Source organism: Sceloporus occidentalis, unplaced genomic scaffold, assembly GCF_023333645.1.
Source record: "Sceloporus occidentalis isolate IW3139 unplaced genomic scaffold, rSceOcc1.0.p SCAF_2, whole genome shotgun sequence".
In the NCBI taxonomy this organism is placed as follows: Eukaryota; Metazoa; Chordata; class Lepidosauria; order Squamata; family Phrynosomatidae; genus Sceloporus; species Sceloporus occidentalis.
The window spans coordinates 9,043,894-9,153,540 of NW_028316982.1; the positions used below are offsets into that span (position 1 = coordinate 9,043,894).

At 43.1% G+C, this 109,647-nt stretch overlaps 1 protein-coding gene across 1 annotated transcript; it reads right to left on the reverse strand.

The window, feature by feature from the left end:
* Positions 1-1,315: 1,315 nt before the first annotated feature.
* Positions 1,316-77,738, reverse strand: LOC149317949 (chordin-like). The gene is made up of 23 exons (XM_089507531.1): positions 77,664-77,738; positions 72,925-73,028; positions 60,619-60,745; positions 51,452-51,592; positions 46,724-46,841; positions 44,835-44,931; positions 41,868-42,009; positions 39,532-39,675; positions 38,570-38,652; positions 38,300-38,447; positions 35,859-35,965; positions 34,615-34,731; positions 32,783-32,939; positions 29,745-29,989; positions 27,226-27,339; positions 18,896-19,102; positions 15,176-15,272; positions 13,587-13,637; positions 13,048-13,151; positions 11,425-11,527; positions 6,021-6,175; positions 4,287-4,380; positions 1,316-2,040 (listed from the first exon to the last, which is right to left on the reverse strand). The coding sequence occupies exons 2-23, from the start codon at positions 72,952-72,954 to the stop codon at positions 1,970-1,972; spliced, it is 2,652 nt and encodes an 883-aa protein (XP_089363657.1). The 5' UTR covers positions 72,955-73,028; positions 77,664-77,738; the 3' UTR covers positions 1,316-1,969.
* Between the last annotated feature and the right edge of the window lie 31,909 nt (positions 77,739-109,647).

A 109,647-nucleotide genomic window follows, 5' to 3' on the forward strand; every position in this document is an offset into this window, starting at 1 on the left:
GCTAGGGAACATGGGGATTCTAGTTTGTTGCAGCACCAGAGGTTTCTGACAGAGAAGGCTGAATGTTTAACAAAACTATTATTATTAGTAGTAGTAGTAATAGTAGTAGTATCTTATATCCTGCCTTTCTTCCAACATAGGGACTCAAGGTGGCGAACAACATGTATAAAACAATACAATTAAAAACAGTGCAAGAATATTAAAATAGATAAACATAAAATTTAAAAAATAAACAATTTTAAGAGTTAACTCAGTTATAAATTAATTCTCAGGATTCCATAGCATTGTGCTAGAGCAGTTAAAATGGCCTCAAACTGGATTAGTTTTGTAGCTTATTTTGGACTTTAGTTAACTAAAGGGGTAGAGAGGAGGAGGCAGAATCTTGCCCTTCTTAGGCAAAAGCCGACTGCCCCAATGAAATGCTGGGCTCATTGCCTTTTTGTCTCCTCTTCACTCAGTTGGGGCATTTCTCGAAGGGATTGCTAGAACTTGGAAGAGTTACATTTTTGTGGGCACATTCTAGAATTCACCTGATAGCCATTCAGACTGCGGGATTTTGGGGATTGAAGCCTACAAAGTCACTTTCTCAAGCTCAGTTTGTGACTAGGCAAGACAATGGGTCAGGCTATTTGCTAGGAGGATGGGGATTTATAAGTTTTATAGGAAATAGTAAGTAGAAGGCTGCAGTTAGTAACTCCCTTCTGGAAACAGCTTCATTGGCTGCTGCTTTTTTTTTTATAGGGTACAATTCAAAGACTTCTTATGACCTATAAAACTCTATACAGTTTAGTCCAGACTGAACTGGTGTCCACACTTAGAGGAAAATCTGTCTTACTGTCGGGGCTTTCGGATGTACAGTGGTACCTCGGGATACGAATTACCCAGGTTACGAAATTTTCAGGATACGAAAAAAACCCATAGGAAATTATTGTTCCGGGTTAAGAAAGTTTTTTCGGGTTACGAAAAAACTTTTGGTGCTTTTCTGCGCGATTTCACACCAAATCGCGGCTTTTCCCCATTAGCGCCTATGGGGATTCGGCTTGCGAAAGCCTTTCGGGTTACGAAATTGACAGCGGAACGAATTAATTTCGTAACCCGAGGCACCACTGTATGGGAAAGTTGAGTTGACTGCACAACTGGCACCCACAACAGGCTGATATCAAGAGGCTACATGTCCCAGTGGCCTGGAGGGTTCTAGGGTTGGCAGCACAATAAGGTAACAGGTGGAGGAACTGAGACAAATGGTAAGAACCCCCCCCCCCCAAGACTTGCCAAAGCAACTGCAATTTGTCTTGATTGATTTTCCCCATTTTAATAAATATATAATCTCCAATATCAATCTTTCAGCTTTGAGATGAGCAAGGAAGAGGAACTTGCTCACGGGTATCATAAATTACACAACCGATCAGAACAAAATATTGGCCCTCCCTTGCAGTTTTTAAAAAAAATCTCCAAAGAGATGCAATTAAGAAATATAAATTTTACACTATATTACAGCCCCACATGCTGAGTTCACAGAACTATGCAAGCATTCCCTTCTCAATGGGATAGGCAGGGTTCAGGATTCAACCCCACCCTCCCAAAGAGCTTTACCTCTGTCTGGCACACCTACGTATGCAACCTGTGCCCCACCCCACAGGCAGTTACAGCTTTATACCAACCTGTGCTCCCCCCAGTGCCTGCATCTCTGTCTCCTTTGTCATAAGATAAAAATATATTGAAGGTTGCCTGGCTTGCTGCTGGTGGATAGAGGAGAAAATGGGCACCAAGCATTCAACAGAATGGATGCTTATTCTGGGGATGAGAAGAAAGGGTGCCCCAGTTGTCTTAAAAAGGCAACAAAATATGGATAGGTTACAGGAGGCCCTGTGGAGCATCCCCAGTTGTAAACTGTCCTGCCTTCAGCTTCATCAGTAGGTCAGCGGTGCCTTCCCAGCCTTTGAGCTTCCAAGCTCCAGCTGTCCAGCTGCTAGTGTACCCAGGAATTCTTGGGCTCCTCTCGAGGCATTCCTCGGGCATCTTCTGGAATGTCTTCTGGCGCTGCAGCATAAAGAAAGAGAGAAAGAGGTAAACAACTGAGCAGACCCCAATGAAAGAAAGGCTGCACTCAACGCTGCTCTTTTGCTCCACTTTTGGTGATTCATTCTGCACTTTGTCCAGGGCTTAGCTTGCTAAAATATGGTTTTCTATTTCAAACTCAGTATTTTTTAAAGGATTTTGCATTTTGAAAATTTGTTATATTAATGTGGTGTTTTAATTGTGTTTTAAAATTGCACTGTACTAAATTGTACTAAAACAGAGCCCTGGTGGCACAGTGCTTAGATGCTGGTACTGCAGCCACAAGGTTGTGAGTTCGATCCCAGAGGAATCCAGGTTGACTCAGCTTTTCATCCTTTCATAGGTTGGTAAAATGAGTACCCAGCTTGTTGAGGACAATTGGCTTAGAGATTGTAAGTAGTTTAGAGAGTGCTGAGTTCACCATGAAGGGGGATAAAAATGTTAACCGCTAAATGCTACTGTTTTATTGCTGCTGTTTTTAAGCTTTTGTGAATCACTTTGGATCCAAGTTGGGAGAAAGGCACACAAATAAAATTAACTGGTTATGGAGAATGGTCTTTATACAGTCTGTGTCGTATATTTTCCTCCATTGTAATGTTCTGAAATGACTCTATACTTTTTAAACTAATGGTACTTGAATGGGGTAACCTGTTTTCTTCCATTGTAAAATGAAATGGAAAAAAAATGAAATAGAAAGGCAAGCTGAGTCAGACTGCTTTGGAATGATAGCTCCCAGAATCCCTCAGGTGACACGGCTAGTGGCTATGCTGGCTAGGAGAATCTGGGAGTTGTAGCCCAAAACTTCATTGCTCTAAACTTTGAGCCAAACAGATTTTGAATGGGAGAAATGGGCACATCCTCCTGGTGGCATCCAGACTACTTAACTCTACAGCCAGATTGAGGTCTATGATGGCTTCTTCTTTCCTTCCTTCCTTCCTTCCTTCCTTCCTTCCTTCCTCGTCTTTTGTCAGCAGGTGAACACTTTTTCATTCCAGCATGTAAAGGGATTTCTGTTTTAGTGTGCTATACTAATTTTATGAATACAAGTATGTTGGACAAGGACTATCTGGAAGAGCAGGGTTTGGATCCTGGCTCGGCCAGAGAAACTCACTGGGTGACCTTGGGCAAGTTGCACTCTCCCATCCTCAGAAGAAGGCAAAATTAAACCATTCTTGAACAAATCTTGTCATGAGAGGTTTGCCCTTAGGATCACCATGAGTCAGAAATGTCTTAAAGGCACACAACAGTGCTTATAATGTTTTAAATAGCTTTAATTCTTTTCCGGAAGGCCTTCCCAGACTGACCTTTGTCCAAACTAGAACAAGTCTGATTAAATCTCACCACTGTCGCTATATGTTAATTGATTTTAATTGGTTATTGTGATCTGTATTTATATGTGGTTTTATTATGGTAATTTTATTCAGGGAGGGAGGGTGAGGGTTTGGGGGAGTTGGGGGTTTGCGTTGTTTGATTATTTTGTATTGTATTAACTTCTGTTGTTACCCAACTCGATCCCCCAAAAGGAAGAGGCAGGATATAAATTAATATTTATAATTATTATTATTAATTCTACAGTTTATTTTTTGAATCTTAACTTTGTGTATGTTTTAAGCTTCATGTGGTTTTATTCTTTTTTAAAAACCTATAAGCAGTCTTCAGTCCCAGTCTTGGGAAAATGAAGTGATTAAACACCAGGTAGATGTGCCAGTTATGCCTGGTGTCGGCTTGTGTGTGGTAGGAGGACAGAGTGCCTGCAAACCCTTGGGCAGGGTTGCCATGGTGCCTGAAGGGTCTGGAAACCACGTCCTACGAGGAACGACTTAGGGAGCTGGGGATGTTTAGCCCAGAGAAGAGAAGGTTAAGAGGTGATATGATAGCCCTGTTTAAATACTTGAAGGGATGTCATATTGAGGAGGGAGCAAGCTTGTTTTCTGCTGCTCCAGAGACTAGGACCCGGAACAATGGATGCAAGTTCCAGGATAAGAGATTCCACCTCAACATTAGGAGGAACTTCCTGACAGTAAGGGCTGTCTGACAGTGGAACAAACTCCCTCAGAGTGTAGTGGAGTCTCCTTCCTTAGAGGTCTTTAAACTGAGGCTGGATGGCCATCTGTCAGGGATGCTTTGGCAGGGGGTTGGATGGGATGGCCCTTGCGGTCTCTTCCAATTCTATGATTCTAATGCCAGGCCTGCACCCTTCCTTACATGAACTGGCACTACTCACTCACCATGGCAGTGGGAACAGCATCTGTCCTCCTTTTCCTCCTCTTTAGAGCAAGAAGAATGAGAGCATTCCTGACGCTGACAGTGCGTCTCACCGGACTGAAAGGTGGAGAAAAGAACAGACAATTACAAAAGAGCCAAGACATACAGGTGCTAGGTCTATAGGAAGGGTATAGCAACTCATCTCCCCAGACTTTGGAGAAGTATTTCTTTGGATGACAGCTACTAGAAGCCTTTAATCAGCATCCAGGTATCCTGGCCCAGCTTAGCTTCTAAATCCAGATGGACTGTGGTGTTTTTCAGGGTGGTGTCTTGCTGCTGGGCTTTAGCTTCTGCTTATTCAATCTACTATCAAACCACTAACCTGGCTAAGATATCATTTCCTGACCCAAACCCAGCTGGGAACGGAACTGGCCTATTTAGCCAAGTATTTTCAATACTGTGTAGAGCCGCATCTCCATTGCAGAATGAATGCAGTTTGTCCCCACTTTCTGCCATGCTCAATGCTATGGAATTCTGGCATTTTCAGTTTTGTGAGATATTTAGCCTTCTCTGTGAGCGAGCTCAGGTGCCACCTCAAACGTGAACTCCCAGGATTCCACAGGATGGAGCCATGACGGTTAAAGCAGTGTCAAACTGCATTAATTCTGCAATGTGGCAGCAGCCTAAGAACGTTCTTGAGGATTTCCAGCCAGTTTTTCCAGATGTGCCTAAAAATGTTAGGTATGGGAGCTGGGATTATCTATGTGCAAAGCATGTGTTTTACCACTGAGGTACAACTGATCCTTTGTGCAGCACTGTGTGTCAGATGGAGACTGTGCCACCGTCTCTCTGAGGAACCATTCACATTATAGAATTATAGCACTATTATTCAACTTTAACTGTTATGATTCTGTCCTATTGAAACCTGAGATCTCTGTAGTTTGGGGAGGGGTATTTAGATTTCTCAGCCAGAGCACTCCAATGTCTCATGTTGTTGTTGTGGGCCTTCAAGTCACTTCCAACGTATGCTAACCCAAAGATGAACATATCACAGAATTTTCTTAGAAAGATTTGTTCAGAAGGGGTTTGCCTTAGCCTTCTTTTGAGGCTGAGAGAATGTGACTTGTCCAAGGTCACACAGCAGATTTCCATGGCCAGGTGTACATTTGAACCCTGGTCTCCAGAGTCTCAGTCCAGTGTTCAAACCACTACACCCCCTGGCTCTCCAAACTACAAAGCCCAGGATTTGGTAGGATGCTGACAGGATGATTAAAATGGAACAGTAGCACTATATTTCTGTAGTGCGAACGGGTCTTGAGTCAGAGATTAACTTCAGACCTGACCACACATATTGTGTTCTGCTCAGTATAAGAGCAGACAGACACTCAAACTCCATCTTGATCTGGTCAAGGGCATCTTCTGCATACAACCCCCCTTTTCATAACTTGTGTCCAACTACAGCAACTGTGTGATAGCACAGCATTTGCAAGTCACCCATTCATACACAGTATGGCTCATGAGATAGGGAAGCTGTCCCACTCCAGAATTATAGCCAGGCATCTCAACTTGACCAAACTAGGGCCTAGAAAAGTTAATTTTAGGGGATTACAACTCCCATCAAGCCTAGTGGCCATGCTGGCAGGGGAACTCTGGAAGCTGTAATCCTCCAAACTTGTTTTCCTGGCCCTAGGTCTGAACCCTGGGACTTTCCCACTCCTGGAATTGCCTCTGCACCACAGGGACACTCTCTCACTCACCAGACATGAGCAGGTGATGCATTTCATCTCCCCAAAGGGAGGCACTGTGGGGTGCCAGCTCTCATTGTGCAGGTACCACTGCCGCCCAAACTTGCAGGCTCTGGGACTGTCCGCCTGCATCATGTCCGAAAGTGCCAAGGGACTCTTCTCTGAAGCTAGAGAGAAAGGAGGGGAACACAGGGGAAATGAGGATGGGTGGATAGGACGAAAACACTCTTCTGTAAATGGTCCTTGGTGTCTGCACCATGATGCTGTCAAATACAAGACACCCAATTGAAGAGGCATTTAGGTCTGCTTCCTAAAGGGACCCATGAGAGTGACATTTCTGAAATGAACAAAAAGGGATAAGGAAGACTATGGCTGCTTGTACACGTAACCCCTAGGAGTTAGTAGTCTAGCACTGTGGGAGAAGAAGCCCTAAGGAAAGGACTGCATTTTCTGGTTGAGTCCAGAAGGGCTGCTCTGCACTGCAGAAATACTTCAGCTAGACCCCACTTTAACTGCCATGGCTCAATGCTATGGAATTCTTAAAATTGTAGTTTGTCAGTTCCATAGCACTGAGTGATGGCAGTTAAAGTGGAGTCAAACTGGCTTGTTTCTGAAGTGTGGATGCAGCCAAGGAGAGAGAGAGAGATGGAGCTGGAAAGGAACAGCAGTTGCTGAGCAGCAGTCCTTTTTCACCTTGAATAAGATAACGATATTTTCAGTTAGGTAATTTGGAAGGAACAAAGGCTAAATTCTTTGTAGCTTATTTCTATATTGCATTTGTTTCTATGTTGTTTAATGCTTTAAGATTTGTCTCTCCCTTTGTCTCTCCCTGGATCCTCTCCTGAGGGGGAACCAGATGATGTCTCTTTGAGTCTGGGAGGCACAGACTCAGGGATGCAGGTAGAGTTGGCAAGGAGCCAGCTCCCTGCATCCAGGAACTCAAAAGGACTACAAATCCCATCTTCCGTGAGTAGTTAGGAATGTGTTAGCTAGTGCGTTTAGGCCTTTTGTTATTTTCAACAATGGCTTGTCTGGAATGAACTCTGTAACTATGTTCTTTGACCTGCAAGGCAAGGAGGCTTTGCAAGAGCGATACAAATTCTTTCTATCCTATTCTATCCCTTTTTAAAATAAACTTCTTTCTTAAAAAGCATCTGCTGTCTCTCTGCTCCTGTACACGCGCCTTGACTCGGCTACTGGTTGTTCTGGGATTGGCAAGAAAGGAAACTAGGTCTCTCTCTCTCTATTCCTCACAAGTCCCAGTGTTTGTGAGGAAGGGGTAGCTGTGGAACTACAATATAAAATATAAATCTGATTAATTCACTGGGTGGTGGCAGCGGAAAGTTCTTTTTTTTGTAAAGGGATCCCCTGAGAGTAATAGCCACGCACAGGGCTTTGCCCCCAGGGATCATCACATGGTCCTCCTCCTTCTGTATCATGTCTTTTTAGACTGTAAGCCCGAGGGCAGGGAATCGTCTAACTAAAAGATTGTATGTACAGCGCTGTGTAAATTTACAGCGCTTCATAAATAAAGGTTAATAATAATAATAATAATCCAAATGTTGCAATGCGACCCTTCAGCACAGGCAGAAGAGTCTTCCAGTCAAGTCCTGCACAGAGTGATCAGATGTCTCAACCACAAAGGAGCACAAGGCACCACAAAATGTAGGACATTCAAGAAAAATTTAGGCTTACAAAAGAAAAGCTAGAAACACTAATATAAAATCATGCTTCTTTAGTCATGCTAAAAATGGAGGACATTTTGGAATTCTTCCAGGACAGAAGGCTGAAATGTAGGGCATGTCTTGGAAGAGGAAGATGTCTGGCTATCCTGAATCCTGCACTGGCACATCCTTGGATGCTTAGAATTTTTGAGATGGTATATATGTGTCAAATCTAATATGTAATTTTGTTGTACTGTTGTTCAATATTCATTCATTCATTCATTCATTTATTTGATCCAAGGCAGCCTATATCACTTTTAAAAAGGTAGTTAAAACAATTTTCTTAAAAAAAGAAATAGTTAGCATATTAAAATATAAAATGGAGATCATAATAAAATAGAACTAAAAAAAACCAACCTCACCACAAACCCTTTTTGTCACATAGATTTTAAACAAAAAAGCCTGCCTAGATTGTAGAATCATAGAGTTGGAAGAGACCCCAAAGGCCATCCAGTCCAGCCCCTACAATGCAGGAATACACAATCAAAGCACTCCTGACAGATGGTCATCCATCCTCTCTTTAAAAACTTCCAAAGAAGGAGACTCCACTGAGGCAGTATATTTCTTTGTGGAACACCTCTTACTGTTAGCCTACTGGCGAAAGGAAAAGAGAGAAGGGGCCAACCAATCTCTCACAGGAGGGAATTACACAATTTGGTTCCCTCCTGTGCCCATTCCCAATGAATCTGTAATGATAATGGGACCAAGAGAAAGACACACACACACACACACACACACACACACACACACACACACACACTCCAATATCTCTCTCTGTCTGTCTGTATTTGCAATATTCAATTATAGTTGGTCGCACAGAACCCGGAAAGAGGTACATAAACACCTGTGCGCTGTTGTGATGATGATCCTACTCTAAAGGCCTACTCAAGATCCTTGCCTGGTGAGGACAAGATGAGCCCTTTTCAAAAATAGGAAATATTTCAGAACTTCACTGCTTGGGTGCTTCATATATATATATATATATTTAAGACTCTCTCCACACGGGTAAAACTGTTCTTTGAAGCATGCATCCTCTCCAGCTTAGTGGTGACATACTGCTAGAGAGCCTAGGGCCGCATCTACACTGCAGAATTAATGCAGTTTGACACTGTTTTAACAGCCATGGTTCAATGCTCTGGAATTCTGGGATCTGTAGTTTGGGAAATATGTTAACCTTCTCTGTCAGAACACTTTGTTGCCATGACAAACTACAAAAACCAGGATTCCACAGGATGGAGCCATGACAGTTAAAGCAGGGTCAAACTGCATTAATTCTGCAGTGTGACAACAGTTACCAGTTTTGGAAACTGGTGTCAGAATTATTACCCGACTTCAATTTTTTGAGACCCCAATATGAATCTAGAATGCAAATCAGTTGATCTCTGTTGGGCACTGCTCAGCTAGAAACAGTACAACACTGAAGAACTTTAAAGGTCTATCTTTTAGGTGATGGTTAGAGAGCTGGCTGGCTAAAGGATTGGCAAAACACAATGCCTTTGAAGAACTTTGGTATCCATTTATAATTGATTTGAATGAAAGCCGGTTCCCACATGACCCCCTCCTTAGAAAGCACTGAAATTGTGAAAATCCCTTTTTAAACTGTAATGCTGTCATGGTAAATTAAGAGACCCAATGCAGTACAGTGGTTTGAGTGTTGACTACAACTCTGGAGATCAGCATTAGAATCCCTGCTCAGCCATGGAAACCCACTGGGTGACATTGGGCAAGTCACACTTTCTCAGCCCCAGAGGAAGACAATGGCAAACCTCCTCTTTTCCTGTAGCTTGAATCCATCACTCCAGGTCCTATTCTCTGGAGCAGCAGAAAATAAGCTTGCTACAACCTCAATAGGACCTACATTGGCTGCCTATTCGCTTCCGGGCGCAATACAAGGTGTTGGTTATAACCTATAAAGCCCTAAATGGCTTGGGCCCAGAGTACTTGAAGGACCGCCTCTCTCCATACAATCCGCCCCGCACGCTCAGATCCAGCAGGCAGCAGCTACTAAAAGTTCCAGAGGCTAGATTGAACAACACCACCAGAAGGGCCTTTTCGACCTCGGCCCCCATCCTCTGGAACGTGCTGCCTACGGAGCTCCGTTCAGCAACCTCCCTGGCCCAATTCAAGAAGGAGCGAAAGACGCTTCTCTTTAGGCAGGCTTATCCCTAAGCCTCTGCCTTGTGAGCCCTTCCCCCCTCTGTTAAGTCCCTGTTAAGTCCCTTTGTTAGTTCCCCTGTTAGCCATTGGTGAGTCATCTGTGATTTGGCACAGACTATTTTTACTGTATTGATGGTTTTAATATGTTGTTTTAATAATTGTATGGATGTCTGCTGTGAACCGCCCTGATGTTTCGAAGGGCGGTATACAAATAAAGTTTATTTATTTATTTTAATAGGACACCCCTTCAAATATTTAAACAGGGCTATCATATCAACCTTCTCTCATCCAGGCTAAACATACCCAGCTTCCTAAGTCTCTACTCATAAGGCATGGTTTTCAGACCCTTCATCATTCTAATCGCCCTCCTCTGGACATGAGATCCCTGAGTTCATAAGACTTAATGAATTTTAAATGTAGATTGTTGTTTTAAACTGATGTATGTTTTAACTGATGTTGTGTTCTTAACTGGTCATTGATCCCTGTCTCGATTCATAGGGAGAGGCAGGTAATAATAATAATAATAATAATAATAATAATAATAATAATAATAATAATAGCTGCTGAAAATAGGGTGACTTGGAGCTCTCGCATTCACCAAATGTTAAATGGCAGCTAACAACAAAGAACAACAAAACAAAACTGGAAGTGATGGCACTGAAGTGTGTAAAGATCTCCAAGGCCCCTTGCAGATACAATGCAGTCCCCAAACGCCTGATGTTTGCTCACGCTCACCCCTGTTTTTCAAGATCAGAGATCTGTATATGTACAAGTAGGAGCAGAGCTTGTACTGCAGCCTCTTCACCAATATCTTTTCATAAACCCTAGAGATATAAATATTTGCCTATTTTGCTAACTCATGCATGAAGAAATTTCAAAAGTTTTCTCCTGGTTGGGTAAGAGAGCTTTGAGCGTTTTTTGGGTAATTTTTCACACTTTCAAAAAATTCACTTGCATCCCAAAACAATGTATTTTAAGTGGAATTCTTCATACAATGTGCAAAACACACTACTAGCTACACAAAATACACCGTTTTCTGGGCAGAACGTGTAGGTCTTTGGGTGGAAAAACATTCTTTGCACAAATGAATTTCACACACAAAAAAGTAAAAAATCTGAAAAACTCACAAGGCCACCCCCTTTTCTAAATGTGTTGGTATGGGCGTGTCTCCGTATTGTGCACCAGAGCAGCAGTATCAAGATGCAGAGGTACCCTTCTCAACAGGGACAAGAATATTGTCATGCATATTTTATATTCTTAAATATGCTTAGATAGCTGGCAAGCATGTATATTTTGGTAAGTGCTCTTTTAAATGGTGTAAAGCATTTTAAAGAAGCATTGACTCAGAAGGCAGGCAAATACTGTTTTGCCATAGCTCTTTAACAATCCCTGTGCCAGAAGATCACAGGAGGAGTCAACTGCCTACTCCACCCTACTCTACCCCCTCCAGGAACATACCTGTTTGGTAGTAACCAAGGGACTTGTTGCTAAATCCAGCCTGACATGGTAGTGTTGGCCTGGCATGCTTAACTCACCTGGGCATTGCTTGCAGCAGTCCGATGGGTTGGCACGGATGGGATTCCTGCAGGTCAGGACAGGACACTGCACCTTCTCACAGTGTACTTCCCCCGAGGCTCCCTATGGAAAGGTATGCAGGTACAAACCCGTGAGCATTAGCACAAATGGGGCCAGAGCACCATGCAAGCACATGCATGCATACATATTGTATCTCAAGCCAGTTTCCATACATTATAACAAGTCTGTAGCAGCTATGTACCCATGCTTTGCTTGCTCATTAATAGGAGCTCTAAAAAAGCAGCTAATTCCAACTTCTCACCTAGGCTGCTGATAGTCAAAAGACTTTCCCCGCAGGGTGGAAGCACACATAACAAACTGCATCACATTTGCCTTAACCAGCTACTCTATGGAAAATGAAGAGAGTGCAAGAAGCACTTAGTTGCATACTGATGAACAAAGGGAAACATTTCAAACTTTTTAGACTATAGATCCCAGAATCCCTTAGCCAATATGTCTAGTGACCAGGCTGGTTGGGGGAATCACAAAGAATGATTTTCCTCAGCTCTAGGCTCAACCACTTTCAGCTCCAAGTATAGACTCGCTTTATTAAGTGAGTTCTTCATATGAAAAAGTTCCCTACAGACAGAAATTCTGAGGCCCAATAAGGAGTCAGATATAGAATCATAGAATTTTAGAGTTGGAAGAGACCGCAAGGGCCATTCAGTCCAACCCCCTGCCATGCAGGAACTCTCAATCAAAGCAACCCCGACAGATAGCCATCCAGCCTCTGTTTAAAGACCTCCAAGGAGGGAGACTCCACTACACTCCAAGGGAGTTTGTTCCACTGTCAAACAGCCCTTACTGTCAGGAAGTTCCTCCTAATGTTGAGGTGGAATCTCTTTTCCTGCAGCTTGCATCCATTGCTCTGGGTCCTGTTCTCTGGAGCAGCAGAAAACAAACTTGCTCCCTCCTCAATATGATATCATTTAAAGTATTTAAACAGGGCTATCATATCACCTCTTAACCTTCTCTTCTCCAGGTTAAACATCCCCAGCTCCCTGAGTCGTTCCTCATAGGGCATGGTTTCCAGACCCTTCACCATTTTGATCGCCCTCCTTTGGACACGCTCCAGTTTCTCAATGTCCTTTTTGAATTGTGGTGCCTAGAACTGGACACAATATTCCAGGTGGGGCCTGACCAGAGCAGAATACAGTAGCACTATTACTTCCCTTGATCTAGACACTACTATTGATGCAGCTTAAAATCGCATTGGCCTTGTTAGCTGCTGCATCACACTGTTGACTCATTTTCAATTTGTGGTCTACTTGGACTCCCAAATCCCTTTCATATGTAGTCTTGTTCAGCCAGGTATCTCCCATCCTATATCTGTGCATTTAATTTTTCTGCCCTAAGTGCAGTACCTTACATTTATCCATGTTGAAATTCATTTTGTTAGCTTTGGCCCAGCTTTCTAATCTATTAAGGTCATTTTGAATTTTGATCCTGTCCTCTGGAGTATTAGCTACTCCTCCTAGTTTGGTGTCATCTGCAAATTTGGTAAGTATGTCTGCCATGAGCATTGGTTTCCTCACCCTCCAACATTTATGTCCAAAAAAAAAAAAAAAGATTGATGACCTGACCTTGCAGGTACAAATGGCGCATTTAATGAGACCGAAGGGTGGGACGACAGGGTGCCAATGAGTTCCAGCTTCTCGCCATGTCTTGTCACCTTCAAAGTAACAACCTAAACCAGAAGAAGGAAAGTCAGAGTGCCACTCCTAAATTTCGAAGGCTGGACAAACATCTTCAGGCTGCTTCAGACCCTCTGTCTAAAACAAGACTACCAGTACTTCCCCCCTGTCAATAAACGCATGGGTATAAGATTTTCAGAGGACTTTCTCTGACTGCCATCCATGGCAGAAATACAGCATACAGTTACAAAAGAAAGAGGTTTCTCTGTGGCACAGCACAATTTTGGAATGCCTTTTTGATGGACATGCAAATAGCATCAACTTTCCTTCCTTTTCCACACCAAAACAAACTGCAGATTATTGCTCAGGGGACATTATTTTTTGTTTTTAAAAATGATTTCTCTATTTTAAATGATTTATTTCTTCATTTTTGCTGAACAGTTTAATGCCTCATAACCCAGAACTCAGACAATTCCTCTTTCTCTTACCATCACTGTTGTATCGGGTTTTCTCAGCTCTCTGTCTTTCTTCCTTCTTCTCTGTTCAAAAAGAGATAGTGAGGAGACACCCGTACAAGCACATATTGGACATATAGAGGAAAATGAAGTATCTGCTGTGGCTGCTGAGTATTCTTATGCAAGTCTCTGTCTTTCCCCTCTACTGCTATGGTGCCCCCCTCCTCGATGTGTAGGATTACAATGCCAATATGAGCGGTGGGAATTGCAACTGAATGAACCCAAAGGGCAGAGGGTTGGAGAAGGCTGTGACCTCAGGGGATACAATTGGAACCGCTGTTGGTTCACCATCACATCTCACCTTCATGTCATGCCCAGAACCCACCTCTTGTCCAGAGCCTAGAAAAGTTACTTTTTTAATTACTGCTATTGACAATCTGGAACGCGTCCAGAGGAGGGTAACCAAAATGATAAAAGGTCTGGAAACCATGCCTTATGAAGGCTGGCTTAAGGATTTGTGTATGTTTAGCCTGGGAAACAGAAGGTTAAGAAGTGACACGATAGCCCTGTTTAAATATTTAAAGATTGTCATATTGAAGATAACAAGCTGCTGCTCCAGCGACTAAAACACAGAGCAGATTCTGCCTCAAAGTAGAAATAACTTCTTGACAATAATTGCTGTTTGACAGTGGAATATGCTGCCCAGAGGGTAGTGGAGTCTTCCTGCATGGCAGGGGTTGGACTGGATGGCCCTTGTGGGTCTCCTCCAACTCTATGATTCTACTCCCAGAACCCACTGCAGCCACCAGGACCATTAATTCTTGTTCTGCTCCTGTCCAACCCAATCCATTGTATGGCCAGAATCCTGTATGGCACAGCATAAGATAGCGGTTCTGCATACAGAACTATGTTATCACTGTCCATTTAACACCTTCTGGACTTACCACTGCCCCCCCCCCCCCCCCCGTCACCACTCCTTGCCTTTTGCAGTGCAGTGTTGGGGGGCTGAAAAAGCATAAAGATATGACTCTATAGTCAGGTGTGAAATGATTCCCTCATCCACTGAGGCCTTGGGTGTGTGCCCTATAGTAGTCTCAATGGGTGATGTAATCATTTCATATCTGGCTATGGAGACAGACGGAGAGAAGGAGGAGGTGGGATGGTGGAGGAAGAAGGGACGTTTCTTTGGTCCACCTCCATCAGGCATGCAATGGAACGCCTGGATGGTGACTGCAGCAGCTCTACAGTAAGTCAAAGGGGTCTGTCTTGGTCGATGCAGAGGGAGGAAGCACCAGCCTCCAAAACAATCAAAAAAAGACATAGTTAGAGGTTGGACTTATTCCTGCGATGCCACTAATAGGATGCCAGTCTGTTTGTTAGTCTGTTCAAAACTAATTAACGGGCAAATCATCCTGCTTTAATACTTCAGTCGTGTGTGCTTATTGTGATGGAGGGGTCCCTCGAGATTATAATTCTTTCTGTTCCCAAATGCAGAGGTCTGGCCTAAAGGCTGTCTTCCACCTTAATTTCCATCAGGTAGGGAAAATCCCTTCCTCTGCACCTTCTCCATTCCTACCCCTTGCAGGCCTGACTGTGCCTTGTTCTGCCTTGTCTTGTCTTACCTTCATCACACATAGGACAACACTGATCCTTTGGGTGCACCTGTTGGGTGCAGTTGAGGGGCTGGCACAAGACTGGATCACAAATTACTGTGCGCTTCTGTGGAGCAAGATGGGACAGGAAAAGAAGAAGAGACATTCTCAAAAGCCTGGCTTGCAAGATGAAGGATGGAGCAAACTGCCATTCACCCAACTCTTCTGCTCCTGTGTGGTTTCGTTGTTTACAAACCAAGTTTCAATCCAGCACAGTGGCTCTTGCAGCCTTGCTTTGAAGGCCCTGCCCAGCAACCCTGCAAAGTGGGCTGCTTGCCAAGCCTCTTCATTCTTAAGCAACTGCCACCAACTCACCTTCCTCCATATCATTTTCTCAGTATTTGGAAAAGCTGCATGTTTGCACTGTTGTGCCTTAAATACTTCATGGAAGCATGAAAGGCAATAAAGTCCCATGTGCTGTGCAATGTTCTTCCTTCAAGTACTCAGAAGGTCCACTGTTATAGAGAGTGCAGACTGCAACTCCACAAATTTCTGAGAATTGCCCCTAAAGAAGGCCAACTGATCAGAAAACCAAAACAAGTTGGGCTTTTTGAGAAATAAAAGTTTTGGACCACTGCATAGCATATGAGACTTTGGCGGGTTACAGACCGCCCGTTTGGGGTGGGGTGCACCCGCCCCTTCCCCCGCTGTATCGGGGCCTCAGTGTCTAGAGCGGCAGCTGCTGAGGCCCCGATCCGCCGCTTTTCAGGCTGCGGGGAAGCGGCAAAAGGCCCCTTCCCTCATCCCTCATCCTCAGCCTGGAAAGGGGTGTCCTTGGGGCTTCAAGCGCCAAGGACACCCCGTGGTGGTGGGGAGGAGGAGAAAGGGGCCGCTTGGCCCCTTTCTCCTTTGGTCCTCTGGGCGCAGCCATGTGAAGGCTGCGTCCAGCGGACCAAACCAGGAAGGAGCTCCAAAATGGAGCTCCTTCCTGCTCCGCGCTAAGGGCGCACTAAGCGCCCTGGCGCAGAGTGAGGACGTCACGTCCGCTCCGCCCCGTATAGAGGCGGCGCGGTCATGACGTCCTCATGGCAGCGGCCGTGTGGAATGGCCACTGTCATTTTGTGCACGCAGAGCGCGCACTAGGGTTAGGTGGGTGTGGAAGCACCACCCCTTTCTAACCATAGTTCGTGCTCTGTGCGTACTTTCCTGCCCATTTGTAACGGGCCATGGTCTCCTTTCAGTGTGAATGCATGCTTTCCAGTTTTTTTGTTCTGTTCCTCATATCCTCCAGCGAACATGAGCACCAAGAATTCTGTCTGGGATATTCTAGGAGTTGTATTGAAACAAGAGGACTTTCCCCCAGCTTTGCAATTCATTATGCACAGGATCTATTATGTTTGAACATTCCTGCAAACTATGCTAAGAATGCAGTTGCAGCATTCACCCCCATTGCAGGCAAGCTGGCATAACTGGAAACCAAAAATAGTAATATGTTCCTTTTGTGACATTTAGTTTCTCATGTCTGTCTCTGTGTGTAGTAAATTGCCATTCCAGGAGCCATAATGGAGATGCTGGTGAACAAGCCAGAAAAAATTAGGACCCTGTCTCAATGTTTCTGTTTTTTCCAAAGCTTTTTTTCCAAGACAAAAATGGGAAAGATTGAATTTTTTAAAACAACACAACAACAAGGATTTTAGAATATTTACTTTTAGATTGATGGATGACTTGTTTAAGACAAGCTGCTCATATATTTGCTCACCCCAAATTATTGCTAAAAACTATATAACAGGAAAACTTTTATGAAAGACAATATACAGTATCAGATCATTGCAATTCCCTGGCTTGGGATCCTTTTCTTGTGTCCTTTTATGGGAATGAATGAACCCTGTCCGCTAGACATTATGGAAGATTAGAGGAGACAAAACAATTTTCTGTTTTGTTAATGTGATTTTTTTTCTTTTGATTTTGTTATTTGTTGCTTGCTTCTAATAAAACGTAAAAACCAAAGGTTCTCTACAATTCAGGACATTGTAGCCAATAATAATAATAATAATAATAATAATAATAATAATAATAGTAATAGGAATTAAGTTTGTAACTATTGCCTGACTGGACTGTATTTTGGCATTTATGCCAAACAAAATGGTGTAATTGTATCATAATGTGTATATAACACATGTTATGTTCCTAAAATAACAGAGTGACTTTCAACCTGTAGAGGGTGCTAATGGCTCTGTTTTCTTCCATTTTTGCTATTTCTTCAGTTTTCTTCAATTTTGTCAGTATTTCTTCCTACAATGTCTGAGGTTTTTTTTGTTCTGGGAAAAGGGGGAAACATTCTTTGCTTATGGTTTCAACATTTCTGGAAATTTTACATCTCTCAACAGATCAGCTGGAGGTTTTATCACATAGAGGTGAAACCTTGCTGGAAAAAAATGTGTCAGGGAATGCAGGGAATTTTACAGAGTCTTGGGGAAACTGTGAACAATGAGAGGTCCACAGGTTCACCCACTCATGTTATAAAATTACAAAAGGCTGTTCTTATGCCTTCTTCTAGAGGCAAAAGTAATCACAACAGCTCCATGCAATAGTGAATCCTCCAGATGCAAAGGGAATTCTACAGGCCAGGTGCCGCGATTAGGATGTAACCCAAATCTGGTAAAGAAATAGTCACCGCATGGTTCGAGCAAGGCTGGTGGAAGCATCACTCTGCAATAGGAGAGCAATAGGTGTACAATAGGAGTTCTCTCCTCTTGGATTCAACAAGAATCCAATACATCTTAACATGATAGAAGAAATTCTGCTTACTTTTCAATGATTTGTCACAAGCTGGGACTTACAATTGTGTAAAAAAAGGTTGCACATTTTGTGCAAAAAGTATGTTTTTATAGAAAATGTCATTATTATTATTATTATTATTATTATTATTATTTTTGCACAAACAAAAGATTTGTTTAAAAGTCCTGGAAGGGGTGGGACCTCCCAAAAATGTACAATGGTCATATTATCACGTTTTTGATGTTTTTGTTTCATGTGTGAGAATGAAAAAAGTGAAGATTTACCATCTATACTCAACTATAGTTCAACCTCATGTTTAAGTCGAGGGGAGGTTTTGGGACCAAAATTGTGGATTTTGATATGACCTGTGGATACATTGAGGGTAAAACGTAGGGGCATATAACAAAGCATGAATGAAGCAAAGAAAATGATGTCAAATATTTAACAAAATTCCAGAAAACATAACTGTTTGTGCTCATCCTAAAGGCTGGATGGTAAAGGGGTTGGTGCTTCTTTTAGATGCTGCTACACTGGAGGTTTAATGAAGTTTGGCACTGCTTTAACTGTCATGGCTCAATGCTGGGATTTGTAGTTCTGTGAGCTATTTAGCTTTCTCTATCAGAGAGCTCTGGTGCCACAACAAACTACAAATCCCAGGATTCCACAGGATGGAATCATGACTGTTCAAACTGTGTCAGGCTGCATTCACACTACAGAAATAATCCAGTTTGACACCACTTTCACTGCCATGGCTCAATGCTATGGTATCCTGGGAATTATAGTTAGTTGTTGCACCAGAACTCTCTGATAGAGAAGGCTAAGTAGCTCACAAAACTACAGATCCCAGAATTCCATAGCACTGAACCATAGCAGTTAAAGTGGTGTCAAACTAGATTATTTCTGCAGTGCGGATGCACCCTAAAATCCAGTGTAGCAGCACCCAGCATATTGTCCTATCTTCTTTCCACTCACCTGGCAGCTACATATGGAACATTTCTTGTCATAGTTTGGAGCCCAGCGGGAGCCATGCAGTCTGTGTTGTCCCTCAAAAAAGCAAGAATTGGGGTCTTTCTTCAGCTCTTCAGGATCCTTTGTGTTCAGATCTTCCAGGATCTCTTCTTCTGGGCCTTCAGGGGACAGCCGCATACCTCCTACTTCACAGTGGTTAGGAATGTGCACCTAAAGGAAGAATGGCTATTAGAGAAATGGAATGGGATTCAGCCAAATGAATGGATACCAAAGCAAATCAGGACTGAACTCTCCCTAGAAGCCCACACCGAACAAACTGAGGTTGTCCTACTTTGAACATGAGCGAACATGACTCACAGGAAAATATAATAAAAGTGGAAAGCACAAGCAACAGAGGAAGGCTGCAATAAAGATGGGTCGATTCAATCAAGGAAGCCATGGCCCTGAGATTGCAAGACCATTGAAGAGGCTCTTGGAGGCTTCACCCATAGTCCACTGTAAACTGAAGCCAACTTGACAGCAAATGATAACAACAAATGGGATTCTGCAACTCCCAAAAGCATGAATGGAAACAGACCAAATGCAAGGGCAAGGACTTGCTCAAAACTTAAATCTGATAAGCGCAGCCAATGGTGTGGAATGCTTACTTTGCTTCTGTGGAGGTTTTTAATCCCTGCGTTCCACAACATTTGCTATGCTGTTCAGGACCAATGGGAGGTGCAATCAAACAACATCTGGGGGGGGGGCACAGTATCTATTACCCCAGGTGCTGAGATTTCAGGGACAAAACCTGAAACCAAGGGATAACCTTTTGTGATTTCATATCTGGCAGCCCTGATGATGTTACAAGGAGCTGCCTCTGGTGATGTCATTAAAAATGGTACATGCAAACAAAGTTGGACCATTCTCATAAATCACACAAAACTCTTAACAAATGAAGATGATACTATGTTAATATGCTTCTATGCAATGCAAACAAGATATCTCTTTCCTGCAACATTTGAGCTTTTCCCTGCCAAAACCAACCCCGCTTGCCTGTTGATTTAGGACCAGTCCACCTGTCTCCCACCTACAAGTGCCAAATGCTCTGTGAATTTTCTCAGGACAGATGGTATTCACTTCCTTTTCAATCCCAGAACAAGCACCAATGTGCAAATGGAGGGAAGGCACACGTGCCACAGCGACTACTTGATGCCAAGACAGCTGGCAGCCTCCCAGCCAAACATAGCATCTGGGAAGCCATCGGTAATGTTGGCTTGAGGCCCAGCTAAGCCACGAGGTGGACGAGAGCCTGTCTTTGCAAATTTCCCTGTTATGAATTTTCCCACTGCAGACATCAGGGGAATGAGTACTGAGAAATGCCTGGCAAGGGAACACAGCTCAGCTTGGCCAAGACCTAACAATGAGGAAGACGCCAGGGCAAACTTCTCTGGAAATATAGCTGACTATGTTGTCATGGACAATTAGCAGCTTGGGAAAGTTATCTTTTGGACTATAACTCTCAGAATCTTTCCAGCCAACATGGTCATTGGTTGGGGGATTCTGAGAGTTATAGTCTAAGAAAATAGTTTTCTCCCCAAACCCTGGGTCACAGAATCATAGAATCACAGAGGTGGAAGAAACCCCAAGGGCCATCCAGTCCACCTCCATTCTGCCATGCAGGAAAACACAATCAAAGCACTCCAGCCTCTGCTTGAAAACCTTGAAAGAAGGAGGGAGACTCCACCACACTCTGAGGCAGCATACTTCAATGTCAAACAGTTCTTACTATCAGGAAGTACTTCCTAATGTTTAGGTGGAATCTCTTTTCCTGTAGTTTGAATCCACTGCTCTATGTCCTAGTTTCTGGAGCAGCAGAAAACAAGCTTGTTCCATCCTCAATATGACATCCCTTCAAATATTTAAACATAGCTGTCATGTCACTTCTTAACCTTCTCTTCTCCAGGCTAAATATGCCCAGCTCCTTAACCTGCTCCTCATAGGGCATGGTTTCCAGACCTTTCCCATTCTGGTTGCCCTCTTCTGGACATGGTCCAGCTTGTCCACATCTTTCTTGAATTGTAGTGTCCAGAATTGGACACTGTTCCAGGTGAGGTCTGACCAAAGCAGAATAGAGTGGTACCATTACTTCCCTCAATCTAGACATTATACTTCTGTTGATGCAGCCTAGAATTGCATAAGTTTTTAACCTGTTGCATCACATACCACCATAAATATAAAACTGGTAGCCCTCGACCCTGTGGCAGTACAAGCCCCATGACCTCTAACCAGCACAGATAAAGATGAGGAATCATGGAGACTGCAGTCCAGCAACATCTGAAGGGGCAGGTTGCTCACCCCTGATATATAGTCTGAAGGGGTACAGACTCAAACCAGAGTTATCATTCGAGTGAATTCTGTTAAACGTGAAAAGAAGATGAGACAATTCATCAGGTTTTGGTAGAATACAGACATCAGTATGTATGACTATGGATGGTAGAATAGGAAAGCATGCGAGGTCTGGAAGCTTGTTTGCTCTAGCTAGGGGTGCCACGTGCTGAGATTTCAGGGACAAAACCTGAAACCAAGGGATAACCTTTTGTGATTTCATATCTGGCAGCCCTGATGATGTTACAAGGAGCTGCCTCTGGTGATGTCATTAAAAATGGTACATGCAAACAAAGTTGGACCATTCTCATAAATCACACAAAACGCTTAACAAATGAGGACGCATACACACCTTTCAAGTCACTGCTCTCAAAGTGAGGACCCTGAGGGCTGGAGAAGAGGGGCTAGACTGAGATTTGGGAACTTTACTTTTTGAGGCTGAGTGCTGATTCAGGAAGGCAGAAACATTTCTTCTGCTGCTGGTTAAAGTTGCCCCCTACCTGTTCCACAAGATGCATATGATCCTTCTTATCCTTTTAGAATAACTGAATCATAGAGCTGGAAGGGGATGCAAGGACCATTCCTGCCATGCAGGAAAACGCACTAAAGCACTTCTGAAAGATTACCATCCAACCTCTGTTTAACCCCCCCCCCCCAAAATAAATAAATAAATAAATAAAGAGTCCACCATCCTTTGAGGTAGTCTGTTCCACTCTCAAGCAAGTTTTACAAACCATCAAGTTTTTCTTAATGTTCAGGTGGAATAGTTTCTTTCTTGTAATTCTTATAAACATGAATCCATTTGTTCATGTTTTCATCTCTGAAACAATCAATAACAAATTGGCTCCATCTTCTACAGGACACCCCTTCAGATACTTAAAGATGTCTATCATATCATCTCTCAGGGTGCATCTACACTGTAAAAATAATGCAGTTTGACACCAGTTTAAGTGCTGTAGCTTCATCCTATGGAATCTTGGGATGTATATTTTTGCAAACTTGCTAACCTTCTCTGCCAAAGTGTGCTGGTGCCTCACAAACTACAAATCCCAGGGTTCTGTAGGAAGAAGCCATGACAGTTAAAGTGGTATTAAACTCAATTATTTCTACACTATAGATGCCCCCTCAGTCTTCTCCTCTCCAAATTAAACACAGACATATTCCTCAGTCATTCCTCATAGGGCTTGGTTTCCAGACCTTTGGTCCATCGTGGTCACCATTCCAGCTTGTCAATATCCTTCTTAAACTGTGGTGCCCAAAAGTGGACACAGTATTCCAATTAAGGTCTGCCCAAAACAGAACAGAGTGGCACTCTATTTTGCACAGCTCCACAGGGGTAATTATAGATCCCTTGTTGCTGCCATCAGATTCAGTACTGAAATTCAGAAAGACACAGCAGACCAGACAAAAAGCACCACTTTTCAAAGTGCTGCGTTGCTTTACTAACCAAGACATCAAGTGTTCCTATCTGCCTTGACTACAAGTAGATCTGCACTTCTGGAAGGATCCTGAGTTGGAAGCATGGATCTACAGGTGAGCCTTGTTTGATGGCTCATACTAGCATACTAAATCAACAGCAACAACAACATTTTCAAACAGGCTTAGGATATGAGTTAACAGAAAAACACATCTAAGGGGCAATTCCATTAGGGTAGTTATCTGGATGGTGTTGTACAGTCAGCCATCTATAGCCACAGATTTTTTAATCCATGGATTAAAGCATCCACAGTTTGAAAATATTTTAAAAATATATAAATTCCCCCAATCAAACCTTGATTTTGCCAATTTACTATGTCATTGTATTTAATGGGACTTGAGCATCCACAGATTTTGTTATTCATGGGGGATCCTGGAACCAAATCTCAGCAGATAGCAAGGGTCCATTGTATTAGGATAAACACAAAAGTTCATTGAGGGAGTCTTTCATGACCGGGCCAAATTTAAGCAGAAAGCATCTCTCCATAAGTCAGCAGTTCCTGCTGATGGTTGGAGCAAATGTGAAATTGTTGTTAGTTGTTGTGTGCTTTCAAATAATTTTTGACTTATGGAGACTCAAAGGCAAAGCTATCATGGGGTTTACCGGTAACATAAACAATAAGAGTTGATCAGTCCTCATAAAAGGAGAGTGATTTCTTTTGTCCATTACAAAAAGTGATGGTGTGAGAAAACTTTTCAAATAACCACGTATTCCAAATTCTAGTCCACCATCTTTCCAGAGTTAAATCTCTTATATTCCAATGGGTAGCTATTTCACTTCTTACAGCAACCAGAAGGAAGACGATAAAAAGTTTTTGTGTTTCAGAGAGCTGTTTTCATTTAATGTTTTAACTTTCAATGGGAAAAGTTTTTCATTGCTGAATTTTGGCAACAAAACCAGAGGCAGGCATAGCAACATAGTATAGATGTCTGGGAGTAGAAATGGCCCCTAAATCAGCAGACATTGCCTAGGCCTATACTAAACAAACAAACAAACAAACAAACAAGCACACCTGTGTTATCTACAGCCTGCATAACATACTATCTCAAGAAGTACAGTTTTGCCCCATCACTTCTCTTCCATACCCAGAAAAACTCCACCTGTTGAATGTTTTGCCTGTTAAGCGCCGCTAAAAGCTCTGAGCCTTCCTTAGGGAAGAACAAAGGCGTAAGAACCCTACTGGCTAGGAATGCAAAATCCGTATGTTAAGTGCAGAATTTACAATCTTGGCAAGCAGCCGTATCTGGCAGCTAGCTACGCTTCTAAATTTCCCCACTTGCTAAGGAACACAGAATAATTTTGGAAGCTCTCGTTCTCTGTGACCTCAGTCACTGTCGATTTACAATGGCTTTTTAACACTCCAAGCTTTCAAACCATGCCCAAAATATCCCTGGGAGGGAGATACTTAAGCATCTAATTTGGCAAGGCGACCCAGAAGTCTCAACTCTTGTTTCCCTCAGTGCAAGAAGATCTTATGATTTATTTACTGCATTCCACTTTTGATATTTAGATAAGAAAGGACCCGATGGCGCCATTTTTGACAGGACCTTTCAACCCCACTTACCTCAAACAATGGCGTCACTTGCTGTCACCCGGTGTGATCATGTTGGGATGGGAAAGTGGCAGCGATCTCACCACCAAATGCCTCTGGAAGGCTGGGTGCTGCTTCCCAAGGGTAGGCAGGTGGGCAGTCCAGTGGGAGCATGATGAAAGACCCTGGCTGGGGGAGAGACACTTGCAAGGGAGGGAGAGATGCAACCCCCGTGAAACAGAGGGGAACTCCAGAGTAAAAGCCATGGGGCAGCACAGTGGCTGCCTGGGTGCTCTAGTGCATGCTCTGCTTTGATTCTGGAGCTTGGGGGGGCAGCAGGAGGCAGCGACTGCCTCTGTCCACCTGCCCCAACCCATTCATTCTCTCCTTCCCTCCCTCTCCTCCAGTGATGGCTGTACCTTCTGTTGCTCTGGCCGTGGTGCACTAGCTGTCTCCTCCTTCTCCTTCAGCTCCTCAGTAGTGGCAGTATAGCCTGGCAGCTTGGCCAGGCAGTGCAGGACTGCAAGGGGGGAGGAACTCAGGCACAGATGGCAGGGAGGGAGTGCAAGGACCACCAATGGCACCCCCCTTTCTTAGCTGGCCAGCTGGCCAACCAGATCCAGAAAAGACTGGTGGGTGCATAGGCTGCCGGGTGTGCCACTGCCAGGTAGCTTGGCTGGGAAGGGGGGCAGTATGGCAGTCAGGAGGGGGAGGGTGGACATGGAGCGCTCTTCCCTGCCTACTGTTGAAGCCCTGCTGGCACAGTGGTTAAATGCCAGGACTACAGCCACAACATTGTGAGTTCAGTCACAGGGCTCCAAGGTAGACTCAGAGTTCCATTCTTCCGTAGGTCGGTATAATGAATACCCAGCTCATCGGAGGCAAGTGACTTACAGATTGTAAACCACTTAGAGAATGCTGCGTTCACTATTAAATGGTATAGTAATGTAAATGCTATTGCTATTGCTATTCTACTGCTACTTCTTGTTCTACTGTCCCCTCTCCTCCTGCTCTGCAATGGCTGGTGGCGTCCTCCTCCTTTCTTCCTTTTTCTATGTCCCTTCTTCCTCTGCTTTTGCAGAGGTCTCCTAGCAGATGGTGAGCAACTGCCCCATCAGGTGTTCAACCCCTCTGAGATGTCACCCAAGGAGTGTGCACCTTTTGCACTCCCTCTAGCAATGCCCTGCTCTCAAAACTGCAATGTCTGCTTCCTTTCCCTTCTGGAAAGATTACAGTGATCTAGGGTTTGAGTGTTAGTGATCACTGCTTGTCTCAGCAGCTAAAAAAACCCAGGTGACAAACTGTGAAAGAGTTGTGAAAAGTTTCTTCCTGGATCACAAGGCCCAGAAGTCAATGGCAATGTTGGCTGGGGGATTCTGGGACTTAATGGAACTTTCTGTCACTCTGGTAAAATAAACACAAGGCTCCTACCCACCCATCAGCATTCAGAAAAAGGCCTCTGAATTTGCCCCAGTGTAACAAAATATGTTGGCCAGTTTGGCAGTTCCCATTTGGACTAATTGTTTGAGGAATTTCAGCTTTCAGAGCCAAAGAACATCTTGATAAGACTCACAATATTTCTTCAGGGAGGTTTTTCATGGCCCTGTGAATTTTATCTCAGCCAAAAACATGAGACAAAAATGTGCCCACTGATCCTCAGAGGCATTTTTACAGAAAGCCAAAAGGCCAGTGGAATTTCTAGAGAGAGTGGAGAACGCTTCACCCTTCCCTGCTTGCTGATAGTTGAGCGCAAAATTAGATATGACAGGAGCAGCCCTGTTTATCATTCAGACATCTGCTTCATTCACCTCAAAAGAAGAGGTGCAGGGAACAACTCTTATTTGTGTAACAAATGGCGCACATGAGTGACAGAAGCCAAGAGGCTGCTCCCTGAGCTTAGTCAATTACATTTAGGTTACTTCATTGTATGTATGATGAGGTGGGATCAAGTCCAGGAAAGTTTATACCAAAATAAAATTGGTCTTTCTTTCAGTTGTTGCTAGACTTTCTGTTGCTGTTTTTAAAATTGATTTAAGTTCCAAACTCCCAAAAGAAGTTAATTTCCTTCGTAATTAAGCCACTTCATTTAATTATAAAAATGCCTGAATTCGGGATACTTTTTCACTGAATGGCAGGCTATTTATACTTTACTGTAAATAAATACTTTAAATAAACAAATATGTTACAGAAAAGGAGTGAAGTTATCCCATTAAGTTCCAATCATTATGCAATTATCCTCCCCCTCAAAAAAAGAAAAAAATTAATCCCAACTAATTCATTATCTCTACACAAATGTCTTCCAGACTGCACTCTTTCCTTCTGTGAGTGTTAGGCTAGGACTCTGGCAGACCAGGATTCAAATCATGACCATGGACACCCACTGGGTGACATGTATTGAATCCCATTGTGGGAGAAAGGAGGGATATCAATCCTTGAAATAAATAAAATGAAAGAAAAGCCACACTCTCTGGGTCTCAGAGGAAATAAAAGGCAAACCCCCTCTGAACAAATCTTGCCAAAGAAATCCTGTGATAGGTTTGGCTTTGTTGTTGTTGTGTGCCTTCAAGTCATATCTGACTTACAGTGATCCTAAGGTGAACCAATCATGGGGTTTTCTTGGCAAGTTTCTTCAGAGGGGGTTTGCCATGGCCATCCTCTGAGGCTGAGAGAGTGTGACTTGCCCAAGGTCATCCTGTGGGTTTCCATGGCTGAGTCAGGTTTTGAACCCTGGTCTCCAGAGTCACATTCCAATGCTCAAACCATTACACAATGTTGGTTTGCCTTAGGGTCCCTTAAGTTGGAAACAACATAAAGGCACATAACAACAATACAATGATTATGACAACCGATCATATAAAGATCCATATCAAGTCAGATCAGAAGTTTCCACTATTAATCCAAGAACAAGAGAAACCCCACAGAAATGTGGAGAGCGGAAGACAAGTGACCACCACGCACCTTTCCCCGCATCTCTCCTCGAGGGTTTGCTTTGGTGCTGACTTGCAGGAAGGCTGTGCCTTGGGCCAGGTGGCGGAGTAGTTCTCTATCTAGGTCTTTCACAACCCCTTGGGCCTATTGAGGAAGGAAAAGCACATCAATGGGGCTCTAGACAGCCATACCAATCCCAGTATTAATAGTTTACACATTCCTCCATTAAAAACATTTTAAACAGTTACAGTTTGTTCATTGAGGGCCTGTGTAAATTAATATTTTTGTTATGTACAACTTCTGTTAATAAGGTACAGTTGGCCCTCTGTATCCACGGATTCCTTATCCATGGATTCAACCCACTCATGACTTTAGAATATTTAAAATATTCAAAAAATATAAATGCCAAAAAGCAAACCTTGATTTTGCTATTTCATCTAAGGGACTACTCCCTTGTTTATAACTGTATACAATTGTATACAACTGTATTGTGTAGAATTCACTATTTTATATAAGGGACACCATTTTACTTCCCCATTGTATACCAGAGGCTTGAGTATCCATGGATTTTGGTATCCAGGCAGGATCCTGGAACCAAACCCCAGTGGATACAAGGGGCCCACTATACTGTTTTTTGTATTTATTTGCTTCTGATCTCCAGGAATATTATACATTATAAAGCCTAGATTCAGACAAGGTGTCTGTGGTGGCAGCAGTGAATAAAGAGGGATGGTGTCCAGTGGAGATAAAAGTTGCATAGGCCTGTTACAGACAGCCAAAATAAAGCTGCTTCAAGTCACAGTGGAGGTATGGTGTTTCAATGATGCATGCGTCCTATGAGTCCAGAAGCCACACAAAACCCACACTCCAGTCCTTAGGGCTGGAGCGTAGCTTTGGTGCGAGTTCTGAACTCTTAGGACGCATGCATCATTGAAACACCATACCTCCACTTTGACACGAAGCAGCTTTATTTTGGCTGTCTGTAACAGGCCATAGTATCTCACACAGATACCTTGAAGACATCTAGGAGGTCTCCACAATTGGTGGACAGGAGGAGGTCCTTACATTGGTGGCAGAGGTGGATATGAGGGAAATCCCTCACTCTTGGTGATAACAGTGAGGTTTGTGGAAATCATCTCATTTGATGGCAGTGAAGGTTTAGGTAGAGCCTCACATCTGGTGGAAAAGTGGTGGGTTAAGTGCCAAACCCCCATAACATCCTTCAGCTCAAATGTGATGCTAGGCAAGCAATAAGTACTTTTTCTTGGCCAGCTTTTCAAAATCTAGAAAATACAATTTTTAAGCTAATGAATCTCTTCTCTGGAAGCAGATGTGGATGGAAAGCAGAATGAATGAATGAATGAATGAATGAGCACATTCAGAGCAATCATATTACATTGTCAAATTGCTAATGTTGTGTATTAAAATACCACAGTAAGATCGTTCTTGAATCAGAATTGTGGTCCAATTTATTTTATTTTTTTGGGTGGGGGAGAATTCTCTGGTCCAGTATTGTTTCCTTAGGAGGCAGCCTGAAGGCCCTTGGAATAAAAATCTAATGGGGACACCTGGCTAGAGACGTCTAAACAATGCTGTCTGGTGAATTCTGGGAGTTTTAGTCCGAAAATGATATTCTCTGGAAACTCAAAAAAAGAGAGAGTGCAGTGGTAGCTTTCCTCCATTTTATTTTGTATTTAGAGGTACATTGTCTCTAAAAGTGGAGGACTTTTTTAATGACCATGGATAATAAAGTATTTGATAGACTAATTCTCTGTGGAGGTCTCAACTTGTTGTTTTTTTTTAATTATCCCTCTAGGTTAGTGGCCACCATCATAATCTCCTCCACCACCTCCTCATTTTATTATTTTATTAATTATTCATATTTATTTATTTATTTCAAGGATTTATATCCCACCTTTCTCTCACAATGGGATTCATATCTTGCATCACCTTCAATAATGGGACTCAAGGTGGCTAACAACACATTTAAAACAATACAGAATAAAACTATGCAAAACCTTTACTAACAGTATAAATATAAAGGTTATTTTAAAAATAATTAAACAATTTAGAAAGTTAGAAATACTGAACATTAAATGTCATTAGACGACAATGTATGAATCTTAAAAACAGCACTGCACACCATTAAAAGCCCACCTCGGTCTATTTCTAAAAGCTTGGCAGCATAAAAAACATTTAAACTTAATAACAAAGGACAGCAAGGCAGGGCCATCCTGGCCTCCCTAGGGAAGGACTTCCAGTGTCTGGGAACAACCACCAAGATTATGGCAGCAAATCCCTTAACTGGAACACTTTCAATAAGAAAAGGAAAAATTACTTTTTACAAAACTACAGCTCTCCAAATTCCCTACTAGCCATAATGTCTGGGAGATTGTGAGGTTGTAAGAAAGGCAATTTTTTTCCAAGCTCTGGAAATGGCCAGGCTGGCATTTTCAGTTAGATGTGTCCCAATGTGGAAAAGCTACAACTTTTCCAGGTTCTGTGGCCCTGTACCAGACATCCTGAATACCCTCTGCAAGGTGCCTTACCTCAGTGCCATAGAAACCCCTAAGCAGACGTCTGTGCTCCTGGAGGCTGCTCTCCCGGAGTTCGCCCAGTTCAGCAAAACCATGCAGGTGAGCGCTGACGGTGCCATCATCCGCTCTGCCAAGGCCAGCTACCACGATCTCATAATGCAGGTGGCAGTGATCATCCAAAGACACCCAGGCATGCCCAGCTGATCCAGCACGTACAGGAGGGGACACAAACTGGCCAGCTAAGGGGATGGGAAGTTCTGCAGACAAAAAGGTCACAAATCATAAACTCTTCCAGAAGGGGCAAATGTATTGAGAAGTTGCCAGAATACCCAAAGATCAGGTAAAAGTGGGAAGTAGAACCCTAAACAATCATTCAATAGATGCATTGTAGGAACAGAATGCCTGGGTAAAGGTGTTGCCATTGGATAAAGTATTCTCTGAGTGCATCCATACTAACTGAAAAGTCCCAGATTTTGTTTCTCCTCTTTCTGATTTCATACTGGGTTCAAGTAAACTGAACTGCAGAGCTGGTATAAAAAGTATAAAAACTCTGATCGTACCAGTGAAACAGGTGTGGGTCATGGGCATGAATGCACAAGACTTAAACAGTGCAACGGAGCACAGGGGGTCTCGGAAGTGTCTCATCCACAGAGTTGTCATGAGTCGAGATCGACTTAAAGACAGTTAGCAACAAGCAACAAACCTCTTTGACTCTGAGGGATTGAGCATGCTTGCCATTTGTTAGATAATTTGCATTCTGTCTGTGATCCCATTGTCACCTTCTGATCACCTGAATGCCTAGTTCATGATGGTGGTTAAACCAGGCACTCTGTACTTCATGAGTTAACTCCCAGGTTGCAAAGTTGGCAAACTCAGCAAGCCTGGGTTGTTACACTGGGAGCTGACAGAAAATATTCTGGGATAAACAAAACAAGTATGGATCTCCAAAATAAAATGGAGAACAGGAACGTAATCTGGGTTTTCTGGATTTTTTTTTTTTTAAATCAATCTTGATATTTCCACAGTCTTTCTCCAGTTGAGAGGAAGAATCCCTGGTCCTTGGTCCTCTAGAAGGAAAAATCACTGGAACCTGCTGTATTTGATACTAATACTATATTTTCGGGAGTCTTTAAAATATCCAAACACTTCTGTTGTTCCAGACTATTTTCAGGAGATTCCCAGCATCAACTGCAACATTTTATTCCCACCCTCAAAGTGAGTGTTTTGTTTTTTTAAATTGAGACATATTGGAACAAAACAGTCTCCTTCTCTTCGACATTTTTTCTTGTTTTTACATTTATAGTTATATTGCTGTGGTGCAGCTGCGTATCATTGCAACAGCACTGTAGTGAAATGGTATTTTTTACACTATATCACTATAACTTAATTTTAAAAAAAAGGAACACAAAATTTGCCCTCCAGTATAGGTCCATTCCAACAAATCACTTCCCCATTAGATGATGATGATGATGATGATGATGATGATGATGATGAAGAACAACCTTTGGAAGAGCCCTAGCGCATGAAGATCTGTAAAATGGTGAGAGGCACGGATTCACACTCAGCACTATGCTTTGATTCCTGCCATTTCACAGCTCCTCAGACTCTCTCCAGCCTCGTGCCTCATTCACTCACTATTTTTGTTGTTTATGAGATGTGAGGCTGGAGAGAGACTGAGGTTATGAGAAATAAATTTGCAGAAGTGCCTCAGCTTCCTCCTCAAAGGCAGACACGGGCGGCTGGTGGCAAAACGTTTCAGTGGAGTTTTTTTGGATTTTGGATTTCCAGGCTGGAGTGCTTAATCCGTATTATTTTCTACTAGATTTCTAAGCATCTGATGAGTTGCTCTGTGTTCCAGAATTGGAGAGAATATAAAAAGCAGTGTGTATGAAAAAACATCTAACTCAATGTTTTCAGCACACTCTACACTTTCTCTCTCCTCTGTTCTCTGCAGACCTGACTCTGCCTTGCTCCATCTTATCTTGTCTTCTTTTCTCTGGTGGGTTTCCTCCCACTCTTACTCTCAAGTATCAGATCCCTGAAGATATCCCCTGATATCATCTAGTTGCCCTGAAAATGGGGAGAACCCACCATCACATCTTCATTGTCTCTGTCTCTTATTGTCTCTTTCACTTTTAAAAAAGTGTTATTGTGCTGTAGGGTATTAGTGAAATGTCACTTTTGCAATGTAATACCATAATTCTAAGAATCATTTTCTTTAAAAAAAATCAGGAAATTTTGTCCTGGAAACCACAGGAACAGAATTTTATTTTATTTTAGTTTTTTAAAACCTTTGTCACAGATCCAAGAAATTGCTACAAAGAAGCTCCCTCCCCATGATTTGAATTAATGAATGCAGAGGCTGCAATAAACAGGAAATCCTGGCAAGCACCAATATTTGTGGGAACCCATGCTTCTTTAGAGCAAACTTGACAGAACCATCAGGGATCTATCTATCTATCTATCTATCTATCTATCTATCTATCTATCTATCTATCTGTCTATTTCTTACCTTCCACTCCCCATGGATCAATGTGAGGATCAACAAATAAACAATGCACTACATCAATTAAAACGCATTAATTAAAACATGTATATAACAAATAAGACATACACATCCTAAAATGATCCACATGTAAAATTTAACAAATAAAAATGTCAATGTTCAAGGAATATTTTTTTTTTGGGGGGGAGAAGAAACTGCTTGCTCAGAAGGATTCATGACTTTCAGTACAAAAAAGTAACTTTTCAAGGCTCCCAAAAAAAGAACGTTGGTACTTACCCGTGATACATTCATTTCCAGCAGACGAGGGTCCTAACATCCTGTATTCTGGGTTAGCTCCCAGTTTGGCAGAACTGTAGCATGATAACCTCTGCCCCTTTCTCAGCTTGTGTTTGCTTGTTTTTAATAACTGGGATTTTCTCAATAACATTCTCAGTTATAAATACACTAATAATTTAATTTTCAAGAAAACTACAGAAAAATATTGAATTTGGCAAGATCTTATCTTAGTGAACTTCTGATGTTGCTTGGCGACATGTACTGGTACCTTGGTTTCGTGCCAGGAGTCCACTGTACAGCAGAGAGGTGATCTGGCCACGCAGCTCTCCATCTTCAAACTCTTTGGTGGCCACATTTAGGAAGAGCTCGTTCTGCAGCAGCATGTGAGCATCACGCCCAGTCACTTGCCCCCAAGTTCCACTGGCCTGACCAAAAGAGGGAGAGTTTGCAATTAATCTTATTGATTAATAAGATATAATAATAATAATAATAATAATAATAATAATAATAATAATTTGTATCCCACCTCTTCCTGTATTGGATCAAGGTGGGTAACTACAAACAAGAAAACAATAAAAATGCTACACAACAACCCTCAAGTAAAAACATAGCAAAAGATCCTAAAACTCCCTCCCACCCTAAAATAGAGTTAAAAACAGCAATTCCCAATAAAATGCGGCCAATAAAATCAATTGCGATCACAGTCCGGTGGGAACAGCTATGCCTTTTGAGAGTGAACATTCCGAAGGAGGTCAGTTTGGGAAGGACCACCAGAAGAGATCCGTTTTTATTGCCTTCTTAAAGGCCTCCAAAGATGTTATGTGGCGGATCTCCTCTGGCAGGTCATTCCAGATTTTTGGAGCGGCTACAGAAAACGTCCTCTGGGAAGTTGATACCAGTCTGGTTTTCTAGGACTGCAAGAGATTCTTCCCAGAGGACCTGAGAGTGCGGGAAGGATTGTATGGGAGGAGGCGTTCCCTCAGGTAAGCTGGACCCAAGCCATGTAGGGCTTTATAGGTAATGACCAACACCTAATACTGTGTCCGGAAGCTAATAGGCAGCCAGTGTCACCATCACCATCATCATTATCATATTGAGGATGAAGCAAGCTTGTTCTCTTCTGCTCCAGAGCAATGGATTCAAACTACAGGAAAAGAGATTCCACCTAGACATTAGGAAGACCTTCCTGACAGTAAGTGCTATTTGACAGTGGAATATGCTGCCTTGGCATGTGGTGGAGTCTCTCCTTCTTTGGAGGTTTTTAAACAGAAGCTGGATAGCCATTTGTTGGGGGTGCTTTGATTGTGAGGTCCTGCATGGCAGGGGTTTGGAATGGATGGCTCTTGCCATCTCTTCCAGCTCTATGACTCTATTATTTATTATTATTATTATTATTATTATTATTATTATTATTATTATTAAAATGAAAGTCCCAGCCAGCTAGGTTTCATTGGTTACCAGTTGGTCCACAGCTAATATGGTATCTGTGCTTCTTCTAGGCTGCATGCAACTTAGGGGGAGGCTCGATTTGCCTCTTGGGCCCCCACTGCAACCTCCAAGACCTGACCTTTTAAAAAATATTTTGGCCAACACCCCCCCAAACAAAAAAAAAAAAACATTTTCAATATGCTCCCCTCCCTTTGTGAGGCTATTTCAGGATCCTGCTTACCCAAAAACAGCTACACATAACTAAGCAGCTGGATAAGTAACAGTGGCTGCATCCACACTGCAGAAATAATCCACTTCAGCACCACTTTAACTGCCATGGCTCAATGCTATGGAATTCTGGGACGTGTGGTTTCGTGAGACATTTAGCCTTCTCTGTTGATGCCACCTTAAATTATAGTTTCTATAATCCCACAGCATTGAGCCATGGCAGTTAAAATAGTGTCAAACTGGATTATTTTGGCAGTGTGGATACAGGCTTTATGTATCTATCATTACTTTCAGTCACCAAAAGGAACGCAATGACAGCAATGCTGTAGCCCTGCAGAGTTCGAATTGCCAAAAATCCGCAGTACAGCTCTGTAGGCTCTGCTATATGTTCACATACTCCTGCTCCAAGCCTCCTGCTGTCTCCTGTTTTCCACCACAACTCACCACTCCATCTCTATAGCTGTGCGTCATGTCATACAAGATATTACGCTTATTTCGTCTGCGAGGTTTGGTTTCCAATGTGACCCCGATCACTTCAGTTCCCGTTCCTGCCACCTGGACCTGTGGGGAAATAGAAAAGCACCAGAAGATGCGATTTTATGAGCCACAAGGAAAGGAAACTTTTATGGGGACTCTGGACAACATAGATGGCACTATGGAAACATGGCGGTTAAAGCATGGTGGTGATGGTATGCCTTCAAGTAATTTCCGACTTATGGTAAAGTGGGAGGAAAAAAGAAAAACTGGGATACTTTAAAAGCAAATGAAAAAGTGGGATTAATGGAGACTGTCCCTCAGCTATTCCACACTGCAGAAATAATGCCGTTTGACACTGCTTTAACTGCCATGGCTCAATGCCGTGGAAATTCTGGGACTGGTAGTTTTGTGAGATATTTAGCTTTCATGGTCAGAGAGCGCTGGTGCCAAAACAAAGGATAAATTCCAGGATTCTGTAGGATAGAGTCAGGGCAGTTAAAGTGGTGACAACCTGCTTTATTTCTGCAGTGTGGATTCACCACCTGTCAAATCAGGAAAGTTGAAGGGTATTTTTAAAAGTCACAGAAATGTGCAGCAAGGAAGTACAGCCAGCCTTCCATATCCACAAATTCTTCATCCATGGATTCAACCATCCACGGCTTGAAAATATTAAAAATATATATATAAATTCCAAAGAGCAAACCTTGACTTTGCCATTTTATATAAGGGATACCATTTTACCATGCCATTGTATTTAATGGGTCTTGAATATCTATGGATTTTGGTATTCACAGGGAGTCCTGGAACCAAACCCCAGTGGATACCACGGGCCCACTATATGAATATCATGGGGCTTGTAATGCTTGCTTCAGATATGAGACAAGCATAATGCCCTCCCAGATTCTTCTAAGGCAGTGATTTCCAAATTCCTGTACTCCAAATGTTTTGGATTTCAGCTCCCAGAAACCTCAGCCATCATGGCCAATGGTCTGGGATTCTGGGAGCCACAGTCTAAAGCACAAGCCTGAATTTGGGAATCACTGAGCTGGAGAGTAACTCTCCTTCTAAACCCTTTCCCCAAAGGTAGCCTATAACCTTCTTCTTCCCACAATCTGGTCTATCCCTGAAACCCTGTCCTCCCTTTTCTGGGGGATTATTTGAGTTGTAGTTGAAAGGTTCGGCCTTATACAAGATGGGAAGCTCTTTCCTACCTGATACTCCAAAGTCCCATTTGCATGCAGATTGAACTTGGCAGAACCCACAGCTCCTGTCCGGGTGGGAATCAGGGCATCTCCTCCACATAGCACACTCTGTATGGCTGGAAGCAAGAAAGAAGAGGGGATAAGATCATGCTGATAAATTTGCCAGAACCAATAATAAATCAAACTCAGACAGGGGAGTCATCAATTACTTAGAAAACTGCATATTCAATCTAAAACAGTGATGGGCAACTGTATTGGTGGGGCAATTTGCCCACTTGGGACCATCGTCTCATAGGCTGCATACTGGAAGTGATGGTGTGGCATTTCCAGTCAGGGGCTAGGTTTGAGCTTGAAACTAGTACTTTGGGAAAGCTGGTGGCTTTTTTTTTTTTTTGGGGGGGGGGATAAACAGGCAGATTTATTCATTTATTTTTCTGCTTTTCTCCCATATGAAATCATGAATAATAATAATAATAATAATTCTTACCCCAAAGATTGAGGTGGGGGACAACAACAATTAACAAACAACATCAGTTAAGATACACATCAGTTTAAAAGGACAAATAAGGAAATTATCACAGGGACAAATAACCCGACTGCTCCCTAATGGTAGGTATTATCACTTGTAATTCACTGCCGATTCCACAGGGTGATTGCATACTGTCTGTATCCTGTGTCTCAAGCGCACTTCGGGGGCTGCTTTTCAAAGTCAGAAAGCAGCCTCTGAAGCATGCCTGGGACCCAGGATACAGTCAGTATGCAATCGCCTGGTAGAACTGGTGGTGAATTATGCACGATAAAACCCACCTGCGTCCTGTTAGGTAGCGGTCAGGTTATTTGTTCATGCAATAATTTCCTAAAATGTACAGATATTACACAATCTGCATCTAAAATTCATCTTTGTGGATTGCTTGAGGTGAAACACAGAAAAACAGTGTGCGTTTTTCTAAGCTCTGGTTGTAATGATGAGGACAGAAGGGCACTACATGCCCATGTAACTGTGTGTTTGGAAAACTTTGCTGCTGTAACAGGAATATGTTTTGGATAAATTACATGCCTTTCTTTAAACGGGTTTTGTTGAAAAATAAGCAGGCATTTGCTATATAATTCATATCAGGGTGGTTTTTATGGAGCAGGTGGGTTTCAGTTATGCTTTAAACTTCTGTATTCTTGTAGGTAATTTTATATTGTGGGTAGATTATTTTAATTGTTCAAAATTTCATTGAGATTTTTTAAATGTTTTTATCTGTGAGCTGCCTTGGGTCCCTCCTGAACAAATGAAATAAATAAATACAAATGAAATAAATAAATAACAGGCGAGGAGTTTGATTTGGAAGACTGATAGGGTGCTTCAAGCGCCACAAGAAGATCTATAGGGTACACAGCTCAAGGGCCTACAGTTTCTCCACTCCACTCCAAACGGAGAGCCACAGTTCAGGCAGAAGTTCACTGGGAAAAGCGTTCATAATGATAAGACAAGCTTTATAGAACTGGGCCAAGATTCATCTAGTCAAAGCACCATACCTGTAGGAATGTTCCTCCTGCAGAGCCTCAGGATGCTTGCACACACAAACCACTCCCTTCTGTTGACAGTCAGTGCCTTCTAATCAGAGGTAGACTGCCTTTGAGCATTTTGGAACCATGTCAAATAGCCACTGACAGACCAATCCTCTATGAACTGGTCTAACCCCTTTTTGATACCATCAAAGGCAATAACCAACACACATCTTGTGACAGCGAATTGCCTAAGAAAATACTCTGTTGAATGGAGAAGAACTCTCTTTCATTGACACCATGGGTGGCCCAGGCTTCTAGCGCTATGAGAGACAAAGAGTCCATCCACACTGCAGGAATAATCCAGTTTGGCACTGCTTTAACTGCCATGGTTGCTATGTAATTTTGAGAAATATAGCTTTGTAAGACATTAGCCTTCTTTGTCAGGGAGCTCTGGTGTCACAACAAACTGCAAATCCTGGGATTCCATAGGATGGAGCCACGGCAGTTAAAGCAGTGTCAATGGGTTATTTCTGTAGTGTGGATACAGCCAGATACATCCCACTCTCTGCTGCTGCCTTATTGCTTCAAATCCACAGGGAAGAAAGACATACCTGTTGAATTTCTTCTTGCCACACAGCTGATAAAAGAGCCCATCCAGGAAAAAAAAAGTGGAAACATCCTTTTATGTCATTAGGGATGCATCTGCACTGCAGAAATAAACCACTTTGACACCACTTCAACTGCCATGGTTCAATTCTATGGAATTTTGGGATCTTTAGTTTTGTGAGATATTTAGCCTTCTCTGTCAGAGAACAGTGGCGCCACAATAAACTAACAATCCTAGGATTCCATAGGATGGAGCCATGGCAGTTAAAGCGCTGTCAAACTGGGTTATTGCAGATACAGTGTCAGTGTCAGTGTGCATGTCTTTCCCCAATCTTAACTCTACTCACTGTCACAGCTTCTCTTGGTAGTGATGAATCCTGCAATCTGGCGCCCAAATCTGCCTTCCACCTCTGCCTTTATTCTCAGTTGCCCTTGTACCAGCCACAGCATCTCTTGGCTTGAAAGTCCTGTCAGCACTTCTGCAAAGTCAGGGTCCTGGGGAGGCAAAGAGCACATTGAGGCACTTGAAGAGGAACAAGGAAATAGAGAGGCCTCAATTTAACAAGAAGAACTATACCTCTGAATTAACAACAAGAAAAAAAAAGATTGTGACTTGCCTGAGCAGTGACATTGGCCTTGATATCTCTTAGGACTGTGTCCTGGTGCAGAATCTGGACTCTCAGGGGAAGCAAAGGGGATTCTAGGAAAGAAGGGAGAAAATGAACATGGTTAAGCTTCCTTTATCCAAAATGCTTAGGACTAGAAGGGTTTTAGGTGTGTGTGTGTGTGTGTATGTGTGTATAATTTTGGAATACCTGTATTTGCATATACATATATGAGATATCTTGGAGTTAACGACCAAAGTCTAAGCATGGAATTTATTTATGTTTCATATATACCTTATGCACATAGCCTGAAGATTGTTGTTGTTCAAAGCATTTCTGACTTATGGCAACCCTAAGGCAATGGAGGAAACCATGAGGTTTTCTTGGCAAAAGTGGCATCAATGAGTCCTTTGCTGCTGTGGGAGCTGAACCTAGGTTTTTCTGAGACCAAGCAGTGATGGCTACTGACTGCCATGCCATTGAGGCCATGAATACACTCTGGTTTTCACGCTAAACTTAAGAGAGCCAGTTTGAGCGTTGGATTAGGACTCTTAAAAACAAGGTTTCGAATTCCTGCCTAGCCAGCCATGAAAACTCACTGGGTGACCTTGGGCAAGTCACAATCTTTCAGCCTCAGAGGATAGCACTGGCAAACCCTCTCTGATGAAGCTTGCCAAGAAAATCCTAAAATAGACTTGCCTTAGGATCACCATAAATCAGAAATGACTTGAAGGCATACAACACACACACAACATTTGGGGATAGGGCTCAGCACCCTGAATACTTCATTTATATTTTCTAAAATCTGGAGTTGATTTGTCATGCTACTCACATGGATGCTCCCACTGATAAAACACCTAGATTTTGTTTGGAAGACCTGGTTATCTCTTAATCCTAAATGATTGGGACACAGATGCTTTCAGCCTTATGGCTGTGTCCTACCCAACAAGTTTCCTCCTTTGCCCATTTCTTACTTTTGTCTGTTCCAGATTCCAGAAGCCCCCTGGTCACTAGGACAAAATGTAGATTGTTCTCTGTATCACTCAAAGTTAGCATAGTGATGCCTCCCATGCCAAGGAGGGTTGGATCCATAGATGTCAGGATAGCGCTGAATGTTTCTGAAACAAAGAAGAAAGCATATTGTGGTTCCCTTGGCAATACACAGGCTGATGCTGTCTGGCATCTCCAGCCTCCCCCACATGGAGCTGTCCATGGTGTTATCCACTCCTTGCTTCCTGGTATGTTCAGCATGGCATAGGCATTCGATGGTTGGAGTTCAATTCCCAGCTCAGCCATGAAACCCATGGGGTGATCTTGGGTGAGTCACACTCTCTCAATCTCATGAGAAGGCAATGGTAAACCCTTTCTGAACAAATCTTGCCAAGAAAACCCCAGGATAGGGTTGCCTTCGTATTGCCAAAAGTCAGAAATGACATGAAGGCACACAACAACAGACAAAATGTTCCCTATGCTTGAGTTACTTTTGGCATCTGCCCCATGCTGGCTAATTTGGAATCTCACTTTTGCTGCGCTAATGGATTTTGCCTACTGGCACTAGAACCTTGGTTGCTGACCAAATCTCTTGGCAATTCAACTCAAGCTTGACTTAGACCTGGCTCATCAGACCATGGAAGTGGTCTTATGGATTACCTTCTTGGGAACTCGGGTAGGCTAAAGCTCATACCCCAAAGCACCCATCAGATGAAATGATGCATCAAGTAGTTTTCACAGTGTGAGTCAAGTGGAGAGTCAAGCCCAGCTCTTCTTGGGAAGTCTATCATTCAAACAGTTGCGCCAGAGAGTCACTCAGCTATATTCTGGCTGAGTCAGTGATTTCTCACTCATGCAGATAACCTTATTATGATTTTTTTTAGCTATGGGACTGAGGTTGGCCTTCAGGCAAGCACTAGAACATGGCTGGGGAAAGTGCAGCCCATGGGCCATCAGGTGGCTCTCCAAAGTGGGCTTTCCACCAAATAAGGCTTGCCTAAACCCTCAAGAGCTTCCCCACAAACCCCACTTTTTCAGATTTTTTTTTTACCCTAAATGCCCCCAAATAGCTTCCAGAAGAGGTAGTCTACCTTTGAGTTCCCCCAAACCAAGCCACCCCCAAATAAAGAAAAGCCCAGTGGCCTCTATGCCCACCCTTGCAGTAAAACGGGCATGCACTCTTTATGTTAACCGAGCTAACAGCCCAGAATCTTCCAGTACAGTACAAGCCTTGTATGCATCGGACCAGTACCCATAGTTTCACTAACCCATATCCAAAAAAAATGTGGTCTCAGTTGACCACAGAGTTGTGCTGTAAGACCTAGAAATGCCTAGAGAGGTGTTCTGTCTAGGAATCTCTAAGTCCTCCAGTGCAAGTTGTCCTCTGGTCAACTTGTACCAGAAGTCATTCATTTTAATAGGGTTTGCTATCATTCCTTGTTTTGCATTTCCACGGTAAGCCCAGGAATGTATCCCCCACAGATAGAGGTATCATGCTGTACTCTATAAAGAAGCAATGGCGGTGGGGAGTAATTTGCATCATAAGCAATAGCTCTAGATCTCTGGATATATTTGCAGACTGACAATTTATATGATTAAAAAGTTATACATGCCTGTTACAGACGGCCAAAATAAAGCTGCTTCGGGTCTCTTTGGAGGTATGCTATTTAAATGATGCATAGGTCCTAAGAATCCGGAAGCTGCACCAAAAGCTGCACTCCGGTGCTTAGGAATAGAGCGTGGCTTTGGTGCGACCTCCGGACTCTTAGGACCCATGCATCATTTAAATAGCATACCTCCAAAGAGACCCAAAGCAGCTTTATTCTGGCAGTCTGTAACAGGCCACAGTGACTTCAAGATACGATCCATGTCTCTGGTTCTTCTCCCCACTTTATCTTCACAAGAGCCCAATGAGGTAGGATAGACTGAAAGAAAGTGACTAACCCACGGTTACCCAGTGAGTTTGACAACTCAATGGGTAACCTGGATCTTCAAACCTGGATCGTCAAGGTTCCAGTGCAGTACATTATACTAGTTCTCTTGCCTGCAGAGATAATTAATTAATGTTCCCACCTTTCTCCCAGCATTGGATCCAATTGGCTTATAGCAGAGAAGAACAAAGTATAGAAGGAAAAGACACCTGAACAATAAAAATTAAAACAACGGAACAAGTTGTTCCTATTAAAAACACTAATTAAAGAAGTTAACGTATGACACATCTCATTTGTTAAAAGAGCCTTGCACAACAGTCAGTTGACAGTAAGAACCTAGTGCTGAGACAGAACTGAACGAGTAGGGCCTTCTTCCAGCCATGGATTACCTGCAAAGAGGGCCCGGTGTCTGATAATTTTGCCTCGGATCTCACCCATAGGATGAGATTTGGTGACCAGAGATACATGTAGTTGGTCCACTTTCAACAGCCGGATGGAGGGCTTTTGCAGGTTCCGCCACATGCCACAGATCTATAAGGGTAGCCAGGAAGAGAGAGGCAGGAGAGAACAGTTTCTCAGATCATATGTTGGCCATTAGAAATCCATGGAATGGGATGCAAATCCAAACTCCAACAGACCTGTATGATCAGCCCATGCATTTCGAGCAGGGTTAGATGGAGTAATGGATTCATTCAGGGATACTGTTGATTTGGGATAGCTATGTTTTGCCTGACACTGCCAGAGCCTGGAGGAAGGGAAGTTATTGTTTTTTGAGATTATAAATCCCATAATTCCCCGACAGCAAGGGCAACCACTATGGAATTTATCACACCACCTCCTTTCTCACCCCAATCACATTAATGAAGAGAAGTGCATACATACTTTTGGAGATGTGTTCATGTGTACATTTGGAAGCACTTTCTATCCCACATTCCTCCATTAGTACGATAGGGCTGTTTTCTGCCCCTTCATGCTCTCTTCTGCCTGCGTGCTCAACCCAGTGAGCATTATGTATGTGTGTGGGTTTTTTAAAAATATATATATAATTGCAGAGTTATGCTAATGCAGTTTTTTAAAAAAGGGTGGGGGGAATGGAAGTAACTCCCCCAAAGGCTATTATGGAATAGCAAAAGGAAGATGAGGAGGAGACACTGACACCATCTGACTACACAATCGCAGAACTGCTTACCACCCCTGAAGACTAGCACTATACCAAAGCTATTCGGAACTTATTGACAGGTTTTTCCATCAATGGCTCATCATGCTTCAAGGACAAAGATGAAGATGCTGTTTAACATTTACATGAAAATGCTGGGAGAGATCATCCAGAGACATGGGGCACGGGGTTATCAGTACGCTAATGACACCCAAATATGCTTCTCTATGTCCCCGACTGTTATAGTGACTAAAGATGACATCTCCCCTCTGAATTCCTGCTTTGGGTCGGTAATGGACTGGATGAGGAAAAACAAACTCAGGCTGAATCCAGAGAAAATGGAGGTCCTTGCCATAGGATCCTTAGGCCTGGGGAAGGAAATTTGTCAACCACTCCTATACGGGGTCACACTTCCCCTGAAGGATGAAGTTTGCAGTTTGGGAGTACTTTTGGATCCATCTCTATGTTTGTCATCGCAAGTAGATGTGACGGCCAGAAGTGCTTGGTATCAACTTCAGTTGATACGCCAACTGCGACCCTACCTCGACCAAAAGGACTTTGAACCTATAGTACATGCTCTGGTAATCTCTCGTCTCGATTTCTGCAATGCACTCTACATGGGGCTACCCTTGTATCAAGTTCGGAAGCTCCAATTAGTGCAAAATGTGGCAGCCAGGTTGGTCACTGGAACCTCGAGAGTTGACCACATAACACCTATTCTGAAAGATCTACACTGGCTTCCAATTAGCTTCCGGGCACAACACAAGGTGTTGGTTATGACCTTTAAAGCCCTACATGGCTTGGGTTTGGGTTACTTACGGGAACGTATTTCCCTATACAATCCACCCCGCACTCTTCAAACAAATGGGAAGAAATTGTTAGAGATACCAGCATCTAAATATGTTTCTACTTCCCAAAAAGCATTTAGTATAGCTGTCCCCACACTATGAAATGGACTCCCTGAGGAGATCCGCCTTGCTACATCCCTGGAAACTTTCAGGAAGGCGGTTAAGACAGAGCTTTTTCGACGTGCATAACCACCTGACCTTCTATGAATTACAGATTGTTTCTGTATGGAACGAGAGCATCTGACCCCATGATTGTTGATTTTATGTTTTTAACTGTGGTTTTAACTTGTGTGATAATAATATTGTAATGTTTTAATTGTATTTTTAAAACTCTGTTGTGATCCTGCCTCGATCCAATTGGGAGAGGTGGGAAGATATAAATAAACTCTATTGTTGTTGTGTTGTTGTTGTTGTTGTTGTTGTTATTATTATTATTATTATTATTATTATTATTACAGCATTGTGCAACAGGCATGGCCAAAGGCACTATTATCTAAATGGTATGGCAGTTTAAAGGCAATGTGTGACAGAGTGCTATGTCAGCTGGGGGACTCTGGGAGTTTTAATTCAAAACTTGTACACCAAAGGACTGGCTCTTTTTCCTGAACACCATGAACTATATGGAGATGGTATGGTTAAGTCTCCCCCAGGAGTCTCTCCTATGCTCTTCCAGAAATTTAAAAACGCCCATCCACAAACAAAGGAAGATATGAAGGTGGCAACATCCTTGAGGTCTGTAGCGAGCTGGGCCTCTGCCACTAGGCAGATGGGTTTTGGAGTTGTTAGCATCATTGCCAAATGTTGACTGCTGGACAGTATAGAGAAAGAATCAGTTTATATATGTGACCTTGTTTGATCCTTTTTGCATTGGTTTGGCAATTTGAGGCTGGGAAAAGGCTGACAATGGATTGAGAGAGAGAATTTTCCACCGTTGCTAACCTGTTTGCAAAATTCTCATACTCATATGGGGAGGACATGAGTCATGGTTTTCTTTGCTTTTGTACTATATAACCTTTTGGAATTTGTCTTCCATTGGTCCCAGCTTGGAGGCAGGATGGGATGGATACCAATCCAGGGGGCCCCCATATAGCCAACTATGGGGATTGAGTTGGATCGCCAGCTGGGGATAGTCTGGGTAGAATTAGAATGGGGGCTCATTTTTATCACTGGATGTGAGGGGCTGCTGGACCACAACAAGAAAAGGACTTGAAAGCATTTCTGCTCTATACTAACTACTGCATTAGTTAGCACCAATAAAACTTATTTTATAGCAGTAGCACGTGTCAGTGGTCAGCACTTTTGGGGAAGCCTGGAACTACATCCAATTCCAGGTCAGAATAAGGTTCACTCACCATGCCATCCTGAGAAGAGATGCCTTTCTGCACAGGATGCTCAAAAAGAACAGTTCCATTGGGAGATGTGAAACGGACTCGGCTTGGCTGGCTCAGCCTATGAAAGGAGAAGAAAAAGGTGGCATGTGATTTGGGTCTGGAAGGCAGGAGCAGTTCCCTAGCTGACTCTTATTGATCTCTGGAACCACAATAAACCACAACTTTAGTTGGAATTTTTGTGGACCAGTGGATCTTCTGCAGCCAATACTGTGGAACAATAGCTAGCTTTGGGCTAGGCAGTCAGAGAGGATTCTGGCTTCAGGGAACAGATTCCTATGTGCCACAGGCTACCGGGTATGTCTAATTTTGGACAGAGATTTGAAAAAAGTTCCTTTTTGGACTACAGAAGTTGTAATAGCCCTGCCAGCATGGCCCTCAGAGAGACAGATGGCTTCAGGAAACATATTCCTATGTGCCAACGGCTATGAAGTATTTCCTACTGTGGACAGAGATCAGAAAAAAAGTTCCTTTTGGGACCACAAATCCTGGCATAGCCCTGCCAGCATAGTAATCCAAAAGAGGAACTTTTCCAAGCTCTAGTTATGAACACGTGGGCTCATTGATGAACCCCCAAGCCAGTGATGGCCTACAGCAGGACCAACAACAAACTCATAGTATCACACTAAGTTTTCCTCCCTTACCAGACTCAAGGAAGGAAAATATATCTTTGGCCTGGTGGAAAAGAATAACAGCTTTTGCGGCTGGTTTTTGGGATGTGCATACGTTTTGAACATTAGTCATTGCTTGGCTATGTAAAGGCTTGGAAAAAGAGCCTGCCTGTTAGAATGGGTGAGCGTGGTTCTGTCTTTCTCTCCCAGAGGCGGCCAATTGTTAAAGGCAGTTTTAACAATCAGAGATGATTGATTGATTGCAGCTCCCCGGAGCCAAGCTGGAGGCAGAAGGTCCCCCACGGAGACACCAGTCCAGAGCAAAGGCAGACTCTGGGGTGTGTTGGGGGGAGAGAGAAGTTGGGGCCTGGGAACATGAGGCTGCTGAAATTGTTTATTGGACTCTTTCCCATTTCCCTCCAAATTTGTTTTTAATAAAAAATAATAACAACCATGACAGGAAGAGCATTTCTGCCTGAGATGTCTACAGTGCAATTCAAAACTGGGACTCACCAGTTTGGTGGTTTCATAATGATATTTGTGATAGGCCAGTCAGTGCAATGGGCAGTGAAGCCCAAGAAACAGAAAAATCCAGGTTAGGAGAGTAGCAGCAGGCTGGGAGATACTTGAACCCAAACAAAGTTATCAAATGAAGCCCTTTCTGCTTTAAGCAGAAGTGGGCCATTCATATTTGTATAGAGCACAATGAACATTATATATGATGTGTAAGACAGAGAATCATCTGGAAGGGGACTCAGAAGTCATCTAGTCTGTCTCCCTGGCACACAAGATGCAGCTAGACCCTCCATGAGAGAAACAGATTAAGCTATGCCGAGGCCCTAAATTCTGTCAAATTCCATGCACTGTGCAGCCAACAGATCACATGCAGCTCATGGGGCCCCATTTTGTGGTCTGCCGGATCTACAATACTATAGCAGGAGCAGACAACTATGGAAAAGCAAGGGGCATATCCCCTCTCCTGTTGTAGTGTGCCTTCAAGTTGTTTCTGACTTATGGTAACCCTAAGGGTTTTCTTAGCAAGATTTGTTCAGAGGAGGTTAGCCATTGTTTTCCCCTAAGGCTGAAAGTATGTGACTTGCCCATGGTCAGCCAGTGGGTTTCCATGGCTTAGTGGGGAATTGAACCTTGCTTCCAGAGTCCTAGTTCAACACTCAAAGCACTATGCCACATTGGCTCACATGAAGGACTACCTGAATGCATTACGAAAGGGACTTCACCTACCTCTCATAGATGATGGAGAAGAGCAGGTGAGAGCGTAGGAGGCTGAACCTGGCTTTTGCTACTGCACTGGTTGCAGGCATCCATGACTCTGAGCCACTGGTGAGCAAGGCGACAAATTCTGGGAATCAAAATGATAGTTTCTGTGATCCTTTTAAAGGCATAAGCAATCCACAAAGCCTGTGTGAGCTAGATACAGTTTTATCTTTTTAAAGTTTAAGGTCTTAAAATGAGACAATGTGATAGTTTTAACATTATGAGTATGTACCCTTTTCACACTTTCTCTGCCCTGAATAATGTCACATGAATAGCATCTCATAGCACAATGGTCAGGATTTTGTTAGCATCTTACCCATATGTAAATTCCCTGTCAGAAGTGGTTGGATTTTTGCTTGGTGCAGAATTGCCATAGGTTTTAGGTTGTGGAAGCAGAACTGGGTATGCAGGATTTTTATGGATGGATGTGCATGTGATATATTTGTCTGTGAAATGTGCTATATGCGTTTGTGCACTTTACACAGTTGCACATTGATCATGAAGATGCACGTGCATCTTTAACTGCACAACAGCACAATTCACTAATGAGGTAGCATCACACAACTAACTGGGAAATTCTGTCAGCTTCATCGCCTTTGTGTAATTTCTCAACCATAATCTCAAAACAGACACTGTCAACAACCCATACAAGATCACACACAACATTTACCACACTTACATTAAATGCCCACATTACTTAATGAAGAAAATAACAAAAAATATGTAAAATGTTGCCGTGCTCACTGTCTTTCATTTTATGTGTTGTTGTATGCCTCCAAGTTGTTTCCAACCTATGGCGATCCTAAAGTGACTCTCTCATGGGGTTTTCTTGGCAAGAGTTTTCAGAGGGATTTTGCCTTTGCCTTTCCCTGAAGCTGAGAGAGTGTGACTTGCCCAAGGCCACCAATGGGTTTCCATGGCTGTGCCAGGATTTGATCTTATTATCCAGTCATAGACCAATGCTCAAACAACTATACCACCATATCGAGGGTTACAGACTATATTTCAGAAGATTGAATTGGCAAAATCACCTTTGAGTATTCCTTGCCTAATTAAACCCTATGAAATCATGGGGTCATCATAAATTTACAGGCGACTTGAATGCACATACATACAGGCTGTGTGTGTGTGTGTGTGTGTGTGTGTGTGTGTGTGTGTGTGTGGCTGTCTATGATTAAAAGCAAAGCAGTAGTAATTCCCTCATTTTTCTTAGATCCAAAAAGAATGCAGTTAATCATATTTTTTAAAAAGTTGAAATTCAAGTGCTTAATAAACAGAAGAAAAATATATAAAACATAAGCTTCTGCCTTCTTCCACTGCTAAAGATGAAACTGAGTTACTTGTGTTTTCAGCATTCTTCAATACATGATATTATTCTCTGGGCTTGAGGCCATGTGGTGTTGGGGCCTTAAGTCTCTGAATCTATATATATATATATATATATATATATATATCTCGGAGCAATGATAATTTCTTTTTATGTTAAAACAGATGTGTAGGTGAGAGGCAGTCACATAAACAGTTTGCAATGGCATAAGAACAAGACAGTGGAAGTGAGGTGGTGTTTGGGTGGACTCCAGCACTGCAGATTGCAAAATGCCATTTTTGAAGGCTCCTTTATGTGCAGTGAAGGGATAAACAAAACAAAACAAAACAAAAGTCCCCTAAATGGAAAGCTAGCATATCAAGAAGAAACGTTCCAACCTTGCTCTGCTAATTTTCTACTTGCATGAAGGTGGGTTTTCCTCCTTTATTCTTTTAATGCAGGGAAACATTTAACAGGCTATCTTCCACCTGCAGGACTTAGCTCTGGAGTTTACAAGATTATAGCCAAGATTCAGAGACCTGTAGTTCAAAAAGTGACTTTTCCAGTCGATGGTTGTACACAGTTCCACAACTACACTGGTAAAAGCTGGGACATGGACTTAGATTGGGCAAGGATTTTTCATTATATATTTACTAGTCAGGAGAGCTGAAAAAGTTTTTAATGTGCAAGATCTCTTATAAAGCATAATACTGTATATAAATAAATACTTGAACATATACAAGAAAAAGGTCTTCTATGCTTAAGCTGCAAACCTGAAGACATTATACACTGAACTGTACAGTTAAATGACATTTCAACCAGATAACTATATTCCAAACCCACACTTACAAACTGACCCAGTAAAATCATTTTTAAATGCCACTCTTTCTAGACCTAACAACTTTATAAAGGCACTATTCAAGTCACTTGTACACCATCTTTTTCTAAATACTGAACCACAGGTTCCCATCTTCCTAACATCAATGCATATTTTTGGTACTTCGTCATGTTGTTAGCGTAACCTTCCCAAACCAATCCCAGATTTTCTTAATCAATTCTCGCTCTGCTAGGTTTTTGATTACTCATCTATATTTGAATGAATAACATTCTTGCATTTGTAATTATGTATAGAACAAGCTTCTTTTTAAAATCTAGAGCAAGGGTGGACACAGTCCCCCTCCCCTTTTTCTTTTTGTATAGCATTTAAAGTGTCTCCAGACTGTCCCTATTCTGACCAAAAGTGTTTAGGAATTGGCTGTCCTGAAAGCCCCCAGGACTAGGCAATCCACCTTTTAAATAGGTTGCAGGCCTCCTTAAATGATTTAACATGTTTTTTTTTAAAAATCTCTATTTTTCAAAATCAGAAATGGACTTCCATTTCCAGGGATTTTTTGCAGGTTGGGCAGACTTTTGCCAGTCTATATGGTATGCCAGGGCAGTCTAGGGCAGGTAATGGCCTCTAGATTCATCATAGTTGCCTTCTCCTTTTCTAGAGTGCGGATGAAGAGCATGTGTCCAGATACGGGTGGGAAGAATATTCAAAATTATGTGTTCTTAGGTCAAACAAAAACGTGTTTCCTAGCTGTTAGGAAATCTGCTGGGAAGAAATATCAACCAGGGAGAATTCCGTACAATTGTGTCTTAGTATTTGAATGTCCCAAATTGTTATGGACCAATTATTCCATGGAGAAAGAAAAAAAACACAAACATTATGAGCAAAAGCCCCTCAACACACATATTTTCCCTCCACAGAATGATTCTTCCACAACACTTTGTCATGTATGAATATGGGGAGAATACTCCAGAGGAATATTCATTTTCTCCCACAGTCGGGGGGGAAATTACTGTAATTAATCTTCCTCGCATGTGAGGATGAAATAGTTCAGGATTTACATTCCAAGTCCAGATTTTGGATTCTAACTCCAATCATCCCTCATCACTGCCTTAAGGATGCTGGGTGTTGCAATCCAGAAACATGTGAAGGAGTATACATTCCCAAACTGATCAAGAGCAGTAACTAGATTTTCTGGGATTAGTTCTTGCATGTTTATAAAGACATCAGTTGAGATCCACTGTTTGAATGTAAAATGTCAGTCAGTCTTCTCTAAATAGGCCACTTTCCAGGTTTGTTGGAACAACAGCTCCTATTATCCACTGCAAACATGCCAAGGGGTGGCTGGTGTGATGGGAGTTGTGGCTGAACACATCTGAAGGGCATCAGGTAGGGGAACGTGCCATCATATCATTTCCATCAACTATCAACAGCAAAAGTGAACTAATTTGAAACAAGTTTAACTTCATGTAGGTTTTTTAAAACAAAAGAGAAAAAACATTTAAGTACTGTATATACTCAACTATAAGTCAATCTCATGTATGAGGGCAAGTTTGGGGGCCAAAATTATGGATTTTGATATGACCCATGGATAAGTCAAGGGTAAAACTTAGCAGCGTGTAACAAAGGATGTAAAGCATGAAGTAAAGGAAAACGATGCTAGAGATCTTTTAAAATTTTGACAGGCATAACTGTTTCTGCTCACCCTAAAGGCGGGATGGATGAGCTAGAGAGGGTTGATGCTTCTTTTAGGTACTCAGAGAAGGGATTATGCTCTCACCTTTCACTAGAGCATGATTCCTTTTTGATAAGAGTACAGTACTTACATTGACCCATGGATAAGTTTTTTGAGTCAATTTTTGACTAAAATTTCTAGACTTATACACAAGTATATACTGTAACTCCCTTATGCTGCCTCAGTCAAAAGTATCCTGTATGATTATTTTACCATGTCTTTGTGTTTCATGTAAACCAGATTTTAGGAAGGTTATTTCTTGGATTATAACTCCCAGAATCATTCATGGTGGGTAGGGGATTCTTGGCTATGTAATCCAAAACATTTTTCAAGCTCTGATATAAATCAGGTATTCATTGGCTAGAGCACAATGTCAAGGTTATATCCTTTGCTAAACACACACACACTTTCCATCCGGTGTGATCCAAATTCTGTGCCAGGATAAACTGGAATTCACTACCTCCATAAATATTGAAAACTGAGCAGCTTTTGACAATTACTATTTTGCAAAGTGTAATCTGTAATTTTTGTTATTTTGGATGGCTATAAGAATGGGTAGGGTAAGAGACAAAAGCAAAGCAACTGAAGCCAACTGCTAACCACTGGAAATCTGAGTTTCCATTCTTCCAAACTTTTCAACTGACATTGTTCACACATTTTCAGAACTATGGGTTTTCACAAGGGCTGGAAACTTCCTTCTTTAAATAACAGCAACAACATGTCAAATGGGATTCCCAAGAAGAATGTGTCCAGTATTACCACTTTCTGCAGTTTTCCCCAGACACGTGGAGAAAAAAGACCTCTGCAAAGTCCTATCCATACCTATGTGGCTGTCATCTCGGATGAAGTCCTCAGAGCTGCGATAGGTGCGGTCATTGTAGTTCCTATGTAAGCCATCTTCTCTTTCCCGGAAATATCCAGTGTTGTAAAGCATCAGCTGAGGCCTCTTCTCTAGGAAGCTGGCTGCATGGTGAAAGAGAGAAAGCAGATTTTTTAAAACATCACATAATCAAAGTATAATACAAGAGCAAATGCACTCCAGCTGTCCTGATTTGGCATCCTACTTTTTCAGTTGCTTTTAAAATGTCCCAGTTTCTCTCTCCTCCTCCCATTTTCTTCTTGGTCCTCAGCTTATGTCAGTTGCTGCAAACTTGGTTCAAATCTGGTGCATTGACTGCACTCTTTCTTGGAGAAGGCAGAACAAGCCACAATGGTTCATGCTTTAGTGGCTTCTCATTTAGACCACTGCAATGTGCTTTACATGGAGCTGCCCTTGAAAGGTGTTTGGAAGCTGCAGCCAGTGAAAAATGCAGCATTCATTCTGGTGTCAGGTGTGCATTTTAGAGACCATATAATACTGGTCCTGCAAGAACTGCGCTGGTTTTCAATTTGCTTCCTAGCTCAACTTTAAATTTGTTGCCTGCTTATTTTTATCTAATTCTATTTTGTATTATTATCTATTGTTTTACATGTATTTTGTAGAATGTACACCATTGGCAGGTTTCATTTATATTGATTTTATTGTTTATATGTACAGCACGGTGTAAAAATCTACAGCGCTATATAAATAAAGAATAATAATAATAATAATAATAATAATAATAATAACAACAACCCAAGGTGTTGACTTACAAAGTCCTAAACAACTTGGGGCTGTGATACCTGAAAGCTAGCCTCCTCCCATACAAACCTGCCAGAAATTTGAGATCTTCAGAGGAGGCCCTGTTTGGTGTCCCAACACCTTATGAAGTTATGTTGGTGGGTTCACTTAATAGGGCCTTCTCTGTAGCAGTGCCTTGACAGTGGAAGTCCCTACCCAAGAAAGGGCCAGTACAGACTGGCACTAAAAGCCACCTTGCGGGCAGTGTGGGGGTGGTGTATGCACAATGCACAACCTGACACCGCCCGGAAGCCACCCGCCTGCCCACACATATGTGCTGGCTTCATGGTGCTCTGTGGGTGCAGTGTTTAGACACCCCATGCTGCCCAAGTGCCACAAAGCAGCCATGGCCGCAGAAAGAGTGCCCTTTTGCTGACTCAGAAAGGAGCAGCATTTTGCCACCCCTTTTTGAGCCAGCAAATAGCTGGATCGAAGCTATGGTGTCCAGTTGCCACAGCCCTGATCCAGCATTCAAAGAGATGGCATGAAGCCACCTCTTCAGGCTGTCTCTTTTGGCCCAAAGTTAGGCTGGTCCTATCTCTGTTAAGCTCCCAGCCAAAACAGTACTGCTCTGAATGGCATTCAGTGTCTGAAACTGCTATTTAATTGTTTCAAAACTGGATTCTAGGATTGTCTTTAGATTGCTTTTAAGAGTTTTAAAAGAGTATTTTAATATGTTTTTTAAATGTTTTTATCTTTCACCAAACTGGTTGTTGTTGTTCATTGCCTTGGGAGCTGAGAGGTGATATAGAAATACTGCAAATAAATAAATAAAGTGCAAAGGTAGTTTGGACTCAGTCAACTCAGCAAGGGAAGAGAAGAGGGGACTACTCCTTCCCAGTAGACTTTGGCAAAGGCAAACTGCTGCACGTCTCCTAGCTTGTGTGTTTTTCCTTATTAAACCCTTTTGCCATGGTGACCATACTCTGTTGTTGTTTGGCCACCTGCATTCTGGTTTTTCTCTGTAAAATGTTAGAGGGTATGCAAGAGTAGGCCTTGATTCTTCTAATTTCAACCCTTTCCTTGCTTCTTTCTGGCTCTAGCTGTGCATGTGTCATTTGCCTTCAAGTCATTTCCCACGTATGGCGACACTAAGGCGAACCTATCATGTTCTTGGCAACCTAGCTACAAAGCACCAAGAACACCTTTGGGTTGATGTCAATTGGTGCAGTAACTCATGGTGTCATTCCCCCATTGACCTCCTCCTGCGCCACACCATACACAATCCTTAGTAATATTTTCTGTACTAATGTTATTCATAAATCATAAATCCCACATATCAATGAATGTAAGGGTAATAGTTGTGACATAACTAGCAAAATTAAAATTGTACAATATCATACCCATATTGTAAATGTGTTTACAAATATGTAGCTTTATGTGGTTAAAGTGAAAATTTGGTAAAATGTGCCATTTTTAAAGAAAAATTTAAAAGAATAAAAATTATTTTAAAAAATTAAAAATATTTTTAAAAGTTAAAATAAAAGCAAAAACCTGGGGCTTCTCCTCTCTACTCCCTGGGGCTTTTGTTCAGGCTGGATGAGGCTAATAAGTTACACTGGCTGTGCCCATCCCATGCAGCCAATGACAAAAAACAACAGCCAATAGATTTGATGGAACTTTTTTGTTTTTGTCCCAGCTGTTTGGTTCATCTGACAATGCTAAGTATTTACAACTGTAAGCCTAATTCTGAGTAGACTCTGTAAGAAATGCAAAATAAAAAAAGTGATTCTCAAGGACAAAGGATTCCTCCAGATTGGGCACATGTGTCAGTAAACTGCAATATTTGTTGCTTTCATTCCTGGGGTTTTATAAAGACTCTCATGATGTTTTTGTTGTCCCAGATCCTTTCCTCGCAATTTCTGGCACCATCTGCAACATTTGATTCCCACTACAAATGGGTTTCTTTTCATTCCAAGACATAATGGAACAATATGTTCTCCTTTCTCCTCCTCCTTCCTACAGATCATTAGTGAAAATGGATCTTTTGCACCATAACTCTATGACTCTAAAAGAAATTCTTAAAAACCAGGGGGGGAAATTGGCCTTTCTGGTCATAGGGGCATAGGGATATAGCTAGTACGAGAAGTAGCTCCCTGAATCCACAGCCCAGGATCCCATAGGACTGAGCCATGATGGTTAAAGTGGTATCAAAGTGCTATAATCATTCAGTGTTGGTCAGTCGCAAGGGAGAGGTGGAAACGGATAAAGGTAGTTACTTCATCATAACTAGCTTGTCTGGCGTAGGTACTAAGATTGAAGCTGACTTGCCAAATTGTCTCTGGCAAAAATATGTGGAAAGCTAATCTCCCCATTTTGCTGGTCTTTGTGGATTTTTTTGCTAAGTCTCAGAACAGTGGCGCTAGTTTGGGAGTAAGACGTGACGGAAATGGGAAAAGCTATGATCCACATATGATTATTAATGCTGTCCAAATGTGTTTTTTTTATTTATGATTTCCAAATGTATATTTGGACGGGGATTTCATAAACTGTTTGGCAAGTCCTGCCACAGGCCACCAAGAACTCCTTGTGCAATTAACCACCTTGGGACAAAGCCTTGCTTTTACTGGAAATCCCTTGCATGCAAACAAGCAACATGTTCACTGTGTGAAAATAGACATTTTTAAGGCCAATTTGTAGTTCGTTTGCCATGTATTAAAAAAGGAGCGTAGCATCAAACCACAAGGCCTGTTTTGCTGTCCGTTCCCACTCCTATTCCACATCATGGATTTTCTTTTTTCCTTCCCCCACCTAAATACACAAAGATATCTACTGAGAACTTGAGAAGTTACTTTTAAAAATGAGTTTGTTCTGTAGCTTATTAAAGCATTTAAAAAGCAGTTTACTGTTGTTATTCACTGCAGAATTTAAAAAAGGAGTTTGGTATTGTTTGGTCATTATTTTCCTCCTGCTTGCTGTTATTGTTAAAACAACAACTTAGCAATGAAAAGAGAATGGCATAAAACTTGGAGGAGTCTTAGAAAATGCACTTTTTATAAAGTAACTTTTAACTCAACTAGAAAAATGGTTGCTGGCTGTTGCCACACTGCAGAATGAATGCAGTTTGATGTTGCTTTAATTGTCGTGGCTACATCTGACAGAATCCTGGGATTTGGAGTTTTTTGTGGCACCAGAGCTCTCTGACAGAGAAGACTAAATATCTCACAAAATGACAAATCCCAGAATTCCATAACATTGAACCATAGTTGTTAAAGTGGAGTTAAACTGCAATCATTCTTCAGTGTAGATGTAGAACCCATTATACCAATAATATATCGTTCTTCGTCATTATGCAAACTGAACTTTCTTATGTCCTCATTGCACTAACTAGTAACTTTCTAATGATGTTACTTGCAACTTGTTACTTCTGAGCTCTGCTTCTTTTAGAAGCAGGGACTTCTTTGCAGAGATGCCTTCCTCATGGAATCATATCCTGAATGAAGCCTCTCAAATCAACCATATTCCACTGGAACTGTCATGAAAATTGATGGTGGTAATGGGGAATTCTGTGAGTTGTACTCCAAAAAGTAACTTCTCCAAACTGTGATAGAAATATGATAACCTGTATCCCACAGGAAAATTACATGTGTGTTAATAAATGCCAGCGGCTGCATCCACGCTCCAGATATAGTCTGGTTTGACACCACTTTAACTGCCATGGATCAGTGTGATGGGATCTGGGATTTGTAGTTTTATGAGATATTTAGCCTTTTCTATTAGAGAGCTCAGGTGCCACAACAAGCTACAGTTCCCACAATTCTATTACATGGAGTCATGGCAGGTAAAGTGTTGTCACACTGGATTATTTCTGCAGTGCAGATGCAGCCTGAGTCGTTCCTGTGATTTATCATAGATATGATGGCTGCTTCACATGTGCACTCACATGACAAAGCTACGTTGTTTGTGCATAATAAACAATAGGATACAAGATGGATGCAGAAATATTTCCTATATAGAAAATACCCTGTTGTGTGAGAATGCACAAATGGAGGCATGCATGCTTTCAGCCCTTGTCTCCCTGCTTCTTCCTGCTGATGTGAAATTTAATATTCTCTTTTCTCTTTAAGCTGCATTGTTTCAAGTACTGACTGACGGCCATGTGGTGGCTCACCCAGCAATGGCCCTTGACCCACTGGAGGATGGGTGGGGGGGGTCCCAGTTTCCCAAAGCACATATGGACCTCGCAAGATCAGATCCCCCCCTCCATTTCCTTCTTCCATTCCCAACCTGATTTACAAAACAGCTAATCTAAACATTCTTTGATACGAGCCAGAGTAGTCCCATTGAAATTAATGGACAGCCCTTGGCTGGGATCCAAGCGTTCCACCTTAGCGGGTGTGAGGATCAGCCAGCCCAGCTGGAAACAGTTTTTGGCAAGGAGCTTGTCTGCATGCTCTTTGGGAAAGATTCAGGACAGAAAGCAGTTATTATGTAATCCTTATTGGGACAAAGTTAATTGTGTTTGTGCAAATCACTTAGGAACGAAACAACAACAGGACAACTCCAACACAGTGGGAAGTCGGGCAAGAGTGTCTGGGTGACACAATTCTCTCCTGGCTCTCGGCTGCTTTCAGCACAGCCAGTTGGTCTCCCATTGCTTGCAAACCAAGTTATCCCAGATTCCTGTGCAACCTAGCAATGGATTCTGGATCTGGAATCCTTGTTGGCACAAAGCATCCTTGCTGCCCAGCTTCTTCTATGGTGGCTAAAAGAAATCCACTGAGCTGGCTCTGAAAACGAGCCAGGATTTCTGGCCCATGACCCACCATACTAACCAACACAAGAAACATTATTTTCCAAGCCATCTTTTGGATCTCCCATGCCAACCTGGATGGCACAGCCACTCCTTTGAGCAGAAAAGTTAAAAATTCAACTGGACATGCTTTGATTTATATCCTGCTGATTTGACTAAAAAATCCATCCTCCCAAACTGCTCTGAATTTAAAATCAAGAAGACTAGATCTACTTAGTCAGGTATTTGGGTTTCAACTGTGGCTCAGAGCTTGGGAACATTACTTTTTTGGACTACATAGTCGATAATGGGCTGGATGAGGGAAAACAGACTCAGCCTGAATCCAGAGAAAACGGAAGTGTTCGTGATAGGTTCTCCTGGCCCTGGGATGGCGGCATTTCCATCTGTCCTGAATGGGATCACGCTTCCCGTGAAGGACTCGGTACGCAGCCTGGGGGTGCTTCTTGATTCGTCGCTCCACCTTACCTCACAGGTGGATGCGACGGTCAGGAGTACCTGTTATCAGCTTCGGCTGATACGCCAGCTGCATCCCTACCTGAGCCGGGGGGACCTTGAAACAGTAGTACATGCTCTGGTAACCTCTCGTTTGGATTTCTGCAATGCGCTCTACAAGGGGCAACCCTTGTACCATACCCGGAAGCTGCAATTGGTGCAGAATATGGCGGCGAGACTGGTCACTAATAAATCCAGAACCAGTCACATAACACTGGTCTTAAAAGACCTTCACTGGCTGCCCATTCACTTCCGGGCGCAATACAAGGTGTTGGTTATTACCTATAAAGCCCTAAATGGCTTGGGCCCAGGGTACTTGGAGGACCGCCTCTCCCCATATAATCCGCCCCGCACACTCAGATCAGCCGGGAAGCAAATGCTAAGAGTTCCGGAGGCTAGATTGGCTATTACCACCAGGAGGGCCTTTTCTACTTCGGCCCCCAAGCTCTGGAACTCGCTCCCCGGCGAGCTCCGCTCGGCCACCTCCTTAGACCACTTTAAGAAGGGGCTGAAAACATGCTTATTTGAGCAGGCATACCCCTGACTCCTGAATGCTCTCCCTCCCCTCCTGACAGCATTGTTGAGCTGGCATGAGATATGTTTATTGCTAATGTGTATATGGGTTTTTTAAATATATTCATGTTTTTAATATTTATATTGTAAGTTGTATATGTTGCTAAACTGCTTTGATCAATGGAAAAGCTGTATATAAATAAAATTTTATTATTATATTATTATTACATCCCCCAGAATATCAGATAGCACCTACCAGTGGGAAGCCTGCTTCATATCCTTCAACTATCCTGGATTTTAAGGGACGGCTCTGATTAATCCTCTGTTTTCCCACTTTTTCAGTGGCCAGAGAGAAATGTCTCAGTTTCTCTCTTCTTCTCCCACTTTCCCACTTTCTTCTCAGTTTATTAACATTGCTGCAAACCAAATTCAAAGAGCAAAAGCTGAGCAAAACACTGAGCAAAAGATGTAGCATAAGGTTTTATAGACTTGGTCGGCTTCCTCACATGGAGTGAACTGGTGCCCAGTAGAGACTTTATACTCATAGTGTATGAATAGACATAGAAATGCCACAGGTAGGCTTGCAATTCTATGGCTATTCATACAGTCTGATTACAAAGGTCCTTCCTGGGCACCTGTTCACTCCATGCACCCGAGGAAGTAGACCAAGTCTACAAAAGCTTATTCTACAATATCTTTCACCCAATTAGTCTCAAAGATGCTACAAGATTCCTTTGCATACTCATATATCAATATCCATCTGCCGAAACCTGGGATTTCTAGGCCATCTCCCATGCAAGCACTATTTCTGCTTATAGAATCATTGAATCATAGAACCATAGAGTTGGAAGAGACCACAAGGGCCATCCAGTCCAACCCCTGCCATGCAGGAACTCACAATGAAAACACCCCCAACAGATGGTCATTCACCTCTGTTTAAAGACCTCCAAGGAAGGAGACTTCACCACATTCTGGGGGAGTGTGCTCTACTGTCAAACAGCTCATACAAACTGTCAGGATGTTCCTCCTAATGTTGAGGTGGAATGTCTTTTCCTGTAGTTTGCATCCTTTCTTCCAGCTCCTATTCTCTGGAACAGCAGAAAACAAACTTGCTCCATCCCCGGGCAGAACCCTCTGGCACCCTACTGGTCACTTCTCTCCAGAATAAAGAGGAGCTATTGCTGAGCACCCTTTGGGTTTGGCCAGGTCCATTTAATAGTTGCATTGTCAGACCCACATTTTACTAGCTTGTTTGCAAGAATGTCATGGGGGACCTTGTCAAAGGCCTTACTGAAATCAAGATATGCAATATCCACAGCATTCCCTTCATCTACCAAACTGGTAATTTTATCAAAAAAGAGATCAGATTAGTCTGGCATGACTTGTTTTTCAAAAACCCAAATTGACTTTTTGTGACTATGTTATTCCCTTCTAAATATTCACAAACTCTCTATTTAATAATGTGCTCTAGCTGTTCAAACAAGAGCAGGTGTGTTCCGGCTGGGTGGTGTGGTCACAGACAAACTCCCTTCATTGGGAGTGACCTAAACAAATGGGAAATAGACTATACAGGGGAAGCCGACACTGTTCAATGCACAAAATCAACATGCCAAATAAACAAGGGAGCAACACATGGCTGTATCCTCGGATATCCCACCTTTGTGCCTCCCATATGAGAGCCATGAGAGAAACACAGCATCTTCTGAACACAGCAGACCTCAAATGGAAATAGCTGCAACAGACTCTGAGGGTGGATCTGCAAGAGATTGCCAACAAGCGCTGGAAAGGATGCGGCTGTTGGGGCTATGCCAGGGAAGCGTTCCATGTACAAACCTTTCAAAATGGACTTTGGTATAGAAAGAGCTGGGAAAGGTGCAGTCTTTGGGCTTCAAGAAGCTCCTCAGCACAATTTCTCTGCTGAAGAGTGCTGGTGCCTCTCAAAACTACAAATCCCAGGATTCTGTAGGATGTAGCCATGGCAGTTAAAGTATTGTCAAAGTGCATTATTTCTACAGTACAGCTGCATCCTAGGACCCACTTATTTGCTCTATTTGTTGCAAAAGCACTCAGAACTACACTGTCTGATCAATTACATGTTTAATCCTGATCTTTCTCCAGTTTTCCAGTTTTATAGGGAGGATTAGGATGAGGCATAGTGACTGGTCCTTAGGTGAACTATCTGGTCATGGCAGAATTTGAATCTAGATCTCCCTAGTCTAGCATTCTGTCCTCTACCATGCTATGGCCAATTTTCTCAATGCAACACATATCAAAATGTGTGCAAGCAAGCATATGAGGGAGAAATGTAGGCTTAGAACCTTCTTCCTGACATATTAGCTTTCTATGGGCACGGATTTTCCTGTCTGTTTTTGCATTCAGTCCTGCAAGCCCTTGCTTGCAGACAGAGACTGAGCATCTCTGTGAGGAGAAGAGCCCAGAGTCTCCTATTATGGGTGGAAGTGTGCACTTTTCCCCATAGTGTCTGTCTGAGCATCTTTCCCAGAAGACCTGCATAGCATTTTTAGAACCACAACCCTAAACCCTTAGAACCAACTGCAGGATTTGCCTTACCCTTGGGGCAGGTTTTGCAACAGTGTCCTGGCAACAGAATGGCATCACTGCAAGGCAGGGTGGGACAGTCACGCTTGATATTCTTACAGCTAACTTTGCCCATTGTCTTCCCACGACGATGCTTCTGCTGAGGAAGGAAGGAAAGAAAAGAACAGAAAAGAAAGAAAGAACACATTGAAAGTGAAATTGGACATCATATTGTTGTATTGTGGGCTGTGAGAAAGTTTGTGATTCCACATCTGCACAAAATGCCAAACAATCCAGATCTACTAAAGCAAGGTGTGATATTATGGATTATTTGGAGGGGGGGAGGGTTGCAATGTTGCGTTTATGAGAGAAATTAAGGTAAAACATGGTTATGGTGTATGTGATGTACAGTAAGCATAATAAGGAAAGTAATCTGTTGGGGGAAAATGCTAAAGTCTTTCTTACACTTAGGCCGGGGGTGGGATCCCTATCCAGAAGCCCTTCCCCCAAAGCACCCAGGTCCTCAAAAAGAAGGAAATTAAAAATGATTTCAGACCAATTTGGCAGTGTGTTGTTTTTTTGTTTTTTTTTGCCCAAACCAACCAAAATTGTTCAGAACCACCCAGAAATGTTATAATCTTTTGAGCTGCCTTGGGTCCCTTCTTGGGAGAAAGGCAGCATACAAATAAAATAAAATAAATAGAAATGAAATGGGTTTTTTCCCACTAGCCCCTCAAACCTCCTCAAAACACACAAAAGTAAAAATTGTCTGAAAATCAGCTACAACGGAAGTTGGAAGCAACATCATGCCCTTTTGCACATGCCAGTGTAGGTTTGGATGAGCCCAGGAGGGGGAAAATTGCCCATGCCCACTATGTCCATCTGACTTAGATTCTTCTTCCAAGTGCCAAAAAACTCTATGCCCAGAAGGGATTTGGAATTGTGGGGGTCAATTCATATAATTTTTACACTCAGTCTGTGCAAAGAGTTTTGGAAAATGGAATTGGAAGTACGTGTAAGACAGCTTGTAGAGCACACATACCTGCAACAGATCACTTACCTTATTGCATTTACTGTATATCATACACATAACCCTACTTTACCTTAATTTCTTTAATAAACACAAATTTTCTCTGCCAGAAGTCCACAACATCATACAGTGCTACTTAAACTAGTGATCTGGGGACCAATGCCCATCCTCGAGCTATCTGCTCATGGTCCCTGTAGTTCTAGGAAAGAAAGAAACAGTTGTAGGCAATGGTCACAACGATAGTAACCATTGCTGACACTTTAGAAAACAAAAATTGCCAATCCTTCACAGAAAGTGTGAAAAGCACTGTTCTAAAGAAATAATTTTCTTCTTTTTTGCTGTTTGTTTTTTTGCTGCTTGGGGACAGTAGTCAGGTTGCACAGAAAAGTCTGGGATGTTACTCCTGTTGGCTGGCATTCTCTTGGTGACATACACAGACGTAAATGGCCTTGTGTCCACAGAACAATGTTTTGTGCTGTTGTTCACATTTCAGGTGCAGAAGCAGAGTTCCACCTGCCATGGTACAGCACATCGGTCTGCATTATGCATTGCATATGGTTGGTAGTAGCTGTGTTCCAAAAGCTGAAATCCCCCCTAAAACCCAATTTTGTTAAGCTTTGTAGATGTTATGAAGTCCAAAATGCTATTGCATGCCATCTATCAAGTATTGTTAATTACTGTTTAACAATATTTGATAGTTGACATGTAATAGTATTCAGTATCTGACTCTTGACAACCTCTGCATCTTTACATCGCTTCTCAGTCTTTTGGCTAAGATCAAGTGTAGTGTTGTGACAATCTCTGCATTCTGCCAGTTAGTACCCTTCAACACAAAGAACATTAAATATTAGATTCAGAGATCAAATGCTAATCAGTCCCAACTCTCTGATACTGCCAAATGTAAATCATCTACCAAACATTAAATACTATTGCCTGGTAGCTATCATCATATATCTATAATAGGATGCCAATAATTGGTAGTGAATACTCAATGAAACACAACATTTTAAAAGAAATTGTTACTATCCATTCTCCTATTCAAAAGGTTCATGGGTAGAAGCTTCCCCTCAAAATACAATCCTCCTGACATTCAGCTCATGTTGAAAGTGATTTTGTTTCTGATTTTAAAGGAGGTCAGTGCAAAGCTGCAAATACAATTACATGCATCAATATCCTAGGAATTTTTACTATCCTGCCCACCATCAGAATATACCTGAATTAAAAAGAAGAAAAATGCCTAGAATTCTTATCAAAGCTTAGAAACATTGGTTAAAATCCACAACTGATCCGAGATTCCAAAAGATGTATATCTGGGGATTGTTTCTGTTTTTGGTTTGCACTAACTTGCAGAAGGCATCAAAACAGAGGTGGGAATAATGTAGTTTACTCATAAAATTGTATGTGTCTCCAATGGATGTTCATTAAAAGTGCCACATAGTGAAATAACATTAAGTGGTGCAGTGGTCTGAGTGTTGGACTACGACTCTAGAGACTAGGGTTCAATTCCCACCTCAGCCATGAAACTCACTGGGTGACTCTGGACAATTCACATGTTCTTGGCTTCAGGGGAAGGCAATGGCAAGCCTCCTCTGAATAAATCTTGCCAAGAAAACCCCATGATAGGGTCACCTTAGGGTCAGGTAAGTCAGAAAGGATTTGAAGGCACTTAACAACATCAAACAACAAAAGGACAGGCAAACCTGTCAATTTTGGTTTCAGTTTCCTTTTCTAAAAGATTCTGCAGTTCTTTCCATCCTGCATGCAAAGACATTGCAAAGTTTTGTAAATTCCTGTCAAAAATCAACTGAAAACAAGGTTTTGCAGCCCTAGCTGCCGAGCAAAAGCATGGCAGTGCCTTCTCCCTGCAACTGAGACAAACAGCGATGGCAGATTTACTGCCGGAAATTGTGTTGGGACCATAGCATGCAGGGAATCATGTGCCAGAGCATTTTAAACTATTGCAGACGGGAAACATGTGAAAGAGTCCAAAGTACAGACATTTCCTGCAATGGCAAATGCAGAATTTATTAGCTTTGCCCTTGATGTCTCTGTTATTGATGTGTGTCCTAGTTTATCCACTGTTTTTAGAAAAACTGCAATAGCACAGAAAGCAGCTTATTCAAAGGATCAGTTTAAACAAACATGTATAAACAAACGTGGTCAGATGGCTTCGGATCCAGAAATTCTCAGAGTATGAATTCAATGGGACTGAAGCTAGTTGGGAATACTTTAACTTCTCCCATTTATTTCTATGGGCCTGCTCTAAATGTGTCCAAGTTTGCAGCCAACCAAAGATTGTGAAACAAACATAACCAATGCAAAACTCAACCATTGTGGCTAGTGCATCCCATGTCAGTGGAGTTCTGAATCCACTTGAGGGACTAACCCAGGGTTTGAAGGAATTATCCAAGGTACTGAACTCTAACTCCCAACTAAAGTGGGTTCTCCACATTCGCTGGAGTTAACATTGCCACCAATTGCCACAATTTTTGGGTGAGGGTTGGGGGAACACCCCAAACCATGAACTGAAGCAGGGTGACAAAAAGTGTGTGTGTGTGTGTATGTGTGTGTGTGTATGTTTCATCTATTCATGTTTGGCAAGTCATTAAGATGTGTTGTTTGTTGCTGGCAAGTCATGAATTAAGAAAGTTAGGTAAAGTTATTCTTTTGGACTGCAACTCCAGTAACCCTCAGCCAGCAGGCCACTAAGGGATTCTGGGAGCTGCCCTCCCCAAAGATAAACTTTCCAAACTCTGAGGCTAGCGGTGCCTCTACACCACAGAGAGTATGCAGTCTGCCATGACTCCATTCTACAGAATTCTGGTATTTCTAGTTTTGTGAGGCACCAGCACTCTTTGACAGAGAAGGCTAAATACTTTGTAAAACTACACGTCCCAATATTCCATAGGATGGAGCTATAGCACTTCAAGTGGTGTCAAACTGCATTATTTCCACAGTATAGATACACTGTTGGTCAAGAACTTGCTCAAGGTCATTCACTTCTTTGACAAGGATAAAATCTGAATCCAGAGCCAAGTTCTGAAGTTCCTCCTGATGAATAGACCTGGAATCTTGTGTTCAGTGCTGGACACCAGAGTTTGAGAAGGATATTGACAACTATATCCCAAGGAGGGTGACCAAGATGGTGAAGGGTTTGGAACCCTACAAGAGTTGGTTACAAGAATTGGGTATGCTTAGCTTAGAGAAGAGAAGTGTAAGAGCTGGAATGACAGCTGTCTTCAAATATCTGAAGGGATGTCAGGTGGAAGATGGAGTAAACCCATTTCTTGCAGCTTCTCAGACTAGAACATAAACCAATGGATTTGAGTTGTAAAGAATGAGATTCCACCTACATAGTAGGAAGAACTTTCTGACGGTAACAGATGGCACCAAAACAGAAGCAGACTCTCCTTCGTTGGAGGCTATTAAGCAGAAATTGGATGGCCAGCTGTCAGGGAAACTAGCTACTGATTCCTTCCCTGGCAGCAGGTTGAACTAGATAGTCCATGGGATACATTTCAAATCTATAATACTATGCTTCTAAGGGCGAACAAGAGGGACCTGAAATCATAGAATCATAGAGTTGGAAGAGACCCAAAGGGCTATCCAATTCAACCCTCTGCCATGCAGGAAGACACAATCAAAGCACCCCTGACATATGTCCATCCAGCCATGTTTAGATATTTGAAAGGATGCCATATTGAGGATGGAGCAAGCTTGTTTTTAGCTGTTTCAGAAACTAGAACATGGAGCAATGGATTCAAGCTACAGGAAAAGAGATTCTAGCTAAACATTAGGAACAACTTTCTGATGATAAGAGCTGTTTGACAGTGGAACATGGTGCTTCAGAGAGTGATGGAGTCTCATTTTCTGGAGATTTTTAAACAGAGGCTGAATGACCATCTGTCAGGAGTGCTTTGATTGTGTCTTTGTGCATGGCAGGGAGTTGGACTGGATGGTCTTTGGGAAGGCATTCCTTCCTAAAAGCAGGAGACTCCATCATCCTCCAAAGCAGTGTATTCTATGGTCAAACAGCTCTTATCATCAGGAAGCCTGCAATTAGAAACCATTGCTCCATGTCTTAGTCTCTGGAGCAGGCTGAGAGAATGTTTCTATATGGCATAAAGCAGGGGTAGGCAACCTTTTTGAGCCGGGGGCCGGGTGGCTGTCCTACACGCAACTGGGGGGCCGGAGGCAAAAAATAAATAATTAAATAATTTTTTAAAAAATTAAATAAATAAATAAACCGGGACAAATGCAGGGCAAAATTTTCAAATGGAGGACACTTTTTTTTAAACAAATGGAGGGTATGCAAAAAAATTTGTTGATTTTTTAAAAAATGTTAACATAAATGCATGTTTCTGAGGCTTCTATAGACAATTGCCCCCCTTGCACGAGAGGCCAAAGGCCCTGGCGGCAATCAGTGGCAGGACCGGGCTGGGGCCGGTCCCAAGGCCTCGCAGGGCCGGATTCGGCCCGTGGGCCGTAGGTTGCCTACCCCTGGTATAAAGGAAGAAAAAGTGTGTAAGTAAATATATAAAGGGAATGGGGGAGGCTGTGGAAGCAAGAGACAATGAAAAACCACATTTGCGTGCCTCACGCTACATGGACTTTTTAGCCTCACTGAGGGAGCAACAGTGCAAGACAGTGGGTGGTCTATGATCAGATCTCCAGCACTTTGTTAAATCTCTCATCACTGAAACAGACTTGCCTCTGCTCCGTAATGAATGAAACTGAGAGGGAAACGTCTCATCATCAGAAAAGACTTACTTCAGATAAAGGCAGGGAAGAGATACCCACTTGTTCTTCTGCAGGAGTTCTGAGGTGTCCATAAGCCAGTGCTTCTCAATTATTTTCTGTCATGCCCCCCCTAGGAAGAAGAAAACATTTCGCGCCCCCCGCGTGACTGTAAATAGTATCATTTGTCTATAAAATTGTTATAAGTACACCTCTGCATAACAGAGCCTCGCGTCCCCCTTTACGGAGCCTTGCGCCCCCCCTGGGGGGCCCGTCCCATTATTTGAGAAAGGCTGCCATAAGCAGAGCTTTGAAAAGTTACTTTTTAGAACATAACTCCCAGAATGCTCTAGCTGTGGTCTATGGAAGGAGGAAGGCAACCCTGTAGCAGTGACTCATGCAAAGATGCAACAGGCAGCCCCTTGTGACTATTTAATGGCCCAACTTTCCCTTGATAAAACAAAGGCTGGATTACCTTGTGTTGTACAGTGCACCCTTTTTTTACGCAGGGGATCTGTTCCGGACCACCACCACCACCACCACCCCCGCATAAAAAAAGTGTACGCTCAAGCCCCATTATTCTTAATGGGACACGCTGCCCCTTGCTTCCCGTGCGCTCCCATGGGCTCCCTAGCGGCTTTGAGCGAATGCTGAAAGCCGCATATGGTGCATCTGCGTATGACGCAGGCGCACTGTATGTTCTTTTGCCTTCAAGTAGTTTCTGATTTATGGCAGCCCTAAGGCAAATTTATCACAGGGGTTTCTTGGTAAGTTTTTTTCAGATAGGGTTTGCCATTGCCATCATCTGAGGCTGAAAGAGGGTGACTTGTCCAAGGTCACCCAGTGGGGTTTCATGGCTCAGTGGGGACTCAGATCCTGCTCTCCAGAGTAATAGTCCAATGCTCAGACCACTATGCCATGATGGTTTATGCTGGATTACTGAGGAGAGGATAATTGGAAGGAGGTTCTCAGCAACAAGTCATGTAGAGACTCAGGAGATTATCAGACAGGGGTTGGGATGGTGATGGAAGTGAAGCAGATCACTCTCCCATCCTTATCCTGTCCTTATCGCAATATCATACACATCACACTTATCTATAATAAATAATAATAAAACTTTTATTTGTATCCCGCTTTTCTGTAACTAGACAATCAAAGCAGCTCACAACATATTGAAACCCAGATTTACAACATTATGTCCTAAAATCCCCCCCCCCAAAAAAAACAGGATTAAACATGTTACAATTAAATATCTATTAAAACATAATAATAATAATAATAATAATAATAATAATAATAATAGAAAATATATACAGTATGACGAGGACAGAGCGTTGGGCTGATACATGATGTGGGGGCAGTCATTCTGTGGCCGGGCACTTTTTATTCAGGAAAGGCCTGCAGGAAGAGATCCGTCTTGACAGCTTTTTAAAAGCTGTCTAAGCTGGCAATTTGATGGATCTCATCTGGCAGACCATTCCATAGCTTGGGAGCAATTGCAGAGAAGGCCCTCTGGGAGGTAGCAGTTAGTCTGGTTTTTAAAGGCTGCAATAGATTCCTCCCAGAGGACCTAGTGATTATCCTGTCAGCGAAGTGGAATTGTCCTGTCACTAGTATTGATGGGTTATTCCATTAATGAAAAATGAAGGGAAATAATGGGACAATTCCACTTCACTGACAGGACATCATCAAAAAGTCTTTCATGCAATTGCAGTCAATTGCACTTCAATGTCAGGATAATAACTGGATAACTGCGATGTCATATGAAAGTCCTTCGCACAATCATGAGATAAGGACAGGACAAGGACGTCCTTTTCCCCGTGTGATCATCTCTTCAGTGGGTAACACTCTTGTAGGGAAATCCGTTAAGATTCATGAGACCACTGATTGACTGATTGTTGCCTGCCCTCAGAAAAGTTATTTTTTGACTAGCAATGCCAGAATCTTCCAACCAGCACAGCTGGGGCCATCTTGGTTGTAGAATTTTGGAAGTTGTGGTCCCCAAATCAGTGACGTAGCCGGGGGAGGGGGCTCCGTGGGGTCCAGCCCCCCCTTCCATTAATTAATGTTAAAAATAATATCAACCAAACCTAATCTAATCACAAAATATATGGTGGCAATTAATCTAGACCACCCCCCCCTTTCCCAAAATCCTGGCTAGATCCCTGTCCAAATGTAACCATGCTACACTCTGGTTGCAGAACTCTAGAAGACCTCTTGTAGCCAGCCAGTGTACTTTGGTGCTTGCAATCTGAGAATTGCTAGGACAGAAAATATGAAATCATTACTCCTTGTAACAGTGAACTGAATATGTGTTGAAAGCCAGCATGCGTAGTGGTTTGAGCATAGGAGTACAACTCTGGACCCCAGTGTTCAATTTCCCACTTGGCTAAGGAAACCCACTGGGTAACTTTGGGTCACATAGTCTCAGTCCTAGAAAATACCATGATACATTCACCTTAGGTAACTATAAGTTAGAAACAACTTGAAGGCACACAACAGCGGCAACATTAGCTGATGTTTGCAGAAATGTATGTTTTAAAAACTCCAAAAATCCACCCGCAAGCCTACAACAAAACAATTGAAAGAGAGATACAGAAGAACATGGTGGGAACATAGAATGCCTTTAGGAATGGTTTATATGATGCAACATTTTTATGTAGCTTCCACTCAGTATAAAGTTCATTTATGGATAAGACAATTAGTTAACACTATCAGTATTCATAAGAGCTAGTGTGGCATAATGGTTTCATTGCTAGGCTATGACTCCGGAGACCCGGGTTTGATTCCCTGCTCTGCCATGGAACCAATTGGGTGACCTTGGGCAAGTCACATTCTCTCAGCCTCAGGGGAAGGCAATGGCAAACCTCCTCTTAACAAACCTTGCCAAGAAAACCCCATGATAGGTTTGCCTTGGTGTCACCATAAGCTGGAAACAACTTGGGGGCACACGACATAATTGTGTATTCTTGCATGGCAGAAAATGTGTATTGCATTCATAGCATGGCATGAATGACCAAAATACGGCAGCTTCACTTTACTCACCCTGACCTCTAGTGAGGCCTGATTTAATCTAGGACCCATTCATTGGACCCTGTCTTTTTAGCAGTCCATAATGTCTGTAGAACTTTGTTACAGCACCTGATATCAAATGAGGTAAGTCTGTCAGCTTTTTGGACTGTTCAGTTTTAAGAGCCATACAAAGAAATCAGAAATATTATGGCATGGATGAGTCTGACTTTGATATTTAATTATATATCTTTACACTTGAAGATCTCATCTTGTTCCTTCATTGCTTCCAAGTCTTAGACTTCTTCTGACTTTCTGACTGGAGTCTCCAGTTTGATTAATGACTGAGCCAAATAGTAAATCTTGGATGATTCTGATGGTTTCACCACACGCTTTAAGGTTATGTAAATCTTTAAATCTGTGTTGCTGGGCTGCAGTTCCCATTATCTGTCAGCACTGGCTTTGCAGGCTAGGGCTAATGGGAGATGCAGCCCAACAACATCTTACCGGGTGACTTGTTCCTCACCCCTGTCTGGCACTTCTCTGCAGAAAACTATGACATTCTTGCCTTGCAACGTTCTGTACTCAGTCAAACTTTTCAGACTGTTCTTTTTGTTCCTTTTGAAATAAGATGTTTATCTGATGTGTTCCTACATAGCAGGGGTTGGACTGGATGCCCCTCTGGTCTCTTCCAATTCTATGATTCTATTATTTCCTCCCTGGTCTGTACTCTATTAATTTTAGTTTCACCTTCTCCTTCCCAGTCCTTCAAGTATTAGTCTAATTCCTTCAAGAGAAGATACCAGAGAAAACATCCGAACTGAGGATCTGCCAGGCTTGAGGGAGGAAAATGTCACTCATCCTGTAGCCCACCATTAGAAGTGGGGGCCGCATGTGTATTTCAATATATTGGATATCCTTATAAACTATTATTTGTGGGGAATGTGTATCTGGGCTCTGCTTAGAACTGTGTACAAGGGGAACAGGGCTGGAAGAAAAAAGAAGAAATCATTTCTTTGGTGAAAGCTGAATTCTTTAACCCATTGTGCAACTTGGCTGCTGAGCATATTTCTGTCATAGCTTGAGGAGGGAGCAGAGCTTGGATTTTTTGGACAGGAACTGCCAGAAGCCCCCAGGCAAAGAAATCCAAAAAAGTAACCTTTCCACACTGAGACAGAGGCATTCTTTGGATTGGGGGAGGCAGATGAAGAATGGGGATTTAAGGGGTACACATTTTTTAAAATAAATTTGCTACAAGTGGCAGGGTGAAAAGCTGGCCTAACTGTGAAGGAGGACAAGGCTCTGCAAAATGTACGACATTCGAGAGAAATGTAGGATGTTGCAAAATGAAAAACTAAAAAACATGAATATAAATATAAATCCATGCTTCCTAGCTATGCTTAAAATGGAGGGCATTTTGAAATTCCTCCTGGAGAAGTTCTGGAAAAGGAGGATGTCTGATCACCCAGACCAGTGGCACCTGGTTGCTCCCATGATGCTGGGCCTAAGTCCAAACTTCAAAGAGGCAATGTGAGGTGCTGAACCTATTTGGGGGTAAAGTTTAGCATTTTGTCCAGCTTCTGTAAACCCAAAACTAATTCACCAGCTTACGTACAAGGGAAACACCAGTAATCATAGTTGTCTATTAGGGTAATGGATTCACATTTCCCTTAACAACAGCAGCAGCAAAACCCCAGTTTAGAGACACAATTATTTCCACAGAAGCTGCTTTCTGTCAGGGCCAGCCTTACAGTTATTTATTCATTTAATTTATTTATCCTCTATGCCACCGTCCTCCCAGAAAGGGACCCAAGGAAGTTCACAAATAAAACCATTTTCTTTACAATTAAAAAGTTTAAAAGACAATTATCATCAACTAGCTAAAAACAGCATAAACTTACAAACATTAAAAACATAACTAAAGCACACACACCTGTATAAAAGCCTCCCTGACATGATTATATTATTAAAAGCCTGCTTAAATAAAAAATGTCTTTGCCTGCTGGCAAAAGGAAAGCAGGGAGGAGGCCAGGCTAGCCTCCCATGGAAGGGAATTACAAAGTGAAGCAGCTGCTTCAAGCAGAAAATTTGGGGTGTCATGAAAGGGTGCCGAACAGTTAATTCTTCATATTAATATTAATGTTGGTGATGATGGTGATATCTGTTTATATCCCACCTTCTTATTGTAAGCCTTATTATAAACTGAAAATGGTTTATAATAATTTAGAGAAATGGTTAAAAATGAACAAAATACAAAAGTTATAAACTATTAAACAACCAGAAAAAAATTAAAACCAGGTTAAAACATACAGTGGACCCTTGTTATATGCTGGGGTTTGGTTCCAAGATCTCCTGTGGATAACAAAATCCGTGGATGTTCAAGTCCCATTAAATATAATGACATAGCAAAATGGTGTCCCTTATAAAAAATGGAAAATCAAGGTTTGCTGTTTGGAATTTATACTTTTTTGAACATTTTTAAACCGTGGGTGCTTGAATCCGTGTATAAGAAGGGCTGACTGTATATTAAACAAACACACACACCCCTCAGGACAATCATTAGCAATATCCAGCACACTGCGTAAGATGGGCCTTATATCATCACTGCTCAAATGCCTGTTGGAACAGAAAAGTCTTTGCTTGTCTGCAAAAAGAAAGTAGGGAGGGTACCAGTCTAACATGTCTTGGGAAGGGAACAGCAGAGCCTAGAGGCAGCCACTGAGAAGACCCTGGTCTCTCTCAAGTTCCCATTTTTATTACTACAGTATTTTTATTGATGGGAAGAGGTGCCTCTAGATTTTAATGTCTTGTGTGCCACTCAACAAGCTCTATGCACCTTGACTTGAGTGAATGGGGAAGAAGGCTGCCTTTTTGCTACTTTACCGTACACAATGAAATATCTCCGGCCAACCCTTCTCCCTATCAAAACTCTCTATGGATATTCTCTGAGATGCACAAAGTGGATGAAACTTCATCTTTTACATGGTGTATGGCAGCTCCCTTCATATTGACTCACTCTTTGTTTCTGACTTTGAGAAGGCAAGGCAGCCATTTCAATCTTCTTTAATAAAAATAACAAAAGGAGCCATGCAGCACATTACAAAATTGGCATGTTTTCCTTATAAGTTTCCATGGACTGCAGGTGACTTTATCGGATGCACAGTGGTGGCTAGTGACTTCCAAGTCAATAGGATAGTGAATCCACTCTTGGTTTTAATGTGAACTGTAAAGAAGTTTCCTCAGGTGTGAAATCCTATCCAGAAATAGCTTCAGGACCTTGGATAGTTTTTTTAAAAAAAAACTTTAGAAGTAAAACCTGGGGTGGATTCACAGCCCCACTGCCATGGACCTCCCCATCTGCCACTGCAGATGCATGAGAACCCATCCAAACTTTGGTTCAGTGTATGTTATGTCCTGCTATTTGGGGGGGGGGGGGCATAGAGTCCACCTCAAAAATCCCCAAGAAATAATCCAGAGAATTAAAAATGCTTTACAGTTCTACAGCAAGCTCCCTCCAGCCCTCAGAAAAGGAGGAGGAGGGAAACACTTAATGTGATACTTACCGGTTCACAGGAGCACACCACACAATGCATGATGCCAAAAGGCTCCCCTAAATCAGGATGCCAAGTATCTTCCAAAGTGTAGAATCTGCCTCCAAAAGAGCAGCCTGCGAAGGCAAAATGGTCATGAATATTCCTGAAAACTCCATATCACATCCAGTCAGACCAGTGGTCCATCTTGCCCAGTATAGACCAGCAGAGGCCATCTGGCTGGCAGAGATCTTCCCCCAACCTGCTTCATGAGGTCCTTTTCAATAGAGATGCTATGTATTAAACCTGGGATCTTCTGCATTCGACAACCTTCTAGCATCATACTATGCCTTGCTGAGACACAGGGATACAAGAAGCTGCTTTATGTCAGGCCAAACTGCTTATATAATCTGCACTGACTGGGAGCTCCACTGAGGCCTTTTTCATGGCTGCTTAAATTTGGGGGGGGGGGGGGGGGACAAAAAATCTGGAGACACCAGGGACTGGACCAGGGAATCTTCTGCCTTGATCCACAGGGAGAGGCAGATAAGAGATGATGATGATGATGATGATGATGATGATGATGATGATGATGATGATGATGCATTGAAGCACATGGGTTCTGTGCCTGAGCTTTGGCCTCATTCCATCCCCAGTCCCCTTGCCACAGGGACGTAGCTAGGATTTTGGGAAGGGGGGGGTCCAGACTAAGTGCCACCATTATAATGGGGCTTGAGTGCTGCGACACAGCAGCACACACCATTCATTTTTCTAATGGAAGGGGGGGGGGTCCGGACCCCAAGAACCCCCCCCCCTTGGCTACGTCCCTGCTTGCCAATAGTAAGCTGTGGATAAGATGGACTCTTTTGTTTCTCCACTTCATCTGCCAGCACCCCCTTCCCCACATATAACACCCCCCTAAAGTCATGAAAGTGTTCGCTGACCACCACCCCCAGCTCTGTTCTGGAGGCTTTGACTGTTGTTGTTAACTGCCCTCAAGACAATTTTGACCCATGGTGACCAGGTGGATCTCCAAGACTCCTTGTCCTCCCCTGATCTGCTCAGTTCCTGCAAACACATTCCCATGATCTCCCCAATAGAGTCCATCCATCTAACATGCGGCCTTCCTCTCTTTCTACTTCCCTTCACTTTTCCTACCATTTTTTTTTCATTGAGTCATCCCTTTTCATGATGTGTCCAAAGTACAACAACCTCAGTTTTGTCATCTTGACTTCCAGGGAGATTTCTAGCTTGATCTGTTCTAAGACCCATTTGTTTGTCTTTTTGGTTGTCCATGGGATCCTCAGTACTCTTCTCCAGCCCCACATCTCAAATGAATTGCCTTTTTTCCTATCTTCTTTCCTAACTGTCCAGCTCTCACACACATCCATCCATGGTAATAGAGAATACAATGGCTTGTATGATTCTACCTTTTGTGCTCAGTTATCTTTGCATTTTAGGATCTTTTCTAGTTCTTTTATAGCTGCCTTCTCCATTCTTAATCTTCTGATTTCCTGGCTGGACTCCCTGTTCCTATCGATGTTTGATCCCAGGTATGAGAACTCTTTTACTATTTCTATCTCCTCATTGTCTAGGTTGAATTTGTCTAGATTCTCTGTGATCATTATTTTTGCTTTCTTTGTGTTCAACAGTAAACCTGCGTTTGCACTTTCTTCCTTGATCTTTCTTAGTAGTTGTTCCAGGTCTGACAGCAACATTTTAATCCTGACTTGGCCCTTCAAAGTGGTTTTCATGTGAAGCAGCAGTGATCACAAGAGTGCTTTTGGCCACACGCAAAGTGCACCCCCCCTTTAATGATGAAATGCTGTGCCCCACATCTGGAATTAGGAGTGGCTGTCATATAAGAAGCAGATCATACAAAGGAACTTCATGCGTGTTCATGCAGTAGTCAGTCCTATTCAAATTACAGGAAAAGAGATTCTACCTAAATATTAGGAAGAATGTCTTTAACTGTAAAAATTATTCAGCAATGGAACAGACTGACTGCCTGCCCTGGAGATTGGCTTACAAGAAAAGAACTTTCACTTAAACATCAGGAGGAACTTTTTTACTGCAAGAGGTCTTTGAGAAAGAATAGATTGCCTGAAGGGTAGTGGACTCTCTTTAAACACAATTAGATTGACATTTTAGGTGTGCTTTAAGTGTGTAAAAAATGAATCAGAGTGCTGTAGCAGTTTAAATGTTGGATTGGGATTCTGGAGAGGAAGGCTAAGGCAAAGCCTCTCTGAACAAATCTTGCCAAAACAGCCCTATAATAGGGTCACCTTAGAGTCACCACCTCAGAAGCTATCTGAGGCTACACAACAATTACAACATGACTGTGTTTTCATGTATGGCAGCCTTAGCGAATCCTTCCAGTCTAAAATTCTGTTATTCCATTTTGTTCACTAAAGTTTACTTCCAAGTAAGTCATCCAGGATTGCAGCCTTAGGCCTCAGCATTTCAGGTTTTCAAGTATTCTCCATAACACACTTCCAACAATTCAAACCCATGCTTCTTAGCTGCCCTCAACATACATACCCTGGCATGGTGTAGTGGTTTGAGTGTTGGAACAGGGTTTGGGAGACCAGGGTTTGAGAATCTGCGCTTGGCCATAACCCCGCCCCCCCCGGTGACCTTGGGCAGGTCACACTTTCTCAGCCTCAGATGGCAACCCCCTTCTGAAGAAAACTGCCAAGACAACCCTGTGATAGGATTGCCATAAATTAGAAACAACTTGAAGGCAAACCACATCACAAGAAGGTGTAGCAGCCTAAAACATGTTTCCAACTCGCACTGTACTTCCAACTCACACACACACACAAAATCAACTATTTAAATAGCAATACATCCTATTGATTCACTAGGTCTATTCTAGCTTGAAAGCTTGATAGGATTCAGGTCCCCATGGCATGTCAGCATGCATGACTATTCACAGTGCCATCAAAGTATAGATAGAGGGAGGATGAGCCCTGAAGAGCTTCCCTATCTAAAATTTCAAGAAAGGAAAGGCAGGAAGGTAAACTGAGCAAAGGTAAACTGAATGAAATTGACCGATGATGGAGATGAGAATCAAATAGGAAGCATGCCTTGCTCAGTTTTCACACCCATCCTAACCATTAATCTCTAAAATCATCATCATCATGATCATCATTATCAACAACAAAATATGGTTTAAAATCTCCCTCTGTATTTGCTGAGTCCTTTTTCCTAACTGTCAATCAATCCATCAGAGATCATTATTTGGTTGTAAAGAAAAGGAATTCATCACATTCTCAGAGAAGCATTCATCCTATTGCCTATTCCAACAGATGCTAGACTTAGCCCAAACTCTAAATATTTCAAAAGCAACCTCCAGTAATATGGGCTTGATGCACCGATGCAGTCTAGGAAAGCTCACACTGCAATAAAATTGTTGGCCTTTAAGGTGCCAGAGGTCTGTTTTGAGACAAAACAGTGGTGCCTCGCATTGTGAACCTCATTGGGAAAAGAACCCTTGAAAGATAGCTAGATGAAATAATTATAATAAGTGGAAGTGGATGAGGGAGAGAGAGTGAAGGAAAGGGCTATGCTTTAAATGCATCCCCAAAACACATTTTGCTTCTCCTTCCTGTCCCACAGCTGTCCAGAGTTTGGGAAAGTTGCTTTTTTTACTGCAACTCCCAGATGCCCCCAGTGGAGTTGTAGTCCAAAAAAGTAACTTTCGAAAGCCTTGTACAGCTCAAATGGTCTAGATCCACAAAATAATAACATTGAATGAGATACCAGTGAATTAGCCCTGGCAAACAGGGCTGTTGAGAAGAGACACTGTGTCATCAACACACTTTTCCTTGGCATGCGATATGTCTTTGGTACCATCTACCTGCATACATTTGACTTCACTCACAGGTGATGTGCATTGCCTAGTCCTCTACCTCTGCCCTGCTACATACGCTGGCATTGTAGAATCACTGAGTCATGGAACTGGAAGAGACCCCAAGGGGCATTCAGACCAACCCCAGGTAGAAAGACACAGTCCAAGCACTGCCAACAGATGGCCATCCAGCCTCTGTTTGAAAACCTCCAAAGAAAGAGACTACACCACACTCCAAGTCATTTCTGACTTATGATCATCCTAAGGCTAGAAAACCCACTGGGTTACCTTGGGCAAGTCACATGCTCTCAGCCTCAGGAGATGGCAATGCCAAACCCCCTCTGAAACCAATCTTGCCCATGGGGAAAGATAGGAGGATGAATACTTGCCCATAAAACATTGGAGACTACCTTCCCATGGGAAAACATTCGGGAAACACTGGACCAGGCTTGCCCATAAGTAAACATTGGGAACTAGTTGTCCATAGGGAAGCATAGGGGATTTCGTGCCCACAGAGGATTACTTGCCTATAAAGAAACATTGGCGACTACTTGCCCATAGAGAAACATAGGGGAATACTTGCCAACAGAGAGACATTGGCCACTATTTGCCCATTGGAAACATTGGAGACTAGTTGCCCAAAGGAAAGATGGGGCCTATTTGCCCATAGAGGATCATTGGAGGATACTTGCCCATAGGGATACATTGGAGGACCCTTGCCTATAGGCATGTATTCCCTCATCTTTCCCTATGGGCAAGTATCCTCCCATGCTTCTCTATAGGCAAGTGTCCCCCTTTGTTTCTCTATGGGCAAATAGGGCCCCTCTTTCCTAGGGGCAAGCATTCCCTCTGTGCCCCCACCCTTTCCCTTGGGGGCAACTGGTCCTGCCCCGTCTTCCCGGGGCTGCCCCTTGCCTACCTGGTGCCCCTTTGGGGCCGAGGAGGAGCAGGAGCGGGTCTGCGGAGTCGGGCTGGATGGGCAGCAGGGCTCTGGGGGCGCGGGGCACGGAGGAGGCCTGGCAGTGCCCTGCCCAGGGCAGCAGCAGCAGCAGCAGCAGCAGCAGGAGGCTCAGGAGGGCGCCCAGCCGGAGGGGCATCATCGCAGCAGCAGCAGCAGCAGCAGCAGGAGAAGCCGGAGCCTGGGCTGGGTCAGCAGCGCGGTGCCCTAGTCCTGGGCTCCTTCCCGGGCCCCAGGCGGGTTTTATGGGCAGCAGGGCCGGAGGGGGGCGGAGGAGGAGGAGGAGGAGGAGGAGGAGGAGGAGGGGGCATCGTGGAGGGGGCAGAGGAGGAGGAGGAGGGCCAGGAGGGAAGACCCCTGGAAGAAGGGACCGGGCTCCAGCGTCGCCTTCTTCGCCCGGGAAGAGGAGAGCAGAAGCAGCAGAAGCAGCAGCAGCAGCCCCGGGAGGAGGACCAGGCGCCGGGGAGGGAAGCTCCGCCCGAGGAGCCCATGAATGGGAGGGACCCCCAAAGGCCATCCAGCCTCCAAGAAGCCCCCCCCTCCGGCCTCTCTTTCCAAAGACCCTCCAAAGGAGGAGACTCAAGAGCCCCAGGGCAGAAGCAAAGCCGACAAAGAAAGACAAGAGGGCAGTAGTGGAGGAGCCTCCTTCCTTGGAGGCCTTTAAGCCGAGGCTGGGGGGGGGGGCTGTGTCTTTGGGGATGCTTTGAGTGAGAGTTCCTGCACGGCAGAAGGGGGCTGGGCTGGATCAGGGCCCTTCTTGGGGTCCCTTCCAACTCTACAAGGATTCTGTGATTCTGTGAGAAGAGGAATGGCTGATCAAGGAAGTTCTCCGACCCGATGGCAAGGGAGAGGAGCCGGGCATCACTTTGTCCACCTTCAGGGCTGCTTCTCTTGACTTGCCCTCAGTTTCGTCAGTGGTTCTGTTCCTCCCTAAATCCCACTTTTCCGCCTCCTTTTATTTACATAAAGAATGGTTCGCTTTATTTGAAGCCTTTATTGGTATCTTCCTCTGTGTTCTTCTTTCTTGACTCCTCACACTCTTTCCTACCCTCCTTCCTGTCCCTCTCTTAGTCAGCTGGTCCCTCACTGAAGGAGTAAGCCATCTTGAGGCCCCTTGAACTGCCCTGGCTCAGTGCTAGGGAATTCTGGGAACTGTCATTCTGTGAGCCATTGAGCCTTCTCTGCCAGAAAGAGCTCTGGTGCCACAATAAACTACAGTCCCCAGGATTCCCTAGCATTGAGCCAGGGCAGTTCAAGCGGTCTCCAACTGGATTATTCCTGCCCTGTGTTTTGGACCTTACTCCAAAACTTTAGGGGGGAAATGATAAAGGATGGAATACATGTATGGAAAGAACCATAGATAGGTTTAAAAGGAATAATATGAACCATATGAATGATGTGAAAAGAGACAGAGGATGCATCCACACTGGAGGGATAACCCAGTTTGGCACCACTTTCATTGCCTTGGCTCAAGGCTATGGCATTCTGGGAGTTGGAGTTTGTTGTGGGGTCCAGAGCGGAGCAGAGCTCTGTTGCTGCCTCAAGCTACATATGCCAGGATTCCATAGGATGGAGCTATGACAGTTAAATCGGTGTCACACTGCAGTGTGGCAGCAGCCTAAATCCTTGATCATTTGGAGTGTCAGGCTGATGCTTCCAGCCTGACATGGATTATGGAGGTGGACTACAGAGCCCCTGATCTTCACCCAGCACAGCCAGACTAAGCTGGTGTTAAGGGAAATGTAGTCCAGTACATCTAGTGGATGCCTTCCAGGCTCAGTTTATCTGTGCAAGTACCTAAAATCCCTTGGGTTCCTCTCACTGTGAGTCAACACTTATCACCACCCCAGGAGTGTTGAAAGAGAGAAATGTGTTAGTGAACTCCTTTATATCTCTTACTATTGATAGAGGGTTAATGACTTTTGGGAATATAGGATAGAAATTAATTAAATCCCAATTCCCAAGGTCTAAATTTAGTTAGGGGCCCCAACTGGAGAAAAGCCATCAAAGTGATGGGATTTACACTGCGATTGGCTGACTGACAGCTCTTCCGTGCTGGAGAAATAAAGCATTTTGACACCACCTAAATTGTCGTTGCTCCATCCTATGGAATCCTGGGATTAGTTTGTTGAAGTATTCAGCCTGGTCTGTCTGAGAGCTTTGGTGCCTCACCAAACTACAAATCTCAGGATTGTGTAGGATAGAATCATGGCAGTTAAAATGGTGTCAAAATGCTTTATTTCTTCAATGTGGACACACCTTGTGTCTGCTCTCATTGGAAGTAGCAATTCAATTTCAACCCAAAGACACATTAAATGTGTTTTGTCTTATGTCCTACATTTCACACACCTGTTCTGTCCCTCCATTTCTTCACAGATCTTCCCCAACGGGAAGCCTGCTTCTGACTTTATGTAACTTCGCAATGTGTCCCTTGAGGTGACAATCTCAGGGTAACACTTGCAGTGAGCTCCACCAGCAACTGTAAACACCATAAACTGGAAGAAGAGTTTGGGGTGGAGATTCTGTTCAAAAGGCTCTACTGTGTTGGGGAAAGGACAGAGATGCTGACAAGGAGGTGCTAATGATGTCTAGAAGGTTCAATAGCATCCAGAAAGTCCTAACAGGAGAAGAAGATGGCGATACTGTCCCGAACATCCCAACAGGAGAATAGGTTCAGATGGGAATGCTGCGTGGGAGGTCCTAATGGGACAAGGTGTTATGATGGAGATGTTGTCCAGAAGGTTCTAATGGTGGTGTCACCTCATCAGCAGAAATTTGGAGAGAGATTGGCCATCATCAGGCAGGAGGATGTGCAGAATTCCTGCTGACTCCAACACCTACAAGCAAGGATAGTGAGGGATGATTTCTTTTAAAATAACCTATCTTTGTGAGGGAGAATGGCTAAGGAAAGAAATGGTCCAGAGTTCAGCGGCAGAGGACCTGTTTTGCAAGCAAAAGTTTTGCATTTCCAGGTAGAGCTCTCTCTCCTATCTGAAACTCTACATCATGGTTGCTAATCCAGAGTTAGAGGCACTGGAATCTATTAGCAACATGGATAGGCTGATCTTCTGCCTTTCTTATCATGGGCTGACCATGACTCAGAGGCAGAAAACATTGTTTGAAGGTCCCAGCTTCAGTCTTGGATATCTCCATAAAAAGTCCTCATCTGAACCATGGAGATCAACAGTTGGCCATTGTAGATCAGTGATTGAGAAGGTGAGGCCTTCCAGTTATTGAGCTGCAGCTCCCTCTAGTTCTTGCCAGGAAAGCTAATAAGAAAGACTTACGGGAGCTGCAGTCCAACATCTGGAGGGCTACCCACACCCTTTCCCTGGTGTGGACAACATTGGATTAGGTGGTCCAATGGTCTGAAAAGAGCTTGGAGATTCTGGCAGATGTTATCCAAAACAAGTCACTTTTTCAAAGCTTTGGTTCTGTATTAGACAGTTCCATACAGTATGTGCCAGAAACAGGAGAGGGGAAGGAATGTAGCAAGAGATTATATGACCATTGTGGCAATGAGGAGCTGTTTCTCACTTTCTCACAGTACTAGAACTTTGGATCGCCCAATGGAGCCGATAACAGATTCTGCTCTGGCAGAAAACACAACTTCATGCAACACGTAATTCTCTGCCATAAGATGTTGCGATGAAACTATTTGTGATGGATTTTGGTTTTTGCTTATTTTAAGACTTGGCTAAATTCATGGAGGTGGAGAGAGGAGCATGTTAATAACTTCTAGCCATGACAGCTAAATGGAACTGTGAATTTGGATAAACAGAAAGGGAGAGCCAAGACCTCTGGGCTGTTGCTGGTAAACTTCCCAGAAGCCTTGCCTGGAACACCAGACTAGTTGGCCTTTGGCTTGATCCCAACTTAGTGGTTGGAAACAGTCCCTTGTGGACTCCAGCTCCCAGAATTCCCAGCCAATGGCTGAGGATTCTGGGAGTTGTCATCCAAAACGGACCGTTTCCAAGCACTGGCACCCACACTGGTATTATTGCAAGATATTTGCCTTTTCTAGGATAATATATTTTTTCATTGAAAGGTTTGGTGCCAAATGAACTGCTGGATCATAATAAGTGAAGTCATTAGGAGTTCACTCTAGAACAATAAAAGTCATAACAGGAAGCTGGAGCATAAGGACACTGAACTCTATGTCGGCATGTGGCCAGAGACTCCGGTTCAGGCTTGAGAAGCCTGGAATCTGCCAGATGCTGATGGAGTTCAACATCTATCATCCCTCACCCTCAGCTGGGGCAGATGATGGAAATGGGAATTGGAGTCCAACAGCTTCTGGGATGGCCATAAGTTCCACAGACTTGGCAGCTCCTTCTTGGGGCATACAAGCTTCCCATAGGTGACATATAGCTTATTGTGTCTCATGCAAGTTGAAGTTCTACCCGAGGCAAGATTCTTTTTAAGACTTGGAGAGATCCACAAGGAGAGTTCAAAAGACCCTGCTGAAGAAAACCAAGAAGCTCTGAAGCTTTGAAACCAGGGCATGTTTGAAGCAGCAGCCGAAGTGAGTCACCAGAGGAAAAACGGAGCCATCCTTCTCTCTGTCAAATCCCTGTGGCAAAGATTCAAGTCAGCCGCTACTCCTTTTTCTGGAAATAGCCAGGCTGCATGTTGGAGGCTTGAGCTAGCTGGGGCCTGCTCAAGAGAAAGACTTTCTGTAAAACTGAGAAAGCAGCAGACTTGGGATGGCAAGTGTGGGGCAAGGAGGGAACAGGGCAAATAATTCACATCAGGCATGGGAATTTGGGGTTTTGTGGCAACGTCTGCAGATCTGAAGCAGAGCCGCAAGGTAACAGAGGTGAGGTGGGAGAGGGGCAGGGGGAAAGAGTGGGCTTGGCCAGGATGATGGTGCAGGAGGGAACCAGCTGTGTTTTGTCTGTAACACATGGACTTTATTATTTTCCTCATATTCAGCATGAAGCTGCTCTGGCGTGATTGAGCTATGCCCTGGGATTGCCTGTAGAAACGTCCTGTGAAGTAACTTGGTGGGCCAGGGAGGGGGAAAGTCTCCAAGGGGGTGCAGCATTAGCCAGGTGTTCTGCAGCAAAGGGATCTGGGGGGAAATAAATGGTTGTTTATTTCATTTCTTTGGGGCTTTTTATTTCTTTTTACAAAACAAACCCTAACCCCCACTTCGAATTATATTTCTAAAAAACCCAACAATTATGGATTTTGTTTCCTTTCTAAACACACACACACACACACACACACACATTGTTTTCTAGTCAGGAATTATTGTTGCTGCGTGCCTTGTTTTGGACTTATGACTACGCTAAGTTGTACCTATCACAGGGCTTTCCTGTCAAGACTTGGAAGATTTTCATACCAGCACTTACTTCTAGTAATACGTTTGGGGAGCATGTGTTTCTGAAAGCCTGATGCACTTCCTAAACATCAGGGAATTGTCCCCTTGCCTCCAGCATCCCTGAAACATTCAGGGAGCAGCCATTTCCCATTAACAGAAACTTTGTGTTAATGAGAAATGGCTGCTCCATGAACGATTCAGGACACTGGAGGTGAGGGGATGATTCTCTGACATTTAGGAAGCATGTCAGGCTTTCAATCACACTTTCTAAATCAGGGGTAGGCAACCTTATTGAGCCAGGGGCCGGGTTGCTGTCCCTCAGACAACTGGGGGGCCGAAGCCAAAAAATAAATAATTAAACAATTTTTTTTAAAAATTAAATATATAAATAAACCAGGACAAATGTAGGACAAAATTTTCAAATGGAAGACACTTTTTTAAAAAAAATGGAGGACACGTGAAAAAATTTGCTGATTTTTAAAAAAATGTTAATATAAATGCATGTCTCTGAGGCTTCTATAGACAATTGCCCCCCAAAGGCCCCGGTGGCAATCGGCGGCAGGACCGGGCTGGAGCCGGTCCCAAGGCCTCGCCGGGCCGCAGGTTGCCTACCCCTGTTCTAAATGTTTTAGAAGTGTTTTAGCAGCATTTACCTGATGGTAAGCCCTGGTATGAAAATCTTTGATCAGAGGAACAGTGGCATCACTATGGGGTGCAGGGGATGTGGACTGCACTGGGTGACACCTAGAAGACCAGTTGGACCCTCCTTCCCCCTTTCCAGCTGCTCCAGCCTCATGCTTCCTTTGCAAGGAAAAGGTCTGGGAGGAGGAGGAGAGTGTGACCTTGCAGCTGTTCTGTCCTGGGCTTTTACCCTAGAGAGGAAGCCCAGGATGGAGGAGGAGGAACAGCACACAGTGCCCTTGCAGGCTGCTTTGGCCTGGGCTTCCTCTCAAGGGAAAAAAGCTTGGACGGAGAAGGAGCAAAAGGAAAGTGTGTCCACCCTTGCAGGCTGCTCCATCCCAGACTTTATCCCTGGAGAGAAAGCCCAGCACAAAGCAGCTTGCAAGGATGCACACATGCTCCTCCTCCTCTGGCCCTGGGCCTTTTCTCTGAAGAGGAAGCTCAAGATGGAAGAGGAGAAGTGTGAGCATATCCTTGCAGGCTGCTCAAGCCTCGGAGAAGGAGGATGAGCACAAGCTGTGCCAAAGCCTTAAGGGCCAGCGTGCCACCTCCGCCACTCTCCAGCATGCCACCTGCCCCACCCAGCAGCCCACCCCTGCACCAGGTGACATTGAGCATAGGGACATCACTGCAGAGGAGGGTTGCCATTGAATTTCCATTAGAATGAGAATGATCTCAGCAGCAAGGATGCTAACAGTGAAAAAATAGACAGAAAAAGAAACTCCAGCTATTGTTGACTGGCTGCTGAAACTAATGGACATGTAAGAATTTGACAAACTAACAAGTCGGCTGAACAGATGAATGATAAGGAAGACAGAAGATGACTGAATGCCAATAGTAGAATACTGTAAAAAGAAATGGTTATGACAGAGAAGGGGGGGGGGGGAGACCCAAATTAGATAGCTTTTTGGTCAAAAATAAGCAAGAATACCAGTAAGAGACTAGAGAAACTTTTGGAAAAATTATGTTTATTTAAATCTGAAGTCAGGGGCAAGAAGGAGGAGGAGGAGGAGGAGAGTTGTGCAAGAAGAGATATAAAACATTATTTTAAAAGAGATTAAAAAGAATTTGAAAATTCCAGGTGCAGCAATATGGTTTCAACTGTCCATCAGAAAAAAGTCATTGCGCTTGTCAGAAACTCAACAAGAGAGATAGAGCCAGACAGCCTAACTTCCTTTTCAAGGAGCAAAGGAAAGTACAGTGGAATCTTAGTATCCGCTGGGGTTTGGTTCCATGATCCCCCGGGAATAACAAAATCCATGGATGCTCAAGTCCTGTTAAATATAATGGCAGAGCAAAATGGTATCCCTTATATTAAATGGAAAATCAAGGTTTGCTATTTGGAATTAATACTTTTAAAAAATATTTTCAAACTGTGGATGCTTGAATCCATGCATAAAAAACCTGTGGAAAAGGAGAGCTGACTGGACTGCTACAGTGAAACCCTCGACTCATGTACTCATCATCCTACTTCCTTGGGATGGTGAGATACCCAGCAAATCCCGTGCTGAAGATCTCAAATTCCAGGCAGGTTTATATGAGAACAGCTAGTCTTTCGTATATCCTGGCCCTACGCTGTCTAGGTCAAGCATCGTAAACTCAGGTCCTCTGCTTGTACTACTACAAGGAGCAATTGTCATCAATAGCTGCTAGTGCATTCCATATCAGTGAGTGGTGAAGGTTGGTGTGCCATGTCTTGTGCTTTCAAGTCATTTTTGTCATGGGGGTTTCTTGGCAAATTCTTCATAGGATGTTTGCCCTTACTATCCTCGGAGGCTGACAGAGTGTGACTTGCCCACAGTGGGTTTCAATGGCTGAGCACCCTGGTCTCCAGTCATAATCCAACACCCAAACCATGACACCTGGCTGGCTCTTGGATGAAAATTGGACAGTTAGTTGTTGTTTTTTTAAGAACTTTGGAAAAACTATCTGAGGTGCTGAATCTATTGGAGGAAGCTAGGATTCAGAACCTTGGACAGCACTTTTACAATTTGGGCTAAAAGCCAGAAAGGATTCACCATCTCACCAACAGCAAGAGGTGACATGATAGCTATGTTTAAATATTTGAAGCGATGTCATATTGAGGAGGGAGCAAGTTTGTTTTTTGCTGCTGCAGAGAACAGGAAACAGAACAATGGATCAAATTACAGGAAAAGACATTCCACTGAAACATTAGGAAGAATTTCCTGACAGTAAGAGCTATTTGACAGTGGAACATGCTGCCTCGAAAAGTGGTGGTCTTCTCTTCTTTGGAGGTTTTCAAACACAGGCTGGATGGCCATCTGTTGGGGGTGCTTTGATTGTGAGTTTCTGCATGGCAGGGGGTTGGACTGGATGACCTTTGGGTCTCTTCCAACTGTATGCTTCTATGACATTGACTGGAGTCACCAGCCTTCACTGCTGCTGTGACTGCAACCCTTTCTCGAACAAGCATTGATACACATTCATATACAACAGAGACATTCATTTCCACACACCTCCGATTACACCCTAATGCAGTCAGGAGTGAACAAGCCTTCCATCTGCTCCATTGAAAGGTTGTTGTTTCTGCTTAACTGCTGCATGTTGAGCAGGGAGGGGGGACATTGGGGGGCATAGTCTGGCAGGGGCAGTCCCAATGACCCAATCTGGCCATTGGGTCACAGACAAATAAAAAACAATAGGTTAATGAAATTTGCACACATTAACAGTGAATAATGATCATAGAGGATTTACATGAATTAAACCTAGACAAAGTGGAAATGGAAATAGTTAAACACTTCCCATTGTTGTTGTTGATGTGTGGCCTCCAGTCTTTTCTGACTTATGGTGACCCCAAGCCAAGCTGTCATAGGGTTTTCTTGGCAAGATTTGTTGAGTGGGATATTTTTTTTGCCAATGTGTCCTTCTGAAGCTGAGAGAGTGTGACTTGGCCAAGGTCAACCAGTGGGTTTCCATGGCCAAATGGGAATTTGAACCCTGGTCTCCAGATTCCAATGCTCAAACCTAGCTCTGTAAAGACTTCCCATACTTTGGACCAGTCACTGATCAAAATGGAGATTGTGGTCAAGAAATCAGAAGATATAAAATGTCACAGCCATAGTATTTCCCATCATTATGGGAGCTAGACAGGAAAGAAAACTGGCAGAAAATCCATGCATTTGAGAGATGATGGTGGAGAAGATCCTTTCATTTATGCAGGACTTTGGCTTTTAACTGGCTGTTACTGAAGAATCCTTTAATTGGTGGGCCTTGTTTTTAGTATTACTATGTTTTCAGCATATTTTAAACTGTTTTAAATTAGATAGCTTTTTCATATAAAATTTTAATTAAATTTTCATGCTACACTTAATGTTTAAATTACACAAAACAACTGGCAAACATTAATCACATATTTTTAAAAAACCCAAATACAGTGAACAATACCATATCCCACCATTTGTTTCAAACTGACTTTCCGTTCTTCTCTGACTAGCATAAATTAACTTGACTATTGGCCCATTCTGCACTAAATCTGTTATATTTACTATCTTTCCTTATAATACAGAAAAGATTTTCTTTCTAGATATCAAAACCTATCGTTACAATGTCCTCTTTTTCTTTCTTTACATAGTCTGTAAAGGAGTGTCAATTTTTAAGGTAACTTTCTATAGACTTTTCTTTCAGTCAGTTTATAATTCAGCCAAATCCACTCATTTTCCCCCATCCATTCTACAGTATTTAAAGTATTACTATTTTTGAGTATTCTGCATACACCAGTGTGGCAGCTGTTGTCATATAGCATACTAGAATTCAATTTCTATCTTATTTTCCAAATCCATCATACTTAGAAGAAACAGATTAAGTCTAAATATTCTTTCTGTTTTCAGAGTCTTCTTTATCCTTGCACTGATTGCTAACTAGAATCTTCTCACTTTTTACAACTCCATCACAATTGGTAGAAGGACCAACATATTTATTACACTTCAAACACTTGTTTTTCACTCCTTTACATATTAAATTAGTGTTTTTAATGGGTTTGCTTTAAAAAAAACCTTTGCATTACAAGTTATTTTATCTGTACTTTATTTCAACCTTTGTCATAAGCTACCTGTGTCCCGAGAAGGAGCGTGGTTTGGGTATTGGACTATCACTCTGAAGACTAGGGTTTGAATTCTGGCTCAGCCATGGAAATTCACTGGTGACCTTGGGCACATCACACTCTCTCAGCTTCAGAGGATGGCAATGGCAACACCCCTCTGAAGAAACATGCCAACAAAACTCTGTGACATGTTTGCCTTAGGGTCGTCATAAGTTGGAAACAACTTGATGGAACACAACAACAACAACAACAAACGTTGTGTTCCATATTGATAATACAGAGACAGACAGATACCAAACAAAGAGAGAGAGATTGCTACAAAAAGAGGCCAACCCACTTGAATCACTGAAGTTTACTATAGTTTCCATAATAGAATTTACATTTTACATGCTTCAAATGCATAAATCCTATTGTGGAAAGTATTGCAATATGTTCATTATTTCTCTAAATCACATTACAAAATCTATTTGAGGTGGGCCAGTGTGAAAACCAGTGTGATGTGGTGGGTTGAGCATTGGATTATGACTCTGGGGTTCAGGGTTCAAATTCCCACTCAGCCATGGAAATCCACTGGGTGGTCTTGGCCAAGTCACACACTCTCAGCCCTAAAAATCCCTTTGGCAGGTTCACCATATGGTGGTCATAAGCTGGAAATGACTTGAAGGCACGCAACAAGTGAGAAGAAGCCAATATTACAAATGCAGTGACCAATGTTGAGGAAACAATAGCTTAGCTAAGGCCACACATAATTTGCTTTGTTGTTGTTGTTGTTGTTGCCTGCCCCTGAGCCAGCCCTGACTCAGGACAACCATATGGATGAGACATTTCCAAGCCCCCCTGTCCTCCATTGCTCTGTTTAAGTCCTGTAGTTTTATGTTCGTGACCTCCTAAATGAGTCCAGCCATCTAGTGTGTAGTCCTCCTCTCTTTCTACTATCCTCAGCCTTTCCCAGCATTATTGTCTTTTCAAGTGACTCCTGTTTTCTCATGATGTGGCCAAAGTATAACAGCCTCAGTTTCACCATCTTGGCTTCCAGTGAGATTTCAGGCTTGATCTGTTTTAGGACCCATTTGTTTGCCGTCGTGGCCATTCACAGTATCCTCAGCATTCTTCTCCAGCACCACATCTCAAATGAATTGATTTTTTTCCTTATCCACTTTTTTCACTGCCCAGCTCTCACATTCATACATACTGATGGGGAATACAATGCCTTGGACAATTCTGATTTTGGTGCTCAGTTGTACATCTGTGCACTTTAGGACCTTTTCTAATTCTTTCATTGCTGTCCTTCCCATTCCTACTCTTCTTATTTCTTTGCTGCAGTGACAACTCTGTTCGAGGTTTGATTCTAGGTATGGAAACTCTTTAACTATTTCAATTTCTTCATTGTCTAGGTTGAATTTATGTATTTCTTTATGTTCAGCATTAAGCCTGCCTTTGTACTTTCCTCTTTGACCGTCCTTAGTAATTGTTCCAGATCTGAGATGTTTTCTGCTAGTACTACGTATTTCATGCTTTGTACATGTGCTATGCCCAGTCTCAAATGTAGTGGTCCACTGGAGTTTCCAAGCACATGTTCATGCACTGGATCTATGTGTGCTGAATTATCAGGTACAATATTTTTCCTTGTGCAGGTGCATGCTCCTTGTGCACATCAGCATGCCCTTGCAATCTTTATTTCCATGATTTTCATAGAAACATGGATAACCTTTTAAGTGACTCTGCCAACAAAGTGTCATTAAAAACTCTGCATTCTCCATTCTGCTCCTATGCAGAGGTGATTGCATATTAAGTTCAGAGCCTGGAAGCATACCTTTGGTGGGTGGGTAGATGGGGGAGAACTACAATATCTGGGGATTCTGGGAGTTGGAGTCCAAAAAAGCAATGTTTCTGAGCTCTGTTTAAGTTAAGTAGACAGAATCAAAACTTCTGACTCAACAAATAAACGCTGAGGACTCCTGTTCTGCTGATGATGTACTGTATTCAGCACAAAGGGAAACAGAATGAAGTCAGCATAGCCAGCAGGAGAGATGGAAATTCCTTCCCCCTTGCATCACACTACTAAAAACAGCTGTTCTGTCCCACCCCAGTGCCAGCAGAATGCAGTTTCTGAATCTAGTGATGACTGCTGCAAAGCTAATCATGCACAAGCTGAGGAAAAGATATATGAACCTAAGGTGATGTTTTGGTGTTGGAGGCTGAGGACTTTACCACATGAGCCCTTTTCCTTCTGCAATCACAACAGTTTTTTTTTTTGTTTAAAAAGGAAACTTGCTGCATTTAGAGCAGCCAATCTCACACATTTTCGGAATTACACAACTGAGGTTGCTTCTGCCATCATGCTTTCTACCCATCCCCTTCAATGCCATCTCTCCACCTTATGCTCTTCCCAGCACACCTTTTGGTATTTTTATTTTATTTTAACTCACGCAGTTCTGGAGCTCTGCTACTGCGAATGAAGTTTAAAACCAACAACAACAAAAAAGACCCAGGGGAAAGATAATTAAAGGCAATTGGGTTGCATGGGAATAGCTAAAAAGGTCAATGTGATTTTAGGCTGCATCAATAGAGGTATAGTGTCTAGATCAAGGAAAGTAATAGTGCCACTATTCTGCTTTAGTCCCTACCTGGAATACTGTGCCCAGTTCTGGGCACCACAATTCAGAAAGGATGTTGACATGTTGGAGCATGTCCAGAGGAGAGTCTGGAAACCATGCCTTAAGAGCAAAGACTTAGGGATTCTAAGGGCTGCCCCACTGCCGCTGCCAAAGAAGCCCAACTGGGCTCATTTGGTATGAGAGGAACCCAATCAGAGAGTATTTACCCAGGAGGTCTAAAGCACGGATTTGTCCTTGTCCTCCTCATGCTAGAGAGTGATGATGACAGTATCCCTGCTTGTGTTCATCCATCTGATGCTATACTTGTGAGACACAAGATGTAAGCCTGGCTGGGGTGGCTGGTAGCCCTGATTTGTTTGTGCATGCATTGTGTGCCTTCAAGTTGTTTCCGACTTATGGTGACCCTAAGGCACACCTATCACAAGGTTTTCTTGGCAAATTTCTTCAGAAGGGGTTTGCCATTGCCAGCCTTTGAGGCTGAGGGAGTGTGTGACTTGCCTAGGGTCACCCAGTGGGTTTCCATGGCGAAGCAGGGATTCAAATCTTGATCTCCAGAGTTGTAGTCCACTGCTCAAACCACTGCACCATGCTGGCTTGATCTGATTCATAATGATGTTATTAGGGTTGCCAGTTCAGAATTGTCCCAGATCTCAAGGCTCCTGGGCCAAACCTGAGGCCTGGGGACAGCCCTGGTTATGTCATTAAGTACTAGCCATAGTTGCTCACACATTGCCTAACACAAGCACACCAACACCTACAGAGAAGACATTTTTCTGTTTGGATATTAGCTAAGGGGACTGTTCCTAGAGCAAGGTGAAATGAGGGGATTATTCCTTCTCACCTACATAGGGAGACAGGATTAGGAACATTTAATCTAGTTTATTTGCTTCTAGCTGGAAGCTGGATACCTAGCAGAACAGAGGGTGAGCCCTGGCACCACAATGACTAGGAAAGAACAGGCTTATTAAGTAAATATCTAGACCCCTTTGAGAGTCTTTCCACATTGTAGCAACCAGTCAATTAAGGCCTGAAATTGTATTGAGCATCTGCTCTACTAAGTGAGCTGAAGATTTGCAAAAAGCCTTTTCCTCTTGGCAGGAGCTGAGCCCAACAAAATTGGAAAATTGATTTTTGTGGGTTTTTCGGGCTATGTGGCCATGTTCTAGAAGAGTTTCTTCCTGACGTTTCACCAGCATCTGTGGCTGGCATCTTCAGAGATGCTGGTGAAATGGCAGGAAGAAACTCTTCCAGAACATGGCCACATAGCCCGAAAAACCCACAAAAATCTATGGATGCCGGCCATGAAAGCCTTCGACTTCAAAATTGGAAAATTTGCACCCTTGTCTTCCACCTGGTTTAAATACACTAAGGCCCCCAAATCACATCTGATCTCAGAAGTGAAGCAGTGTCAGACCTGGTTGATACTTGGGTGGCAGACCACCAATGAGTACTGGGTGCTTTAGGCTATATTTCAGAGGTCAGAACTGGCCAGTACTCCTTTTCTTAGAAAACCCTATGAAATACTGTACATGAGGTTGCCATAGGTCAACAGATGACTTGAAAGCACACATATATATACACACCTGGCAATGACCACTGAAAACTGGAGACTCAGATCATGCCCTGGTTGCTACTCAGTAGTTGAACTGGAGTGTGTCTGTGTATCTCTCTTTGTGAAAAAAACAAATGGCTTCTGCAGCCCTTGCTCACCAGATGGGGGAAAGCTAGACAGGGCAAGCAATATTATTCCACAGAGTGAAACTCTGCCTCATGCAGCTGATTGATGGCACATGAAAAGGTTGAAACTTAAATAACAGTCACAGAGAGTTAAGAAGCAAATGTAAAAGGTGATAGAAGTAGGGTCAGAACCCTGAATGCAATTGTTCAGCAACTTCTGCAAAGGAACAAAAAGCATTACTATAAATATCAATGGACAGAAATAGAAAAAGAATAAGAAATGTCTTTCACAAGATCAAGAAAGCAAAGGAAAATTTAAACCAAGAGTGGGGATGCTATATGACCAGCAAGGGAACACATTACATGACCTAGTAAAAACAGAAAAATAGATGGAGACAATATACCAGATAAAAAGAATGGCAGATTCTTTTTTTTCTGGTATATTTGAAGATAAACCTACAATTTTAGAAAGCGAAATGGAAGCTGTATTCAGAGCGTTTGGGTGAAACAACTCTACTGGCATGCCATCTGTTTCTGGTGATTTGTTTCAAGCTACAGAGACAGAATCTACTCTACTTCTAACTAATATCTATCAACAAATATGGAAACCAAAAGACTGGAACCCATAACAGATTTGAAATGCTCAATATATATTCCAGTTCCCAAGGAAAGGGACACCAGGGATTACAGTAATCATAGGACCATTGCATTAAGATGCTCAAAATCCTGCAACAAAGACTTTTACCATCTATGGAGCAAGAAATGCCAGATAATCAAAATGGTTTCAGAAAAGGAAGAGGTAGTAGGGAACAAACTACAAACATAATGGAGTGCACCAAAGAATTTCAGAAGAAAATCAGTCAGTGCTTTACAAATTACAGCAAAGCCTTGACTGTGCAGATGATGAAAAACTATATATCGCTCTTGAAGAAATGGGTGGATCACAACATTTGATTGATTTGATGTGTGATCTTTACCCAAGACAAGCAGCTACCGTAAGGAGAGGGAACACAGAGGAATGGAATGGTTTCAAATTGCAAAAGGGATCAGGTAAGTTGACATCTTATCACCCTATCTGTTTAACATATATGTTGAATATATCATATGTAAAGCAGGATTAGACTTAGAGGAAGGAAGTGTGAAAACTGGAGGAAAGAACACCAACAATTTAAGATATGCAGATGATGCCATACTACTAGCAGGAAATAGCAAAGACTTGGAATTACTACTGAAGAAAGCCAAGCTGGAAAGTGCAAAGGCAGATTTACAGCTGAACATTAAGAAAACAAAAATAATGACCACAGATGATTTACATCACTTTAAAGTAGACAATGAAGACAATGAAATAGTTCAAGATTTTCCATACCTTGGCTCAATCATTTATCAGAATGGAGACTGCAGTGAAGAAATCTGAAGAAGACTAGGACTTGGAAGGGCAGCTATGAAGGGAATAGACAAGATCCCAAAGTGTACAAATATATAACTGAATGCTAAAGTCAGGATTGTCCACACCATCATATTTCAATTTCTATGTGTGGCTGTGAAAGCCAGATAGTGAAGAAAATCAATGGACAGGGGGAAAATCAACTAATTTGAAACGTGGTACTGCAGAAAAGTTTTACAGATGTAATAGACTGCTAAAAAGACAAATAAACAGGACCTAGAACAAATCAAGCCTGAAGTCTCCCTAGAAGCCAAAATGACTAAATTGAGATTGCAAAGGGATCTAGTAACACCCTTGAGACTAACTGAGCAAAAGAAGTTGTAGCATAAGCTTTCTCAGACATCTGACAGAGAAGGTTAAATATCCTTACAAATCACAGGGTTCCATAGTACTGAACCATGGTAGTTAAAGCATTATTTCTGCAGTGCAGATGCAGCCTAAGATGGGGAGCTAATTGTGCCTTGGCTGAACTCAATGCTGTGTTACTTGTTGCACCATTTCATGTTGTATACTGCACTGCACTGGGATATATTTACACTATGCTAAAGTGTATAAGATCTTGGCCTGCATGTTTTGCTTTACAGTGAACAATACTATACTTTAGGGGTTCCCAACATGGGGGAACATGGGGGTGCGAGAGGGCATTTCAGCAGGTGAGACAAAGGCTGGCTTGTGTCCTTGAGTGACAAGTCATCACTCATTTTTTTTCTGAATAAATTAGAATCTAATTCCTCAGTTTAGATTTGCATTTTATGCACAGAGTTAAAAGCTTCTTGCTTTTTAAGTTCAGTTTGTTCACCTGCAGTACTGTGTCTGGTTCAACTGGTGGTTCAAAAATTAGAAGTTAGACTTCTTCGTCTTCAAGTGTGATATTATTTTTTGTAGGGGGTGCAATCATAAATCAAACATTTCCTAGGGTGTTTGGGGCATAGAAAAGGTTGGGAACCACAGCTATACTTGAAGGCATCGTGTTTTGGAATAGCTGCCCATTCCAAGTGCAATGTAAAGATGCAGAAAGAATCCTCAAAAGGTTCCTTTTCATTGTTAGCAGACTGAACAAGCATGCACCATCTTCTCTGCTGTGGTGTGATGGCATTTTCATTTAAACAAGAGTAATTATTTCTGAACAGAGCATCTAGATTCTGGACATACAAATCAGCATATGCAAATGTTATATAAATCTCCTTTGTCCCTTTTTGTTTGTTTGTTTTGCCATGCAGAAGCACCCCCCCACACACACAGTTTGCACCCAGGCCTGAGAGGCTGGTAATGGGTCCTGATGGGATTGTTCTGTGCCCAGCTGGAAGTAATTTGCAGTCCATTGGCAGGGGGTGCAGTGAATCTGCCAGGTGAAAAGTGGGTGAGACTGAAGTGGGAGAAAAGTGGGGAGGAAGAGGAAGGGAAGAGACCCATTTCCCTAGAAATTGGTCTATGCCAGGGCAAAAGAGACCACTGGAAACCACTGGGACAATTTGCTTTCTGTTTGAATAAGTTTGCTCCACCACAGCCAGTTAACACCATTCTTGGGCTGGTCCAGACAGGTGGCCTCTTGTTATTTGAGTGCTGCTCATTGTGTTGAAAGAGCCCTTTTCATGCCTTCTGAGACAAGATGGCATTTTCTGACGCTCTTTAAAAAAAAGCAAAATGAAATGGGTTCCATTTCCAGGCAGAGCTTAGGAAAGTGACCTATTTGAACTTCAACTCCTGGAAGGCTCCTGATGAGATTCTGAGAGCTGTGGTCAAAACTGTTAACAGTTTACAGCCAGCATGGCACAGTGGTTTGAGTGTTGGACTACGACTCTGGAGATCAGGGTTTGATTCCCAGCTGTGTGACCTTGGGCAAGCCACATGCTCTCAGCCACAGGGAAAGGCAGTGGAAAACCTCTGAACAAATCCTTCCAAAAAAGCCCCATGATAGGTTCTCCTTAGGGTATCCATAAGTCAGAAATGACTTGAAGGCACACAACAACGACAGTTTTGGTTCAGAGACTGGACAACTCCCTATTCCTGCCCCAAAAGCTCTGACCTGATGTAAATATTCAGACACAGTAGCACAGCAGGGACTGTACCACTTCAAACTGTACATGTATGTACACATGTACAAGTTTATTTTATTTTTAAAAGTCCTCTTCTTGGCACATGGACAAGTGTGGAAATCCAATGAGAAAGCTAATGTGTGGATATTCGATTTATCTTGTAAATCTATAAGAGGTTGTGAAGGCTTGCAAAATCTTTCTCAGATGTTGGACCTACACACAAGCCCAGACTCTGCATTGCCCAAGAACTCTGCCTTCTTCTGCCATGTCTTGCAATAAAGTGAGGTCATGGCATTAAAGCCACCCTGTTGGCACTGTCTGTCTGTGCTAACAGCATGGGAGGGGTGCGGGAGAGTGGATTTCGTTTGAAGCCTTTCCACATATATAAAGCCTGCAATTAAAAGTGGACAAAGTGGGTCAAACAAAAGGGAGCTTTCAAGAGGCTAATCTCATGGCCAAGCAAACAAGGCAGACTTGTAGAAAGGCCGTTATGTGGAGAAGAGACCATGAATAAAGTCTATCATCCAACTTGGCCAAAGGCAGTCATCCTCTGGTATCTCTAACAGGTGCCTGACTGTGTTGCATGTGTCCAGTTACTGATATTACTCTGATGACAGCCTTCCTTACAAGCTTCTTGGGAAGATAAAATGAAGCTAGCCCTGGGGTGTGCTGCCCTGAGCACTTTAGGGGAAGAGGCCAATATCAATATAATTAATAAATATAGTTAGTGTTCAATTAATAATTAATAAATATAGTTACAGCCTGAATCTGCAGAAACTGAGCAGAGTGGATGAAGATAGGGTTACATGGAGTCTCTTATTCCTAGGATTACTATACATCAAGGCCAACTTGACAGCAGTTAACAACAAATAACAAAAATTAATGTTTAACTACAATGTCAAGTCCCATGCACTTCACACACTCTAGATATACATTAGGTGGGGCCTGCAACAAAATGTTGCCGCATTAAGTGTAACTGGTCACTGCTAGCTAGCCATGGCTGGGATCTCTTGTTTCATTACATTGGTATAACTCCTATTTCTGTGTTAGTGGTTGCATTTTCTCAGTCCTTGTGGAAATTAGATATCCTGAACACATTTATGCAAGTGGTTTTGTCTCTTTTGGAAGGCTGTGCAAGCCTTTGTTATTCTCTCTCAGTGCCTGTTCTTGTGAACTGTAAGGTTCCAAACTGTACACATCCCTAACTGTAAGTAGTTGTTTAAGCTGCATCTGCACTGCAGAAATAATGCAATTTGACACTGCTTTAAGTGTCATGGCTCAATGCTATGGAATTCTGGAAAAAAAGTTTGTAAGAGATTTAGCCTTCTCTGTTGGAGAGCTCTGGTACCACAATAAACTGTAAATCCCAGGACACCATAGCATTGAGCCATGACAGTTAAATCAGTGTTAAACTGCATTATTTCTGCAGTGCAGGTACAGCCCCTGACAAGAAATACTCAGAGGTGGTTTACTATTGACTTCCTTGGAAATATAGCAGAACCTGGTATTCATTGGCAGTCTCTCATCTTAATACTAACTAGACTTGATTCTGTTGAGTTTCCAAGATCACATTTGGTGCCTTCAGAGTATTTAGGCCCAGACGTGGGGCTAAATCCTGAAGGAATGCTACCAGCTTTAGCAAGCTGACATTTACAAAACATTAAATCCTACATTAAAACAAAAGCAGACAGAGAAACTTCTTAGCAACAATAGCAAATAAACAAGAATTGCCCTTTTTAAATGGGGACAGTTGGAGCATATGGTAGCTCTGTGTGAGCATGTGGGGGTCCGTATGGGGAAGGTTGATGCACAGAAATTGAATTCCTTCTCACTATCCTGTGAAACCCATGGACAAATATTTGCCTCTGTCCATCTCCTGGGCCTCCCTGTGTGGTAGAAGTCCCTCCCCGGGAGGTGTCGCTGGGAATCCATTGCCTGACAAACACAATTCTCTGAGCATAACCGGTGTCATTAAATCTCCCCTTTCTAATGCATCCAATAATCCCTATACCAAACAACCTCCTCCTGCTCTCCCCTGTTCCTGACAGAAGGTGCAGGGAACCCCATGGACAGTTGCAAAGACAGACAGGAAAGTGGGGACAGTGGGTCCTCTTTGATCTCTGCTGATCTTGTGGGTTAAGCCTAGCTTTGCTACATCAAGGCCTGTAGTGAGAGACCAGGAAGAAGCAGGGATTTGAAGTGTCCCAGGTTCCATCCACTGAACTGGGCAAAACTAAATATGAAACACTTCCATTGGAACATTAGGCTACATGGCATTTCCAATTTACAAATACAACCGTTCTTGACGGAGCTTGGACAAATGTAGTTTTTTGTGGGTTTTTCGGGCTATGTGGCCATGTTCCAGAAAAGTTTCTACATGGCCACATAGCCTGAAAAACCCACAAAAAACTATGGATGCTAGCCATGAAAGCCTTTGACTTTACCTTGGACAACACTCAAACCACAGGCTGGCTCTCATGGCCCCATATTACCCATCCCTAACTTAAATTCACATATATAAACTGGCAGTGTCTAGGACCTGTATTCCAAAAAAGTAACATTTCCAAGCTCTGACCTAGTTGTTATTTGTTGTCTTCTTGTGGTAGGAATAAATGACTCCAAGGCTTGTTGCAATATTGATGAAAACCCAATTCAAATGATTTTATTGTTGAACCATCAGCACAAAGCAATTTGTGGTGCTCTTAAGTGTTCAATGGCAATAGCCATTAAGTTGGCTTTGACTTATGATGACCCTATGAATGAGAGATCTCCAGGACACTGTTATTAACAGCCCTGCTTAGGTCTTGCAAACTCAGGGCTGTGGCTTCTTTGAGCCTCTCCACCTGTAATGTGGCTTCCTCTTTTCCTACTGCCTTCCAACTTGCCAAGCATTGTGATCTTTTTGACTGAGTCATATTGTCTCATGATATAGCCAAAATACAATAGCCTCAATTTAGTCCTTCTGGCTTTTAAGCTTGATTTGCTTTTGGACCCACAGCAGTCCATGGTATCTGTAGAACTCTCCACCAGCTCCACAGTTCAAATCAGTTGATACTCCTCCTGCCAACATTTTGTGATAACACAGACAGAAAGCCATGGAGAGGTGTGTTTCATTTCAGGAAATACTTAATTTAAACTGACCTGAGAAGTGGGAATAAGAAGTCCTTGTAAGCGCTGGGAATTCCCTGGCAATACTTCAGGATAAAAAAACCCCTCATGTTGTTGCTGTTGTTGTATGCCTTCAATTCAATTTCCATCTTATGGTGACCCTAAGACAAATGTTTGCCTTTGTCTTCCTTTGAGGCTGAGAGAATGTGACTCACCCAAGATCCAGTGGGTTTTCATGGTTGAGCGGTGATTTGAAGCTTGGTCTCTAGAGTTATAGCCCAACACTCAAACCACTATACCACACTGGGTCTCAAATTGTCAGGTAGATTTCAATAATGATAATGATAATAATCAGAAAGGACAGAAATGAAGGCAAGGACTTTCCAATCCCTTTTGGGGTTAGGGAAAGCAAAGCATGCAGTTTAGGTGGTTCTGCATATTTAGGTGTTCTGGGTGACTTTGTCCAGATTGGGGCAAAAAATAACCCCAAAACTGGCAAGGGTTAATTGAGGTCTGGGGGCATTGGGATGCTTTGGGGGGGGGGGTTCTCAAGGACCGTGATAAAGCTGTTGAATCAACTGTTGAATGGCAAATTCAACCCAAAGGTAAACACCATTGATTCAATGGTTCTAGTCTACATGGGACTAACACTAGAATTCAAGCATGGCAGTGGGCTCAGGGGAAGAAAGATTGGATACACATTTTGCTAATCATAGAATCATAAAGGTCATCCAGTCCAACCCCATTCTGCCATGCAGGAACTCTCAATCAAAGCATCCCCATTGACAGATGGCCACCCAGCCTCTGTTTAAAGACCTCCAAGGAAGGAGACTCCACTACACTTTGAGGGAGTTTGTTCCACTGTCAAACAGCCCTTACTCTCAGGAGGTTCCTCCTAATGTTGAGGTGGAATCTCTTTTCCTGTAGCTTGCATCCATTGCTCCGGGTCCTGTTCTCTGGAGCAGCAAAAAACAAGCTTGCTCCATCCTCAGATTACATCCTCAGAGAGAACAAGACTGTGGCCAAAGGTGACCTTCATGACATAAGTAGAGAACAGAACCTTGACATTTCATGTCCAGGTCCAACACTCTAAACACTACAAGAACAATGTCTCTCCAAAGTATATTGTTTGGCCAATAGGTACTGAAATGCAGACTGCAGGTTTTTTTGGGGGGCAGGGGGGGAATATCTATGTTGAAGTGGAGTCAGTCAGGGAAGTCACTTCCCAAATGCCTATCACATGATTTTCACTAAATAAAAGTTAAATAACTGGAGTAAGGAGAGCAATTTGGTGCAAATTGTTTCAATGTGTATTCACTTAGCTGCCTTGCATTATATAGATTTAGACCTCTAAGAGCCTCCTGGCCTGATGTTGGCATCTCTGATTACAATGGAATATATCTAGCAAATCACAAATAATTAACACATGTCTTTGTCTTTCTCACCAGGTACACAGGCATAGATTAGTACCCAATAGGGTCAAATTAGTACCAAACAGGGTTGCCAACTTTTCTACAGGACATGTTAGTGGTACCTTAATGGCAGCTGGATGTGCCAACATTAGCAGATGATTATGCTCTCCTGTAAACCTTTTGGAAATTTCAAATCCACGTCTTTGGGGCAGTGTTAGTAATTTGCGGGAAGAGGAGAGAATGGGGATATAAGCAATATTTATCCAATATGTATGATTAAGAATAACATTTTAAAAGTAGTATTTATTGCGCAAAAGGGACTATTTTAATTTACAACTTATGCTAGAATGCATATATGAACCATAAATATACACTAATGAAGAATTTGGCATGTTCAGATCTCTTAATAATGTCTAACTCAGTTTTCAAGCTTCCTCTTTTTATGTGTTTTCTAGTTTAAACTGTAATTTCTCCCTACGCCTCATCAGGCAAAAAAAACACACAAGAGACATGTGCAGTGGTTTGACACTATTCCATAGCAAAAGATTGGGGCTTCCCATTCCTCCTCAAACACACAAATATTCTGCAGCTAAACTATGAGGTTGTTATTGTTGTTATATGCCTTCACGTTGTTCCCGACTTATGGTGAACTATCATGGGGTTTTCTTGGCAAGCTTTTTTCAGATGGAGGTTACCTTTGCCTTCCTTTGAGACTGAGAGAGTGTGACTTGGACAAGGTCACCCAGTGGATTTCAATGGCCAAGTAGGGATTCAGATCCTGGTCTCCAGAGTCGTAGTCCCACACTCAAACCCCTACACCATGCTGGCTCACATATAGCATAATTTCTTGTGTTCTCCTCTAAAACCTTTGTCTCATCTTTCAACTTCATTAAATCATTAAGAAGCAGGTTTATTTAAGTATATAAAATTTGACATGGTTCATTCTTGTGTGCTAAATAGAGAAATGCAAAAGGAAAAAAAATCCAAACACACACACACACACACACACACACACACACACACACACAGTCTCGGAGAGATTTTGGACATTTAAAGGTTGCTTGTGTTCATTTTGTAAAAACTGCACTATTGGAAAATGCAATAACTATTGCCCTGCTGCCTGACTGGTAAAAACCGTTCCTTTGTATAGGTTGTTTGTGTCTTTGTGTTCAGTTTGTCTTCTGTGCTTGTGTTAGTATCTACCACCTTCACAAAGCGAGAAGGTGCTAGTTTTGCATAGACATTTTGTACAAAATGTGGACCACACAAAGAAAACAACAACGTTGCTTGGCATTTTGGAAAACTCCAAGAACTTGTTCTGCAGAGATGAGGTTTCTTTCTGGGGTTAGAGAATCCTCTCTTGCTGTGCCAAATTGGCTTATCTGGATCAGTCTGGGCAACACTGCAGTTTTTCCCCATCCCTAATTTTAACCCATAGGAAGTACATCCTACAGCAATGCAACATGGTCCATTTATCTATTATAGCATCCCACATTGCTTTCATATTATGCATGTTCTCATTCAATCAGCAGAGTAAATATTTTGTTGGTCCCTGTCGTTTCCAAGAGGGCTCCTATAGAAACATTGCTTTCGCCAGAGCTTATCAATTTTCTCCGCTTGATATTCAGGTGTCATCTTACATACAAAGAAAATGTTTCTTCATTCTCATCTTTAAGATATAGAGGGAATCAACTGAATTATTGCAGCTGGTATAAAGGAGGAAACAGAAGAAGTAAAATTCAGCATGCATCACGTCTGTGTGCATCTAAAGACACACAATATTTAACGAAATGATACCTTTTCAATTCATTTTAAGCCTCTAAGTATGCCTTGTCTACAAAAAACCCATGAAATTAATTTGCCTCATGTCTACAAAGTGACTTGAAAGCACATGCACACTCCCCCTCACACTCATCTTCAGAGTGTGAGTGTGCTGCCATCTGATGGCCATATCTTAGCACTGCTAGACAAAAATGGGATGCACGCACTGAATCTGTATTGCAGAAATAATCCAACTTGACACCACTTTAACTGCCATGGCTCAATGCTATGGAATTCTGGGAAGAACAGTTTGTTGCGGCATCAGAGTGTGTTGGGAATAGGGTTGCCATAGTGCCGGACCTCGAAACCGGGAAAAATGTAGGACAAAATTTTCAAATGTAGGACACACAAAAAGTGTGTCCTACATTTGAAAATTCGGTCCTACATTTTACTGCGATCGCAGCGGAGGCCAAGCGGCAAGGGAAAGCCTCCACTTAAGGAGGCTTTCCCTCCCCGCCTGGGCCCCGCCACGATCGGAGGCCAGGATCGGGGCCTCGCCTCGTTCCTGGGACCCTCAGGGACCAGGAAGGAGGCGAGGAGGCCGGCGGCGATCGCCCCGATCCTCGCCTCCTTCTTGGCCCCCGCGGAGGCCAGGAAGGAGGCGAGGAAGCCGGCGGCGATCGCCCCGGCCTCGCCTCCTTCTTGGCCCCCACGGAGGCCAGGAAGGAGGCGAGGAAGCCGGCGGCGATCGCCCCGGCCTCGCCTCCTTCTTGGCCCCCGCGGAGGCCAGGAAGGAGGCGAGGAAGCCGGCGGCGATCGCCCCGGCCTCGCCTCCTTCTTGGCCCCCGCGGAGGCCAGGAAGGAGGCGAGGAGGCCGGCGGCGATCGCCCCGGCCTCGCCTCCTTCTTGGCCCCCGCAGGGACCAGGAAGGAGGCGAGGAGGCCGGCGGCGATCGCCCCGATCCTCGCCTCCTTCTTGGCCCCCGCGGAGGCCAGGAAGGAGGCGAGGAAGCCGGCGGTGATCGCCCCGGCCTCGCCTCCTTCTTGGCCCCCGCGGAGGCCAGGAAGGAGGCGAGGAAGCCGGCGGCGATCGCCCCGGCCTCGCCTCCTTCTTGGCCCCCGCAGGGACCAGGAAGGAGGCGAGGAGGCCGGCGGCGATCGCCCCGATCCTCGCCTCCTTCTTGGCCCCCGCGGAGGCCAGGAAGGAGGCGAGGAGGCCGGCGGCGATCGCCCCGGCCTCGCCTCCTTCTTGGCCCCCGCAGGGACCAGGAAGGAGGCGAGGAGGCCGGCGGCGATCGCCCCGATCCTCGCCTCCTTCTTGGCCCCCGCGGAGGCCAGGAAGGAGGCGAGGAGGCCGGCGGCGATCGCCCCGGCCTCGCCTCCTTCTTGGCCCCCGCAGGGACCAGGAAGGAGGCGAGGAGGCCGGCGGCGATCGCCCCGATCCTCGCCTCCTTCTTGGCCCCCGCGGAGGCCAGGAAGGAGGCGAGGAGGCTGCAGGGAGGCGGGGAGGTTGGCGCGGCTGCGCCCAAGAGGCGCCGCCTCCCTGCAGCCTCCTCCGCCTCAGGCCTCGCTGCCCTCCTTTTCTGTCCCAGGCCTCAGAAAGGCCTTGGAGCCGCGGCGGCGGCGGAGGTGGCCGCGGTGGGCGGGGCCGTCCCGGTTTGGGCGTCAAACCGGACCGGGACCGGGATGGCACCGCCCAAACCGGGATTGTCCCGCCGGGGGGCGGGATATGGCAACCCTAGTTGGGAAGGAGGCTTGTACAGGGCTGGTGATTACATTTCCACTCAGTTTCTCCATACCAAATGGTCAGACTTTGGAAATCTGTGTGCATTTTGGCATGCGTTACACCCACTGAAGAGCAAGTGTAGTGTAATGGAGTGGTTTGAGGCTTGGACTATAACTCTTTAGTCCAGAGTTTGACTCCCCACTCAGCCTTGTAAACCCACTGGGTAACCTTGGGCAGGTCACACTCTCAGTTTCAGATGATGGCAATGGCAAACCCCCTCTGAAGAAATGTCACTTGTACAACTTGCTAGTTTTGAATACAAGGTTTGCTGAAACCTGTTGAACAGCTCTCCTTTTTGTGGCTTAGGAACCTATTCTTGTTCTTTCCTTATTATTTCTGCCTCTGGGATCAAATTTTCTGTTAACAAAGTAATGCCCAGCAACACATCACATCTACTTCATTAATTGAGATGTTGCTGTTGTGTGCCTTCAAGCTGCAACTGATGGCAACCCTAAGGTGAACCTTTCACAGAATTGTCTTGGTTTCAGAAGGGGTTTGCCATTGCCATCCTCTGAGGCTGTGAGAGTGTGACTTGCCTAAAGTCACCCAGTGGGTTTTCATGGCCGACTGGGGATTCATACCCTACTCTCCAGAGTCATAGTCCAATGCTCAAACCACTACACCATGCTGGCATACCAGTATTTTTCAGTAGTCTTTCCTAACTTGTCGGGGATGCTTTGATTGTGATTTCTTGCATGGCAGGGGGTTGGACTGGATGGCCCTTGTAGTCTCTTCCAACTCTATGATTCTAATCTAATTCTCTCCAGATATCTCTCATCATCCCCAACCAGTCGGCTTCTTGGCTGAGGATGATGGGAGCTGTACTGTTAAGCATGTAGTTGGAGAAGGCTGCTTTATAGCAAAAATGGCTCTTGTGGCATGTTAAATACCACAGAATTTATTAAAAGAAAAGCTCTTGTGAACGGCTGTTTCTTCATTCACTCAAGGTTATGCCATAATGGATCTGCTAGCCTTTAATAGATGCTACAAGATTTTTTTGTTTTTCGTAAGCGGACTAACCCAGCCATTCTTTTGCAAATTTTTTAAAATTTTTTTTAAATGTAAAGACTTTCAATAATGTTCTATCTCTCTTTTCTGCAATAACTAGTTCATGGAAGAATCTGTATGTAAGGAGTGGGCAGAAGGTAGATCTCAATCTGTTGGTAGATATGTATAGATACCCTCCATCTTTGGATGTCTTTGAGCAAAGGTTGGATGGGCATCTTTCAGGAGTGCTGTAACTGAGTACCCCTGAGGGTTGGATTGGATAGCCTTTTTGGTCCCTTTCAACTCTAAGAAGCTATAATCCTGTGTTGGTGATTTGTAGATCAGTAAAGATTTTTGACTCCTACAGGTTTATCAGCAACCACACATTGGCCCCAATCCCCTCAGTCCTAGATTGTATCACTGAACTGTGTGGATTTTTGTGTGAAAGAAATCGAGCTTTGGTTGTAGTACTCAAATTCCTGATCTCAGAATTTTTCAGTTGTAGATGTATGTCTTCTGCACCTATTGCAAAATCTCAAGATCTCAAAGATCTAGTAAAACAAAATAATTAGAATTAAATCCTCATTGTGCATTTTGGTTGTCCTAATACACAATGCAAGCTGTTTTGTGGATTTTGGATGTCATTGTACTTTTTCCTCATTTCCTTTACACTTGGGTTTATTTTTATTTATATATCTATTTATTTTTTTAAATAGGATGTTCTGTGCAATTGCAGGAGATGCTTAATATCTCGTTGTTAAGAACATCATTGGGGCTGCCCTTTATAATATTACACTTGTAACATCACTACATCCTGCCTCCTATGATATCAAAACAGGTTGGTCCTAGATCACAAGATTTTTCTAGTACTGAAATTTCAGGGTCTGCAATAGCCCTGACCTGGAAACTCTAAGATGGTGCCTGGTTGATTCGCTCATAAAGTCAATTTTAGCAAAACCATTTCCATTGAAAGCAGTTTAACATGGTCGATAATCAAGAAATCAGGAAGTATCTAAAGCAAGTGTTGTACTTGCTAACTACTGCTAGAATGACAGTTGCGCAATATTGGCACTTGGAAGAAATATGTGGCTACAAAAATCCTTTACAATAATAGAAATGGATCAAATTATGATGGAATTAAAGGAGGACGTTAAAGAAGAGAAACAAACATGGGAGTCGGAGTACTGTAAAAAAAGATGGCGCCTCTCTTGGGATCAAATAACTTCCTCCACACTTAACAGCCAGTAAGGTTTTGGGAGTCTATTCTCTCTCCTGTCTTGTGTATGGTAAAGTGACGTAGTGTGCATATATCATGGTCTTTATCTTTGAATATAATGCATCTAAATGCGAGGGGTTAGTAACGATGTAGATATTGCTGAAAAACAGGGGTTCACGAATATGTAGTGCTATTAGCGATTTATCAGTCATAACCGACATTTAACAGCTGGGGGGGGGGGAGGGGGGAATTGTTGTAAAGAATGAAAACAAAACAATGTAAGAGTCAAACATTGGGATTTTATTTGGTGATATAATTTCAATAAAGACTATTTTTTTAAAAAAAGAAAGCAGTTTAACTACCAGTAAAAAGGACTGACTCTGGCTTCATCTATACTGCTGAATGAATGCAGTCTGACACCACTTTAACCTCCATGGCTCAATGCTATGGGCTTTGTAGTTTTGTGAGCTGTTCAGCCTTCTCTATTAGAGAGCTCTGGTGCCACCACAGACTACAAATCCCAAGATTCCACAGGATAGAAGAATGGCAATTAATATAGATGCATATTCTTAATACAGTTGTATGTTTTATCTGTTTTAACTTTTGCTTGGTTTTTAATCCATTTTATAGTGTTTTAATGTGGTGTTTTTAAATTGGTTTTTAAAACTTTTTGTAAAGTTTTTTAAAATGTGTTGTTACAGAAGCCACCTTAGGTCCCAGAATGGGAGAGAGGCAGCATATAAATAAGGAAAGCAAGCAAGCAAGCAAGCAAGTAAATAAATAAATAAATGTGGTGTCAAACTGGATCAATTCTGCGGTGTGGCAGCAGCTTCTGACTTGCTCCCTCTCTCTGACTGCAATCGCACTGCAGAAATAATCTGGTTTGACACCACTTTAACTTCCATGGCTCAGTGCTATGGAATTCTGGGACTGCCACGGGCGGCAAACTACAAATCCCAGTATTCTATAGCATTGAGCAATAGCATAGTGGTGTCAGATAGGATTATTTCTGCAGTACGGATGCAGCCTCTCACTCCTTTGTTTGGTTTCAGGGTATGCACTTCCTTTGAGCTTCTGAGGGCCCGTATTCAAGATGTGCGCTTGCACCATGCCATCCTGCCTACCTCTTTGCTTTTATGGGACGTGAGATCTGTCACATCCTGACCTGGCCCTGAGCCTGGCTGAAGTCCTGTGTCAGTGTGTGAGAGAGCGCATTCAGGCAAGATCAACTCAGCAAGCAGGAAGGTGGTTGACCTCTCTTATCTTCTGCTTCCTACTCTTGTTGCGGGTGCTGCTGGGGGCTGCCCTTCACTCCCTGCCCAGTCTCTACCAGGCTGTCTGTGGGTGCGATCCCCAAGGCATCAGACCTCCTGCAGCATTCAAGGTGGGTGATTTGCTTGGTCCAGGCCTGGCATGCAACAAAGCTGTCATTTGAGGGTCAGTTCCATAACATAGCAAGAGACAGTGGGGAGAAGGGACTTGTTTGCTTGGCACATCAAACAGAGAAATTTACCAATAGGGGCGGGTTTCTGCCAGGAAACCGAGGCTGTGTTTTGTTCTGGTTGTAGGACATGCAGAGTGTTTACTAGAGAAGCCTCCTTGCATTAGCAATTAAAAGGTAACCCTGTCTTTTTCTCTTTAACTTTGTATTTTAACTTTGTTAGCCGCCCCGATTGTTCTCAGAGGGGCGGGATACAAATAAACTTTATTATTATTATTTATTTAATTTTCAACAGTTAAGAAAAGAATGGAAGAAGTAGCGGGAGGGGAAAGGGAGGATTACACATGGAGAAAAGGGAAGGAAATGACATCTGAAGCTCCCCATAAAATTCAATGAATGAAGCAGAGGCGTTACTAGGGTTGGCATCACTTGGTGCGGTAACTCATGGTGTCACTCCCCTCCATTGACCTCCGCGCATACCACACCTCACAGAATCCTTAGTAATGTTTTTTGTATTAATGTTACTCATAAATTGTAATTCCCCCATATCTAGGGTTGCCATAAGCCAGGACCTCCAAACCAGGACAAATGTAGGACAACATTTTCAAATGTAGGACAACATTTTCAAATGTAGGACACGTTTTTTATAAAAATTGAGGACACGCGAAAAAATTTGATGATTTTTAAAAAAATGTTAATCTAAATGCATGTTTCTAAGGCATGATCAAAATGGAGGACGTTTTGGCATTATTCCTAGACAGATGGCAGAAATGGACTTCCCTTTCTGGCCATATTTATATATTTAATAATAAAAATAATGAAAAATAAATAAAAAACAAGACAGGGGTGTATATATATAATAATAAAAATAATGAAAAAAAAGCAGTAATAAAAATTAATAAAATAAAAACAAGAAATAATTAAAATTAATGAAATAAAATATAAAACAAGCAATAATAAAATTAATAAAATAAAATAAGTATTTTATATTTTTAAAAATTAATTAAAAAAACCCCAAAACCCAAGGGAGACCTAATGGCCACTGACTCACCTTTCCTCCTTCTGCTCCCCGCTCCTCCTCTTTAGGCTCATGCGCGCACGCGCGCAGGGAAGTGGGGCAGGCCGCGCGCGCTGCTGCTGGCCCCTGCTGAGGCCCGGGCGGCGCGCGCTGAGGAGCCCGTCCCCTTTGGCCAGCTGGCCAATGACTGGCTGGCCAAAGCAGGGGACGAGCTCCTGCTTTAGAGCCCCCCGCGCGTGTGGGCGGGAAAGCCCTGGCGCTGGAGGCGTGGCGGCGATGGCGGCGGCATTGCTGCCGCCGAGAAGGAAGAGGAAGGCGGAGCCAGAGGAGGAGGTGGGTTGGCGCTGACCACCACTCCTGGAAGGGAAGGAGGTGGTGGGTTGGCACCGCGGCCAGCCGCATTAGCAGCAGCAGCAATGGCCGCAGGAGCGGGCCCCGGACTGGGACAAATACATGGCTGGGGGCCAAACCGGGCCGGGACCGGGAGGGGACCCCAAAAGTGGAATTTTCCTGGCAGCCACCGGGATATGGCATCCCTACCTATATCACTAAATTTAATGGCAAAAGTTGTGACATAAACCACTTACAAGATTAAAATTATAATGTCGTGTGTACAGCCTAAATGTAGTTTCATACACATAGTTTTGTGCGGTTAAAGTAAAAATTTGGTATGATGTGATGCTTTTAAAGAAAATTTAAAGCAAATGTTTTAAACATTTTAAATGTATAATGTTACATTTATAAATTTTAAAATGTATTTTTTAAAAACCTGGAGCCAGTCCCTTTTCCTCCCACTGAGACTCACCCCACTCACCTCACCTCTTCTGCAGAGTTACACCGTTTTAAAGGGATGCAGGGGAACTCCACAACCCATTTCTGCCAAAAGGCAGATGTTTGGGGAGCGGTGGTGTCACCACTCTTAGGATGTCACCTGGTGTGGCCTGCACCCCTTGCACCATCCTAGTGATACCCCTGGAAACAGGGGCATGAAAGACTTGTCTAAAATCATCTCAAGACAGACAAAGGCCAGAGAGTAGGGTGGCTCCATGAAAAGGACAACAGCTGTCCCACAGCAGTAGTAATTACATGGAAGAACAAATGTTAGTGGGTGTACAATTTAAAATTACAGCACTGCAGCCCTGACCTCTTTTGCATGTGACCACCTTATAAGAGAGCAAGTGGTACCATCTTGGCCTAGAGACACGTGTATGTGTGCGCATGGAGAATCTAAAAGTGGTGGCAGAAGTGCCCCCCAAAAGAGAAGGGTAGATCTAATTAGGGGCAAAATGCACCATCTAGTACAAGCAGGAAGTAGGAATGGGCAGAGTTTATAAGTTAACTTATATTGCCTTCGCTCTCCACAAATGTAGCACTT

Bases quoted from the DNA above. Each gene is read 5' to 3' on its own strand.
- LOC149317949 (XM_089507531.1), bottom strand. From the start codon at position 72,954: ATGCATTGTGTGGTGTGCTCCTGTGAACCG. The intron at 46,842-51,451 runs GTATGGATAGGA...TTTGATTCCCAG, and splicing joins CCGAGATGACAGCCACATAG to AATTTGTCGCCTTGCTCACC. The intron at 38,448-38,569 runs GCAAGTCACAAT...TTGCCTCCCCAG, and splicing joins AGGCCAATGTCACTGCTCAG to GACCCTGACTTTGCAGAAGT.